The following is a 144,179-nucleotide window of genomic DNA, read 5'->3' as shown; positions in this document are numbered from 1 at the left end:
TGCAGCTGCCTTTTATGTCCTTTGGCCTTTGCCATGCTGGTTAGTGGAAATTTACAGGAATAAGATGGAGTCCAGGGTCACATGAGTGACTGGTGACTCGTCAGGTATATCCCTGGCTTCTCCCCTGGGCCCATTGTACCTGTGAATTTCCTTAATGGGCCATTAAGCAGGCTAGTGTTGCAGCCATCCTGTCTGGGGTGTTGCCCAAAAGCACAGTACAATATGAAATACAGATAAAAACATATCCATAACTTCCATTACACATATAACACATGAACATAAACATCATCATCTTACTTAGCACATTATAGCCTTTCTAACAGTACCTGAAAAGGCATATCTTACATGAATTATTATGATTCTGACGTATTGATGTTAAAAATATAATAAATGCCCCCCCGCAATCCAGCCAGCATCACACCCCCAACACGAGATTGGTGTAGGAGCTCCTGAATACACCTCAAGGCCCCCGCAATCCAGCCAGCATCACAGTTGATTATTGCCATCTCATAAACTTCACCTGGCAGGAGGAAGGATTGGCTAGTTTATTTGTTGCATTGTACTGGTCTAAGCCATCATGGCCACACACTGAACTTGCAATGTTAAAAACATTCCTAGAACAACAAGCCATGGGTGATGCCGTTCAGGTTTGCATTGCCGCCTGATATACCAATAGTTGAGATAGGTCCAGTTGTTCCTTGAAGATGTTGCCTTTCAGTTAGCTATTGTCCCTTCAGTAGGTTAATTTGTCAAATATCACTGTGTCAGGATCCTATGTTAGTATGCATGGAACCAGACATTGAGCAAAATTGTTTTAAACAAATAACATGTGCCTTGAATTAGGATGTGGTGTGTCTGGCCCCAGATTACAAATGCTACCAATGGTGATCTGTTTACACAATTTAACACATTGCCAATTTACCACTGTTTCTGTTATACATACAGGACAATACCATTTAGCTAAGTGTTCATCACTCATTAGATCAAGCAATTTTCCTTTTTCAATGTTCCCTAGTGAGTTGGTTATGGTAGTTTACATGTAACCCACATAAACAGCACAAATACTTTCTATATATTCCTTATGTTCCTTTACCTTTGTATTATTTATTGCAATTAATTTATTAAGTTTTACTTGTGTTTGGTCAAATGAGCTTAGCAACGTTATGCATATTATACACCATACACTGTTTTTTATTTGTTTGTTTTTGGCTTTGTTTGTTTGTGTTTTGCTTTGCTTTTTGTTTTGGTAGCTAACCCTCAATGCTATGAATTATGGGTTTAGAGGTCGTTTCTGTTGCTTGATTCTCCAAATAGTTACCATGTTTTTGTAATTTAAATATGTTTTCAATATTGCTCCTGTTCCAAATAGACATTCCAGATTCAAATAATCCTGAAACATAACCAATAATTGCATCTAGACTTTGGAGTCTCCTATTTTGGAAGGTACAAGACTGAGAAATAGTCTTTTGCCCATTCATTGAGTCTTTTGCACATTCTTGAGAAGATGCTATTATATTATTTAACAAAGGTGTATGCAGTAAGGATACATTTGCTTTTACACAATAACCAAATTCAGCCATATTCCAATAAGAAAGATATAAAACCACATGTATATGGATAAACTCATTTGTTTAAATAATATACAATTTAAATAATAGTTAGACCTAACCTGGCTAGCGGCCTTTATAACGTCTCTTCAGTTGATTGTATACTCGATTGTCCAAATAAGGTAGGTTGAAGCGTTGTTGACCAGTCTGTTATTTCTAACACACTTTATCTTTTCTTCTTCTAATGCTTGGAGCTTTCTTCACTCAGCACTGATACCTTCTGGTGTTTCTAGTCTTTGGGATGCACTCTTAAATAGCTTAAGTTGGATAACATGATAAACTTCTTCTTTTTTTATTTGTTTGTTTTTAACATTTCTCTTGTTTTTACTAACCCGAATTTATACACAGATGAGGTTAGTTTTTTTTGAATGCAATAGGGACCAAGTCATTTATAACACAAGACATGTTTTGGTACAGCATATGACAGAAGAATGACTGGTTTCTTATTCTTTAATTTTTTCCTTAATTAAAATACATTTTTGCTTTTTGTTCTAATGTTTCCAATTCTTTTGCACAAATATACATGTTTTAGATGTTTTTGCATAAAGACATTCATTATTATTTTTCCCTAACATGTGCATTAATAGTTTTCCATAATATAGTATATCCGGCTGCTAAAATAGATGCTCATAATCTTCTGTCAGAAGATTGCTCCTGGGAGAATTCTGTGCCACTGCAAGCACTCAGAATTCATGTCCCATGCAGATTTCTTTGCTTCCCTGCAGAAAATGATGGGGAAGCAAAGGGAAGCTGCAAGAGTAGTCATGTGCTTCTCCCCAGCAGCATGGCTACGTCATTTCTGGCCTAGAGCAGCCAGCCGAGAGGTAAATAAACAAGGGGGTGGGGCTGGGGATGCCCATGGAATGGGGTGGGGTAAATGGAGGAAGGGGGATGGGGAGGGGGGAAGAGGCAATAGGGAAGGAAGGGGCTGGGATAGGGCAGGGGTAGGGGTATGTGGGAGTGAGGGGAAGGAGATAGGGGCAGGGCACAGTTGGGAGAGAAAGGGGGATGGGATGAGGAAGTGAAGGAGATAGGTGAATGTGGGGGGAGTGGGAATCTGGCATGTGGCATCCCCTCAGCAGCAGCAGCTGGGGCTGGCCTGTTAAGCAGGCCCATCGAACCCCACCCTGATGATCTTCACTCCCCTGCACCTTGACCACCCCCCCAAGTCCCCATCCCACTGAGCCCCAACTAGCTGCACCCGGACCCCCACCCCACCAAGACCCACTCCCTGAGCACCTGGACCCTCCTGCTGAGCCCTAACCACCTTCAACTGGACCCCCTTGCAGAGTCCCATTGCCCCTGCAACTGGAACCCCCTCCCCAACTAGCCTCTGTGCATCCCGACAGAGCCACACACACCCAGACTGCCCCACCCAGAACCTTCTCACCACTCACCTGGATCCCCCCACACTAAGCCTCTCCACACTTGGATCCTGCTGGGCTAAGCCTGCCTGCCCCATTCCTGGTGTACCTGAAATGGAAGGACAGGGCCCTGGGTGCTTCTGGGGCAGGCCCAGCCCTTGTGCTGTGTCAGGGCCGAGTGCAGTCTCACCACCAAGTCTCTGTCCCAGGGGTGGGGGGATGGTTTCAGGGTGACCTCCCACCACAGAGCCAGTGACTCGTGCTCCCCACTGCTGTGCTGGAGCCTCCACATTTATTTATTGACAAATAACATTTGCAGAATTTTGCAGAATTTTAAAATATTGTGCACCAAATTTTTATTTTTTTTGCACAGATTTTCAATTTTTTGGTGCAGAATTCCCTCAGGAGTAGAAGATGTATTGTTTTATCAAGAGAGTTAGTAACATAATTTTACCCAAGCTTTTTAGCGTTAATTTGCTTGTGATTTGGAGACAAAGGTAGAAACCTGTTTGAAGTTTGTTTGGTTAGCTGTAATATTTTGCAATATAACCAGACATCATATATATTGTTATATTTTTTAAGATTTTGGTTATAACATACTTATAACTATATTTTAATATTTAATTCAGGTGCATAGGGAAAAAAGTCAGGATTTTATCAATATTGCCTTTGCATTAATGTTGAGGGTTTTCCTTTACCATTATTATCTTTGAACAAAAAGACCTTTGATTAATTAAAAAAAATTATTGTTGTTTGCAAATGAATTCTTTTTTTGAGGCAGAAATATATATACATATATATTTATAAAAGAGGCCTTTTTGAACTTTGCAAAAAAATTTGAGTTGCTGTTATGATGGTTGTGACCAAACCATAATATTAAAATAGTATGGTACTGCTAATGTTAATATCTCTCTCTCTCTCTCTATATATATATATCTATAGATATATATGGGGGCAAAATTTGATCATGGTTGCAACAAAATAAAAAGCAAAAAATAGTCACGTGACACACAGTATACAACAACATAAAACAACATGCATGATGTATATGAGAAAGTTCAAGGAAAGATGAATGGTCCCAATATTATATTTATAACTCTACAAGATAAGATATTAAGAGCTTAAAATTATTAAGGCAATGCATTTTGGAAAAAAAAAAATAAACAAAAGAGTTAAATGTTTAATTAAATATGTTATTTGTTACCTTTTTATTTAAAAATTTTAGCAAGAATTGCTAAAAATCCCTATTAAGTTATTTGCCCACTTTATCATTTTAATTTAGTTAAATTAAGGCCGTTTCCATTACCTTACATTACTTTTATCTTAAGAATATTACTATATACAAAAAAGGAAAGCCTATGTTTCATATATTAGATAGTAGCTAGGATTAAAAGCAAAGATAGTATTTCTGTTGCTTGGCAACCATATCTTCAAGAAAGTTACAAGTTTCTTTAGCTGTTGCATTCCTGAAGGGCTAAAATAATTAATCTTACAGGATTTATTTAAAGTAAAGTTTTGACCTTAAGCATTTTGATTATTTCTTTTTCTTTTTTTCTTTTTTTTTTTTTTTCTTCAGTTTCGCTGTCTTTTTCTGTGAGGATATTTCTGTAATAACTATAACTTAACTATTAAAACAAAGGGAGCGCAGAAACAAGGAGAAAACAATATAGGCTAGGAGGGAGACATGAGCCTAGAGAAATTAACTAATTCTGTGAGGGCATTTCAAAGTACAGGATGCGGCAGCAAGTCCAGCGAACTGAGCCAAGTGAGTAATGCAAGAAAAACAAAGGTTATAGTATTTGCTCTCAGAGGAGAGTAAGTCTCAGTGGGCCAGAGCAGGTAGCTCGGAGTCAGGTTTTTATCCCAGCTCTGAGAGGAAAGTTGGGAGTTGCTTCCTGCTCCCACAAAATCTGAATTTGTTCCCCAAGTGATCTTGTGCTAGTTTTAAGTTCTTTGTCAGCTGTCTTACATTATTGTTCAATGCTATATAAGTGAAGTAATGCATTGCAATACAATTTTGCTCCTTATCAATCCTTTTTTTACTTTTCCCCTCCATTTTCAGTTTAAACACGTTACATACATAACCACAAGGGGGTCAAGATTATTTACAATCTTGAGACTAAACAACAGACTGACATAATTAGTTACAAATTGTACAACAAAGGAATCTAGCATCTCCCATTTCTCCCTTTCGTTTGCCATAGATGTAGGTTTCTTATTTGAGAGAGAATTCTTTTGCTCTCTTTTTATTCTACATCTGGTATTTAGCCAAGAAAAGCACTTTAATCCATATTTATACTTAAAATGTGGCTTTTTGCCCAGGAATTCCTGAAGTATTGGCTTTTCACCTAAAGTACTTTATCAGGCATGATCTAGAAAACTAGTTACTTTTTTAAAAGGCATTTCGCTGCAGCAATGCTTATTAGAAAAATGCCCAACTCCCAGGCCTGGCCTACCTTGCTGCATGAGTATACATGAGATTAATGAAATCCAGCATCCCACTTCTTACTGACTGCTATCCCACTCGCAACAGCGAGGTTGCGGACCTGCACTGCTTGGTTTGACTGACCTTTTGTCTAGATGGGTCCTGGCTGGCTCGCCAATTTGATTGGAGGGTGGAAAATACTACCTCTGTTAAAAAAGTTCTTAAATGTGATCTGGGGAATTACAGACCAGTAAGCCTTACATCTGTATCTGGCAAAATAGTAGCAAAGATAATTAAAAACAGAATATTAATTAATTAAAAACATGATATGATAGGGTCCAACTAACATGAATTCTGCAAAGAAAAATTGTGTCACATGTGTCTATGATGCTTTGAAGGTGTAATGAAAATTGTGGATAAAAGTGAACCAGCTGACATCATTTTAGACTTTCAAAAGACCTTTGACAAGATCCCTCACCAGAGACTACTAAGAAGCTACCTAGTCCTTAAGTGATAAGCAAAATACTGTCCTGGATGAAAAACCAGTTAGAAGGCAGAAATGGCAAAAGGTTAACAACAGGGTCCCTCAATGTTCTGTACTAGAACCATAGAAATATAGGTCTGGAAGGGACCTCAAGGGATCATCTAGTCCACCCCCCTGCCCTGAAGTAGAATTAAGTATGCATAGACCATCCTGTATTGGACCTATTTTTTTAATGTAATTAACAATGATCTGAAAAGAAATAGGGGTGAGTCATGAGGTATAAAATTTCCATACGATACCAAGTTATTTAGGTTAGACCAGAGAAAATTGAGGAACTTCAGGGAGACCTAATAAAGCTAATTGAATGGACAACACTATGACAGATAAATCCAATATTAATAAATGCAAATAATGCCTATTAGAGGGAAAATTTTTAAATACTCAAACAATTTACAGGGTTCTAAATTAACTGTATCGTCTCAAGAAAGGGCCATGGATATCTTGTAGACAGTGCAACAAAGACCTCTGCTTAATGTGCAACTGCAGTCAAAAAAGTTAACACTATGTTAGGGTTCATAAGAAATTGGATAAAGACTAACATGGAAAATATTAGATTGACTATAAATCAGTGGTGCAGCCTCATCTAGAATACTATGTGCAGTGCTGATCATCCCACCTCAGAAAAGATATTGTCTAATGAGAGAGGGTTCAGAGCACAGCAATGACACTGACTGAGTGCATGAAAAAAACTCTTATGAAAAGAGAGGAAAAAACTGGGATTGTTTACTGCAAAAAGGAAAGAAATAAGAGGGGACACGATAAAAGTACATAAAATAATGGTCTAGAGGAGGTTGACTGGGAACTTTTGTTCTCCCTGTCATAACTCAAGAACAATGGGACAATCAATGAAATTAAAAGATCATAGAATCATAGAATCATAGAATATTAGAGTTGGAAGGGACCTCAGGAGGTCATCTTGTCCAACCCCCTGCTCAAAGCAGGACTAACCTCTGCTATATCATCCCAACCAGGGCTTTGTCAAGCCGCAGCTTAAAACCTCTAAGGATGGAGATTCCACCACCTCCCTAGGTAACCCATTCCAGTGCTTCACCACCCTCCTGGTAAAAAACTTTTTCCTAATGTCCAACCTAGACCTCCCTCCCTGCAACTTGAGACCGTTGCTCCTTGTTCTGTCATCTGCCACCACCGAGAACAGCCTAGCCCCATCCTCCCTAGAACCCCCTTTCAGGTAGTTAAAGGCCGCTATCAAATCCCCCCTCACTCTTCTCTTTTGCAGACTAAACAAGCCCAGTTCCCTCAGCCTCTCCTCATAAGTCCTGTGCTCCAGCCCCCTAATCATTTTTGTTGCCCTCCGCTGGACTCTCTCCAACTTGTCCACATCCTTTTTGTAGTGGGGGGCCCAAAACTGGACACAATATTCTAAATGCGGCCTCACCAATGCCGAATAGAGGGGAATAATCACTTCCCGTGACCTGCTAGCAATGCCCCTCCTAATGCAGCCCAATATGCCATTGGCCTTCTTGCCAACCAGGGCACACTGCTGACTCATATCCAGCTTTTTATCCACTGTTACCCCCAGGTCCTTTTCTGCAGAGCTGCTGCCCAGCTCGTCGGTCCCCAGACTATAGCTGTGCATGGGATTCTTTCTTCCTAAGTGGAGGACTCTGCACTTTTCTTTGTTGAACCTCATTAGATTTCTTTTGGCCCAATCCTCCAGTTTGTTTAGGTCACTCTGTATCCTATCCCTACCTTCCAGGGTATCTACCACTCCCCCCAGCTTAGTGTCGTCCGCAAACTTGCTGAGGGTGCAATCTACCCCATCCTCCAGATCATTAATAAAGATGTTGAACAAAACCGGCCCCAGGACCGACCCCTGGGGAACTCCGCTTGTGACCGGTTGCCAGCTAGACATGGAGCCATTGATCACTACTCATTGAGCCCTATGCTCTAGCCAGTTCACTATCCATTTTATAGTCCATTCATCCAACCCATACTTCTTTAACTTGCTGATAAGAATACTGTGAGAAACCGTATCAAAAGCTTTGCTAAAGTCAAGGTATATCACATCCACCGCCTTCCCCACATCCACAGAGCCAGTCACCTCATCATAGAAAGCAATCAGGTTGGTCAGGCATGACTTTCCCTTGGTGAATCCGTGTTGACTGTTCCTGATCACCTTCCTCTCTTCCAAGTGCCTTAAAATGGCATGGACAGTACTGTACAGTAACTAATTATAGGAAATTTATATATGAAATCCTGACTTGCAATATCACTACTCCCTAGAAAAGACACACATTGTTCAGATTAGTAATGATGTGCACAAGGCAGAACAAGACTTGGATGACTTTATCCGCCATGGGGATCTGGAAATACTGATTTCCCACACTTGGATAGAATTTACATGTAAGGCTTTGCTTGTGTTACAAGGCGTTTTAGTTTTGGCTATGTTAATTATGTATTTCCACTTATTTAATGTGGCAAAACACTCAAAATCACTTAAGAGCCCTCACTACTGCTTTATATATTAATTTGGCAAAGGTGTTGCCTTGACTATAACAATCATCAAGGCAACAAGCGGGGGCTTGTTGACCAATATATGTTGGCTAGCATATATATATACAAATATGCATATATATGTCTTATCTGCACTATATATACATTTGCATGCATTAAGCACAAATAGTGTTAACCACAAATATTATCGCAGTTCTGTAGCCTAAACTGGCCTAAACCTTTACTATAATCCTGTTCTCTTAGACTAAGTTTACAATGAAACACCTGCATTAGCTGAAGTGAGCGCTGGATCAAGTAGATAGGAAAGTTTTCAGGATCAGGACAAGTGATTAATTTACCATAGCAACAGGTAGGGTTCTACTTCCACAAGCCAGTACTGGAATGTCCCAAAGGAAGGGGCCAAGACATATGATTGTTCTACCCTAGTATAGGCCTTGGAAGTGCCTTCATGGCTCTTGGTACCTGGAATGCATGTGTTCAGAACAAAGAGATAAGGCGTATGCCCTGGTACCAGAAAAACAAAATAGAAATCTGATTGGTTCAGTCTAGTTTCAGATGACAAACACAGTACTTTTACTTGTAAACAGGTTGGATATAAAAAGATGGCTTTAGAGGTGTAACTTCTGTAACAAATCAAAGTGTGGTCCAGCAATTGACTATACAATTTATCAACAATGACTTTCAAGATGCTTTCTTACTCTGTTTTTAATGATCTTTTCAACCATTTTGCCAGATACAGATCTGATCTGTAATTCCCCAGGTCACATTTAGGTCTTTTTTAAACATAGGTACAATATTATCTATCCTCCCATCATCTGGCATAGTGGTTGTTTTAATGAGAGTACGTATTTTTGTTGGCAGATCAGCCACTTCATATGTAAGCTCCTTCAGAACCCTTGGGTGCATTCCAGCTGGGTCTGGTGACTTACTATTTTTAAATTATCAGTTTGCTGCAGCACCTCTTCAAGGTATATTCTCTCCCAGAGCTTGCTGACACACGCTTGTTGTACTATGCCTGAGATGGTGCATCGTGCACTCCCTTCTGTGGCTGGCTAGCATTGCTTGCTGGTCAAAGGGGAATGCTCAGCCATGACTACTGAACCTCTGCAACCCTCCCTGCCCCCTTTCATGTGGCTCGTACACCAGAGGGCATTAGTCTACAGCATTCCCTGTGTTCAGAAGAGCACCAAGACTGCAAATATGACTGGTTCCTGTGAAGAGGTACAGAGGAGAAGGGGAAAGTCTCCATGTGTCATTCCCCTTTGCACATCTGTATGAGTGCAAGTCACAATCTGGCCATAAGTGGGAAGGCTGACTCCAAATATGTGGCAAGACATGTGGCAAATATCACTATATACTGGCAACCTTCACTTCAATCTCACCAAGCCCATGATACACTTGCTCCCCTCATCCTGAAACACGTGCACACGCACACACACACAGGAATATTCATCATATGTCAAAGGAAAGTTGCATTATTTCTATGAACCCGAAATTCATGTCAGAGGAGCGGCTGAGAAGCCAAGGGTCACTGAGACAGCTGAGGCTGGCAAAGCCAAATAGAACAACACACTGATTTCTACAGAATGGCTTGTGCTTTTGATTTCTTATCTAAGATTTATTTTATTTTTTTGTGACTAAGCTCTAGCTAGCTTGCTCTGATGTTTCCTTGCAATCTGCTTGGCATTTCAAAGTGTAACTCTCTTTTACAAATTCACTCCTGTAAAAATTCCTTGTAATAATCTATATTGGGTTTTTTGTACTTGTTTTGGTTTTAGTTTTGTTTGTTGTTGTGGTTGTGGCAATTTATAAACTGCAATAGTAAATGTTATTGCGGTTGTTGGTTATATTTTAAAATAAGGATTATCTCTGAGAGGTTGCAAAGTTAATATCTGTGTTCCTACCAAAAGTCCCTAAGAAATTTAAGCTAGATGGAGAGCACAGTGTGTGAGAAGAACATAAAGGTACACGGGTCCATCTTACTGTGTTTGCCAACAAAGGTGTTTGAGGAGCAGTGTGAGATTTCTCATTGCATACACTGTACATTGCATCCTGAGATTTACAGATTTTAGTGTTTGCTGAAGAAAATGGACTGGGCTGATATTTTCTAGCAAAAGAACAATGAAAAACAAACTCTGCTGAAATTTACTACATTCAAGCTATTTTCCTCACGCATTGTTGCCAGTCTTTGATTTTATCACTAGTCTCTCAATATTTGGTGGTTGTCTCAAAGCATCAGCTCTGGGATGATGTTATAATGTGAATCTAAATTTCACTTTAAAAAAAAGTAAATTTCTGGCCCTTATGGTTGGGAAAGAAAGCTTGAAAATATAGTCACCTAAAGGCTCACAGATCAGAAGGCAAATAAAATGACTCCAACATTGACTAATTTTAAAATCTCAGAGTTCTTAAGCTAGTTTTGTGATGGTCTGAGGTTTGACTCAGAATTTCTGAGTGGTTGACAATGCTATCCATGCCAGCTGTACTCACCACTGCCCATTGTGAAATTGACAAACTACTATGGGGAACTGGCAACAGAGGCAATTAGGGATTGAATTGTGCCATCTAAATCCACGTTTGGCCCAGGTAATCACTTGATGATTGCCTTTTCTGTTCATTCCCTCTGAAACACTTGGCATTGGCCACTGTCAGAAGACAGGATCCTGGGCTATATGGACCATTGGTCTGACCAGCATGGCCATTCTTATGTTCTTAATGCCCGTGTAACCACATTTATATTGCAGCATTTGATTTATTATTAATAATAATATTACTATTATTTTATTATTATTTCAGGGTCAAAAGAAAAGGAGAGAAGCAGTGGGGAGGAGACATAGATTTCAGTTGAATCTTCTGTGCTTTGGGACAGGTGCAGAATGCAGAGCAGGGCAGCTTAGTTAGAAGGGCCCAGAAATATCTAGAGGGGGAGTGGGAGACTGCTCTGTAGACTCAGTGGCTAAACAATGTAGGATCAAGAGCTGTGTCTGCTGTGGAGGCTGCATCCCAATATCTGTACCACTTTGGACACAGGCTACAGAATTCTGATCTTGCTAGAAACCGAGGAGACAGTCAACTATCAGCTCAGGGACTGGAATTTGGTGTTGGCTGCAAGGCGGTCTTGCAGAGGAGATTCTGAAGTATTTGGAGAGTAACTGAGAGGTTGCCATTTTCTTCAGGACCTGGAGAATCCAGGTGACAGATGTACATTTTAAGGCCACATGCAGAGACGGAGGAATATTCTCTGTGACAAGATCAGAGGGGAATATGCTTGCACTGAAGCCTATGTAACAGCAGCAAAGTGGGGAAGTTTATATCAATAACATCAATAGGTTTACTGCCTAATGGTTCTGTAATAAGTAAATCAAAAGAATTCACTGTGTGCAAGTGTTTGTGGATGTAATAAAGGTTTGTGCCAGCCAACTCAGGCTTGTGGGGATTAGGCTGTGATGCTGTTTCATTGCTGTGTAGACTTTCAGGATCAGGCTGGAACCAGGGATCTAGGAATCTGCAAGGTGGGAGGGTCAGAGCTCAGGCTCCAGCCCAAGCTCAGAAGACTGCACAGCAATGAAACAACCCTGCAGCCCAAGCCCCACAAGCCTGAGTCAGCAGGCATGAGGCAGCTATGGGTTTTTCTTTGCTGTGTAGACAAACCCTAAGAAATTGTCTGATTCTCTCTCTCTCTATGACTGGCTGGCGGCTGTAATTAGCACCTGCATTCAGGGTTTTGCATACCATAGATTTGAGTTTTAACTCTGTGTAATACCTTTCTGATAATACCAAACTCTGGCCTGTGTTCAGCAGAGCAGTAAAATGAGGTGTGGAAAAAGACTGTATTTGCATAGACACAGCTACTTTGCCTGGATGATCAGCAAACAGATCTGCTTTGCCAAAGTGATCTATGTTGGCAGATTTGGGTTAAAATTCGCTTTAGTCTTGGATATGGGGTAATAATATGTTATTATCCTGATTGAAGTAATATCTTTTATTGGACCAACTTGTGTTGGTAGAAGGGATGAGCTTTTGAGCCACATAGAGTTCTTCTTTAGGTCTGAAGAAAGGAACCAGAATGTCTGAGCTAAACACAATGTGGGGCAGATGGTTTAGCACAAGAGTTTCACCCATGCTGTAGAAAACCGCTTAAAATGAACTAGGCGATTAAGGGTTACCAGGTAGTAGGGAGTGTTATAAATTGTTGTAATGAGCCATAAAACCAGTGTTTCTGTTTTTAGTGTCAAGAGAAGTCGGCGAAGTTACTTTGTGGTCTCACTAGTGTACCTAAGCAGAATTTAGCTGAAGATGTTTAATTTAGAAGATACCTATTTCCAGGGCTGGCCCTAGTCCAAATGGCAAGCCCAGGTGAGGAGCGTATTCAGTGCCGCTCCTTCCATTTGTTAAACTTTTGAATACTTTATTTTTATTGCATTTTAGCCCATTTCATGACATTGCATATTATGAATGGCAAAAGAAGTAACAGTATTTCTTTTATATTCTTGCATAGATAGGGATTCAATAGATATCTCTGGTGTCTCATTAAATATGTCCTTTACTAGTTGCTATTTGCACTCTTCAAGTCTTAAAACACAAGTACACTTTCACAATTACACAATAAAACAAGGTTCACAATATCACAGCTGCGCTCTCACTTCACTTCAGTTTGTTCTTATATCTCACTGACTGACTGGTGATGCCCTGCCCCTTATATACCCGCAAGGGCATGGCTGACAACATTCTAGAAGGTTGAAGGAAAATATAGATCTCAGAAAGTCTGGAAGGTTCCATGAGATTCTACAAAGGTCCAGAATATTCTAGAAGGTTAGTGAAAAATGAATCCATATATGGAATACCTGAAACATTTACTGCAAACATTCTATTTTCCTTTTTGTTGCTAACAACAAAAAGAGCACCCCAAGCACGGCACCCCAGGTGGTCACCTGGGTTGCCTGCCCCTACGTCCAGTCCTGCATATTTTTTATCACTTCAGAGAATGTGTCACAAGGGTAATGTAAAACTCTCCCCACCTAACTGTCCCCTAAAATAACCAACCAGACAACAACAACCCTCTCCTGTAAATTGCTTGTTTGGTGAAAAAATTGACAAATCAACCTTTTGCCCAGTGCTTTGTGCATTTTTGTCATTCATTACTTTTAGTGAGTGAAACTGAAGGATGTGCATTGCAGAAAAGAGGGGGAAGGAGAGAACAAGGCAAAGTTCAAATTCAGCTCGCTGTCATTTGAGCTATATCAAACTGTTACCCAGGTGACGAGCACAGCAGGCACCAAGGCAGCCTTGGCAAGGAAAAGAGACTGTAGGTGTTAAAATGATACAGTATGGGAAAGGGAACAAACAGATGGTAAAAATAACGGATGAAGCAGGAAAGAAAGTAAAACCAATCACACGACCAAAGTGTCCACTGCAAAAAGCTAAGGACAGAGGAAGATACAGCAGCAATATTTCCTGTGACATAAAAAGCTGTAATCTTTTATGTTGGCAGATTATGAACCCAAATCTGCTCTAGCTAAAGTAAACGGGAGGTTTGCCACAGGCTACAATGTAATTAGTGCCAGGTCCTAATATTTCGGAGGATATAATGAATGGAACATGTAAACAATACCACATGACAGGGTGTACATTTGTAATCTCTACAGGCACCTGTCAGGATCAGTCCTAAGGGACTTAGTGGAGGGGCAAAAACACCCTAGCGTTACCTTTTTTTTCTCTGCCTATCTTTCTCTCTCTCTTTCACCTAAGATGACAAAGGACTTTGACTTTGTGGGGAGGGAATCCTGATTGGAGAATTTAGTCAGTTCTGTTGCTGGGAGCATGTGGTAAGGATTTTATATTGAAACAAGTCCAGTACATTAAGTTTTAGCTGCTAGAAAACATTTTATCTTTATTTCTCTTGTAGCTATTTCTGATTGTAATACCTTGTATTTGTATTCACTTAAAATTTCTCTCTTTGTAGTTAAATAAACTAGTTTTATTCTTTAATCAAAACTCATCCAGACTGATTTACTGGTTTACTGAACAGTTTGGCTAATTCCAATTGAAAAGCAAACTATTAAAGATCGACCCTTTACAAGGGCAATGGACCGCTAATATCTGGTCTGTCCAGGAGAGGGCTGGACAATGGAGAACACATATTTTGGAAAATCCGGGACTAGGAGTGTTTTGGGGTCACTCTGCAAGTAATAACCATGACTGCTGGAAGCCAGAGTGTGACTGATATGTGGCTGGGAGGCTGCAGCTATACATAGACACGCTGGATGTGACCTGCATGCTGTTTGGCTGTTTGTGAGCAGCCTAGGTTGGAAACTACAGCACCAAAGCACTGTGAGGCACCCAAGGCTGCAGGCAGGCATGACACAGCCCCGCACTGGTCTGGATTGCACCCCAGAATGTGACAGTGTGGACTCACCATTCAATTAATATAACTGTAAGCATAACCCCCCCACACACTAAAATGAAAATAATGCATGAACCTGCCCAGGAGCTTTTGCTGAGTATTGTTTTAGGTAGGTGGGGGTGGGGAGATAGTGGTGGGAAAATAGAACAAACACAAAAAACTGGAAAAGACTGAGAGACCGATTGAGAGAGAGAGAGAGAGAGAGCCTGAGGGAGCCACTGAAAGCAACGTGTCTGATCCTGGAAGAAACCCAGTAAGAGGTTTTGGGTCTGGGCACAGGCTGAAGAGCTGTCACAGCTGTGAACAAAGGAAGCCATTTCCTGCTATTTTGGTCCTTCTGCATTCATAGACTTTGTACATTCTTAGTAAATGAACAAAACTATCACCAATTTATACTCCCAACTGGAATACACACAGGGCCCCAAACTTTGACTAGCTGCTGAAGTAAACAAGGGACAACAGCATGTTTGTGAAGTGCTTTGAGACCATTAGAGGGAAGATGCTAATGTTATTATTTTTTCATTAATATATTTTCGCCAATGACTTTATTTGCTCATTTATTGTGTGTTGTGCGATGTTAGGATTATAGAGGTATAAGACTGATTAGTAGTTAGAAAGGGTAAGTATGTATTAGATGTCTAAGTAAATAGGGCTAACACACAAGGCCTTCAGGCTGGGGCCTGGAAAATGTCATCTTAGGCCTGGACTATGCTGAGAACGTAGGTCGACGGAATGCAGTGTCTGTTGACCACATAAAGTATGTGTCTCCACTGGCAGGTCAGTTCCGCCAACCAAAATCACAGGAAAATTCGACTTAATAAAACCACCTCTGCAAGAGGCGTAGCGCTGAAGTCGAATTGTATGGGTCGAGTGAACAACAGTGTAGGCAGAGCGCAATGTAAATTGACATCATTGGCCTCTGGGAGGTAGCCCATAATGTTCTGCTCTGACTGCTCTGGGCATTTGCACACTACTGCACCATGGCCACATAAACAAGAAACAGACCTTCCCTTCAAGCCCCAGGAAATTTTGAATTCCCATATCCTGTTTGCTCAGCATGGAGAGAGCTTGTAAGCAGAACTGATCATGACGACTGCATGCCCCAAAAGCACTTCAGCCTGGAGTCGATCTGCGGTCTTGGATCTCATCAGTCTGCGGAGCAAAGAGTCTGTTCTGGCTCAGCTCCGAGCCAGCAAAAGAAATTTGGATATCTACAAGAAGATATCACACAGCATGTTGGAGAAGAGGCACAACAAGGACGCGTAGCAGTGCCGCGTTAAAATCAAAGAGCTGAGGCAGGTGCATCAGAAAACTAGAGAGGCTAATAATCATTCTGGCTCATCACCAAAGACATGCTGCTTTTACGAGGAGCTGCATGTGATTCTTGGCAGTGACCTCACCACTATACCACCACACAGTGTAGACACCTCAGGGGAATCCGAGGCCAGGATGAATGAGGATGACTCTGTGGACAAGGAGGAAGAGGAAGAGAACAGGGAGTAGGCGAGTGGTGTGTCCCTTCTCCCTGAAAGCCAGGAGCTGTTTGCTACACAAGAGCAGCCCAGCCGGACACAGGAAAATGTGACTGACTGAAATGCCGGGGAAGGTATATCTGGTTAGTATGTACTGCAAATCTCATTTCAGTGCTTATATCCTCAGTCCAGCTTCTTGTAACAGTGACACCAATAGTGTGTGTGGTGGGGGGGATGGGCTTCCACGTAGTTGGTGTGCTTAAGCATAGGATTCATCCCAGAAAAGATTATTTATGTGCACAGGGATGCACAGAGAATCCTCCATGGATATCTCCAGGAAACTTCCATGTAGGTACTCTGCAATCCTTTGCAGAAGGTTTCTTGGGAGGGCAGCCTTATTTCTTCCACCACAATAGGACACTTTCCCCCGCCATTCTGTTATTAATTGTGCAGACATCATCACAGAACACAGCATAGCAGCATAAGGGCCAGAGCTGTACCAAGATGCTTGCAGCAAATCCTCCCTTTCCACTTGCGTGATCCTCAGCAGGCTGATTTAACTCATGGTCACTTAGGGAAGATGGCACATGTTTACAGTACCTGTCCAACACATTTTTTTAAAATATCCGTTATTCCGCAGCCATTGATGGTTTCTTGGGTCAGTGAAACACAAGTTCCTAGACATGAACTTGTTGCTGTGGGTCTCAGGGATCTGCAAATGGGTGCCCATATTTTTTCCCCAGGACACTTTACCCCTACCCACCCCATACCCTTTGGACTGCTGCTTCAAAAACATTTTTTGGGAGGACTAAGGGAACCCCACAATCCTTCTGCACAGGGAGGCATGCACTTGTGCTGCATGTGCAATGGAGATTTCCCTACAATAGATGCACCAGCCCCTTACTTACCATGGCTGGAATGGCACTCCGACCTGTGCAATAGTTGGAGACTGGTATGTGGGTCTACCCTTCCCTTGGGAATATAAAGGGGAGTTCTTTTTACATTGTTACATACCTTTTCATCCATGGGACCAGCTAACAATGGATACCTTGTGTTTTGCTTGCCTTTCTGTGGACAGCATGGGTGGCACAGAATGGGAAGGAGGTGAACATCCCGCAGTGCTGAAGGAACAGGCCCAAGACAATTTAGAAAGACTGGACATACACAAGTCCATGGGGCCAGATGCAATGCACCCGAGGGTGCTGACGGAGTTGGCTGAGGTGATTTCAGAGCCATTGGCTATTATCTTTGAAAGCTCGTGGCAATTGGGGGAGCTTCCTGATGACTGGAAAAAAGCAAATATAGTTCCCATATTCAAGAAAGGGAGGAAAGAGGATCCAGGGAACTACAGACTGGTCAGCCTATCTCAATCCCTGGAAAAGCCATGGAGCAGGTCCTCAAGGAATCCATTTTAAGGCACTTGGAAGAGAGGAAGGTGATCAGGAACAGTCAACATGGATTCACCAAGGGAATGTCATGCCTGACCAACCTGATTGCTTTCTATGATGAGGTGACTGGCTCTGTGGATGTGGGGAAAGCGGTGGACATGATATACCTTGACTTTAGCAAAGCTTTTGATACTGTCTCTCACAGTATTCTTATCAGCAAGTTAAAGAAATATGGGTTGGATGAATGGACTATAAAAAGGATAGAGAACTGGCTAGAGCATAGGGCTCAACGAGTAGTAATCAATGGCTCAATGTCTAGCTGGCAGCCAGTCACAAACGGAGTGCCCCAGGGGTCGGTCCTGGGGCCGGTTTTGTTCAACATCTTCATTAATGATCTGGAGGATGGGGTAGATTGCACCCTCAGCAAGTTTGCAGATGACACTAAACTGGGGGGAGTGGTAGATACCCTGGAAGGTGGGGATAGGATACAGAAGGGCCTAAACAAACTGGAGGATTGGGCCAAAAGAAATCTGATGAGGTTCAACAAGGACAAGTATAGAGTCCTGCACTTAGGACGGAAGAATCCCATGCACAGCTACAGACTGGGGACCAACGAGCTAGGCAGCAGTTATGCAGAAAAGGACCGGGGGTAACAGTGGATAAGAAGCTGGATATGAGTCAGCAATGTGCCCTGGTTGCCAAGAAGGCTAATAGCATATTGGGCTGCATTAGTAGGAGCATTGCCAGCAGATCATGGGAAGTGATTATTCCCCTCTATTCGGGATTGGTGAGGCCGCATTTGGAGTATTGTGTCCAGTTTTGGGCCCCCCACTACAAAAAGGATGTGGATAAGTTGGAGAGAGTCCAGCGGAGGGCAACAAAAATGATTAGGGGGCTGGAGTACAAGATTTATGAGGTGAGGCTAAGGGAACTAGGCTTGTTTAGTCTGCAGAAGAGAAGAATGAGGGGAGATTTGATAGCAGCCTTTAACTACCTGAAAGGGGGTTCCAGGGAGGATGGAGCTAGGCTGTTCTCAGTAGTGGCAGATGGCAGAACAAGGAGCAATGGTCTCAAGTTGCAGTGGGGGAGGTCTGGGTTGGACATTAGGAAAAATTTTTTCACTAGGAAGGTGGTGAAGCACTGGAATGGGTTACCTAGGGAGGTGGTGAAATCTCCATCTTTAGAGGTTTTTAAGCTGAGGCTTGACAAAACCCTCGCTGGGATTATTTAGTTGAGGTTAGTCCTGATTTGAGCAGGGGGTTGGACTAGATGACCTCCTGAGGGCCATTCCAACTCTATGATTCAGTGTGGCCTCTACTACTCCTGGTGAGTGCCTGTCATAGATAAGAAGATGAAAAAAAAACCTCAGAATGACATGGTCAATGAGATAATGAATGCCTCCATGGCTGCAGACACAGAGCTAAGAGCATGGAGGATTTCATTATCAGACAAACTGAACATGGAGATGGACAACAGGAAGGCAGTCTAGGAGTATGAGTGTACAATGCAGGATAAGATGCTGCATATAATGAGGGATCAGTCAAAAATGTTGAGGCATTTGGTTGAGCTTCAGGAAGGTCAGTGGCAGGAGAGACTCCCTCTGCAGCCCCTGCAAAACCTCTGAACTAACACACTCTTTCCTAGACCTCACCCCCAAGCGGTGTAGGAGGAGGTTGAGCAGGGTGCAGTATGTGCTCCTCTCGTCACTGGTTGGGAATGTGTGTTTTTTGCTGTTTGCATGGTGAAACTTGGTTCTGTATCCCCGCTCAGTCTCCTGACAATGTATGCAAAACATTAAATTATCTTCCTTCCCTTCCAGTGTTAAGGATCAACAATAAAAAAGTTGTGCTTTACAATTCATCACTCTTTATTTCTTGAAAGCAAGTGGATGAGCAATGGGAGAAGCAGGGGGAGCACAGAACTGCACGGGTGGAGGATGGGCAGGGGATGGGAAAGGAAAGCACAGATAAGTGACGCACATTACTGTGTCTCATTGCAAAAACCGGTTTTCAGTGCTTCCTTGAGGCGCAGCACTCCGCGGTTGGCTCTCAGCATTGCGGTGGCATCTAGCTGCTCAAAATGTATGGCCAGGCTACCTGCCTCTACAACCCAACCCAATGGGAACTTCTCCTCCTTTGTCTCACAGACATTATGGAGCTCACAGCAGCAGAGATAACTATCAGGATGTTTCTTTCACTGAGGTCTAACCTAGTGAGCAAACTGCACCAGTGAGTCTTTAAACGTCCAAATGCACATTCCACCATCATTCTGCACTTGCTGAGCCTATTCTTGAAATGCTCCTTATCGCTCTCCAGGTGCCCAGTGTCAGTCTTCATTAGCCAGGGGAGAAAGGGATTGGCAGGGTCCCCCAGGATCAATATTGGCATTTCACCATCGCCAATAGTTATTTTTTGGTCTGGGAAGAAAGTGCCCACTTGCATCTTTTTGAACAGATCTGAGTTCCTAAAGATGCACGCGTCATGCATCTTTCCAGACCACCCCACATGGAGAAGTACCCTTTCGGTTTATGTACTTTGTGGCAAGGTGATCCGGTGCTAAGATTCAAATCTGTGTGCCAACTATTGCCCACCCCCCCAGTTTGGGAACCCCATTACAGAAAAGCCTTCCACTATGTCCTGCACGTTTCCCAAAATTACTACCATTTTTAGCAGAAGTTTATTAATGGCCCAGCACACTTGCATCACAGCAGCTCCCACAGTGGATTTACTGACTCTGAATTGATTCCCAACTGACTGGTAGCAGTTTGGTGTTGCTGGCTTCCACAGAGCGATGGCCACTCTCTTCTTCACTGTCAGAGCAGGTCTCAAGCGAGTAATCATGTGTTTCAGGGCAAGGGAGAGCTCTGAGCAAAGTTCCAGGAAAGTGGCCTTTCGCATGTGAAAGTTCTGCAGCCACTGCTCATCACCCCACACCTTCATAACTATGCGATCCCAACAGTCACTGCTTGTTTCCCGGGACCAGAAGCAGCACTCCACTGACTACAGATGGAGCATGACAGCCTGCAGCAAATGGGAATTGTTTCATTCTATGGCTTGTAGCAAGGCAGCTTCAGTAACATCGCAATTTTCCACACTGCAGCTCTTGTCTCAGCCCTGAAAATACTGCAGAATAAGTCGTGAGGTGTTTGTGATGTTCACAATGATAATGCAGAGCTGAGTGGACTCCATGCTTCACAGGCAATGGCGTGCAAGTGGCAGAAACTGAAGAGTTTCTCAAAATGGCACGAAAAGGCAATTGTCTGTTTGTTTGGGACAAGAAGGGAAGCGGGGAGGGAGGACATTGCATCATGGGAGGACGACAACTTTCCCAAACACCCCTACAGTTGCTTGCACTGTGGGATAACTACATATGGTGCACTGCTTTGATTGTTGACGCAAGTGCGGATGGTGGGGACGCAATCCTCCGACACAATAAGCGTGGTGTGATCATGCTCCTCCGACTTCTGCAGCTCAGTGGGTAAAGGTTGATTGATATTAAATCAACTTCACTTCGCAGTGTAAACATACCCTTAGCCATACTAGGGGGCCATAGGCTTAAGAAATGCTTGACATAAATAAGTGACCAAAGAATCACCCAAGCCACAAGATTATGGGAATAGGTATGTCAATGGATAGTATTGTGAAAAGTTTATTGTAAGGTTAATTTTGAAATACAAGATGCCTGGTAATCACATTTTTTCTATCACCTGCTCTAAGCAATGTGCATAAATGCTAATGAGACTAAAAGGAACTACAAACAATCTATGAAAAATAGAGTACCCCAATATTCTTGGGGGACACACTAGAAATAAGGAAAAAGAGGGTGGACACTTTCATGCCCAAGCATCAAGTGTTAGGTCAGAATCACAAGATAAAAGAGGGGTCCCAAATTGCGTAAAATGAGTTCCCTACAGGAAAACTCCAGCATGAACCATCCCTCTACTGATGATCAATTGACAAGGCATCCTTCAGACCCTAAGAATGTTGTTAAGGATGTGAGTATGACTATATTTGTAACTTCTGCATAGGTCTTTATAGAATCTGTATATGCTTGGATAATCGTCACTTTAATTGTAAATTTAACAATTCTTGTAAAACAGACTAGACCTTGTACTTGTAAATGTATGTCTGGTCATTATCCTTGCTCTGTGTGAATGCCTAGAGGCTCTAAATCTGAAGCAGGTAGCAGAAGTGACTTTCACTCTGTTGCACTTGAACTGTAGCCACCAGAGTTGAACCCATAGTGGTGTAATACAATATTATAAAATCCACTTTAACTAAAATAAAAGGCTACAGCATAGAACACCTTTCCCTATGTCAGCTCAGCTAGGCACTTATTACTAAACTAGGAAAACAGTTACACACACAGAGCAGCAGTGAAGAACCACTGCTGTTGTCATCAGAGCTGGTAGCAACTACAGTGTGATTTTTCCAGAAAAAAAAGAAAAAAACAAAGAAAAGCTAAAACAAACAAATGCCAGGCACCATGCTCTGAAGTGTGCTACTCTTATGCTCTGCCAAAGAGAGTGAATTCTAAATGCAAGTCTCCTCAGTAAGTCTATACAATGATTAATTAATTATTAGTATTAATTTTTCATTATTATTTCTTCCAAGAGAGGATAGCATGGTCCTCGCCGTACAGTGTTTCGATGTTTCATTTCACTCTAGCCTCTTGGAGCATTTATATAACACCAACTTCCAATAAAGCATGTCTCTCACATAGCTTGCTACAGTTCCCGCAGGTAAAGCTTTAAGCAAGCTAGTTATTAGATGAGAGACTTGAATGAGCTCTTAAGTGAGTTTCCCTGAAAATTTAAATGTTATTTTAGATGTAGGGAGCAGCATAGCTTCATCCTCAGATAAAGTAGAGAAATGGTTATTCTTCCTCTGACAGTATTGGTGTTATTATTACACATATTTCTATGGTTTGTCTTTATCTTCCTCTTTCCCAACCCTGGGAGCATCAATGTCACCTGAAATTATCTTTTTTGTTCCATAACATACTCATTATTCTATAAAAAAAACTAAAAGAATTTAAAAGATTTGTTTTGTTTTGTTTTTAATTAGCCAAATATTGAAGGACCAAGATGAGTAATATGATATGTGTGCAGATGTGTATTATTTTATTTCACAGAAGTCAGCCACATCTGGGACATTTTCATGGGCCATCCAGAACAAGCCAAGCACAAGATCAGAATTACAACCCCCCAGCTAAGAGTAAGGGTCATTCACTCATGAGGTCATGAAAGTTTTGACAGTAGTAAGGGCCTGTGACTGATACATCCCCTTTCTGAATAAAAGAGGGCAGATAACATCTGGGATTCCTACTAACAGAGGCTGTTGACACCTCCTTTAAAGAAGAGATTTTACCACCCACTCTAAAACATACAGTAGTGAAACCAGAACTAAAGAAACCATCATTCATTACTCAAGACTCCTAGACTATCCCTCAGTATCTACTCTGCCTATTGGAAGCAAGCTAATAGAGAAGCCAGCAACTGCCTCCTGTACCTCATGTCAGCTGTCAGCTTTGTAGAGCCCTGTCAGTCAGGGTTCAGGTCAGCGAATGGTACAGACAGAGCACTCATTCTGGTGGCTGACCTCCTCCTGGCTATGGACAAGGGAAGGACATCCATACTCATCCTACTGGACCTCTCTGTGCCATTTGATATCATTAGTCACAGATTATTCCTTTCCCACCTCCATGAGGCTGCAGGGATGAAGGGAGACACCCTGAAATGGTATATCTCCTTCCTCTCAATTTGAATTCAAAGAGTCATTATGGACAACTGTTCCTCCATCTCCAGAGACCTCACTGTCAAAGTCCCACAAGGCTCAGACCTCTCACTCATATTACTCATCCTCTGTGTGGAATTGTTGTGACAGCTGGTGAGACAATGTGGGCCAGCAGAACACCCAGCCTTACAACAAATGTCAACAGCACAATGACAGATGGACACTATCCTGTAATATCCTGAACAAACCTTATGGAAATAAGATAAAATTTATAGAATTAAGTCATCAAATTAGGATTAATACACTAGGGGTACTTTGTATTAAAAATGCAGTTGTATTATGCTAAATACCTTCTCTACTAGGGAGGGGAAATGCTAATGTAGTTCCTCCATTATCAACCCGTTGAAGCCACCCTTCTGGAGAAATACAGCTATACTAGTTCAAATGGGATTCCCCAGGGACCACCATACAAAGAAAGGGGTTTGGATGATTAGCCTTGTTTTAAGCTAATTCAGGGCCTTCTTCTTGAGCCATCAAATGGACAGGACTCCTGGTCCACAGAGGGCTCTAATCCATATGGGAGGTTGGAAGGACCTGGCCTACTGAAGCTTCATAAGACTGGGTGCTTGTTCTGAGATGAAGCGGTGATGAACTTGTAACCAAAAGGACTCCCCTTGGATGGGGGTTTGAAGGACTGTTCCTGGCAGAATCCATGTTAGGGTGGGGGTAACTCTGGTAAGCTTACTAGCACACATGTAGGTTCTGTTATTGTTTAATATGTTTAGTCTGTAATGCTTTTTTACGTTAAGACTAAAACAGGCTTGCTTAGAAAGAGCTGTGTGGTACTTTATACCTGCAGCAATTAGACCTGATAAACATATCTGAAGAGAAAGCAAGCAGGTGTACTTGGGCAACCTGTCTGTGCTTGGAAATACACAGTGAAGGAAGGGAACAGTGCAGCCTGCAAATACCCATGAGAAGGGAGAGGGATGTGTATCTCCACCCAAGAGAGGCAACAGCTGGGGAGCTGAAACCCTGAGGTGGGTATCCTTGTTGGGTCACTAAGGGGAAATATATTTGCAGTTGCAGTAAACTGTGACAAGCATTATCTCCTAGCAGTCTCAATGCCTAGCTTCCTGAATGCAAGGATTGGAAGCATCTACTGCCAGTAGTATTTCTAGAAACCCCAACATGACAGAGCCTCACTTTCATTTTGCACTGGCTCACAGAGCTGAACTAGATGGCCACAACACATGGTTAAATGGTACATTGTGCTGCTTTCAAGCAGAGCTGGTTTGAATTGTTTGAACAAACATTTTACCATCAGAAAATGTTGCTTTTTCATTTACACTAAAATGTTTAGCAAAAGCATTGTTGTTTTGAACAAAATTTTCATCAGAAAGACTTCTCAGAATAGAAAGCCCAGAATAGCCTGGGATGTGTAAGATCCAGGTTCAAGTTCTTTCTTTACAGCAGGAACTTGTACCTGGGTCCCTGAAGTCAGAGGTCCTATTAGCCTACTACAGTGACTGAAGGCCTGAAATCTTAGGGCTGGTTTACACTTACCTGGAAATTTGGTGGCAGTCGACGGGAGTTACGCAAACTACACAGAGTAGTTTGCGTAACTCATGTTGACTGCTTCTGCACGCTGTTTACACTGCACTGAGCCGACGGGAACTCTGTTCCCGTCGGCTCAGTGCTACGCTACTTGAGGGGTGGACTTACTCAGTCAACTTCCTGATCGATTGAGCGGGTCTCACTGACTGCTCAATCGATCCTGAAAGATTGATCTGGCGGCGGCAATTTTGCCTCCGTCAGTGTAAATGTAGCCTTAGTCTCTGTCATCTGAGAGCAAAGGACAAAAAGTATAAAACTCTCTTTGCTCTCAGACCACGGAGACCAAGATTTCAGTCATTGTAATAGGCTAACCACACCCCTGTGGCTAAGATGACTTTGGTTCCACAATATCCGTAACCTGTCAGGTAACTGTTTTCACCCCTTCAACAAGTCAGAATTCTGTTCTGCATCACTCCCCTTCTAGACAAGGTCTGCTGGTTTGCTTTCTGAGCAGAGACAACTAATAAAGCGTGGTTATTCCTACAAAACTATTCAGTTTTTCCTTAGGTCAAAAAGACTGCTATCTATTGGCTCCACGTATTATAGATTTTAGGTAATAAAGATAGAGTTGATGTATAATTTTTCTTGGCAGGTGCCAAAAGCTTGTTCAAGTTTGCCAGTGGGCTTTGCTGCCTTTGAGTTTAAATCACTTCAACAATCTTTGCACACTGTTTTTAGACGTAAAAGAGAATTGCTGAAAATGTTGTTTTATATATTTTTAACAAAAGAAGTTTTCCCAGATGTGTTGGGATTTAATTGAGACATAGTGTAAAATAGAAAGATTCCTTACAGGAAAAAGATCCTTAAATAAAAATTATTCCAGTCACATCACACATGCCACTGAATCTGATTTTGGAATATGAATAAAATGTATGGTTTTCACTTTTATTAACCATCCACCTGTCTTCAGAGATGCCCCAACTAAATATTATGTCCCTCCTCTACTAGAAGCCCCCCTATATTAAGCAACAAGCAGCATCTCTCTCGCTATTTAGACATTATTTCCCAGAAAAAAAGCCCAAAGAGTAAAATATGGTCAATTTGAATAGTTAATGAAGGGCCATGACAAGTTTTCAATAACATTACTCTTCTGGGTCAAACTGATCTACCTCCCACAACTGGGGATCAGTTATGTACTTGTTTGGGGAAAAACACAGACAACAACAACAAATCACCACCACCTCTCCCCAAAATCACACTATAAAAACACTTTTTTGCATACTGTAATGGAAGCACAACGTTCACAGTGTTTGGGTGCTGCTCTGTTGGTATTGATGGAGCTAACAGAGTAGATCTAGCAGTGGTTGGGGTTTCCATCTGTGTTTCTGACAAATACTCAATTTGAAGAACAAGCACATTTTCCTTTCTTTCTTTCTTTCTTTCTTTCTTTCTTTCTTTCTTTCTTTCTTTCTTTCTTTCTTTCTTTCCCACCCCTCTTGCCAAATGATATGAAGACAGGATATTATGAAGAATATGAATTAATATGAAGACAGAATACTATGCAGAAAAGGCAGAAGGATGTTAAACAGGAGAATGTTAAATAGCAGCTACTAAAGTTAGACTTTTTAAAATCAATGGGTCTGGATAACTTGCATTCATGAGTTCAAAAGAGCTGGCCGATGAGCCCACTGGATCATTACTGTTGATTTTCAAAACGTCTTGGAGCATGGGGGAGATTCCAGAAGACTGGAAGAAAGCTAATGTTGTGTCAATATTTAAAAGGGGTAAATGCGATGACCCAGGTAATTATTATCCTGTCAGCCTGACATTGATCCTGAGCAAAATAATGGAGCAGTTGATACGGGACTCAATTAATAAAGAATTAAAGGAAGATAATGTAACTAATGCCAATCAACATGGGTTTATGGAAAATAGATCCTGTCAGTGTTTCTTGATATCTTTTTTTGATGATATTACATCTTTGACTGATAAAGATAATAGTGTTGATATAATAAGCTTCTCTAAGGCATTTGACCTGATACTGCATGACATCTTGATTAAAAAACTAGAATGATATAAAATTAATTTGGCACATATTAAATGAATTAAAAGCAGGGAACTGATAGGTGTCAAAAATATAATTGTAAATGGGGAATCATCACCAAATGTGTGTTTGTAGTGGGGTTCCCAGGGATTTGTTCTTGGCCCTATGTTGTTTAACATTTTTATTAATGACTTGGAAGAAAATATAAAATCATCACTAATAAACTTTGCAGGTGACACAAAAATTGGATAAATGGTAAATAATGAAGAGGACAGGTCACTGATTCAGCATGATCTGGATCCCTTAGTAAACTGGACACAAGTGAACAATATGCATTTTAATATGGCTTCATGTAAATGTATACATCTAGGAACAAAAAATGTAGTCCATACTTACAGGTTGGGGGACTCTATCCTGGGAAGCAGACTCTGAAACAGATTTGGGGTGTGTGGTGGATAATCAGCTGAATATGAGTTCCCAGTGCAACACTGTAGCCAAAAGGGTTAATGCAGGGATAGTCAATTATTTTTTGTCAAGGTCTAAATTTCTTGGTCAAGGTCCAGACTCCAGAGAAAATAATAAAAATATAATAACAATAATGATAATAATAAGTAAATAAAAAGATTTTGGGGTCCATTCAAAAGCATCTGGCAGTCCAGATTTGGCCTGCAGTCCGCCTATTGACTGCTCCTGGGCTAATGCAATCCTTGAATGCATAAACAGGGGAATCTTGAGTAGAAGTAGAGAGGTTATTTCACATTTCTGTTTGGCACTGGTTCAATCACTGCTGGAATACTGTGTCCAGTTCTGGTGTCCACAATTCAAGAAGGATGTCGAGAAATTAGAGAGGTTTTAGAGAAGAGCCACGGGAATGATTAAAGGACTAGAAAACATGGTAAACTCAAGGAGCCTAATTTAGTTATCTTAACAAAGAGAAGGTTGCGGGTGATTTAATTTAATTCTATAAGTACCTACATGAAGAACAAATATTTAATAGTGGGCTCTTCAATCTAGCAGAGAAAGGTATAACATGAACCAATGGCTGGAATTGAAGCTAGACAAATTCAGATTGGAAATAAAGTGTAAATTTTTAATAGTGAGGACAATTAATTTTGAAACAATTTACCAAAGGCCATAGTGGATTCTCCATCACTGACAATTTTTTCAATTAAGATTGGATTTTTTTTTCTAAAAGCTATGCTCTAGGAATTATTATGGGGAAGTTCTATGACCTGTGTTATACAGGAGGTCAGACCAGATGATCTTTTTGTTCCTTCTGGCCTTGGAACCCATGTATCTATGAATCTATTCTTTATTACACATAAAAATATACTGGCCCTAACACACACCAGTATTCTGACTGAGGGTGGCCTTATGAAAGCAATACAACATGTACAGCTGAAACTGTGGGCTCCAAGACACTTACTAACACAGGCATGAAAAGAAACCTATGTATGTAATATTTGCTATCATTTCTCATATCCTATGCATGATTGGTGCGATCACAAATTGTATGTCTTAGCATTACTGTATACTTTATTCCTATGGATTGCAACATGAAAGTGACATGAAAGGCAGGTCACATATGGCCACCCATAACATTCTTATCAATAATTCCAACTCACTAGTCTCTACACGTATATGTTATGACATAGTTAAACTAGTATGAAGACTGTTTCTAATTTAGTTTAGTGAATTGCATTTAATTTTACTTGGATTATATTAAATGAACATTACTAGCAGTATTAAATCATATACAAAATGTCTATACATAGACCTCCAGAAAGTGTCACAAACCCACCTGCTGTCCCTGATTGCTAAATGCAACATTTAGATCTCTAAGTTAGCTAGAGAATGTGGAAAGGCAAAGGTAGACAGAAAACTCCCTGATGATTATACCTTAAAGGAGATTCCAGTGCATTGTTTGCTCCTGCACTCAAAAAACATCTTTTGCTTATGACATTTGAGACGGCTACACTTATTTTCAGTGGGAATATGTAAATGACAGATTCATCTGAACCTTTCTGCTTACGGGAAACCTACAGCCTTTTAGGAACTATTGGAGCACAAGCTCGTTACACACATATATCCATCCTAATGTGCTTGTGGGAGAGGATGAGAAGCCCTGTGCAAAGTTTTACAAACAAAAACTACAGCAAGGCCCTCAAGGATTGTTCGTTTTGTTTACTTACACAGTTACACTCACATGGGGACCTCAGCTTAGAATCAAGTCTTTCATGTTTTCGCTCACTTTACAAAAAATTCCATGCTATGAAATAATGACTCAGGCATTATTTAAGGAAAAAGGACAAATATGGTTTGACTGCTTTATAGATATTTTTAATCATAGATCTCTGAATACTAACAGGATTGTCTATTTTAGGAGGAGGCAGAAGCAGTAGCATAGGCTTCCAGCAACTGAAGAATAGTTGGGTTGCTTATATATGTATGAATGTGAGTGTTTGTGGGGAATGCCAGGCAAAAGAGAGTTGTGGGGAGAAATTGTATGAAGAGCATTAGGGAGAAAGTAGAAAGAAGTTGTTGGGGGTGGGAACAGAAGAAGACAAAAGAAAAAACAAAGAAAAGAGGGAAATAACACAATCAAATAAAAAGAGAAAAGTTGGAACAAAAAAAGGAAGAGAGGAAATACAAAGAAAAGAGAGAGAAAAATGAGAGGGAAATAAAGACTGGGAGGTAAAAAGAGCAGAATAAAAAAAACATGTTGGGGAATGGTGCAAAGGAGAGCTTGAGAGGAGAATTGGGAGGGAGAGTTTTTGGGAGGGGGCTGAAGGGGAAAAAATGGAAAACCATCACTGAAATGGACTGAGGAAAAGAAGTGAGTGAAGGAAGAGACAGAGAAGGGACAAAATAGAAATTTTGCTGGAAAATTATGATAAAATATGTAACATTAATAGTGAATAGACAAATGCAGTTGCATGTACAGCATATGCACAATTCTCAAATACATATTTTATTTTATCTATGGAGGATAATACCAGGGGACAGCCATATCTAGAATGTTGCCTTGAAAGGCAAAAGTAAATAACTTTTTCTGTTTGATATGGCAAGCCATGTCAGTGCAAATGTAAAGTATGTAAAGCATTTGGTATTATCATGAACTATGTACTACAGCTGTTCTCTGTTTAATAGATAGTATTATTTGGTGTGAGTTATAAAATATGACGTACATGTATTTTACTTCCAATATTTAATGCGTTTATTGTTTCTGGATGTTTTTCCTCCCCTGTGTGATTTTCAGTGAGAAGCAGAAAAATCTTCTCAGGACACATCCTTTAATCCCTGAAGTTAGACATTGAGGTCGACTTTCGCAGTCAATTTTGCGTTCCTACTTTCAGACATCAAGCTGCCTCCTCTCTCCTTCTGGACTCTCTTTAGGCCTATGGTGGGGGCTGCCTGTATATCTGATTCCAGGCTTTGCAAATATTGGCTGCTGCCATGCTAATTAAAACAATATTTGTACATAATTATTAGATGAGAAGGTTTGAGCAAAAACACTTAAAAGAATAAAGTCCCAGTGTCAGTGCAGCATCCTAGCTTCCCTGTCAGGTTCAGTTTGTGCACAAATGAATGGGGATGTTCTTTTTCTAACTTGGTTTTGTGTCATTATCATAAATTTCACATTCTGCATCCGGCTTAGTATACTTAATTCCTTCTCCTGACACAGTCCATTATCCAAGAGATGGGGGGGAAGGATTTTGGGGTGGCACAGATACTGTGGTATGAACACTGCTTTGCAGGGGTTCTCTGTGCACCAGTGGTGTGGAGCTGGGCTTCCAGGAGTGGCTGGGGTGGGGGTTGCCACAAGATGGACCCTTTTGTGCTTGCTCCTGCTGCCTGAAGAATATGTTTGGCTGTAAAGCCCTACTTCATTTTTTGGGCTGAATTAACCTCCATGGAGTAGCTATGTCACTGGCCTGCTGCTTGAGTGAAGGTTTCCTTCTACCCTCACATGACTGCCTAGCACCCAGCCCAGCTTCTCAGCATGGCTGGAGAGCTGATGATTTGGTTCCTGATGAATATGTAGATGCAGCGAGGGTGGGTACAATAATAATACAGCAGCCATATAGCTTCTCAATACACTTATTTTTTCTGGTTTCTCATGAGTGATAAGGCTGATATGCAAAATTAAATGTTAGTCATGCACTGGGATTCTAAAGAGATATACTAAGTTATAACCTTCATTACATTACTAGCTGGCTCCCTGGCCTGAAGGATTCAAAGACCAAGTGCCTCTTTTCTTCATTATCAGGACACAATGTTACTGAGAACATTGGAAGCTCAAAGACCAAGGCTATGCACAGGGATTAAATTCTGCTGGGTAATACATACTTAACTCTTATGCAGTGCTTTTCATCCAAAGACCTCAAGTGCTTTTTATAGTTTCATTATCCCCATTTTACAGAGGGAGAAAGTGAAGCTCAGAGAGGTGACTTGACTTGCACAAGATCATCCTGCAGGTCAATGGCAGAGCCAGGAATATATCATGATTCCTCCTAATCTGATGCTTGATCTATTGGACCACAGTGCCTTAAACAATTTGAATTAACAGCTGAAGATGAGTATCAAACTATTTTCCTGCCCCTAGAGTTCCCTGTAGGTGAGGACTGGGGCCAATTGCTCAGTAAGGAAGAATCCATTGCTTCTACCTGTGCTATAGCTATTCTGACCGTAAACAGGATTCCAGACTCCAGGGTTGTCAATCCAGCACTTTACACAGCCACTAAAATCACTTTTAGCATCCAAAGACCCTTTTCTCCTGCAGTGAATGATTTAAGTAACTGTTCTAAAGAAAGCATTTTATATTATTAAAGAGTAAACCACTTCAGATAAATGGGATTAGCCCTCCTCTCTCTTCTTTAAAAAATCTCATCCTCAGACCTTGTAAGGACAGGAGATGGGCCCATATGTGAAGGAATTTAATACAAATACAGGAGGGAAAGTAACCTGTGTAGACATCTGTGACAGAGAGGTCCTTTTGTGGTTCACTACTCTGTGTCAGCAACTCTTGTCAGGCCTGAAATGATCACTGCCCCAATTCACTCTTATCATGATACATATCCAAAAGGTGGCATGTAATATATCACTGGAAAAACTAATAACTCACCAATCATTAATATTATTGTGTGACATCTGTACCAGGTGTGTACAAAGAGTTATGGATATGTGTTAGAAGTATGTTCCTAAAACGTCTCTGGCAAGCAACACATAAGCCCAGTCAGCCCTAAACAAAGGAATGTGTATCTCTTTGTCTAACCAGCCTGGTTGCTGGGCAGAGACAATTAAGGTGCATTTGCATAAAGGTAAACAAAGCCATCAACCTATTGAATAGAGGAGATAGACTCTTGCATCAGTCTGAACCACAAATGATAAGCAATTGTATTATAAAAGAGTATAGAGTAATGTCTTTTATGAAATCTAGTGGCACTGGTGATTAATCTCACTGTGAAGTGTATGATTTAACATTATATGAGGAATTATGGATACTCACTAATATTATGCTTTAAAGTCTATGATCAAACACAGGGAGAAACAGGTTTTCCCCCAGACGGGAGGGAAGGCAGCTATTTACCTGTGTCCAATGAAATTAAACAACGTGTGACCAAAAGCAATGGAAGCCAAATTTACATATGAATCAACAGGGGGATGGGCAGTCACCAGCAGGGAAGAACAGCATGAGGTCATCCTGAGTCTGGGGAAAAAATAGTGAGTTTTGGAAGATATAAGAGGAGAGAAGAAGCCATTTTGGCATCCATCGTTGAACAAACACAAGGGACCAGAGCTTTTTCAAGTTGAGAAAGATAGATTCTTCAACCAAGAGGTTTGGAGACTCTGGGAACTGAATATAAGTGAAATATTTTTTCACCTTAGAAGACAAGAGGAACCATCACCTGGTACTTCTGTAGAAAGTGCTGACTGAGAGAAAGAGATTGGTAAGAGCCCTTGTACTTGAACTTACTTATACCCTCTCTCTTTTTAACTAAATAAACCTGTTTTACTTTTATACTAATCAACCCTGTGTTGTGTTTGAATTGAAGTGATTATTAACTCCAGTTAAAACAATAAGTTGTTATGCTTTTGTCTCTTTAAAGGACAACTGACCTTATTACTCCTCTGAATGTTCCAGGAAAGGTTTGGATATTTCAGGTTAGACATTTTGGGGAACAATTGGGGATGGGGTGTGTTGGGGTCACTTGGCTGTAGTGCTGGAGACCAGGATGGGGCTCTAGGAAGACTGGTGGGGTCAGGATGCTGAACCAAGCTGCACAGCACACAAACACTCAGGGAACCACACACTTGTCTGCAGTCTGTTGATGTCCGGGCTGTGAGCCACAGCAGCAGAATATTTAAGGCACCCCACATTACAAAACAAGTGGTGACACAGCCTCTTACTGGACTGAAATGCGCCTTCAAAAGTTGTCAATGTCACCTTTGGAATTAAGGACAAATTGAATGATTTTGAAAACATGAGCTGTTGTAGAGTTAGCCACAATGTGAACTGAAATAAGACAAGCTAAAGCAGCAATATACAACTGTTCTAGAATGGTGTGAGAGAGCATTGTTTTTGCTTTGTGTTGGTGGAGGAGGGAAGGGGTGTCATGTGCAGATGACTTGAAATCTATGTATTTTACTATTGTATATTGTATAAACACTGATAAAGAATAACACTTTACAGAGGTCTGAAGACAGTTTTTAATTTGCAATGGTAGTTACTGAGTCATGTCATAGTTTCACCAAGTTCTTTCTGCTTCCAGTGGGACAGGGTGAGGGTGCTATAGACCGTAACATTAATAGCTGTGTGAGCTAGTTTAATATTTTTATTGGGTGGCATATAATTAGATTTCCTTGCCTCCAGTCTGCAGCTGCCTATGAGCTATAATAAGTAGACAGACCTAATAGGAAAGCTGTTTGTTATTGCTAGGGCCCTACAACAAACATTATACAGACTGTCCTATTCTGGCTTTCTAGAAGCCACCTGTTAGTGGATTGAATACAGAGCAATACAGATTAACATGCTGGCTTGCTGCAAGGTACCAGACAACACTGAAAGAAACACAATGCTATGATGACCTTCAACCCCTTTCAGGGCTAGCATCTGTGCTCTTGGTAGTAGTGGCAAACCTGAAGGAGTCAGTGGGTGAGTGGACACATGGACTGGAGCCTGCAGAGTTCATGCACTGAGGTAGGCAATGAACCCCCCTGCAGGTTCAGGTCGTAAGGAATCCAAACATTAAAACACAATCCACCTTTCCCTCTGGGCGCCCTCCCTTCACCAGACTGTGTTGCCTTTTTTGAGCAGGGGGAAGGAAGTGGTTTGACCCCACAACTTGCTTTGGGCCAGGTGCTCTCCTTCACAGAATCTTCATGAGGTGCCAGTTAGTCACACTTCCCAACCTGCAGATTCAGGAGGGCTGCTGTGTAAGCACAGATCTCTGCTCTAAATCCAATAGGGGTCTGGACTGGGGGGTGGGAAACAGTTTGACTCCTTTCCCATTGAGCAGCGAGAGACAAAGACAGAAAATATCATAATGCCAGTATTTAAATTCATGATGTGTCCACACCTTGAATACTGTGTCCAGTTTTAGACACCCTGTCTCAAAAAAGGAACTGGAAGAGGTTCAGAGAAGGGCAACAAAGATGATCAAGGGTATGAAAAGGCTTCAAGAAGAGGAGAGATTAAAAAAAGATTAGGGCTGTTCATCTTAGAAAAGAGATAACTAAGGTGGCATAGAATAGAGTTCTATAAAATCATGAATGGTGTGGAAAAAGTGAATAGAGAACTGTTATTTACCCTTTCTCACAATACAAAAACCAAGGATCACCCGATGAAATAAATAAATACAAACAAGAGAAAGTCGTTTTTCACACAATGCACAACAAACCTGTAGAACTCATTGCCATGGGATGTTTTGAAGGCCTAAAGTATAACTGGGTTAAAAAAATAACTGGATTAGTTCATGAAGGATAGATAAATGGCATTAGCTAATATGGTCAGGGATGTAACCCTATGCTCAGGGCAACCCTAAACATCTGACCACCAGAAGCTTGAACTACAATACAGCAGAAGATCATTCCATAATTGCCCTGATCTGTACATTCCCCCTGAAGCACTGGTATGGGCCACTGTCAGAGACAACATACTGGATAAGGTGGACCATGGTAGCTCTTATGTTCTTATGTAATGCTAGAAGGAGGACTGTTCCAATGGCTAGGACATCAGACTGGCAGTCACAAGACCTAAATTTTGTTCCTGGTTCTGCCAGTGATCTGCTGTGCAACCCTGGAAAAATCATTCCACTTCTGTGTCCCACTGTCCCCATTGAAAAAATGGAGCTACTACCTTTGTTAATAAAGCTCTTCAAAATCATCTGATGAAAAGTGCTATATATAAGCTAATTATTAATTACCCCACAGGAATTTGGTCAAGAAACCAGAGTTCTTTCTACTGTGAAAACTATAGTGATGCTTACCTCTTTTCTCAATTGCTTTGAGATTTTCAGACAAAAAATGCTATATAAGTAAGTGCAAGATAAGGAAGTTTAGGGAAAGAGAGGTTAAGTTTGCCCATGGCCCCACAGTATGTTAGTAACAGAGCTGGAACTAAAATTAAAAGAGCTAGAAATAAAATCAAAGTGCCACAAAATCTTCAGTGACCAGAAGTAATCAGGATTTCAGTAACATATCTTCTAAAATAATGACAAAAGATGTCCATACTGGTATTTGGATAATTTTATTAAATTCAGTAAAATCAAGGCATGAAGGTCACCCTTCTCCAGATTGTTATGTAGTGTTGCTGGAACCATCACAATGATTGTATCATCAGCTGTAGCAGTGTGTCTATGCAGTGATTTTAGGTGTTACATGGAATAATAGTAAAATAATAGTGAAAAATATTCAGAAGAGTGATTTTTTAAATTGCTCATTTCCATTTAATATACTGATCTGTACTTTTAACTTTCACTTCAGCTAAGCATATGCCTGCATATCTATGCACATATTTATACAGAGAGTTTGTAATTCAGTCTGAAAAATTTGCAGTTTGGGATCTTTGAATGAAAAGTATTATGTAAGTGTCAATCATTATTAGACAGACATTTACATAGCATCATTCAAAATTATGGTAAAACAGAAAATAAACTGGCACTTGGAGTAGCATTAATTTGCAACCTGTCATGCTGCTATTCCTTTTCCCATTTTCCAACCCCAAGCAATGATTCTAATTTCCACAAAGAAATACATTTCACCTGTGAGCTGCTCTCTTTAGAAAATGTAATTTTAGTTGAGATACTCTGATTGGAGCCATCTTTCTAATGTTAACAGATTCAGAAAGATGTCTAATAATCATCCACATATTTCATCAAACTGCAGTTTGCCATATTTTTCAATAGACTAATTTAGCTTACTTAATATCAAGAGTGACTTCTGCAACCATTTCATACCTTCTCAGGCTCTAATCAGTGGCAACTGACTATAGATTTAATAAATAGCAATGACCTGAAGTACAGTATGAAATGGACTTTTTTAAAATAAACTTTTTAAACAAACAATGGCAAAAACCTAAAATCACTAGAACAAAGATTACAGAAAAAAAACCTTTTTTTTTTTTTTTACTTTATACACTTGTCAGTACTTTGCACAAATCTAGTTTCACTGTTCGCCCTGTATAGCAAGTTAATCAGTTTCCTGAGTTTATGTGGGTCTTTCACACAGCAACAATAGAAATGTAAAAGAATAAAATAGGTAAATATAGTTGCAAGCTTGATAGGAGGATTCGAGGGGGGGGGGGAGGGAGAGAGGGTACAGCACATTAAATGATTTAAATCTAGTTGATTTAAAAATAAAAATTAAATAAAAGTTAACACTATCTTTTAACATTCTTTAAAAAAAAAACCTTACCCCAAAATTGTAGTTAATAAAACAAGCAACCATGAGAAATCCATGGAAGTCAGAGTTAGCATTAAACTTAAAAGAAACCCAAACATCTGAGAGTATAAAAATTCACAACTATATTCACCATAACAATTTCATCCCACGAGGCTGCCCAAAATAGAAAGACATGCACGTTACACAGTTCTGTGAATGGACAACTAATCTGCCAAAGGCATAGGAGCCCACTCATACATCAAGGAGACAGAGAGGTCAGCAAAGAGGGGAATCAGCCTCATGAAAAGAGATGAATGGAAGAGGATTGCCACACGGATGTTAGCTGAAGGGGATAGAGCAGGGGGCCAGTCTTCCAAAAGAGATGGGGGGAAGGCTTCCCTGAAAGATTAGGGGGAGGGAAATAGGTGTGGCCTCACCTGACTTTGGGTGAAGTGGAGCAATATCTGCCTGAAAAATAACAGTCTGTGCCTGGCTATGCTCTCAGATGGTGAATGTGTGGAACTTGCAAGATTGCTTACCCTTCATAAAAACTTTCTGTATAACTTTGGAAATATCTTCTGAGCATGTCTAGTAACTACCACGCCTCTCTTCTAGATGTCTCTGGACTCTTCTGTCTAAAGCCATATCTATAGCTGTGGCACCATAGTGTAGACATTTCTTATAGCAATGGAAAGGGGTTTTCCATCACAGTGGGAGCTCCATCTCCTTTAGCAGTAGTAGCTAAGTCAATGGAACCATTCTTCCACTGACCTAGCTGCATCTACACCAGAGGTTAGGTTGCTATAGCCTCAGCACTCAGGATATGAATGTTTCACACCTCTGAGCTCCGTAGCTATATCAACCTAACTTTCAAGTGTACATCAGGCCTAAGTGTCTTGCATGTGTGCAGAGACAAAACAGAGGAGAAACTAAAATCTGTGGCCTGGTCTACACTACAAAGTTATGTTAATGTAAGTAACCTTGCATTGACCTATTTGTGCATGTGTTTACATTCAGTTTTGTACCTGGCTCACATAAGCACCCCATTAAATAACAAAGTCAAATCACCTACCCAAATGGCTTAGAGCCCTGGTCGACCTACAGAGGTTGACTGAGTGTGAGTGTAGGCACTGCATGATATTCATTAACCCTAACAGTGCTCTGGCTGCTGTTACACAATCCCCAACTCCCTGTGACAATGATGGCTCTGATAACAATTTTAAACCCACGAGTCACAGAGACTGGAAGCCACCCTCCCTGACCTTTAGAATTTCCTGCATGTTTTTAAAATGTCTTTTCCTTACTGTCCACCTCAGGAAGGACACTTAGCAGCTCATATTTATTGTGTGCAACTGCCCAGTTGACCATGCCAGCTCCACACACTAGACACACTCCTTCCTGGAGTAGACAGGAAATATTGGATCTCCTGGGCCTGTGGGGAGAAGAGGCTGTACAAGCACAGCTATGGATCAGCTGTAGAAAAGTGGACATTTACAATCAGATTGCACAGGGAATTCAGGCAAAGGGGATTGATAGGATTCAGCAGTTGTCCTGCATGAAAGGGAAGGAACTTCACCAGAGATACCACAAGGCGAGGGAGTGCAATAATAGATCGGCTGCTATGCCACAGTCCTGCTGCTTCTACAACATATTGCATGCCGTATTTTATGGAGACCCCATCAGCAACCCGTAGACCACTGTGGATACCTTGCAGGAGCTTGAGACAGAAACACCTGTCACAGACAGCAAGGAGGACAGGGGAGAGATATGGCAGGGGACTTCAACTAACATTTGAGACTCTGCCACAGTCTAGCCAGCCCTGCCAGAGAAGCATGAATGAGCCTGATGAAGTGGAAGGGAACTTGGGTGAGTGCATGTATTTTTTTCCTTACAATGTTTACATTTAAAGATGACACCCAGTCCATCCCCAAGTTAACAAGACAAAGGCTTTGGCTTTTCATTGTTTTACATGTATGAGAAGAGGTAGAAAACAACAGAGACAGAGTTGTTATCTGCTTTTCGTTTCGCTGGTGGGTTAGGTGGGTGGGTGGGAGCATGCAGAGGACTTTGTTTATATGCATAGGGTTTTAGCCTCCTTTAGTCTCTTTTATCCTCCTGAGAGATCTTGATGAAAATTTCATGGAGATACTCTGCAATCCTCTCTGAAGGTTTCTAGGGGTGGCGACCTTATTTCTTCCGCTGAAGTAGGACACTTTCTCATGCCTCTTCACAATGAGTTTGGCTGGCACCATTGTAGTAAATAAGCTAGTGGCTTACGGGCTTGGGAGACTTTGGGACACCAGTAGCAGGTATATTCTCTGTGCCTTTCTGACCCTCAGGAGTGAGAGGTAAGCTAAAACTATCACCAGCTATCACCTATCAGCCATCATCACCTGTGGAAAACAGTGCCAATATTCAGTGCCATTGCTCTGTACTCACACCCATGGAGTTGGGATTGAAATTTTATACCTTCCTGCAATAGAAAATCTTCCCCCATTCCACCTTGGCCCTGGCAGACTGGACTCACCATGGCTGGGCCTGAAGAGTGGTGCTGTGCTGATCACTCCAAAAGTGAGGTGTCAATAAGCATGTCTTACTAAAAGTGTTGATTGGAATAAGGGAAGGGAGTTTTGAAATTTGTCTTTCTCTTTCCCTGGTGACTGTAAATCCAATGGTACATCTGTCTGCTTTTATCAGGAGCTTCTGGAGTAGTGGCTTTGAGTGATGTCCCCTCCATAAACCTTCATGAGGAGAAGAAAGAAAAGGACTAGGGAGGACATGTTCAGTGAGATCCTGCAAGCCAGTGTTGCATCGGACCATGAACAAAGGGCTTGAAGAGCCAATATGACCAGCAGTATAGAGAAAGACAGAGAGGACAGGAAAAAGGCCCAGCAGTTCCAGCAAGACAAAAAGTGAGAAATGCAGCAGAACATAATGACAGCAAACCCAAATGCTGCAGGAATACTGTTCCAAAATCCCAGACTCTCCAGCTTTTGCAGGCCTTAGAAAACTCCATGATTATTGTTCCCTACACCCTCCAACATACCATGTGGCATGACGGGGCACATCATTACCCTTACCACTCCATGACAGGAGACAGCAAGGAAAACCACAGCTTCATATACACTGACCTGTGAGAACCACTGTTGGTGTATATGTACCACAATGGACTACATTTGTGCACTGAAATGGACAAAATTGTTTACTTTCTAATTTTAAATTTTCCCCTTGTTATGTTAAAAATCTGTATAACATTGCCCGTGGAGTTATTTTGCACATCGATTTTCTGCACTGTGGTTTTCTCACTCAGTAAAAGTTCTGGTTTTGGAGAATCAAATCATCTTTATTAGTTCACAGCAAATTTTCAGACTGCATAGTGATTGTCAAAGCAAGCAGTACTTGTAAATACACACCAAGCACCACAGAACTCACAGCTTCAAGAAAACACCCAGTCATTTTTACCAGTGTACAACAGGCACTACACAGTTCACAGAAGCACCCAAAGCTCCAGATCCAGAGAACACCCTAATACAGAACACTACTCTAGTTGACCATTACAGTACTCTTTCAAAGCCTCTTTCAACCACATAGCTCCACGATGGGTTCTGGTAATAGCCCTTGTGTCTGGCTGTCAAAATCAGCAAATAGCCCCTGGCGGCAACTTTTCCTGCTCCACCTCCCAGATGTTATGCAGCACACAACAGGAAGTTACAGCCATTGGGATATTTTTCTTGCTGAGATCCAATCTAGTGAGTAAACATCCCCAGTGTCCCTTCAATCTACTAAAAGCAAATGTAACAGCCATTCTACTCTTGCTGAGTCACAGTTGAATCTTTACTTTTCCCTTTTGAGGTGGCTGGTGTAGGGTTTCATGAGCCAGGGGAGCAAAGGTTAAATTGGGTCCTCCAGGATCACTATTGGCATTTTAATATCACCAATGGTAACCCGCCAGTCAGGAAAGAAACTCCCTGCATGTTGCCAAGAGTCCGAAATGCAAAATTTCCCACAGAATGGAAATGTTTGAAAAAAAATCCATTTTGGAAGACCCAAAACAGAATTTTTCAAATATTTCTGACCAGCTCATCAGTTCCCTGGCTGCCCAGCTAACAAGCTGGCCAGAGGAGGGCCAGGGAGCCCAAAGAGCAATTGGATAAGATGGCAGAAAAACAGGCAGGTTTCCATGTCATCAAAACTTTAATCAAAATCAATGTTTGCACGGAATGTTTCAAATACAATGAATTTGCATTTTCAGGCAGAAAACCGTTCTGTCAGAAAATTTCCAATTAACTCTAATGCTGCTATTTCAGGTTCAAAATATGATTTTGCATTAGAGAGAACATACTGATGTTGTGTTTGGTTATTCTAGAGCTACTTTCCCAGGGTTTTGTGATGATGAAACAATCAGGATTTCCTCACTACTGATGACTTTCCATTGGTCAAGCTGACAGGTCAGCTAACAGACCAATGTAGGGCTTAATTCAGTTGTGGTGCTAGCAATAGCTGCTCTCTTAGGAGTCAGGTACTCAATAGTTTCACATTTCTCATTTCCTTCTTATGCCCTTTCCCCCACACCACTCCTGACACTGTCTTCACATGAGGAAGACTGCCTATGGATTGCTAATGGATATTGGGACCACAGAAGGGAATTTATTTTAAAGTGAATTTAATGCTAATGATATCTGATAGTTTAACAATCCTGGAGACAAAACACTTCTGGTTACTGACAGACGTCCTATAACATGGCTACAGCAGTGTAGGCCTCCCCGCACTGTTTTTCCCCCACTGCCAATACATTTCATCCTTCTCTGAAGAGTTCTTTAGTTGTGAGTAGAGCTGGGTGAATAACTAATTTTTTTGCTTCAGTTAGCAAACCAAAAAATCAGAACAAATACTAGTTTCAGTTCCAAAACTACTGGAATGTATCAGCAAATTGGAAAAAAATTAGAAATGTATGTGTTTTCCCACTCATTACTTTTGCCCCAGTGATTAGGTCACTTGTCTGCGATATGGGGCCCAGTCTGAATCCCACTCTAGAGCAGAGACCTGAACTCAGATCTCTACTCCCCCCACAGTCCAAATATCCTAACCACTAAATTATAGGCTAGTCTGCTCTCAATTTCTCCTGCTGAAGCTTGTTCTCTTTATATATGTAGCCACCCCATATTAGAGAGTTCTCTGATCTTAATTGGGGGTTTTCCATTCAGGAAGATCCTGCATGCTGCAACCCAGCCTTGGAAACTATAAATCCCACGATGCCTTGGGGAAGAGAAAGACTTCCACATCTGGGGGGTGACGGAAGCCTCATTTTGGATGCAGTGCCAGCATGTGGTGGGCTTCATTTTGTGGGGGGGGGGACATAAGAAAAGAAAATAGAGTAGCTGCTGCTAAGATGTCCACTCATGCTTTCCCAGAATACCGGACATTCTGGCACTTCCAGGAACAGCATGAGCCCTTCCCCACCTGTGTGACCCTGACCCTGCCTTCATGACCCCACCCGTGTTGGTGTCAGGTCATGCTGGCGGGGGCAAAGCAGTGCGCTCTTCAAAATGATATTCTCCCTCTGATACTGGAAAAAACCACATCCCCGTACTGGACAGGAGGCAAACCAGCCAAAAAGAGGACTGCCCAACATAAAATCGGATGAGTGGCCTCCCTAGCTACTGAGTGGCTAAGAGTCTTGTCCTGAGCCCTGTCCAAGTGGGATATCGGTCTGCTGCTGCAATCCCATTCTAACTTGGGAGATGAGACTATGTTACAGGTCCCCTGGTCAGGAGATTGCTTAGTAGAGCTCTGTCCAAGCCAGGCACTGCTGCTAAACTGTTGCTAGAAAGCCAGCTACTGCTGCTGAGAAACTGCTGGGGCTTCGACCAAATGGGGCACCAGGGAGGCTATTGCTAGGCTCCACTGGAGCCAGGACGGAGACTGTGGCTGTGACCAGAATTGACTCAGGTTGACCTGAAGCGAAAACAGTGTGAGAACCACAACCTTTGCTGTTAGGGAAAGTGCTTTCAAGCGAATGGGGATAGCGAAGAGACTTTAAGGGCGTTCCTTGAGTCTGAGAAGAGAAAAAGTGGTTTTACTGGCTCACCAGGATCCATGTTTACCGGGCTACAGCTGTAACAACTCTCATCTTCAGAGGGCTTGTGCAGCCTGGCGTGATCCCAAGTTAGAATTGCTGCCCATTGTTGCGTTGGCTGGATTGCTTTACCAGACCAATAGGATGCTGCCCCTGGCTTCAAGATCTTCAAGCATGTCCACAAGCGTCTAGAACTCAGACATTAACAGGAGTGCACACTTGGGAGTGGGGTAATAGGTGAGGGGGTAAATATCAATTGGTTAAATTTTCTACTGTGAACTGCATTTATTAATTGATTTATTGAAGTGCACTCTACTGACTTGAAGTGGTTGTGACATATTAATTAATCAGTCTGTTATATCATGTATTTCTGAGCTGTTAAGTAAAGCTTGCTAATGCTAATCTAAGAGTATATTGGTTGTACAGAGTTTATAAACGATACTTTGGGGTTAGAGCCATTGCACAGATTAGCTCTGGTTTATTCCTGGAGGTTGCAAGGCAGGCCAGTGTATATGTATAGGGCCCAGCCAAATGGAGGTTAATTTCTTTTTAAGTAAAAGGACTATGGCAGAGGGGTGGATAGAGGATTCACACCTAGCCAACATCACCATATGGATACTCAGGATCTCCTTTACTGCCAACAACATCCAGTATCTTGGCATACAGGTGAGTTCTGCCTGCTCCTGAGTAACCCAGGAAGGCTCTATAGCCTGCTGATTGATGAACTCATCTGGGAGGTAGGAGGTGTGGATTCAAATCTGCCTGAGTCAGAGTAGAGATTCTATGGATCTAAATTTGCAGATTCAATTTATTATAGTATTTTTCTTCAGTTCTTCAATAGCTGTACAATTGCTGTGTTGCACTTCCCAGAGCCATTGTGATGTTCATCTATTATTTTTACAATGTTTTGAGATCCTCAGATGAAAAGTGCTATAAAAGCTAGAAGTACCTTCCCCCAGAATCTCACTCATACATAGGAAGGGCCAGGGAAAAAGGGAGATGAAGAGTGCGACCACCAAGCTCTGTACACAAAATAAGCTCTCAACCATGTGAGTTGCCAAAATGAGATTCTGCTCACAGTCAATTAAACAGTGCAGCTCTGCGACCCTCCCACTCCTTTCCTACATGAGGAATGAAATAGTTCACAATGTTGACATTTGAAACATCATTACTGGGCATCTGAGTTCACACCTCTGGAGATTAATGGGCCAATTCACACCTTTCTGTACTATTGTTCCTAGCTTTCTGCAGACTCACAGACATCCCTGTGTTGGTGACATTTGGTTTGCATTTTTCCGGTTTTCTTTGCAACCATTACCAGCTAGAGACTAGCTTTCATTTTTTTAAAAAGTGAGATTCTGTAGAAGCTAATATCTTCAGACATGTGCCAGTATAACTTGCCACCATGTGTTTTGGCTGTTTCTGAGCCCAGTTTACATTACTTAAAGATTTAAAGACAATATATACACGACTGAAAATTCATTATCCACCATGTATCTATTTTATCTTTTACTGTAATTGAATTTTCTCAGGAGCAGACTGCCCTGAAAACCAGCTGCTCCCTAACTGCCCTGCACATAAGCTCTATTTCTGAATGTTCAGAAGCCTTCCAGAAAGATTAAGGACAATGGAAATGAGATATTTTAATTCCTAAAGCACTTGCTGTGAACAACTGTGTTAGTCAAACACCTCTGTTTAGATGCAGCAGTCTTTCTTTACTGGGGAGACTATGGCTATGTCTACACTAGAGAGATAAGTCAGCCTATGTGAGGTCGATTTACAGCCACTGAAGTAATTACTGTAGTGACTGATGTCCACAGAACCCTCCTTCCGTCAGTAATGAGCATCCTCATCAGAAGCACTTCCACAGACTGAAAAGGGGCAGTGTTGGGGGCTGAGGGGGGATGATGCGCATGCACTACAGACAGTTCCCCTGGCTCACTAGCTCTCTCCCCTGCCTGGAGTAATACCTGGGCTGCCAGGGTGGGGATGGGTGGGCTGGCTTAACGGACGAGCCCCAGCTGCTGCTGCGGGGATGCCACATGCTGGGCTCCTGCTTCCCTGACCCTATTCCCCATCACCTTCTCTTCTCCACCGCATCTCCCTTCCTCCCCCACCCCCCACTGCCTCCTGCCCCATTCCCTTTTCCTCCCCCCACTTCCCCATTCCCCTATACCCCTCTCTTTCCCCTGCCTTATCCCATCCCCCTTCCTTCCCTACTGCCCGCTACCTCCTCCACCTTCCTACCATCAGGGGCACTCACTAATCACAGTTGCACAGGAAACAGGATGGTGGCCATGCTGGGCACCCAGCACACAAAGAAGTGGAAATCAACCAGCACTAGCACCCAGGAGGTGGCATCCAATTGCAGAGGCAGTGAGCACCTGACTGGAGCAGCGGCTCCCTTCTGTTCCCTCCACTCCAGGCCCGGGCCCAGCTTGCAGCAAGAGGGGCCAACAAGAGCTGGAAATGTGCAGGGGAGGCGCAGCATGGGACAACAGAACCCCCCCCCCCCCCCACTCCTCACCAGCAGGCCAAGCACTGGGCAACTGATCACTTACAGAAATAGGGGGCAGTGGCTCATGACTTGGTGTGCCCCTCCCACACTTCACCTCTGTTTGGGGGGGAATGCCCCACCACCTACCTGCAAACTATGCCCATGCAGGAGCCAGCACTCTTATCTACACAGATGTTGCGTCACCCTAAGTACACCTCTTGTTGAGGTGGTTTTATTATGTCGGCATAGCAGGGGAGTTACATCAGCAGGAGGAGCATTTCAGTGCATACACTTCCACTGTTTTGTCAACAAAAGCTGACTTTTGTCAACAAAACTGTGTAGTATAAACAAGGCCTAAATATCATGTTATGCAAACAACCCCAAAGCAACAATGGTAACTATTAGGAAGTGAAATTTGTTGAAAATTACTTTCTACTGTGCTGTTTTGAGGAGCCTTGCTGCTCTGTTCATCTTCCATACTGAAGCAGAGAGTAGTGTGGAGCAGGAGGACAGGACAGCATGATTTTCTCAGCTGTAGAATGCGGATTACAAATCAAATTACAGCTATAACAAATGACTCATCAAGTAGCCCCAATACTTTATTTCACCAAGTAAATTTTACACCACAATACAGTTATAGCCTAGGGTTAGTTTTCCAGCTTCTGTTCCACAATACGCTTTCATTTGATCATCATTTATAAATAGACATTGTTACTATGAAAAATAAATAAATCAAAGACTGTGATATGACCTTTCCCTGTCACAAAAATCATCTTGCTAAATAAAGATAGAGCTGCTGCCCTTGTATATCTTCTTCCTATAGTCTGACTGTTACTACAGGACCCTGAAAAGTACAGTGTTAAATGCTGTTTGTAACTCTTGAGCTTATCACTCATGCAAAATTTATATGGCAATAAAATTTTCTATGATTATTGCATGGTTAAAGGATACAAAACAGCCCACTGAAACCCTCCCAAAAGTCTAGCCATAATGCTCTTCCCCTGAACAGATTTATTCACAAATGGCATATTGCTAGCAGATTGCACCTCCTATGACAGCACTGACTTGAACTGGTGCTCAGCAGATGTATTAATGGATAAGGTCTGCTAATCTCTGGTATGGGGTGTCTTTCCCCAGCCTGGAAATATACCACACCTGTGAAGAGGTCAGCTCTTGTCAATTAAAGCAGGGACAGGCTTGGATATGAGACCTCCTAGGAACATACAAGTGTTAAGGGAAGCAGTAGTGGGAGCTCAAACTTTTACATCTTTCCTGAGGAGGCCTTGACGTGGTTCTAAGGCCTCCACTGTTGCACCTAGAGGAACACTTTTCCAGAGATGATGTATAACAAAACCCTGACAAATGTGGACATTAAAGATCATACAGCACTTTTTGCTAGTGGTGGATGTTTAACTTGATGTTCTGAGCCAATGTCCATTGCGAGGAATTACATTCTGCCTACCTCCCTTCCTCTTGCAGTAGAAAAGTTTATTTTTTCTCCTCTAAACTAGTATTTGTGTAGCACAGCTTTTAAATTCCACCTTGGAATTTGTATCTACCTTTTAGTGACAGATGAATAATCTCTTTACTGTACTATAGAGTACAAGCAATTCTGCCTCCAACAGTAAATCAATCTGATTATCACAGTCTGAAAAAAAACCTCTCATTGTGCTGCTTGTTTAATATGTTTGACAAAAGGAGGACTAGCCACTTACATTTTGTTTTCAGATGGTGAAAGCTAGTCCTAGAATAATTTCTACTGATGATACACTGACATCCATTGATGAAGACAGAACTCCTCAGCTACATGCTCTCTTGCAGCCAAAAGCAGACACTGGCTGTCTTGGGTTTTCAACAGTTGGACCTTTTTCAAAAATACTTCATAGGAGAAAGTGACACTTTACTTTTAAGATGGGTTAAATTGAACACTAGCAGCCAGAATAGTGCAGAGACACTAACATCACCGGGATCCAGGTCTCTCATAAGCAGGGATAATGAAGAGAGAATAGAATAAGCCCTATTAGCAACAGCAGTATGTCCCTCCTCTATGACCCTACATCAGACCTAAAAGCCTCTTCTCATTATAATATTGTTTGTTAGTTTCACTGCAAAAATATCTTCAACATGGAATGGCTCCTCTTAACTTGGCCACAATGTATGAACATTTATTCCAATCTCATGCCTCAGGGCACAGCAAAGCAATGCAGACATCAGACAGGAAGCCTCCTTCCCTATACACAGTACTACGCTGTTCTCTGGGTGCATGAAGATAGTATTTGATTTTATTCTAAAGCTTCAGGTTTTGGACACTTTTGCAGACTTGGTGGAGCCAGTGACAGGCTGTGAAAATTTTAACACGAAGAGCACCACATTCCTCCTTAGTCAGTGACGTGTGATGTCTACTAAGTAAAATACTCTTTGCCCCCAATGTCCATCAGTTCAATGCTCTCCATCTTCCATATTCATCAATCTTTCTATCCCTCTTCCCTCCAGTCCAGGACTTCAACCTTCCATCTAATTCCCTCACCCCTGCTCTTCACAGGGGCTCACTTTCCTACCTCCCATCCCTGGTAGCTGTTCCCAAGAGCCACAGCAGTGACAGCAGATGGGTGAACCTGTGGTCTCTGGCTGATGGGAACCAGGTTGCTCTAGTTGTTGAGCTGGGGGGGTCAATTGGGAAATGGGTCTCTTTTGGTTCTTGGGGTAGACAAGTCTCCCCTAGCTGGTGAAGGCGTGATTCTCTCCCCACTGGTGGGTGATAGAACAGCCCCTTCATTCCCTCCCAATACCAACTCGTCAGACTAGAGGCTAGTGCTGGGCAGGCTTAAGCAGGGGGAGTGGCAGGCTGCAGTGGGAACAGGAGTCCCATCCTGTATAGAAGCAGTTTAGTGCTTTCTACAATTCTTCTCTTTATATGTTGCTGCAGCAGCTGGGGATGGGGCCAGGCTGACAAGAACTACATGGTGTCGGATGCAAAAATGAAGTTGTTCTTGCCTGAGCTGCTGGACCAAAGAAAATTGCTTGTATGCTACACTGACAAAGAAAAATAACCTGATGAAATACTGTCTAAGAGATGGGAGACAGAAAACAAGATTTCCATTTGGTGAAACACTGTGAGGTTTTGACATTTGTTTTTGTTTCACAGTGGAATGAAACTGAGACCTGTTGAGGATGGGAAAAAACCCTTAACTCAGTAGTAAGGGCCCTCATCTGGGAGAGCCACATTCAAGTCCCTGGTCTACCTGATGCAGAGCAAATATTTGAAGCTGGATCCAGTTGAGTGCCTTAACCATTTGGCTACCGCATGTCACTATTACACACGTGTGCACGCACACACAATCTCCCTCTCTCTCCCCCTGCACCTCCTGAACCTGGGAAACCTTCCCAACAACATTTTCATGGACATTGATATATTTCAGTTTCGACAAATCAACATTTTTGATGAAAAAGCATGTTAAAATATTATTGACGAGCTCTACAGAGAGAGACTGTGGAGTCTGATGTGGCTGGAGGCAGGAAGGGCACAGCAGCTGTGAATGTCACAGCTTCTGCTGGGTTGTTGGCACAGGGCCCTGAACAAGCAGCTGGCTGTAACAGTTGTAATCCCACATGGGAGGATGCACCACAGAATGGCCAACAGAGCTCCTCAGTGGCAAGGACGGGAAGAATAAATGGTGTGCAGAGGCACAGAGAGAACACCTGCAATGACCCGCAATATAAACACGGAGCACCATCCAGAGCACCAGGTAAGCAACCAAGCTCAGGTTTGTGAGACCAAGACTCACTCACTGACTGTCTAACAGGGTTGGTTGGACATAGACAGCCGGCTTGGATACTAGACCTAGAAACCATGAATCTTGCATACTTTTGGTCTTCTCCCCCATAGGTGTAGCATGGAAGTCCTCTACCTTCCTTTTTGTAATTGCTTTCTAAGATTTGTGTCCCAGAGTACAGGCATCCTGGCTTTCCTGCCAGACCTAATAAAGAATCCTCTTTTATTTGATGGAAGTATCGGATTGCTTACTGAGAACTTCCAGGGGCTGGAGCTGCTATGGGCTAGGGCTTGGGGAAGGTGCACAGAACTACATGCTTGTAAAACACACTACCAGATATTTAGACAGTGATACTCTGAAGCAAAGTTGGCTACAAACCACCTCACTCAGACAAAGTAAAAGTAGTTGGATGCTTCCAAATCTCACAGTCACGTTCAAACCACCCCAGAAGTCCAGGGCAGTGAGGCACTGAAGGCACTGACAGTACGAGGCGTACAACAGGTATGTGACACAGAGTTCAGCCAAGGAGAGAGGATAGATTAATCAAGCCAGCGGTCTCCCTTCTCGCCTCCAGCAATGACACAGGAAGGGGGGGAAAAAACAGTGCTAGCCCATCCAGGGTACCATACTTTGAATTGCAGATTTATCATTTTCTTCAGATTTAAGATTAGTACTTCTGCTTGAAAAGAACTTTCCAAATGACCCCTTAGCAGTACTGTCATTTGAATCTGCAGTCATTGTCAGACAGACTGAAACAACAGTTCGAGAAGAGGCATGAACTACCCCAATTTGTCTTGTTATAGTATTGGGTTTAATGTTACTACAGTTAACTACCAACACTAATCATTTTAGCAGAAAAACCAACTATTCTGAGACTGTGGACAGAGATTGAGTACAATATTGCAGCCTTTAAAGAAAATGTATATATATGAGTCAGTAAGGCCACTTTTAAATACATAGGGAACTATATTTATGGGAAAAGATACCATGGAGGCAGTAGGAAAGCATTTTTAATTCCAATGTGATAAACCAAGAAGTGCTGAAAATCATTCAGAAATTCTCCAGTGTTTAAAATTAACCCCTTTTAGTATTCTCAATACGAATCTTTCATAACAGTGAATAAAATCTAAGAACAATATAAGCAGATACTGGCATTTGTTGGTTAAACGATTTCCAGGCTTGCTTTAGGACTTAGGGAATATGGATGAATGGCCTTGGATATTACAAAGAGGAGCCTACTGTAATTTTGTTGCTTAACTAAAAAGGATGGTCTTCCAAGGATTTTCTATGCTACAAAGAAAAATTCATAGTTAAAGTAAAACAAATTAAAAATGATTTGAAATGAAAGAACTAATTTTAGCTGGAAAGAGTATAGGGAACTTCATGTTAAAGCTAGTCAAGTTCAAAGCTCACAACATTAAATTCTAATGTTCTAAAGAGAGAAATGAGTGTCCCAAATGTGACCCCCTTCCCAGGAAATACTGGAGAATGAAATATACTTCTGCTTTACATAGGGCAACATACCTTCAATTTCTGATTGCAAATAAGCACGTGGTGCATGAATAATGCTGGCTTTTTTTTTTTCCTCACTCCCCACCAAAGGGCAGGAAACCTAGGCTCTTTACTGACTCTTGGGATTGATTTAATGAGGCTCAAGAGATTCTTCTTGATGCAGGTCAGCAATCACCATTCTCTGCCATGTACATTCAATTTTAGAGATAATGCATCAATTAACTTCCATTGCTTTTATGTCCATTTTTATGTACTTACACCTGCTCCAGCAGAATGACATTTGCACTGATAAAAATCTATAGATCCTAGAGGAATAAAAGCTCAGTGAGTTTTGCAAAGCTCAGTTGCTTTGAGCGGTGGTCATTATCTTCAACAGTACAACATAAGACAGGACAGGAGAGGCTGTCTGATTAGAAAATGTACAGGAGGATGGGGGAAGATAGCAGAAAAGAGGAACTTTAATTGCTAGATTAATAAAAACAAAATGCATATCCAAAAACAAACTTTTTAGCCATTAAAATTGTTACCTTTGAAGCTATTACTCTGACTTTGATGTTTGGGAAGCGAGTGCTAACAACCAGGAGAAAATAATGTATATTCAAAACATGTAACTTGGCTACCTCCCATGCTCCACTCCTAACAGCTCAAGTTATAAACTATTCAGGGAACGTGGTCATAAGAGTTACTTCCAACTTCCCATTGACAATGCTTTTCATCTTCAAAGTTCTTAATAAACATTAGGGGCACACAGTAAGGCTCTGGGTATGACACCACTCAGGCACTGCACAATGGCTTCTGGAGTGCTTTCATATGCAGAGGCAAATGGGAATGTTATTGCATAAAGGAGCGTAAGCACATGTTCAAATGTTGACAAATCTGGAGGCAGCAGGGTCATGATCCTACTTCCTCTCCCTATTTGGAACAGCTCATGCTGCTAGCAACACCAGGTAATCAGGTGAGTGCAGAGATTGTGACTGGTCTGGCCCCTATATGTGACTGGGGCATGGTGGGGTTCTGTATGTTCTCTCCCCCACCTTGTGCATCCATTCAGTAGCTGGTCATATCATGATCTTAACAGAATCTCCTTGGAGGCTGTATTTCATTTTTCAGATGGAGAAGCTGAGGCAGAAAGGTTTCAGGTGGTCATTTCTTTGTTTCATTCAGACAGATTCATAGACTTTAAGGCCAGAAGGGACCATCTAGTCTGACCTCCTGCACATTGTAGGCCACAGAACCTCACCCACGCACTCCTGTAATAGATCCCTAACCTCTGGCTGAGTTACTGAAATCCTCAAATCATGATTTAAAGATTTCAAATTACAGAGAATCAACTTCCTAGCTGGGGACTCATTATTTCCACTGCAGAATCCAACAGACATATTTCATAGAACCATAGAAGACTAGGGTTGGCAGGACCTCAGGAGGTCATCTGGTTCAACCCCCTGCTCAAAGCAGGACCAGCCCCAACTAAGCCATCCCAGCCAGGGCTTTGTCAAGCTGCACCTTAAAAATCCCTAAGGATGGAGATTCCACCACCTCCCTAAGTAACCCATTCTAGTGTTTCACCATCCTCCTAGTGAAAAAGCTTTTCCTAATATCCAACCTAGACTTTCCCCATTGCAACTTGAGACCGTTGGTCCTAGTTCTGTCATTTCAGGTTATAATGTGCGTGCATGTGTTTCTTCCTCTCCCCAAAAGACATTTCTTGTCACTATTACCTTTGAACAAGCCCACTCTACAAATATTATCTGTATTAGCTGAAGGAGGTAGTCACAATGTCAGATAGCATCTCTGAGCATCTGGACAGCACTTACAGAGAGCAAACGCCTGCTCCTGGCCAAATCTCATTCTGGTACCCCCCTTACAGCAGAGTACTGCATTTGTAGGCTGACACATTTGTAGGCTGATGCAGTTGTACAGGTAGCCACAGATTTTAATCAGCAAAAATTAGAAAAATACAACAGGGCAATGTCAGTGCTATTTAATTTCTTTAAAGGTTTCAGGGGGATAGTTACAAATCTGGTTTAAATGGTCAAAAAGGTACCAGTCAACAAGTTCAAACAGTATATTTAAGTGGTAAAACAGAATCAATAGCAATGAACAAAGGAGGAGCTCCCCATGTGCACTTTGTATCTGTAAACTTTTCAGTAAGGAAGCAGGGGGCTGTATCACTCTGTTAGACTCTGCTGCCCTGACAGAAAACCAAGAAACATGCCTGAGTTTTGGCCTTCGTGCCCTCTGCCCCATTGCTAATCTCAGCCCAGCTAACTCTGTTTTTATTATTCCCATAAGTATTATGGTATGGGGAAAATCCAATAAACAAAAAACCCACAGTAATCCAGCACCTCTACAAAAAGCCCACACAAAACCATTGCAATATGGAGTACTCAGTCAGGCAGAGGTCACCCTCCTTCCCCTTTAGCCTTCAGAGAGGATGACATTGGGATCCTCTACTTTTGGGAAGGCTGGGGAGATGTGTGTGAAAGAGTATCTTCACTCCTCTCCAAGATACCAATGGAAGGAGGCAGCAACTTGACATTTTCACTGATCCCCTCACTTCCCAAGAGGAAGGAAAGCAGTAGCTGAACCAGTGGGACATAATCTTCATCCCTCCTGCATAAGGCCAAAGGGAGCAGCACGCAACCATGTTTTAATTCTTTCTACATTTGTGTGGAACTAAGCACTCAAGCAAGTACCTAACTTTAAACATGTCAGTACTCCTGTTGACTTCAGTGGGGCTAAATGATTAAAAACAGGCATCTTGGTGAGTCAGAGCCATACTCGGTATATCCCTACTGCTGGCTGAGGAAGTCCTGGCACCTTGGGGTACGTCTACACTACACACTAAGCCTAGGTTCAGACTCACGTTCAGGATCAAGTCTCCCTTCCATCCACGCAAATGTGTCTGATTTGCATTCCTAAGAGATGGTACAGGAACACCCAGACTCCTATTGAAGATAAGGAGGGGATGACAGGATAATGGATAAAGATATGTTGTTTGAACTAATAGATATGATGATTAGGGTGGTAAGTAACCACCCAGTATAACACGCAACTTGTTTGTATCAATGTATAAAAAGAGAAATCATAGGACGGGCATCTTTGTGCTGGTCTGGGGGATAGTGTCAAGTTATGCTAATTGAAACAGTACCATTCCCACAGGCATGCCTGTGTTAGTTTATGGGGCACTAGGACCATGCTTAGTTGACAATAAATCTGGCCGAGTGCTTTCGCCATCGAACTGAGCCTGACTCAACACGCACATGAGTTGCCTATGTTGACCCTAACAATCCTCCAGCAGCTGCCCCACACGGACTGCTCTGGTCACCGTTGTGAACTCCACCATCTAGGGGTCAGATAGACTGGAAGACTCTCCTCCCCTTTAAAGCCCCACAAATTTTTGAAATTCCTTTTATTGATTGCCTACCTTGGCAAACACACCTAGCAGATCTCCATTGTTGAGTGCAGCTGCTCAGCTCACGACGCTGGCTACATGCTCCAGACACACTCCGGCCTGGAGTAGCAAGATATTGAATCTCCTGGGCCCGTGGGAAGAAGAGGCTGTGTACCAGATGGAGAAACATGAACATCCATGACAGCAGCCAAGAAGTTGCAGCAGGCATACCAGAAGACAGGAAGGCCAAAAAATGGATCTTGTGGAGAGCTGTAGACCTGCCCCTTTTAGGCCTGGTCTACACTGGCGACTTAGATGGATTTAAAGTCCCTTAATCCGAATTAATTACTCTAAACTGGCACCACTGTTAATTCGAATTAACGTGCCTGTAAAATCGAATTAATAAGACCACCTCTGCAAGTGGCGTAGCATGTAATTCGAATTTGTTAATTTGAATTAGTGTCAGTGTAGATGCAATAGGACTTAAATCGAATTAATTGACCTCCAGAATGTATCCTGTAATGCCCCATTCTGACTACTCTGGACAGTCACACTGTGCTGCTCTGTGGTCACACTAGCAGGTAAAGTCCCCTCCCCTCAAGCAGCCCTGGGAAGATTTGAATCTTCATTTCCTGTGCTTGCTGCCAGTGTGGAGAGAGCTTTGCCACTGTTCTCAGCATGGCTATTGCAAAGCCCAAACGCACTCCAGCACGGAGTCAAACAGAGGTCTTAGACCTCATTGGGCTGTGGGGCGAGGAGTCTGTTCTGGCTTAGGTCAGAGCCAGCAAAAGGAATCTGGACATTTATGGGAAGATATCCCAGGGCATGCTGAAGAAGGGACACAAAAAGGATGCTCAGCAGTGCAGAGTGAAGATCAAGGAGCTGCGCCAGATGTATCTGAAAGCCAGGGAAGCTAACAGCCGTTCTGGCTCTTCTCCCAAAACATGCAGGTTCTCTGATGAGGTGCATGCAATTCTAGGTGGCGATCCCACCACAATGCCACCCTGCAGCATTGATACCTCTGCTAGTTCACAATCCATGATCAATGAGGAGGACTCCGTGGACGAGGAGGAGGAGGCTAAGGAAAGTAGGGTGCAGGAGAGCAGGGTGTCCGTTCTCCCTGAAAGTCAGGACATATTCCTGACCCCCGAGCAGTCCACCAGCACACAGGACAGCACAAATGATCCCGTGGAAGGCATATCTGGAGAGTTTTCTTTCTCATTAGCATTTCTGTCCTCGTACATTGGGTGTGGGGGGCATGAGAGGGATCTCAGGCGTTTCGTTAGCTGTACTGGGTGGTAACCCAGGGCTCAGTTGTTTCATGTGTTGAGAAACACTGTTTATCATCAGCTGATATCACATTGGAAATTTAATGTATGTAATCTGTTATCCCTCCCTCACCTGGAAAAACTTTTCAGGGGAGGACAGCCCTTTTCATCCCTCCACGGCTGAATTCTTCTCTGCAATCAAGATAGCCAGCATCATGGCTTCCTCTGTTTTAAGCATTGTCTCCCCCGCAACCACGCCGTCCGCAGTTGGTCTCTGTAAGGGTTTGAAATCCGAGCAGAGATTTCCCCCCAACCCACAACAAGCCATCCACAGCTGCTCTCTGTAAGGGTTTGAAGTACAAGCAGAGAGAGGAAATCATTTGCTACATTGTTTCATAGTCTCATTATTGAAATAGCTACATTTGTATCACTTTCTTCACTATGCTAACTCTGGCTTCCTTGTTATTTTTCTTTCATTCTGTAGACAGCTCGACAGTGTACTGACCCTCAAGAAATGCTGAGGACAGACTGTCTTGGATTAAAAAAAGGAAAAAAAACAACAACCCAGAGATGGCATGTTTTCTGAGCTTATGAATGCCCCATCAGCCGCAGAGACAGAGCAAAGAGCGTGGAGGCTGACCTTGTCCCAGAGTATGGACAGGGTCACGGACATTCACAGACAAATGCAGTTTACTGATCGCAGCACCATGCAGGAGATGCTGAGACTCCTGCGGGACCAGTCAGACATGCTCAGGCGTCTTGTGGACCTTCAGGAGCACAAGGAGCACCTCACTCTGCAGCCCGAGAACTTAATATCGGGACCTCCCCATACCCCACCATCAACATTCCACATGGCAGTAGGGTTTGCTGCACTACTCCTACCACTGCACCCTTCCAACCCTAATCTTCTATGATTTTATTGACAATATGATGCTCCCAAATGTACAGCAATTTCCAATGGGCCACAAAAGAGCAGGGCCAAGTACAACACACTATACCACCACACACTACTCTGGCTCACTGTTAAAATGGTCTTTCAAAGCCTCCTTGAGCCGTTGAGCTCTTCTAATAGCCCTTGTGTTTGGCTGTTCAAAGTCAGTGGACAGCAGTTCCACCTCTGCCCTACACCCTTTTGCTATACAGATATTATGCAGAACATAGCAGGCAGCTATAACCATTGGGGTATTTTTCTCACTAAGATCCAATCTTGTGAGTAAACAATGCCAGAGTCCCTTCTATTGACCAAAAGCACATTCATCTGTCATTCTGCACCTGCTGAGTAGTTGAATCATTTCTTGGTGCTGTCAAGGTGGCCAATGTATGGCTTTGTAAATCAGGGGAGCAACAGGTAGGCTGGGTCACCAAGGATCACTATTGGCATTTCAACATTCCCAGTGCTAATCTGCCAATCAGGGAAGAAAATCCCTGTTTGCTGCTTTCTGAACAGTCCTGTGATCTTAAAGATGCAAGTGTCTTTCCATGACCAGCCTCCACCAATGCTTGCATAACCATAGAAAAGTAGCCCTTTTGTTGAAAAAAGGTGGCAAAATGAGATGGTGCCAAAATAAGAATGTGTGCCATCTATTGCTCCATAACAGTTCAAGAACTCCATTGCAGCAAATCCATCCACTATATCCTGTATATTGCCAAGAGTCACAGTCCTGCATAACAGGAGGCAATTAATGGTTCTGCACACTTGCATGACAACAGCCCCTGCAATGGATTTCTCCAACTCCTAATTGATTTGTGACTGACCAATAGAAATCTGGCCTTGCTATTTTCCACAGTATGATCACTACTAGCTTTTCCACTGTCAATGCAGCTCTCATTTTGGTGTCCCTACACTGGAGGGGTGGGGCTAGCTCAGCACATAGATCCAGGAATATGGCTTTGTGCATCTGAAACTTCTGCAGCCACTGCTCATCATCCCAAGACTACATTAAGATGCAATCCCATCAGTCAGTGCTCATTTTTTGGGCCCAGAAGTGGCACTCCACCATCTGCAGCTGCCCCATGAATGCCAATAACCACCTTGAATTCGTTCTCGCTATGTCCCACAGCAGTCTTCCAAGAAATCTTCATTTTCCTCCAATTGGGTTTTTCTTGCAGCTCTGCAAATACTGCAGGATCATGCGCCCTGTGCTTGCAATACTCATGACAATAGTGCAGAGTTGTGAATGTACTATCACCCGTATTCAAGTATGACTGACTGGAAATTCCACATGTAGGGTTCAGAAGACGTGCCAGGGCAAGTTGGTGTCTACATTCCCGCTTACTATCAGCCAAGGTGGCATGACAATACTCTGTGCTCAATCTGCTTCCTTTGTGGCGGAGTACCAAGCTCGCCTGTCATAGGCTGTATCATTAAGTCCAGCCTGGCAGACTGCATGTGCTGTGTGATACAGTCCTTGTAGCAGAGTTTGGGATGGCCAACCTTCCAACTGTCTTTTTCAAGTTCGCTTATAGAACTCTCTTAGGCAGTCGATAGTTATCCATAGGTATAATGTGGTGGACCCAGGTTGTTTGCCTCTGCACTAGCATGGCTTCGCTGCTTACAGATGGCTGCCAATCATAGTACAGTAGATGCTTGTTTGCAGCAACACCTTGAAAGAACCACTGCCACTTACAAGCAACATTTCCCATGGGAACACTTTCCCTACTGTGTGTGGTAATCGGTGTGTTGGTCACCGATGTTTATCAGTGTAGGCTGCGTGTGTGTGTCCCTGTGTAGATGCTGTCCCAGCTCTGGCCAGGAAACTGAGACGGCTCTCACGATCGAATGAGTCGACACTACCACAGATTAACCGAGCAACGAAGGCGCCCAGGCCAGGTTTATTACGTGCGGCACAATGAGAAATGACTTACAGAGTATCTCTGGGTCAGTTTCATATTGGCGGCGTTACAATGGTCTCGGCCCAACGGCGGGATTTTCCGTTATCCCCTAGACCGGACACAGGTATTCCCTCTGACACCCTCTTTTATACACTGTTACATACACTTTCGGTCTGCCCCCTTTCACGTAGGTAGTTGCCACCCTCCTGACGTAGTCTAATACCACCTTTTTCCGTTGATTGGCTGATTTGGGCACCGCCACTCCATGTATCATTTCTACCCATAAAAGTGTCATTTCAGAGAGTTAGTATCTTGGTACCGCTTATACCTACTACATATTTTAGTAATATTTTGGCAGTCTTACACCCTTGCAGAATCAGCACTTTCCTATACCAGTCTCAGTTAACTTGAGTGACCCCTTATACTTCTGTTCACTCGGTTTTTTCCATTTAGGCCTTAGCCTGTTTTACAGGCCTTAAGCTCTCACTTCTTACTACACTGCGAATTGTCCACGCAGTAACAGCAACATAGCCACCACATAAGAGTAACATTTGTGACATTGTGACATCACATCCAGGGACAGAGATTGGGAGGAGGGCACATAGGGGTATTGCCCCTCCGCCCCAAACTGCATTTTTCCACTCCCCTTCTGCCCAGCCCCAGGGCACACAGCCCCGTCCATTTAACCTGCCTAACAGTCTGTGTGGAGAACATGTATAGGGGGAAGTTGGCGGGGAAGGATTTTGCAGTTGAGGGAGCTGGGATTGGGGCATTTGCAGAGGCTCAGCTGGAAGGTTTCCTCCTCTCTTCCTCAGCATCTGGTTTGCAGGTGGCAGGTCTGTGTGCTATTTTGAAGTGAGAGAAGGAACCTGTCCCTCCCATCTCCACTGTCTATGACAGGAGGTGCCCCCTCTCCATCCCGTCCAGCCCTTGTCAGGGTGGAGCATGAAGCTGCCATCAAGAGCATCCTCAGCCCGTCCCCGGCAGCTGGGCTAGGGGCTCCCATGCCAAACCCAGGGTTCCGCTGCCACATTTTCCCCAAACTCAGGGTCCCTCTGTGACACACTGTATCCCATGTTCACCCTTATTCTGTGATTTGTTTATTATTCATATTCATTCTTACTGTGTAACTGTATTCTCTGATGCAAAGTATGCCATGTAAGGTGTTTCTGGAAAACTCATGGCATACTGAATATTATTGTTATGGTAGCATGTTTTCTGCCATGTCATACATATCTACAGATATGAAACTCTGTCGTGTCATATCCAGAAATGTGTGTCTCACGTGGTTTGAATAGATACAAACACACAGCTGTGTTTCCACACCCAGCAGAGGCATGCATACAGGATCAATGGACTGGCCTAAGTACCTGTGAGTACTGTGGCTCAAGTGGAAGAAATCATGCCCATTGCTGGATAGTGCTGATCACCTGACCCCAGGAGGTGTTCAGAGAATATTACAGTTGGAAAGGACCTCAGGAGGTCATCTAGTCCAACCCCCTGCTCAAAGCAGGACTAACCTCAGCTATATCATCCCAGCCAGGGCTTTGTCAAGCCTCAGCTTAAAAACCTCTAAAGATGGAGATTCCACCGCCTCTCTAGGTAACCCATTCCAGTGCTTCACCACCCTCCTAGTGAAAAACTTTTTCCTAATGTCCAACCTAGACCTCCCCAACTGCAACTTGAGACCGTTGCTCCTTGTTCTGTCATCTGCCACCACTGAGAACAACCTAGCTCCATCCTGGAGACCCCTTTCAGGTAGTTAAAAGCTGCTATCAAATCCCCCCTCATTCTTCTTTTCTATAGACTAAACAAGCCTAGTTCCTTCAGCCTCTCCTCAGAAGTCCTGTGCTCCAGCCTCCTAATCATTTTTGTTGCCCTCCGCTGTACTCTCTCCAATTTGTCTACATCCTTTTTGTAGTGGGGGCCCCAAAACTAGATACAATACTGTAAATGCAGGCTTACCAATGCCGATTAGAGGGGAATAATCACTTCCCGCATCCTGCTGGCAATGCCCCTCCTAATGCAGCCCAATATGCTATTAGCCTTCTTGACAACCAGGGCACACTGCTGACTCATATCCAGCTTTTTATCCACTGTTACACCCAGGTCCTTTTCTGCATAACTGCTGACTAGCTCATCGGTCCCCACTCTATAGCTGCGCATGGGATTCTTCCTTCCTAAGTGGAGGACTCTGCACTTTTATTTGTTGAACCTCAGCAGATTTCTTTTGGCCCAATCCTCCAGTTTGTTTAGGTCACTCTGTATCCAATCCCTACCTTCCAGGGTATCTACCACTCACCCCAGCTTAGTGTCATCCGCAAACTTGCTGAGGGTGCAATCTACCCCATCCTCCAGATCAATAATGAAGATGTTGAACAAAACCGGCTCCAGGACCGACCCCTGGGGACCTCCGCTTGTGACCGGTTGCCAGCTAGACATGGAGCCATTGATCACTACTCGTTGAGCCCTATGCTCTAGCCAGTTCTCTATCCATTTTATAGTCCATTCATCCAACTCATACTTCTTTAACTTGCTGTTAAGAATACTGTGAGAGACAGTATCAAAAGCTTTGCTAAAGTCAAGGTATATCACATCCACTGCCTTCCCTACATCCACAGAGCCAGTCACCTCATCATAGAAAGCAATCAGGTTGGTCAGGCATGACTTCCCCTTGGTGAATCCGTGTTGACTATTCCTGATCACCTTCCTCTCTTCCAAGTGCCTTAAAATGGATTTCTTAAGGACCTGCTCTGTGATTTTTCCAGGGATTGAAGTGAGGCTGACCGGTCTGTACTTCCCTGGATCCTCTTTCCTCCCTTTTTTGAAGATGGGCACTATATTTACTTTTTTCCAGTCATCAGGGACCTCCCCCTCTTGCCACGAGCTTTCAAAGATAATAGCCAATGGCTCTGAAATCACCTCAGCCAATTCCTTCAGCACCCTCGGGTGCATTGCATCCGGCCCCAAGGACTTGTGTATGTCCAATCCTTCTAAATAGTCTTGGAACTGTTCCTTCAGCACTGCGGGATGTTCGCCTCCTTCCCATTCTGTGCTGCCCAGTGAAGAAGTCTGGGAGCTGATCTCGTCTGTGAAGACAGAGGCAAAAAAGACATTGAGTACCTCAGCTTTCTCCACATCCTCTATCACTAGGTTGCCTCCCTCATTCTCTAAGGGGCCCACACTTTCCCTAATCTTCCTCTTGTTAGCAACATACCTGTAGAAACCCTTCTTGTTCCCCTTCACGTCCCTTGCTAGCTGCAACTCCAATTGTGCTTTGGCCTTCCGGATTTCACTCCTGCATGCTTGAGCAGTATTTTTATAATCCTCCCTAGTCATCTGACCAAGCTTCCACTTCTTGTAAGCTTCTTTTTCGTGTTTAAGTTCGCCAAAGACTTCTTTGTTAAGTCAAGCTGGAGGCCTACCATATTTGCTATTCTTTCTGCACATCGGGATGGTTTGCTCCTGTGCCCTCAGTAAGGTCTCTTTAAAATACAGCCAGCTCTCTTGTTTAGGGAAACTTGTTAAAAACTGAGGCATCTTTGTCTGGGTCTCTCCTCTGGAATCCATCTCCCAAGCAACATCGAAGACTAACACCTATCCACAGGGAGAGAGGGGGGCCTGGTTGCAAGACGCGTCGCAACCAGCCTGCATGGTAAGCCAGTGTCATAGATTGAAAGAGACTGAAATATTAATCGTAGTTTAGGAGGTGAGCTATCTTTTAATTGATTGTGACTAATGCCTTGATTTATGTTAAACTGACTTGGCACTGAAGTCACTGTATTGATTATTATGAATCATAAAACCAGTTGTTGGGCATGGCCCTGCTATCATCATAGTGAATGCGGGTTGTGGATACACAGCACCTTTGAAAATCAGATCACTTTTATTTAGAGGCCTAAATATGGGTTTAAGTGTCTACCTCTAGGCATTCAAGATTGGAATTTTTGGTCTAATAACTTAGGGCCTCAGCTGGTGAGAGAATAGGTGCCCCCATTCCCACTGACCTCCAGGAAAGTGGAACATGCTTAGCATCTCCCATGATCAAGTATAGACAGAGCGGCAGAGCTCCAGAGATCCAGTTGTGGTCCCTGATTCAGGATTTCCTTGTCCTGATGCAAGTCAGTAATGTAGTTATTCCCAAGTCTGTGTCAAGTTTGGTCAATAATGTGTCAGCATATAACTGCCAACTTTTTTTACGTCTCTCAGGCACATGCACACTTGGCTGCTTATGTCAGTGGTGCGCCTCCACAATGAGACATGTTGTCAACAGAAAATGTAGTGCACTATGGGTAGGTATCCCAGTGTGCCCAACACTGCCATCTGGTGCAACATCTTGTGGGACATTTTTGCAGTACTTTCTGTGATATCATAGTTTGCCTAGGGATGTCTGGGAAGTAGTGCCTAGGTTCTGACAATGCCATTTTTGCCAACCCATTATACTTATTCCATCCCTTAATTTGTGCTATTTTAATTCCCACAGTCCCACATACCACTTTTTGGTCTTTGTTATTGTGACTGTACCCCCCTGTACATCCTCATGGTGTGATTTCTGTATTATTCACGTTCACACACATAGTGTAACTACGTATTGTCTAACGCAAAGTATATAATGTAAGGTATTTTTGGAATGCTCATTTGACTCAAGTGGAGTAAACCAGGCTCACTGCCGGACATGACCGATCACATGACCCCCAAGGGGCGATAAGGGAACATGTAAAAGTCAGAGGCATCTTTTATCTCTGGAGCTATGCCTTGGAATCCATCTACAAAGCAAGATCAAGGACATGGACAGACTGCCCCTGGGGGGGAAGGGGTCTGGTTGCAGGAGTCATCTCAGCCAGCCTGTGGGGTAAGCTAACATCAGAAACTGAAAGGCCACTAAAGTGTTGAGTTTAGTTTTGGATGCACTTTATTCTTTAATTAATTGTGGTCAAACCTTGAGTCAGACTTTTATGACATGGCTTATAATCACTTAAAATCTTACTGTAATCAATAAACTTGTTTATTTTATCTACAGCAGTGCATGTGGATTGAGTGTGTATAGAGATTTCATTTGGAGTGAGAGCTGGTGCAAATCAATTTCTTTGAAAATTGACAGGTAATGTAATGAGCTTGCAGGGTACAGTGTACAGCACTGAACCCTGCAAGATGGCAGTTCCTGGGTTGCATCTGGGACTAGGGGTTAATCCTATGAGCAGCTGGCCAGAAGCACTCCTTCAATAGGTCAGGGACCGATTACTTGCAGGAGGTTGGGTGTGGGTTGACCCAGAAGTGGGTGGCTCACACGGCAAAGCAGAGTAAGCTGAGGTGATACACAGTAGTCCACACCTTGATCTCCCAACTCTCTCCCAGAAGGTAGCTACTCCACCCTTTCCGAAAACATCCTTTACTCTTCATACACCTTTAGTCAGAAAATATCCCCATATTTGCAACAGCTGTTTAGGAGCAATACAGCAAAACAGCAGCACTATACTACTACTAACGAGCATCTACTGTACTTCATTGTGGGTGATTTTGTCAGGCTAATTAATTCCCCCTGCTGCTGCATAAGTGGTGTTGTTGCAGACAGTTAAGATTTTGGATAGGGTGATGGTAAAGATGGCAGGTCGCTAATGAGCATAGAAGATGATGAAGCACAACAGTTCTGTAAACTTGGCATTCTGTGGACACTGATTCCGTCTCCCGCATCTTTGTAAGGTAAAGAACCCTATTAGAATATTAATATATATAGTTATATAAGGTATAGTTGAAGTCAGGTTGCCTGAACTTCAGGCTGAACAAAATGGAGTTTCTGTCTCCAGCTGCGGTCACTGTCACCAGCAGATCCTTGGCACTGTGCCAGGTCTTTTAATCTGCCTGACAACACCAGTAAAGGCGGGAAAGCCACCTCTAAGTAGGTCGTGGTGCTGGGTGCACCACTAAAGAGTGCCAGGTGCAAAGGGTAGTGCCGTGTGCACACCCTCCCAGGGGCGGGAAATTCCAGCTCTAGGACTGGGTCTTTGACATCGGCCCAAGGCTATATAAGTTCAGAGCACCCAGTGACAGTTGCTGTCCGTTCCAGTGACAGTGTGGTGGGTGGTGAAAGAACATCTTGGTTGTAGTGTGGGTAGGCTCGACGAGGACGTGGATAAGAAGCAGACGCTATTGAGGACAAGAAGTAGACGATAGCAGGACGTGGAGTAGAAGCAGACGGATACCATCTGGCAGACGGCTAACAACGCCTGGAGGCGAAGACTGACCGTGAGCGAGCTATCATAGCTCAGAGACTTTGGGGAGGTTTATCCAAGGGTTTGTGTTTAAAGGTATTGGGTCTGGGATTCAACCCCATTGTATTGGCCCCCCGTGCGTTTATTGTGTTGTCACCTTAATAAATTGATATCTTTGTTTTGGAAACACATCTTGTCTGTCGTGGACTGTAAGCCGTTGGTAGATGCGTCCAGAACAAAGATCCCTCACCCTAATCCACCTGTTAACATTCCCAACATCTTGTTCATAGCCTTTTTTGTAGACGTCCGAAAACTGAGGCAACTGACTTCAAGTCTGCTGAAAGTTCATCAATGCTGGTGTCATCGGTAACTGTGCTACCTACATAACAGAAGGATTAGACATTGTTTCATGGGCAGCAGTTCAGTTTTATTTCTGGTACTGATGGGTTTCCGCCAGGAGATGGTTAGTACAGGATTTCTGTCTTCTTTACATTAATACAGAGGCCAAAAAGGGATATAGAATGGGCACAGGAATTCAGCAAATGTTGCAGTTCATTCTCTAAAAGGGTGACAAATGCTGAGTTGTTAGCATGCAGTAGATCCTTTACTTCACTTTGCTGGGATTTGCTTTTGGCCTTGAATCAGTGGAGGTTTAGAATTCTACCATTGAATCACATGGTTAGTGTGACATCTGTAATGGTAATACATGCAGCAACTTCTAGCACTCGAGCCAGGAACAAAGCAAATAATGTAAGGGCAAGCACACAGCCCTGTTTAACCCCCTGGGCTACAGGAAAGAGATCAGATGAGTTGGCACCCACTGATACATGGGCCTGCATGCTGTTATGGAAGCAGTGTATAAGGTCGATTAGTTTGTTGGACAGCCAAACTTTGCAGAAGGCACCAGAGCAGAGCGTCAGATGGTCGAATGCCTTACTAAGGGTGACAAAAGCAACATACAGGGGCATTTGTTGTTCAGCAGCTTTCTCTTGTAATTGGTGTGGAGTAATTATGTGAACAGCACTGTGTGATGAATGAAAGCCACATTGGGATTCAGGGAGTACATCACCTGCAATAACAAAGCCTTTTCAGTAATAGCTTACCAAGGGTCTTACCAGTGATGGAGAGGAGTGAAATGCCACAATTATTGCTGCAGTCATGTCTGTCCCCTTTGTACATGTAGATTGTTATGATTTTGGGTTCTTTGTTTTCTGGGGTAAAACTTCATTTTCCCAGCAGAAAGTAAATAGGTCTAGCTGTGCAGAGCTCCATGCTTCTGTTGGAGATGGCAGACTGCGCACTTACCTGTCTCCATGCTTCCGTTGGCAGACAGCACATTTACCTGTTTCACGCCTTGTCTAAACTATGAAGTTGGTCAACCTACGTGTGGAGACGAATGTGTCTCTGGCCCACATAAAAACACTCAGCTACAACGATGCAGTAACACCATCACCACAAATAGCAGTGAGCTCAGACTGACCTCCTGATGTCAATGTAGTGTAAGTGCAGACACAGCCAGATTTACAGCAACCCTAACCGTCGTCCAGCAGCTGTCCCACAATGCACATCAGTGACCGTTGTGGTCACAGTTGTGAACTCCACAGCGCAAGGGTCACAAGAGACCAGATACCACCTCTCCCCCTACCCCCATTTGAAGTATTTTTTAAATGTCTTTTCCTGAGTGCCCAGCTTGGTCAACATCTGTCCTTTTTTGCGTGCAACTGCTCCACATGGTGGCTCCCTGCACTAGATGTGCTCCTGTCTGGAATAGACAGAAGGCATTGGATCTCCTGGAGCTGTGGGGAGAAAAGGCTATGCATATACAGCTACAGACCATAGAAACATGGACATCTATGAGCAGATTCCACTGTGGATGCAGGTGAAGGGATATGATAGGGATCAGCAGCAGTATCATGTGAAAGTGAAGGAACTGCAGCAGGCATATCACAAGGCCACAGAGGCCAACAATCAAGTTGGTGCCATCACTCAGACCTGCTAATTTTACAGTGGGCTGCACACCATCATTGGTGGAGAGTGGAGACCCCCCCCCCTCCACCCAGCACCCCATAGACTGCCATGGATATCTCCCAGGATCCCAATGCAGAAACCCCTGCTGTGAACAGTGAGAAGGGGGGGAATGCACAACAGGAGAGTCCAGCTATGCCAACAGCTTTTTGAGACTCCAATGCAGTTTAGCTAGTCCTGCCTGCAGAGCACAGATGAACCCAATCTAAGAGAAGGAATCTGGGCTAAGTTTGTGTGTGCCTTTTTCTTTATAATGTTTAAATGTAAAGATAGCTCCCAGCTCAACCCTAAGTTAACAAAATTCAGGAATCAACTTTTCATTATTTAACTTGTACAAAAAGACAACTGGGGGAGGTCCCTGATGATTGGAAAAAGGCAAATAATAGTGCCCATCTTCAAGAAAAGGAAGAAAGAGGATCCAGGGAACTATAGACTGGTCAGCCTCTCCTCAATCCTTGGAAAAAACATGGAGCAGGTCCTCAAGGAATCCATTTTAAGGCACTTGGAAGAGAGGAAAGTGATCAGGAACAGTCAACATGGATTCACTAAGGGAAAGTCATGCCTGACCAACCTGATTGCTTTCTATGATGAGGTGACTGGCTCTGTGGATGTGGAGAAAGCAGTGGACGTGATATACCTTGACTTTAGCAAAGTTTTTGATACAGTCTCTCACAGTATTCTTATCAGCAAGTTAAAGAAGTATGAGTTGGATGAATGGAATATAAAATGGACAGAGAGCTGGCTAGATCATCGGGCTCAACTGTTAGTGATCAATGACTATGTCTAGCTAGCAGCCAGTCACAAGTGGAGTTCCCCAGAGGTTGGTCCTGGGGTTGGTTTTGTTCAACATCTTCAATAATGATCTGGAAGATGGGGTAGATTGCACTCTCAGCAAGTTTGCAGATGACACTAAGCTGGAGGAAGTGGTAGATACCCTGGGAGGTAGGGATAGAATACAGAAGGACCTAGACAAATTGGAGGATTGGGCCAAAAGAAATCTGATGAGGTTCAACAAGGACAAGTACAGAGTCCTGCACTTAGGATGGAAGTATCCCATGCATTGCTAAACAGCAGTTCCACAGAAAAGGACCTGGGAGTTACAGTGGACAAGAAGCCGAATACAAGTCAACAGTGCGCCCTTATTGCAAAGAAGGCTAATGGCATATTGGGCTGCATTAGTAGAAGCACTGCCAGCAGATCACGGGAAGAGTTTATTCCCCTCTATTCGTCACTGGTGAGGCCACATTTGGAGTATTGTGTCCAGTTTTGGCCCACCCTACAAGAAGGATGTGGACAAATTGGAGAGAGTCCAGCAAAAGAACAACAAAAATTATTAGAGGGCTGGAGCACATGACTTATGAGGAGAGGCTGAGGGAACTAGGCTTATTTAGTCTGCAGAAGAGAATAATGACGGGGGATTTGATAGCAGCCTTTACCTACCTGAAAGGGGGTTCCAGGGAGGATGAAGCTAGGCTGTTCTCAATGGTAGTAGATGACAGAACAATGAACATTGGTCTCAAGTTGCAGTGGGGGAGGTCTAGGTTGGATATTAGGAAAAACTTTTTCACTAGGAGGGTGGCGAAGCACTGGAACGGGTTACTTAGGGAGGTTGTGGAATCTCCATCCTTACAGGTTTTTAAGGCCTGGCTTGACAAAGCCCTGGCTGGGATGATTTAGTTGGGGTTGGTCCTGCTTTGAGCAGGGGCTTGGTCTAGATGACCTCATGTGGTCCCTTCCAATCCTAATCTTCTATGATTCTAAGATGTGAAACATTTGATGTTTAAGTAATAATTACAGATCTCATAATGAGTGGTACATGTATGTCAATTAATTTTGTTCTACCGTCCTATTTTGAAGACAGTGAAAGAAAGACTCAGTATTTTCATTCTGTATTACACCATAGGTCTCAAGTATTCTGGACACAAACAAATGATTTATAAAACAATTATGGGTGACCAAATTAGATAGACTATATATGGTCAATTTAAACAAAATTTGAGGGAAAATGTACACAACTTAGATGTGGATTTTATGTTCTTTTATTTAGAGCAGAAATGGATGGACAGAACTGTAGATCAGCCTTTCCTAAAAGCAGGTTTAACTGCAAGATGAAAATTCACCAAACAGAAGTAATCTTCAGAAGTTTTTGAAAACACTGCATGATTTTACCATACTCTAACTACAGTCTTGGTATCAAGGATTAACATAGGCATTTTAAATCAACCTGAAGCTCAAGAGGCCCAGCAGCACACAATACCAAGAAATCACTGCAGAATACTCCATTTGTTTATAGCTTTGTGCTGCCCCCTGCTGTGCCCAGAGTTTTTCAGCACTTAAATCATGGGATCCTTTGATAACTGCAACATTAGAAGGATCTATTTCTGGGGGGGAGGGGACCACCTCATTTTGGGAGCAAGTATTTGGCAGTGTAAGATGCAGAAGGCATCACACAGATATGTAGTGGGATTTTGCAATTATCCATTTGCAACTTGCGTAAGTGCAGCAATGAATCTCAGTACTTTATATATCTTTTAAGGTACACAGTCAATGCTAACCCCTCCACTACCTTTTAGATTTTCCTTATTTGATTTTTATACATTGGATTACATTGCATATTATGACTAATCACGTCATTTGTTTTTATGAGAACAATGATTTAACTTGGAGACCACTAGTTATTGAATTGAATTTCATCTATTAGTAGTATATTTATGCTTTATACAAAGTTACACTCAGGAAAAAAAAAATCAAGGAAGCCTTCAAATGATTGCTTATATTGAAGAACTGAACATTACTATGTGATTGTTACAAACCACAGATGATGCTAAGGCTCTGTAGCAATTGTAAGACTGCAAAACGTATGTGGCCAAATGTAATTACGTTGCAAGCTGCTCTTTGGGATGAAGACCATCCTTTTGTATTTGTAGAATGCCTTGCACAATTGGAGTCCTAAGCACTAAGCTAATACAAATAAATAAATAATGGCTAGCCATTTAACTTGTCCTAGCTTGTCTAGGCCTTCTTTCTAATAGAACATTGCCCTAGTAATTAGGGAACATGAGTTCTATTCCCAGATCTGTCACTAAGCCTGTTAAGTGACGCTGGGCATATCACTGCCCCTCTCTCTGCCTCATTTGTAAGAGGAATATACCATCTCTCTCTTTTGTAAAGCACTTTGAGATCTATGGATGAAGAGCAATTTAAGAACTAAATATTGCTTATTGTGAGACCAAACAAAGTATCCTTTATGGAATTTTCAACAGTTTAAGCAACTTCAAAACCCAAGTCCATTGATTTTCAACGTGATTTGTGTTCCCAAGTCACTTAGCTTTCAAAAAATCTCACCCCAAATGCTTAACAGGGTGTCGTCGACTATTTTTTAAATATGTCACCGGTGTTAATACCATCTATTTATTTTTAAAAAATTAGAATGAGCTACTGTGGGTAACCAGTGAAAGTGGGTCAGATTTGCAGATTACCTGGTTCCTTGCCACAAGTCTTTCTGCATATGTATTCCCCGTCCTTCTCTCAACCTTTTCAGATAGAAGACAAATTTTATCCAAAGTTAAAGAATTAACTTGAATCACACATCACACTGCTAGATCTCATGGCAAGTCAGCCATAGTACAAAGCTTATAGGAACTGATATTTACACTTTCTAGTGGGAGCTAGATTAATCAAGTCACGTAGTTTTGGAGGAAAAGATCACCAACTAAGGAATATTATCCATAGACAAAGTCTCCCTGCAAAACATGCAAACTACCATTTATAAACTTCTGCCACCAACTGTCACATATTTACAGTCCTTTTGTGTCATGAGCTTTTGCTAGAAAGCACTGCGTACATCTAACAGGTTGCCTTCTGTGGCAGTTTGTTACACTTGAGGTAGTACTCATATAGAGTGCATTGCAGCAGTCCACTTTGAAAGTGACAGAGACATGGATTACAGAAGCATGGTGGGTATCAGGAAGAGGTGGATGCAGTCTCCTAGACAGGCACATAACAAATAGTGTTCCTGGACATTACTGCCATATGTTCACTCAACAGGAGCAGGAAATGTTACAGACATTTATTGGCTCCAAACTTGGAACACTGCCTCTCCATCTAGGACTTTTGCGCATACTGATCACACAATGTACAAACATATATGCTCTGTATTTCCTTTTCAGGAGGGTTATGTCTTGCTTACACTTTGAATTTACTCAGTAACAAGAGTAGTTTTTCTGGTAACTGTACTTGGTACATCGGTCCAATATGTTTTATACCTTTACAATAGACTGTTTATCACCATGTACTATTAAAGAAAATTACTTACCTCATAATTATGCTTCTCTAAAAACCTCATACATTTTGCATGAAAACCTACTGAACTTCATTCAAAAATGATCCTATAAAGACAAACTCAGACAGGATTTACAGATTATTTTATGAGTTGCTTATTTAATCTCTACACACCAGGTGCTGGAATTTACTGGTGCATGATCCACTGACGGCAACAGACACACCACATTACCAGTGCTATGAAGTTAAATGGGAAGAACAGGAAAGACTCTTTGGGGGAAGATATTTTTTTTTTATTTAAAAAATAAAATAGGCTTGTGCCAACATTTCAGCCTCCCCCAATAAACAAAATCTTAAAAATGTATTTACATGCTAAAGACAAAAGTCTAGATTACATCTCATGAAAGTAACGCCAAGTGAGAGTGAAAACTCAATCTTTCACATTCCTAAGGTCAACAATGTCTCTGTTTTCAGTATTTTCACTGGAAGGCAGGACACTTTTTATTTTATTCTCAGGTTTTACAGCACTGCTTTTCATAAACTCATGGATAGGTTCTTCATCTGGTTCAGCCTCCATTTCTGTGGCTAATGCATCGTGTTCCTTAGCTTTACACTCCATAGCCATCTCTTCCTCCATCGGCTCTGTGTTGTCCTGATCTCCTTCCTCTGTTTTATTTTCAAAATCCTCCTCTTTCCTCTTTGCTTTAAACACTTCAACTCCCATCATCCTCAGGTAATGAAGTCTCTCATTCTTGGGCACAAAGGCACGAAGTGATGTCTTTCCATGCCAGCCACAGAGAACAATAGGGCACTGAAGGGAATCAGGTTTGCTACTAAAAAATTAGTGTTCGGTAAAGATTGAGTATATAAATCTTGAGAATTCATTTCTACAGAAGTATTTTAATTTAATCGCTATACATACGATTTCAATAGGACAAGCCAACAGTATTGTGTGTCTTTAACAGCATTTTACTTTAAATGCAACACCTAATCCAGCACTGTTTAAACACTAATAAGGACAAGCCTGTATTACAAATATGAGAAGAACATACGGGCAAGTACAAAAATAGCGATATACAACTCATATTTCATCGATTCATGGATCTTAAGGCCAAAAGGCAGTATTTGATCTAATCTAACCTCCTATATGTCACAGGCCATTAAATTTCATCCAATTATCCTGTATTGAGCCTAATAACCTGTTTGGCTAATGCAAGACAGGAGTTTGATTAAAGCATGTCTTCCAGAAAGGCATCCACTCTTGATCTGAGAGCATGGAAAGTAAGAGAATCCCTCATCTACCATTGGAATAAACTACCAAGGAAAATCACCCTCACTGTTAAAAAAAGATTGTGCCTGATTTCTAATATTCATTTGTCTGGCTTCAGCTTTCAAACACTGGTTCTTGTTATATTCTTCTCCACTAGATTTAAAAGTCCTGAGTACCCAGTATTCTCTCCCCATGAAGGTACTTATGCACTGTTATCAAGTAACCTCTCAATCTTCTTTTTGATAACCTAAACAGATTGAATCCTGAAGTATTTTCTCCAGCCCTAGAATCATTTTTCTGGCTCTTTTCTGCATCCGCTCCAATCTTTCAACATCCTTTTTAGTTTCCTTACACAGTAGCAAGGAAGGGAAGAATTTTTAAATCCCAGGATTCTTTCCATATATGAAAAGGACAGAGAATTCACAGATCAAAATTAAACCAGATATATAGAAGTTGAAAAAAAATACACTTATCCAATTTACCATTGGCAAATAGGAAGCTTTCCTAATAAGCCATCCATTTCTGCATCATTTAAGCTTTCATTTAAAATAAAATTGTCTGGTCCTTACGATTTCAAAGATAATTTTCTCAATATGAACTAAATGTAAACTGTTACTTTCCTGAGTCAACTGACAGCATCAATGTCTCTACTACTGCTCATAGTTTTAGAAAATAACAGCAGAAAGACAACAGTCATTTTCACTTTTTCTATTCCAAACCCTGCAAACTGGTTAAACTAGAATCAAGTCAATTTCACTGTGGAGCAATGCTCAGCAAAGCTATTATCAGCAACTGTAGTTGTTAATGGAGAAGGAGCAGCCGAAAAAACAAAACCATAAGGAGGAATAGAGACTGTGGGTTGGAGGTGTGTCCCCTGCTTGGTATTCCTCTTGACCTTATTGGTGGGCTCCCATCCACATTTTTCTTAATCTATTCGAGGCTAGTTGGCTTAGTGTTTGGGTTAATAACCATTTCAAGCCTGTATTTACAGTCAGAGCTCTGACAATAGTGGAGGAGACGTGCAAGCCTGCTTAACCTCTAATTTGTCATGACTTTTTAGAAATGCACATCTAGACATAAGTTTACAAAAATGCCCTCCACAACTGCACCCATTTAGAATCCTAACTGCCCAATCGCATTTACCAATCACTTTGGCATGTCAACAAGTGCAAGTAGAAACACGAAGCTGCACCTGCAATGCTGAAGGACAAGTTCAGGACTAAACAAAAATAAGGGTCTTAATATCCACAACTGAATGAAGATTTAAAAAAAAAAAAAAAAAATTCTTGGCCAAATTTGAGAATTAGCATGAGCTTTTTTTAAAAAAAAATAAATTTATATATATATAAAAAGTGCTAATAATATATTTATGAATAATTTTCATGCTGCAACACTGCATCATAGGCAGTGAAGTGCCACTTGGCTATTGATCGGCATAACCACTAAACTAACTGAAGCCTATTTTTCTAATCAGCAAATACAGTGAAAATTAATTCACAGCAAATATTTTCATTTCCAAAGATATTCAAATGCTTTAAACTGACACTGAAATTCCAAGATAAAAACCCATTGTAATGAGTTACATACTTTTTTTTTCTATATTCACATGTATTTCTCAAATGTTTTCTGAGTGGGAAGAAGTGAAAAATATGTACTAGTAAAGCATCTACTTACCTGGGATCTGGTTCATACTTCAGGACAATGCTCCCCATAGCTAGAAAAGAAAGATTATGTAAATTTACTTGGCAACATTAAAAATATTTGCAATTCCAAAATGTTCTGAGAGTAAAATGTGTATAGTTCAGCAATCAGAACGGTTTTATCCAAAAAGTGCATTATTGCTATGTGTAGTAATACAATAAAATGGATTTTAAAAACAGTACAGATTTTTATTCCCGTTTCATACTTTAGATGGAAAATCTATACACAAAAAACCCCCACAAAAAACTAAAACAAAAACAAGCCTGAATTCTAGAACAATGAAAATTTCTGTCTACAAATCTGGTTATGGGTTCCATAGGAGTATCCAAAAATAAATCAGAAGTCAGACCAGATTAAATACATGAATAGGGCAGTATGTTCGCCAAAAGACTAAGTTAGAGTTCTGGAAGAATACTTTTGTTTCTACATTTTATCTTAAAGGGACACCATCAAGCTTGCAGATACCATTGTGATCGGTATGGACATAAGATATAAAACCCTAGATTGAAAGAACTAAAATCAAACTTCTGTCTGAATTTTTTACAAGTAATACCTAAGACTACTATAGCTGAAAGAGTTTAACATAAAAATCTTTTTCTTTTTGCTGTACTGTGTACATTTGACAGAACCATGCTTACAGTTATTTTCACTGTTTCTCTAGCATAGCCACTGCCCTGTTTGTAAGAGGTTTTCACATAACAGAGAGAGAAAAAAGTTGATGTTCAGAGTGGGCATCTTTTCCTACTTGTTTAGCTAAAACACCTATATATTTAATCTAGAGATGGTCAATGCCATCCTTAAAATATATAACCAATAAAGAAACCCGCAGGGGTTAAGAACAGCCCACAACTTCAACTGGAGTATGTGCAGCAACACACAGAGTTAAAAAATTTGGCAAAATCAGAAGTTCTAATTACAGACTTGCTGCTGTTGAATTTATGTTTTGTTGGAATCCCAGGCCTGGTGGCTCTTCTGGTTCCACGCAGGTCACATTCTAGGCAAGAGGCTAGTCTAGATAAGCTTCCAGGGTTGGGAACAGATGGAGCCACAGCCTCTAAGAAAGGCTCTTGTCTCCAGCAACATGAAGATGTCTATATTAACTACTGCTCTGTGGATGGCTAGAAATCATAGCTAAGTCTAATATATTCAAGTAGTTGGATGTTGGATTTTCCATTCATTTGAATGGATAACACATTGGAAAGAGTTTGCAAGTTTTATAGATGCAAAACAGTGCTCCATTTTGCCACAATAAAAACAGAAAGCTTACCCATGTCTTTGACCCGTTTTTGTGTCTCATTGCTAAATTTACTTAAGAATGGATTCTCTTGGGTTAGCAGCACTTTAACATCTTCTATGCACACATGTATAATCCTTGCATTAATAAATGGGTACAGTGTATATATTCCCTGGTGGAAAAAAATACATTTAGTTTCAAAACACAATCTCTGTTTTCTGACAAAAGATCAAATTAAAAAATATCTGCATCAATAGTAACATCAGAATGCAATCCATTTGTTTAAAATGCTAAGTCTGGAGGCTGCATTTCATAATGTGCAATATTCCAATTCAGGACACAGCAGGAACTATGGGAAATATTAATAGAGATCTCTTGATATGAAAGCATAGTGCTTTGCAATTACCTCTTGTGCTAGTCTGAAAGCACAGCCAAACTGCTCACCATCACTGTTGCGAGACCAGACTTTTATCCCAGTGTTAATAACCTGTCAAAGTAAAGTATCAAAAAAGTTTTTAAAGAAAACCAAGTTTAAGAGTCAGATAACTTCTTGAAACTGCTTAACTCGCAATCACAGGGAAAAATAACTCTGACATACAGAGGAGTTCATTTTTGTTGGACATTGAATTAAACTCAAGAGTCAGAATTGAAAATTTAGACCAGCTCACATTATTAGTGCTGTTCAAGTTATAGTGCATAAAAGTTCCCAACTCGGAAAATAGTTATACACCTTGGGGCATCACTTTTAATCACTTGCTTGTTGAAAATTGATCACTTATTCCTATGGGGAGAAGAGGTGGTTTTGTGATTAAGGAACTGAACTGCTTTAAGAAATGGGTTCAGTTCCCAGCTCTGTTTAGGACTTCCTGTGTGACCAAAGGCATGTTCAGCCTGAGGGCTGTTCTGTAGCCGACTGATTAGGTCCAACATGTTGCTGAACTTGGTCTGAGTCAGAAACATTTTTGCTACTGTGAAATCTATGAGGCCCTAATAAATTCTATTCTTTGAGACAGTAAAGTGAGACAGGTCCTTGTTTAGTCTGATGTAAAATAACCATGAGAAAAACAGCGAGAGTCCTGTGGCACCTTAAAGACTAACAAATTTATTTGGGCATAAGCTTTCGTGGGCAGAAACCCACTTCGTCGGATGAATCCAACAAAGTGGGTTTCTGCCCACGAAAGCTTAAGCCCAAATAAATCATCTGACAAAGTGGGTTTCTGCCCACGAATGCTTATGCCCAAATACATTTGTTAATCTTTAAGGTGCCACAGGACTCTCGCTGTTTTGCTAAAAACAGACTAACATGGCTACCCCTCTGGAACTCATAATGACAAAGATGATCTTGATCATCTGCTACGTGATGCTGTAAGCCTGCACACAAATAACTTTCTCTGCCCATGAGATTCAATCTCTTTGGTTCTTTATCCTTACAGGTACTTTTACAGGGTTGTTGATTTGTCTTTACTTGAGCAGCATACTGTCCAGAGATCCTGGAATAGGATAAGCATACTGAACTGAAAGAATCTGATACCTTTTAGTCACCTTTTTACAAGTCGCAGGTAAGCGATGCTGCTGTCTGCCATTGTAACTGTGCCAGTTCTAAAATAACCTTGTTTATAGGCAAAGCAAGCCTCTCAGGTAGGGATGTCCACTAGTTTATGTCCCTTATCTTGGACAGTCTGAATTGGCATTTCAAATATCACTGCCATTTACCAATGTTCGATTTATAATCCTGGCAAAGTCTAAGGTAGTGCATCAGCTTTATCTGCTGATGAAGAGGATGTGTATGTGAGGATGATGGTATCAATAGACTTATGATGAGTAACATCCTCAGTGAGAGGCCCAGGAAGCTAAAAACGCCAAACTGCTGACATAATTGCTGATACTGAAACACAGACAAGTCCTGCGGTGAAGGCAATCTGTCTCTGGAAACAGATGTTGAAGAGTGTCCAGTGGATAGGACTATGGGGGCCAATAAGGTCAAGGGCTTTGACCACAAAGATGAAAAAATGTGGTTGGATACCAGGTAGAAGGAACTGACTTTAACCTTTGCCTTTAACCATAGTCTGCCTCCCCACCATATATGGATCACAGCATGGCAACCTTAAGTGAGGTATCCTCACTATCAAAAGAGGAAGACAGAACAGCTTCATCTCCCTATAGGAAGGGCAGATCCTACAGGACTCCCAAGCAATATTCCCAATGGCCCTGATGTGGACAGCAATGGAGGCTCAGGGAGGGCAGTCAGATCCCCTGGTGCTGTGTACATCAGCACTCTTCACTACTGTCCTGGGGACAGATCCAGTACCAAGGTCTGAGACCTAGATACAGTTGATACAGATGGCAGCAGCATCGGGAACCTCACCTTAAAGCACTGCCATGAATGAGCCAGCCCCAGGGGCTCTGGGCCCAAAGCTAACAGCTCTGACTGTGTTAGAGCTGAAGGAGGCAGAGCTGAGTACAGTGCCACTGCTGAGAGAAGCCCTCTGCTTGGTGCTGGGGAAGCAGACACTAGTGACCCCAAAATCTTAGAAGATATCTTTGAGACCTGGAGGTTACCTGATGTAATTTTAGAAGCAGTTCTCCGAAGAGCAAGAAAGGGGGAATGTCTTTTCTTTTTGGAGCAATTTTAGTAGGGTACTGAGTCTTATGCTACTTCTGGGAACAGGGTTTCCTGTCATCTGCCTCCGCAGCAGCTGAGGTAACAGTGATCCACTGAGGTTCAGGCCACAGCAGGAGAATGTTCAGCTGACAAATGTCCCAGATTGGAAAGATCCTTTCTCCCTTCAGGCTCTGAAGTAGGCTATGTTCTAACAGAAGTTTTAGCCTATTTTCTCTGAATCTAGCAAACCTTCTCATAAGGGACTTAAAATGCTTACATGTTCCTCATCCAAGCAGGAAAGACAATTAGAGTACTTGCATTAAGTGGCATAACAGCCTCACGTAACAATTTAAAATCTGGGAAGTTTTGAGCAGACATGAGGAAGTTTCTACTCTGGGGCAGGGGGGAGGGAGGGACTAAAAACTAACAAACTACCAGGATCAGCTAATACATATCCTAACTACCAACAGCTAAACTATTTACAGATAAGACAAGACAGGATACTGTCAACTGGTTCTGTCTAACAGCCAAGGCAGTGAAAGAAAATGAGGATTGGTTGATTGCGCAGCCCTCTTTTATACCCTCAAGGAAGAAGGTGCTTGGGCTTTGCAGCGAGCGGGTACAGACAAGACACTGCTGACCAAAGCATTCAATCTTCAGCGTGTAGAGCACATGAGCACCTGATGTGGAACATGTACAGACTAGCACGCAAAGTAGTGGTTTTGGATTCAAAGAACTAACATTTTCCAACATAAGAAATTTTGTTGAGAAGTTCCCAACCAGCTCTACTCCACTGCTATATTTTATTCTTACAACCTGGGTTTTGAATCTACAGATTCTACTGTATGGTCCTCTCCACATATTTTATATTCATTTTGCAGAGTGGCACCATCTTCATTTTAAAAAGAGTTCCCTTCCTCCATCTTGTAAAAGCAGCATTCCTACCAATCTTGGAGGAGACTGGCCACCAAAAATCCAGTCAGTCACTTCCTTGACAGAAAAGTGAGAGGAGACAAAACACACCCACACAGACTAAGTGAAGGTCAAGCAGAAGACAGCTTCTATAGACAGACATTAGGTTCTGGAGGAATAGACAAGCAAGCATTCACACCCTGATTATCTATGGGCCCCATGCTGAAAGTCTAAAAATAAAAGTCATACCTTCATTCTCTCACTATTGTTGAGCAATACATTCCTTAGTTCCTTAGAAACCATGTATAGCTGCCTCTTCTTTCCTTCTTGAGTTCGAGTTAGTAAATTCATCTTGGGGAATGAAGGATCCAATGCATAAAACTTCCTGTGGTCATAATATTTATGTTTTGTTTGCTCAAGTTCAGTGTTGAGTAAATCACAATTCATTGACTAACCTATTACCCATAATACCTTTGCCACTCATCCTGCATCTTAACAAATGGTTTGGCTTCAGAATACATGCACTTAGTCCATGCATTGCATAGAATTGATGTTATCAAAGCATTTTAGAAGATTCACAAAGAAAAAAATCTTAAAAAAAAAAAATTAAGTTGAAAGTTTCCATGCTGAATGCCTTGCCTGACAAGTATCGGCATTCTGAATATATTTCTAAGCTTAAATCAATTTTCATTTTTAATTCGCTATTTCCATTTAAAAGCAAGAGTTATAGTTCTGATTACGTTCATTTCATCTTAAAACTAAGGAAAACTTGCTTTATGTATGAGCAATAAATCCATACTCGCCCCCCCCACACACCCCTCTCAAAGAACTACAACTAGACCTATTCACTTGTTAAATTGATCTTGAATTACTCTGAAACTTTTATTACAGAATAAAAGGACATAGTATCTCCTTACTGAATAGGTGGAAACAATGGATCATCTTCAGAAAGAAACACAAACGGATCTTCTTTAAAACCAAACAGCTTCATTTTCTTAGATGGTGGTGGTCTAGAAGCAAATTTTATGATTCATGTAAATACTTTGTTAAACACTATAGATTTACTCCTTAGTCAATGCTTGTCCTGCAAATAGTGACAAATACACAAAACCAGACATTGACATTTTCCCATGCTTCAGCTAACATTCAATACTGTTTTATAATTTCAACCTCTGAAAATTCATAGATGGAGTTATATGGCACAAGAAAAATATATGGCAGTTGGAAGATGAGCAGAGGCTTATGGAGGGAGCAATTGTGAATCACACTGAGAAGTTTTCTCAGACACATGGAAAGGCAGGTGGGAGATAAGGCAAAGAGAAGAGGGCGAGGAGAGGCAATAGCTCAATTTCTAAAAGAAGTAATGCCCTCCTCAGTAGGGAAGGGAGAAATAATTAATTTTGGAGGAGCCAGAAAGAGACAACTGTTTTCATACTGCTATGTAAGAGGTTGATGTAAGGTATGTAGCTAGTACAAACAGGAGGTTAACATCATGTCAATGAAAATAAAGCTTTGAAGTGTGTTAAATGTGATGCAAACCTTTACTTGTACAGCAATTTATAACGTGCCACTAAACTGGCACATTGATATGAAGGGTTTAAAATAACTGTAAAATGTTTTTGAAGGTATAAACAAAATCTATCCATAAAACACAGGTATCTTAATATAGACATTACAGAGTTGGGTGCTTTCATTTTTTACCTATCCATAATCAATCTCATCCCTTCACTACTGAAACCCTTTTCTCCTCATTTTATGCCTTCTATGCCTGAAACTCCATCTCTATCCCCATGTACCAGAGACCTACTCTCTTATTTAAGTTCCTCTTTTAAACTCATTTCTTAAAAAGCTCACAAATACCGAGCCTTGTCTGCAAAAAGCCATTACTACTCCAGTATTAAGAAGGCATTCAAAGTCAGTATCCTTCCTTCTGGGCTGCCGAGTTGTTCATACCCATTCTTTGGGTATTCAGACTAAGATACTCAAGACAAGAACTGTGTCCTCCACTGAATCTTGTACAGCATCAAGTAAGCTCTTTACATGCTTCTTCCAGCATGTGGAAGAATCAGAGAGGACAGTGCAGGGGAAACTGAAGAACAGGGAAGAAAACTGGCAGCATAAGACCTCTCCAGAAGAAAGAGGAGAACCCATATACCCCACAGGGCAGATAGAGGTAAGCAATCATTTTCAGGCTTTTTACACAGGTACTACGGAGGAGAACAGTTTGGAAGATTCATCTGAGGGAAGGGATCAGAAGGAGGCCCCTTCGATCAGAAGGCATGGGATGGACTGTCCTAGGGATGGGGGTTCCACAACCACCACTCCCAAGAGGAAGAGGAAGAGATGTATGTAAGAGAGCATTATGATTGCTCTGAGCTCCAGTATGAATCTGGAGATAAGCCAGTTGAGAGTCTCTGGATTAAGCTTAGAAGCAAGAACAATAAGGGTGATGTCATGGTGGGTGCCTGTTATAAACCACCAGACCAGGAGGACAAGGTAGATGAGGCTTTCCTCAGTCAACTAGGGAAAGTTTCTAGTTCACAGAACCTGGTTCTCATGGGGGATTTCAGTCACCCTGACATCTGCTGGAAGAGCAATACAGCAGAGCACAAACAATCCAGGAAGTTTTTGGAGGGTGTTGCAGACAACTTCCTGGTGCAAGTCTTGGAGCAACTAACTAGGGGCCGTGCTCCTCTTGACCTGCTGCTCACAAACAGGGAAGATTTGGTAGGGGACACAGAAGTGGGTGGCAACCTAGGCACCAGTGACCATGAGATGGTAGAGTTCAGGATCCTGACAAAAGGAAGAAAGGAGAACAGCAGGATACAGACCATGGACTTCAGAAAAGCAGACTGACTCCTTCAGGGAGCTGATGGGCAGGATCCCCTGGGAGGCTAATATGAGGGGGAAAGGAATCCAAGAGAGCTGGCTGTATTTTAAAGAAACCTTATTGAGGGCGCAGGAACAAACCATCCCGATGTGCAGAAGGAATAGCAAAGAAAACGACCTTCAGCAGATCACTACAGATTATGTGGCTTTGGGAAGAAGGATAAAGGCATTTTGAGGCACAAGTGGTGTTGTCGTCCATCTTCCCTGTTGAATGAAAAGGCCCAGGTAAGGACCATCGAATTGCAGAAGTAATCATGTTGTTATGCAGATGGTGTCCAGTCCCCCCTCCCCCCAATCTACAGAAAGGATGTGGACAAATTGGAAAGAGTCCAGCAGAGGGCAACAAAAATGATTAGGGGGCTAGAGCACGACTTATGAGCAGAGCCTGAGGGAACTAGGCTTGTTTAGTCTACAGAAGAGAATAATGACGGGGGATTTGATAGCAGCCTTTACCTACCTGAAAGGAGGTTCCAGGAAGGATGGAGCTAGGCTGTTCTCAGTGGTAGTAGATGACAGAACTAGGAGCAAGTGTCTCAAGTTGCAGTGGGGGAAGTCTAGGTTGGATATTAGGAAAAAAATGTTCACTAGGAGGGTGGTGAAGCACTGGAATGAGTTATCTAGGGAGATGGTGGAATCTCCATTCTTAGAGGTTTTTAAGGTGTGGCTTGACAAAGCCCTGGCTGCAATTATTTAGCTGGGGTTGGTCCTGCTTTGTGATCTCCTGAGGTCCCTTCCAACCCTAATCTTCTATGATTTTAGCATCAATCAAAGAACAGAGGTAAAGAAATAGAGCAAAATAAAAGCAAACGAGCATGTTATGGACACTGCAGTATGTATTCTGTTAGGTCCACTTTTTAAAATTAGTCATACAATTTCAGAACTCATCAGAACTGGAGTTCTCCACAGAGCATGGAACTCTCGTGTTAGACACTTAGCAGTTAGGAAGCAAGAACAGGACAGATGCTTCGATGTAGTTTCTTACCCACATACGCCATCTTTCTTGCCTTGCTCAGTCTCTACATTCAGCAAATGTTGAGTTTCCTTAGTTTCTTCATCCTCAGCAGTTGGTGGTTCTTCAACAGTTTCTACAGAGCCATCTTCTGTAGCAGCTGCAATCACTGACATATCTTCTGTTCTCTGTGATAACTTACGCTGAAGCTGTTCCAGATTATTATGTTTTAAGTGAAGAAAAAATACAACTGTTGTAACAAAAAGTCTACATTACCCCTAAAATGCAACTCTCACTAAACTCAACTCTCATTAAACATTTAAATAAATATTAACTGTATATATCGGGGTGGCTAAACTTACTGACTCCCTGAGACCCCTCTCCCCACTGGACAGAATCTTCTAGCCCCACCATCCTGCCGCAGAGCAGAAGCTCCAAGCTCCCCACTCCAGTCTGGTAGGTGGAGAATGGGGAGAAGGGCATAAGTGGTACTGCGAGCCGCACTAACTGTAAAAGAGCTGCATGCAGCTCACAAGCCATAGTTTGACCACCCTGGTATACATCATGGGTAAATTAGCTTCCCAAAGGTTAAGTTACCATCCATTCAAAGTTACATGTATTTGGTCTCTACGCACCACATTATTGCAGAATGAGAACTCTGCTATAGTTAAGGTTAAGACCAGCTTTCCATTTAAACCTGAACTTTTCTACAACCTCTCAAGTCTACACAGTTGTTCAGATTGCCTTTAAATCTGGTGTGCCTCTTGGATGCAGTTGGTGGCAGAAGTGAGGGGCCAGCTCAACATGCAGTTCAGGCTACATAACCAAAGTAGTGCACAGCCCACCAGTAAGCTGCTGCTGCTCGGCCTGTGATATGTGAATGCAGCAGTATAGGGCAGGAGACAGCAAGGAGCAACTTCTTACATGTAATGGCTTCTACAGTGTCCATTAATGGCTTGATGAGATAGGAAGGGGAGCTGGACGTTTTGATTGGGGGGGCTACATATTGAGGGGAATGGTGAGGCGGGGGCAGAAGAAGGGAGGGAAAGAGACATTTGTCTTCTCTCGCACATTTAAAATGATAAAACAACCATATAATAAAACTGTCAAGGTTTCGAGACAGACCATGGATGTAATTTCTCTCACCAACCTTGGTAACAACTATACATTGGAAACATTTCAAAGTATGACCTTTATTTCCATTCCACTGTAACAACATCTACAGAAGGGGGGAGTAAACTGAGGAATCACATAGCAACCGTGTGGCCTAGTGGAGAGACCACTGGACTGAGACTATTCCTAGCATTGCCACTGGCCTGCTAGGCAAGTCACTCCACTTCCACCTAAGCTTCCTATCTGTAAAATGGGAATGATGATGTAAAGTTCTTTGAGAACTACTGCTGAAAAAAATTCTCTCAAACTCTCCCATGTTCTGTAAAAGTGCTACTGTCTGAGTCTTAGAGTGATATGAAGTATTTGGGTGTGCTTTGCTTTTGAATGAATCTGGTTCTTTTCTGTATTGCCTTGCAAATTGTACATATAAAAAGTTCTACCTAAAGGCACCATTAGGTAAATAGAAATGGTTCCAAGTGATTCCTATGAGGAATATTCCCCTTTAAAGAGGTGAATAATCAAGTAATGTTTAAGGTAAAGGGACACCAACCTGAAATCTTGTCAGTTTAAAAAAAGTTTACTTCCAGTATTTTACTGTGATTTCACAATCCCATATTCCCACTTGTAAAAGGGATTTAAAGATTATGAGACCCTAAATTCCTTAGGTACTTTTGAAAACCTGTTTCTAAATGTTTTCCTTTACCTTCTTGTTTTGTGAAAGGCCCACACAAACAAAAGGGAATTGACAAGATAGTTGACTGACTATACAAAGTAAACTGACAAAGAAAAATAATTTTAAATCTCTTTCAGTTATAACAATCTTAGGTATTACTCCTAACAGGAGGCCAAAAAACTCAGATATAAACATGATTTTTCAGTTGATGTACCCTCAACATTCTCAATATAAACCTCCCCCCACCCCGTGTGTGTGTGTGTGGGGGGGGGGGGGTGGTTTGTTTGTTTGTTTTTTGGTACAAAATCTTAAGTGTTTATAAATCTTGGACAGGTCAACTCTAACACTGATTCAAGTTTCAGGTGTTTTCATGGAATGTTTTTGCCAATTAGTTTCATACAGGAAGGGCCACTATATACTTTAATATAAAAAGTTACGATTTTATATAAATCCATATTTTTTCATGTTTCCATAAAATAAAAAATAATTTTTTTTTGCAGTGTTTAAAAAATGCTTCACGGATGGGCATGAAAGACAACTACTTTTACTAACTGTTGTTTTCCCAATAATTTTCTAAGTAGTTTATGAAAGCTTCCAAAACACAATATACGCTGTCATCACAGCTCTTTAAAAAGGAACTTTACCTTAGGCTGACGTTTATTCCATGGCATTGGAGATTTTTTTATTAATACAGCCACAAAGAAACCTCCAGTGTTCTGGTGATGCGGCAATATTCTAATGCTGGGGGAAAAGTACTTCATGGTCAATAGTAGCAATCAGGTTTTTATGAAATACTAAAAGAAACATGCTCATGTTTACTTTTAGTGTATATTACATATCTGTTAAAATTAGGATGAAATCATCAAGCTAGAAACAAAGTATAAATTAAATATTCTAACTTCCTATAGTGAACTACATCAGTTGTAAAATATTCTTAGTTTTATATTTGACCAAACTTTAGCTCTGATAAATAAGAATTTTAAACGCTTGATTTTTTTTTAGAATACTCACTATGAAAGCCTTTTCAATTTGCACTTTTCAATATTTAATTGGTTATTTAACTGCATTACTATTTTATTCAAGAGATCCAACAATAGCTAGTTGTTACATAGCACTTTTCATGCTCTATATACACTTGTAGTAATTCTACCCTTATATTTGTACAATCACATTACAGATTCAGAGTGTAAATCAAGCCAGAATTTGTCCCTATGTTTTCATCAAATAGTACAATCTTCCTTGAAATCAACCTATGATTCTCTCTTACTACCTTATGTATTTTTAGAGTCTCATAGTATCCAGTTACCAAAGCTTATAATGAACACAGCATCCTCGCCACTTACAAATTTAGTTTTAGCTCACAATTCATTCCTAAAACTAAAATGCCAGTTCCCATCACCATAAAAAGCTAAACATCAAAATTCCTTATTACTTTAAACCAATCTGGGAAAACTTACCAGCGCTCCAGGTTCATTGCTTTTAGTTTTTCTTCATCTTTTACTGGGAACATGGTGGGCCGAATTTGGGTCTGCCTGTTAGAAGGCACATCTTTCCAGTCTTCAAACCACTGTCCATCTTTTAGCATTACCTGCACAGTAAAATGTGACAATGACATTTCAGCTTGCAATTTTGTATCGTGTAACAACGAAAAATTGCTGTAGCAATATAACTAGTACCAGTTGTCTCCTTAGAAGTAAAATTTTATGTTAATTTGCTTGTTAACAAATACACATAGAACAAAAAAATAATGCAAGCTGAAAAACTAACCACATCAAAAAAGGTCAGGAAATTCAAAATTCCTGTAGGAACCTTAACATGGCAATGTTATAGTCCAAGTATATTTGTATGGTATACATTTACCAAGAAAAAAAACCTACTACATAGATGCAAGGATATCAAGTCAACATTTTTGTAAGAATGGTAGCATTTTCCTGACTTGTATGATTAATTTAATCTTTATCATCACATTAATGTATGTATAAAAAATAAAAAAGGAGCAGCACTATTCTGTTGAATTAACTGCATATTTCCACATTTGGACAATATCGAAGTACATAGTTGTGGAACTCCAATGAAACAATAGTATGAAATTACACCTACATTATGCTCATACAATACTTATGATTTTATATTAGTCTGTCACATACAACATAATAGTGAAGAGTTTGTACTGAATTTCAGTCACTTATATTTTAAGTATTGTGTCACGACAAGCACATGGAGTTTCAGCTTCTAAAATTCAATCAGTTTTGAATTAGCCTTTTAAAAAACCTTTTTTCCTTGAAGATCTACTTTATATAAATTATTGGACTCAATGCAGGGGTAATTTGGTGAAATTACAGGAGGTCAGACTGGACAGATCCAGTGGTCCCTTCCAGTCTTGAAATCTACGAAAATATAGATCACAACAGGTTCTTATTCTCTGGTCCACATCCCAACGTGACCATGAGTAGGCCTCTTTCAGCATGATGTTCTGACATACAGTCAGAAAGGAAATAGCCATGGAAGCACCAAGGAAAGCCTATACACCTCATCAGAAAAAACATAAGGTGACCTCTGCTGGACCTCACAACTTTGACCTGAGGGAGTTCCATCCATATTGGTGTGTAAGAATTTAACTGGGCCTCTTTGGATAAAATATGTTCTCTCCCCCTTTACCCTGTCCTCCATGATCAGCTAACTTAAAAGCAGCCATAAAGACTGTATTTTTAAAGGAGGCTGGTTACACCTTTGGACAAGCTTGAGCATTAAAAGTTTCAGTGGTAAAGGTTTATTTGAGGAAAAGTATGTGCAATGAAAACCAGAAATTTAAAATGAGTCATGCACTTAACCTTTACTGCTTTTCTCACAATCCATAAATGCACTAAAATAAGGCTTAATGTACACTCTCACAATGGCAGACATGGGTTGCAGACAAGTAAATTTGTCAGTATTTCTCTACATAATGTTTGTGAATTATTCTGAACACACATCTTAATTTTATGGGGAAGATTTATATTCCAAGACCAATCTTAGCATAAACATTCACTGAAATGCAGGATACCAGTTAACATTCTTTCTGAATATTGTGTGTGTTGACTGAAGCATTGTGTGTAAACCCTATCTTTTTTCTCTTTAAAAGTAAAGTATGAATCCCACTCAAGGAAAAGCAAAATCTTTTCACTTTGTGCTTTGCTATTTGTGTATAATGGATGCTATTTGAACCCCTGTCCATTTATGGTGAAGCGAGAGAGGCAACCTAAAACAATCGGAATCATGCTCCCCACCTACAGTCTACTCATACATTCATTTAATCTGCCAGGATCCTCTGAGGTAAACACTAAAGCAAGATGTGTGTTTTTATAAATTTAGCATCCTAAGTTACACCTCTGTTTTCTTTCCTTTTAGTTTCATCTCCACTTGCAGGCAGGTCTACTTTGTTAATGACTCTACAGACAGATTCCATTTCATGGCAAAGCTTTGAGAAGTGTGTACTTAAATTGTGCATGCAAAACACAAGATTGGAAATTGCATATGCCATTATCCATTTTGCATTTACAACACAGGTACACATTTTAAGGTTCAGCCTTCAGTGTCAGAAGGGGCAGGAAACGTAAAGCAACCTTCTATATTTGCTTTCTGCTGATAAAATATTTCAGTAAGACTGAGGGACCTGTCCACTTCTTGATCCTTTTCCCCAAGCATCCAGCTCAGCTAGGGCCTCAGAAATAGGTGACTGGCTGGAGTGTCCCAGCAGCTAAGAAGGGATGGGAAAGGAGCCAGATGGCTTCCTCTCATGACAGTTTTTAACTTTTCATGCCTAAAAGTAAGAAGCAACAAAGCAGATCAGACAGTGCTATAGAACTGCCTGAAATGATAAAGTAAAAGCAAAATTAAGAAACTTGAAGTTGATCCCCCCCCCCCCGGGGGAGACTATTTAGTGGAGCCTCAAAGAATTTTAGAGTGTACTCTAGCTGGGAGGATTAAAAACCTTGGCAGTATATTTATTGCTGTCACTTAGCTTCTTCCAGTTTTTTAGCGTAGGTTAATACCTCCATTTTAGAGCTCTGAGTTCTTGCCTGATTTTACACCCAAAGCATGCATCAAGACTGGAACTATGGAATGTAACTATATAGAAATATCTTCTGAGTACCTTCCATTGTGTAATCCCTGGCATCCACTTCAAGCCTGGCAACTCAGAGGAGACATCAGCAAGTTCTAAGGCACCTAGAAAGCCAAAATTGCACAAACAAATAAGTGTTCTTGAAAATATAAACTTCAGGGAAATTGTTTAGAGGTGTGCTTCTATGTAACCTTTCCAAACATGGTTTTCTATAAAATTATACACCGTGATGGGCAATACAGATATACTTATTTTGAAATACCTTGAAGTACAAAATGAACTACGAAGAAGATATGAAATTACACATCATGAACAGAGTTTTAAAAATCCAATAAGAACTTTAAGGAAGGTTGCTAACAGATGACAGTAAAGGATAAAAAGACAATGCTGCACAACACTGGATGTCAAAGATGGCATTCTAATAAGATATAATGCTAATTTTCAATCCTGAGAGATTTAAAGTCTGATGTCTCATGATCTAACAATCCCTCAACAAAACAGTATTTAACTCATTATTTTGTAAAATGCTTCAAGATGCCCTGAACATGAACAAAATTACATTTTCTATTATCCCTTTAAGTATACTGTAAATATCACACTTAAAAAATAATCACCTGTTTTTATTGTTATTAAATTACCATAACTCAAATTGGCTATAAAGAAAGACTAGAGAAAGTTCTGTTTCTTTACTGATTTTCAGTTTGTGTATTTTACAGCACTTTGATAGTTTACTCCCCTTGGTCAATCAAGCAGTCATCTCTCTTATTTGCACAGGTATTCCACGCAATAATAAAAAGGTAAAAATCTTAAAACACATGATTGTAAACCCACAAAAACTGGCATGGATACTCATTTTTAACTTCAAATTAAATCAGCTTTTAATCACAAATATTAAAAGGACACCATGTAAACTCTCTTGATTTGAGCTTCAGTAAATTACATACACTCAAATTACTAGAGATAATTTGCAAATATGCTGTTAGCTGATTCAGTCAGGAAAGTTATGTTTGTTTGGGTTGGGTTCAGTATGGATAATAATGTAGTTTATACAAACTAATGTGAAAGTCTAGAAATACCTTTACAATTGGGATGAAATTGAGGAGGGATAAAAACCAGAGATGTCAAACGATTTAATCAAGGTCACAAAAGCTGTCAGCAGACTCAGAAATAGCATCCTGGCATAACTGTCTCCAGGCACAAGCCACCACAATACAGTTGCCTATGAGCTAATTTCATTCCCTGGTATTTAGTAACGTCCATCAAACAGTCTAGGCTATTTACTACCAACTACTGCTGCATCTGATCCTCCTCCCACCATGGTAGTGGGGAAAATATGGGGTGAGAATTATTTTCTCCACAGCTGGCTGTTTAAGCAAGCTACTGCCCCAATTCTGACCTCTTCCATAGCAGTGAGACCTGGTGCCAACTACACTCCCTATAGCAGAGTTTAACTTGGCCACAAGATAATATTGGTTCCATCCAGCAGAAGCAATCAGTGGCAACCAACTTTGAAGTGGGACTCTATTTGGAGAATTGGTTATGTTAAAACAGCACATTCTTACTCAATATTTGTGCTCCATACACATATTAGCATTTACAGTGACAAAAATGATGACTGCTTTTTATTCCCACTAATGCTACCAAGCCAACACAGCTAAGTTTGAATGAGTCTTTTGTAGTTCATTTACAGAACTGTTTAAGATCCAACAGTTACAGCTGTACAAATCCACTATGCTGACAGGGTGTCACAGGAGACCTCATTTGGTCGAGGGCAACGGTTCCCAATCTGGGGGCCAGAATCCCCTTGGGGGGAGTGCCAAAGATTCCATGGAGTCCATGAGGCTTCAGTAATATTGAGGTCACTTAACCCCAAGCTCCACTCCAAGTGCAGCAGCCTTGAGCTCTGTGCTGGCTAGGGTGGAGGAGCTGCTCCCCCCCGCAAGCTCCACACTGGTCAGCACAGGCCTCCTGAGCTCTGTGCCGGCTAGAGTGCAGGAGCAGCCCTCCACCAGCCCCACAGTGACCAGGTGCACGGCCAGAGAGAAGCAGCCCTGTGCTGGTGGGGGCCTAGAGCAGCCCCGGCAACCAATTAGAGTCCGTCTTGATTACCCTCAGTCCATGAGGGATGGGAAGAGGTGGGGCCACACAGGGCATGCAGTGGTGGCTGTGCCAGGGAAGGCTTAGCTTCTTACTCAGGTAAGAGTAATTTATTATTATGTAATTTAGTGTTGTTCATATCATCATCATGCGCGTTTATAGGGGTTATATATGTTTATGGCCAGTGAGAAGGCGAGGGGAGGGAGGAGTGTGTGTTTTACCTAGTGTTAACTAGTGGGGCTTTCACTCAAAGGTTGGGACCTACTGGTCTAGAGAACTTTTACTGGTGTTGACATAAGAGGAGAAAATAAGGCAGCTTCCTTCCCATTCATCCACTGAGTTTCTCTCATCTATTCTGCACTCATCCCTGGCATTCTAATCCATACATCAATTCCTATTATTGTGAATCAGTAAGATTTTAATGTATTGTTCAGTAAATATTCAGCCAAGATAATTCATTTCCTCACCTTGACTTTTTTCCAGAAGGGATGCAATCACAGCTTCATTCTCAACAGGATTCAGTGAACATGTAGAATAGACCATCCTACCTCCCTCTGCCAGCTGTTCAACACCACGGGTTGCAATCCTTAACTGCAAGCTAAAAGAAAAGTAGTCGTCTAAACAGGTACCATTCAGGGACCAGCAAGAGTCCTATTATCCCTTGTACAAAACAGCCTGTTACAGCTAAAGCTTACTTGCAACCTCATGGAAAACTTTAATAAAGACATTTAGCTATATTAAATCAGGCACTAAAACAGGACACACAACGTTTAAACACATTGCTTAATTTCCTCACTCCTCTATTGAATATGCCCATTACCATAATATGCAAGCAACCTATCTTGGCCACTCTCCCTCTCTGGCCCAGGACTTCTAGCATTAAAATCAACATTGTCTGAGAAGCACTACCAGCAATATATACAGTTTGGCTAGTGTTGTACTAGAAAGACATATATCACACAATAAATATCCTGGATAGAGAATGTGCATTCAGGATACAACTCTGCCCCTAAAGTGAACTCTATAAACTAATGTATTTCAAACACTAGAATACTGTTTCAAGTACACTTTCAGAAGTATATTAAACACTGTTAAAATTTAAAGAACCTAGTCAACTAAGCTATTTTCCCAAATAGCACACAGAAAAATTCCTATGGATTGCAACAGTCTGTAGTGTTGAAAAGCAGCATATATAAATCTGTACAACAAAAAGGTGATACAATGTTTACATATCAAACTATACCTAAATTGAGAGGTTTAGTAGAATTAAATAATTTTAAGTTATAAATCAAGATTTTAGAAATCTCATTTTTCTAAAAAAGTATCAATTTACAAAAACATATTTTATTTAATTCCAGAATAATTCACATAAATACTCTACCACCAAACTACAGTGTTAGTTTAAACACCCACATTTGATGCATTACAATAGTAAACAACCCAAGCTGCTTACTTGTAAAACAAGGAAAGGACAAATCTTTTATTCATATTCAGTACAGATAACAATACAGGGAGTTGACTGATATTTTAGGTTACACTCGACTTTTAGTATTCAAAGTGGACATTGCCATTTTAGGCTTGCAGGGTCTTGCCTATAGCCCCTGCCACCCCTTCCTCTGCAACTAGTTGTCTCATTCCCATTACTCTGCCCCTGAGTGCTAACCCCTGAGTGCAAGTTATTTGTATTTAGATTCATAATTCAATTAACAGATACCTGTTTGGTACTCATAAAAAACACAAACCATATGGATTCTACCCTATCCTTAATGTAGACTAATCCCACATTTGAATGATTACCCCTTCTCAGAAAATAGTACAAAGAAATTAGCACTTTGTTGAGGAAGGGAGAGGTGGCAAAACTTCATAATTTCTATTTTGTAAAATTGTTACACTGAGGACATTTTCTTCAAAACTATACAAGAATTATAATATGCACTTTTACCCATGTAGCTGTAAGCTATTTTGTGTTGTCCATTTTTTCCACACATCTATGTTTTTTCTCATGGTTCCATCTCCACTGCAATAGAAGTTTACATGTTAATTTATAAATAAAATATTATTTTATGATATATCTAACTCTATGCTGAAAAATAAGTAAATCAAAAGATGGTATTTTAACCCACAAGGAGACAATTCATTTGGATACTAATCACAGGGGATTCAACTTAAGAGGATGCTGAACTCCCTGCAGATCTTGTCTCAGCCTCTAATAGCAGCCAACTGTGACAAGGGAACAACAGTCTCAATTACTACCTGGAATTCCTACAAAGAACTGGAATAAGTGTGTTTTGGAGACAGTCAAGTTAGAAATAGATTTCTCCCTTTTCTAATCATTTCTTTATGGATTAAAGGCAGCCACAAGATAAGAAAATTTATAACAAATATTTACCGGCATGATTTCTTCAAGTTTTCTAAATTAATACTCAAAAGAAGATAAAGCAGAATAAAAAAAACCCCACCATCATATAAGTACTTCCTTCATTATTATTGCAATAGTGCCCAAAAGCTCCAGTCAGAATTATGGCCCCATTTTTGCTAGGTACTGAACCCACATGTAGGAATATCTATCCTGCACTGAATAATTTACAATCCAGTTTGATTCCTATGCCTCTAGATATCATCTTACCCCAGCTACTCACTCCAACTGATTACTTGTAACCTATCAGATTTAAGAGCAGGACTCTGACTCCTTCCTCTAAGGTAGGACAAATTGGATCTTCCGTCTTGATCCAACTATTTAGCTCCAAAGTGTCAGTGACTATGCATCTCATCTCTACCCTGGGTGGATTTCCAGCATCAGACTAGTTTTACTAGTTGAGACTCAATCAAGAGGTGCATTCTATGCCTATCTTCCTGATTATCATGAAAGTTCAGCAGGCAACAAAATCTTGTGACACCTGCCAAAGTTAACTTCACAGACCTAATATGTAAAATCCCAGCCTTAAAGGAGTAAATTGAAAAAAATCCCATTGACTTTAATGACACTAGGATTCACTTATTTTAATTGAACATCTCACATTTTATGATATTCCAGTAATATTCTTTGCTTAAATTAATTTATTTCAGATTATGCATTGAGATTTAACAAAAATGTGACATCATATACAAGACTTGGAACTTCATATAGCTATATCACTGGGCACAAGTAAATTCCTCACAAATGCATCTTCACAACAAGTATTCTCTTCCCTAAAAGAATTCCATTTTGAAGATTTATAACAAAGTTAAAAGTTAAAGAGAAAAGTAAAGTAAGTAAGTACATGAAAGTGACTTGGTATACTCAGACAAAATGGCTAGTATAGAGGGCTGGATTGTTCAGAAAGCTGGCAATGGCAAACACTGGACTGGAAATAGGATGTATATTTTTAACTATGAGGGTAATTAACCTTTGGAACAATTTATCAAGCGTCGTGGTAGATTCAAAATCACTGGCAATTTTTAAATCAAGACTTGATTTTTTTTAAGACATGCTCCAGCTCAAAAGGAATTATTTTGGGAAAATTAGATGGCCTGTGTTTTACAAGAGGTTGGACAAGATGATCACTATGGTCCCTTCTTGCCTTGGAAACTATGAACCACTACTTTTTACTTTTGGTGACTGTTTTAAACCTAGGTCTGGCTTCTGATTCCTTGTGATCAGAAGTAAGAACAATTATCCAGCAGATGGCAATATGTGAAAAGAGTAGTCTCCATCCCAGTTCCAGAAGACAATAATCCAGATAAGAAACACCAGCTCATCTGTTATTTTTGTTGATACTCTCAATAGAAACCCCTAGGCCACAAAATATGGGGTCTACCCCACCCCCAGCTGGTTAAAGGTAATCCTTTTACAACAAAACCAAAGCACACCAGTTGCTTAGGAAGCTTAAGTTTAAGCATATTAAAGGACTTCATTCCAGATTAAGTGTTTTTTTCATTTAAAGATGCACAATTACAAATATGTGAATGTTCATTAACATACGATACAGGGTAAGAGCACATAAAAAGCTGCTTTTTGTAGCAACAGATTGATTTTTTCAAGTTCATTTTTTGGTGAGGAGAGCTTTAAATAGAAGCTGCACCTGAAACTGTTCTCCTTCCCAAGCAGTCAACTAGAGTCAGAGCTAAACTGGAGAGCTCTAAGATATGGCCAATTAGCCCCAGACACTAACTGAATAAAGAACTGCACGGAGGTCCTATTCAGCAGGCTGTATTTTTCTTCTTCAGCGCAGTGGTGAGAAAGAGAGAGGTATAGGAGGTAGGGTTTGAAGCCACTGATTTGTCTCATTCTCCATTCACTAAGTGGGGACTAAGCAGAAGACCCATCCCATCACCCCTATTTAGCATGAATTGATCTTACTCTTCAATGGGCATCACCAGCAAAAAACAGACTACACATAACTCCCACAAAACTTGAAAGGAAAAGTGGCTTGAGTGACTAAAGAACAACTAAGAGCAATGGTGCCCAACTTTATTATACAGAAGGCACACAAACTAAGCACAACCTTGTATGGCCTAAGCAGACTACGTATTTTAATAAGATTTAAAGTCGCCGGTATTGGTTTATATTTTAAATTCAGCTTTTTTTTGTATGTAATTAGGTAGGTTGTTTCTACGTACATCATCTATTTACACACTCGTGTAAACTAAAATGATGTAAACATGACAACAAAATGCTAATGAATCAGCCGTTAGTATATTGCGTTGAAGCAGACCGGGGGCCTTATGAAATGAAACCTATACAAGCCACAGATTGGACAATCTTGACCAAGAGGACATCAGAGAGAAAAGAAAGAGGGAAGGGGACAACAGGAAGAGAGGGTCAAAAGGGGAGTAACAGGGAAAATAAAAGCCTAAAAAACGGGATAAACAAAAAATACATATAAGAAGATTGCTTAACCATAAAATAGGAATTCTCCCTCCGTTTTTAGCTTGCAATCCAATTAACTATCAATTAATTAAATAATAAGTAAAATTAATTAAATTAGCCAAAAAACAATAATGGCTCATCTTTTCCTCTGACCAAACATTTGAAATCTTTTAAGTGGTGAGGGTGCTAATATAGCAGGCAGAAGAGATACTACTCAGAGGTGATTAAAGAGCACTTCTCCGGAAAAAAATCTGTGAAAATGGCACCTTCTAATGCAAAGAATTCAGACTTATATCTGTTCACATTACTCATTAAACTAATTTTTACTTTTAAATGCAATTCATTCTGTAAGCACAAAGCCAGCTCATAGAAGGATCTGGAGTCTACTCTGGCTCATGCATTACCAACAGAATTCTTAAATGCACATTAAACTTTATTTGCGCAAAAATATAAATTGTGTCCAATTTTTTCCAGATTTTAGAAAATCTAGAAAACTACAAGCGTTTCCAGATACTTTTAGAAAGTGTTAAATATATACCCTGGCAGTATTTGAAAGAACACTGCAGCACTAGGAACCTGAAATTAAGTGACCAATGAACAAATGAAAGTGACTTCATTAATTTTCATTCTCCAAGAAATGCAAAAATTAAACAAAGGCAACTACACTGAATTAACATTTTTTCCTTTCAGTAGTCAAAAGTGTTAGCAACATAGGTAAAATAATTTATATATTTTTGTTGACTACATCCCTTTAAATCCCATGTAAATTTCCCTTAACTTTCTTTTTTTGCTGGTGATGCATGAACTAGGAAGAACTGTGACTTATTTCCAGACAGTTAGGGGAAAAAAGTTTTACTTGTTAATTGGGCAGATGTAATATGGATGTCATTCATACAGTAAGTAGGGAATCCTACAATGCCATTTTTGGAGAGAGTCACTTTTCAGAACAAAACTTCGCTTTTAAGCCCTGAAAGAAATAAAAACAACTATGCTTGCATGACATGTTTCAAATATAAGAAATTAAAAGTAGTGGAGCATTTAGTAGTGCCCTCTCTCCCTCTGAGGTATTTAGACCAGTCATCTCATTTTAGATCCAGTTTAAATGCATATGATTCTACAATTGCTTTTAACATGAATTTGGTTTCCATTAATTCCTGCAGTTTTGGAATTAAACAAAAGCTAGAAGGTGTCAGATTGCATACATATGCTCCATATATACCCTGTCATTCTTGATGTAAAAGTTCAGAAGACAAACTTAGTCCACTGGCTAATAGAAGCTAAGAATAGCATGGAGTGAGGCAAAAAGATCCCTTACATTAGAATTCTTTATCTAATCCGATGCAAGAGGAGAAACAGCTTGTTTTGGAAATCAGAAAGACAGAGGAACAAATTAATAACAAAAATGATCATTATTAAATGTAGCACAATGAATTTGTGTATTAAAAAGTAAATGCACTATACCTGCAGGGGACATCACATAAAATCCTATCATAGAAGAGGACCTCTTTTCTTTCATTAATGTCTATCTGTAGACTAGGGATGCTGGAAGCATCGTGATTTACCACCATGATGCAAGGACTGCTTAACCTTTTGGCCTGATGAACCAGCAAATAGCAGCGCTTGTTGTCGATATCATTAGCAATTACAAACCCCTCTGGGAACACAAAATAAAATGCATAGGTTAACAGGAAATAACTATATTTTGCATTCACATGGGGAGTTCATATATTAGCCAACCACTGAAAATATTCAGCAAAAATATCTAACAGAGGTCAAAGAGTTGGATTATGCTTTACTACTCAATAGTTATATTTTTGAAATGTAGTTTACTCTGTCTTCCCTTTAGATTGCATAAATTGTTTGAAGATGAGCATTTTATACTCCTGGTTTTTAAGCCTCATTTCAATGAAGCCTAAAAATCAAAAAGCATTTGGAAAGTGGAGTGCTCTGATGAAATTAGAAGCGATAAATCTTTTACACAGCTGCAATAAAATACAGCTCTTTGGCATCTCATCCCAGAGTTAGCAGAGCATTATCGCAGAGGTAATATGCACTGGTGCCTGAAGAAAAGGACAAAGCTGCTCTGCTGAACATAACATGTGGTATTTTTTCCAGCTATCTAATAGAAATAAGGATTCTGAAGTTAAAGGAGAGTGACAGTAAACAGAAGGTTCTTAAAATGAAGAACTAGCGCATCCTAGCCTAATATTTAAGGAGAGCACTAGAACAAAAATACCCATGGTACAGTCCATTGAATTCACACTAACTTAATTACATAACAAGATTAAGCTCTGATCACATTTAATGCTCCTCAACTCTCTGCAAGTGTGTAACGCACACAGCTCCTCTTCTGAGCCACAGTGAGGCAAAAAGCTTTAAAGACTACCTGCAAACACCTTGAGAAGCCAACTTCTGGCTACGGAAATGACTCAAAGTGGAAGCTAACAATATAATTAAATAGGACCCTTAAAAAAAACAAGTTTAAAATCTGTTATGTGCTAAATATCTCTCCAACCTAACCTTGCCATTTGGAGAATTCAGCACTTAGCTACAGTTTTGTTATATGTTTTTAATATTTGCAAATGATATTTTACAATAAAAACCTTTGAAATTCAAAAGCCTTGGAAGCCTGAGGTAAGTGGTCCTGACCAACTTACCTGGAAAAGGATTGTTCATGTCTGCATGCAACATTTCAATAAGCTGTGCAGTCTTAGATCCAGGTGCAGCACACATATCTAGAATCTATCAATAAAAAGTTTTAACAGTAACATATTTCACAATTTCTCAAACATGTTCAGCAGTTTTGATTAACTGTAGTTTCTTGAGAAAATAAAAGATGTTTTAGGCATAAAATAGAAAATCCAAAAGTATGACATGAAACAGTCCATTCAGATGAGTTACCCTTGTTCTGAGCATATATCCATCAGCTAAGAGTGGTGTTCCAGTTCAGTTCTCCATGCACATGAGCAACTATCATTAGAGTTAATGTGAACTATGCATACACATAAAGGGTACATTTACACTACATTTTTTTACTTAGTTAATTACCTTAGGTTAACTGAAAATGAATATATTAGTAAAGGCTAATTTGGATACTCCCAAGGAGTTTGTGGTTTACCTTAGAGAACAACCCAGGGTAAACTACAGACTTTTGTATCCTGGAACAAACATATGGGAAGTGTATAGATTACCTTTTATAAACATGTCAACTACCTTGAGTTAACTGGCAATCAACTCACTGAAGATTTAAAAACTTTAGCACAGACAAGACCCCAGAAAATAAAAGATCCCTATGAAAGATAAGTTACTTGAACTTAGAAGCCTGTACACTGCATGTTAATGCAGCAATGTAAAAGCACCATGGAAACACAAACAAAATGAGCAGATATTATGAAGCTTTACCTGTTGTTTAAAAAAATATTAAGATGCATCATGGATAATACAAACAAACATTGATATTCCTGTTGAAGAAAATAAAAGGATGAAGGTGAAAGCAATGCCAAAAAGCCTGCACACACCTTAAAGTTGCTCAGCAACGGACAGCAAATTAAAACTGAACTGCACAAAGACGACAATAAGATTAGGTAAAATCTCAGATGCAAAAATCTTATTTAAAAAAGGGTCTTTAAGTCATAGGGCATGAGACACAGGAAGGGTGGGGAAAAGGATAGATGTTTTCTCACAGTAAGCTATAACTTCTTGCTTTATGACCCTAACTGAAGAAATATTAAGTGTGTCAGAATCAGGGGACCAGTCACCATATGATATATAGCTCCAAATCACCCAGGGTTGATTCACACATCTTGTGGTGTTGACAGTAATCCAAACAAAACAAGTAAAATAATGTTCCTAAACAGCTCACTTTCTCAAAATGAAAAAATAAGCCACAGTGGAGATCTTAAAAAGTCTACTCCATGTTATAAACAGAGAAAGCCATAGAAAAGGAAGGGGAAAAAACATACACGGTATATGTAAAAGCAGTTGAATTTGGAAAATAAAATATTTTTGATGGATGGTTGCAATTAATTAATTCAAAAACTTAAACCTGAAGTATATGTAGCTGAAAAAAAAAAATCTGTCTTATTTTTCAACACACATGAAATGCAGCCTAGAGTCATTGCTAGTCTCTATATGCAGAACACACAGTCTGGCCTAATAAATAAAGCATCAACACAAATACTATGGGGTTTGTGATCTTCTTATTTAATTACTATTCATATTCTCATTCTTATTTTTCCTATAAGACCTCCAGTTCCCACGTTATTTTAAAGATTACCTTATGATGAGGATTAACATTAAGCAGCAGAGGAGGGATCATACTGACAGCTTCTTGACGACTAATGTTTCCCTAAAATAAAATGAGCATGTATGCAGTATCCATTAAATCTTATAGAAATGTGATTTATTTCACAATAAAACATTAACAGTACTGTATAAATGAATGCATGCTGAAAAAGTCAGTACTACAAAACACGATGCAACCTTCCCCCTTCCTCTGCTCACCTTCCTTTCCGCGCCCACAACTTTTTCCTTTTCACAAGTCACAGATGCAGAAGTTTCTCCTCTGCTTTCCTCCTCTAACCACTCCACTTGCTCCAATGACCCCACCCCATCTTCTGATCTCATTCATGCCCACTCCTCCGCTCCCTTACCCTTTTCCTTAACCTATCACTTTCTTCTGGCTCCTTCCCCTCACAATATAAGCATGACTTAGACTCTCCCATCTTAAAAAACCCTCCCTTCACCCCACTTGTCTATCCAACTACCGTCCCTTCTCTATTCTACTACTAAATTTATAGAACTATAATCTACAATCCACATCGCTGTCTGGAGTTCCTCTCGTTCAATTCCACCCTAGACCTTCTCTAATCTGGCTGCTGCCCCTTGCACTCCACTAAAACTCCTCTTGCCAAAGTCTCTAAAGATCTCATTTTAGCCAAAGCTCAGAACCAGTAATCCATCCTCATCTTCCTTGAGCCGTCAGCCAATTTTGACACCATGGATCACATGCCTCTTGAAATCTTATCCTCCTTTGCTTCCATAACTCTGTCCTCTCCTGGTTCTCCTCCTACCTCTCTAACTGCTTCTTCAGCATATCCCTCGTGGATGCCTAGCCATCAGCTCAGGCAGAATATGGCTAACACAGACATCTTAATTTTTCCCCGACTATCTTTCCTCAATCACTGTGGACAATACCACCACATTGCCTGTCAGTCAGGCCTATAATCAGGGCATCATTATAGTCCCAGATCCTTCTTTAGGTCCTCGCATCCAGGCTGTCCTCACAGATTCTTTCTGCACAACATCTTGAAGATGTGGCCTTTCCCATCCATTCACAGCTAAAACGCTCAGCCAGGCGCATATCTCACGTCTCAATTACCACAACATCTTTTTCTCTGGCCTTAAATACAGTCTTGCCCTGCTCATATCCATTCACATTGGTGTGTCATTCCATGACTAGGGCTCCCAGGCACTATGGCAACACAAATATTCAATAATAATAATCATCATCATACTGACATTGCAATCATGCATTCTAAATTTTGTTACAAATTTTAATATCAAGCACACACAAAACTGATAAATATGAGTCAATAAGTAACAATATTACTTCATCCTGCTCAAACTTCTCTTTTCCCTTATGACTAGCAATATATTTGGTATTCATAAGAGCAAGCGACTAGAGAAAGTGGCTCCAGTCAAGCATAGTTCAGATAAGCATTATACAAGCTTCCCCACCTTTCTCTGTATGTTTCAGGATTCAAATTCATTAACAATCTTCTATTATTCCCAACAAAATGCTCTTTAACAGAGACAGACAAAGGCCTAAGTTTTTTAACATTGACTAGTGATTTTGGGTGCATGCATTTCTGGATACTCAGTTTGAGGCACCTTAAATGTTCAGCACTACATCTACCTTCTGGGGATGGGGAATAAGCACTTTTAAGGCACCTCAAATTGCGCAATCCAAAATTAGAGACACTCAAAATTCACTAGTCACTTTTAAAATTTAGGCCAAACTTTTGCAACTGTTACTCTGTTCTGCTTCTGTGATATTAAGACACTGTCCACAATGGACAAGGATGAGATAAAATGGATTTTTATGAGACATACAGTGACCTTAACCTAGCTCTCCAGAGATCATAGATAAAAATCTAAAATCAGAGGCCCAAACTCTAAACACTGATAAAACACCCCCAATACAAAATAAAATAAAATATCTATGTTTATCCAATAAACACCAGGAAAACACTGGAAACGGTTTCTTGTATATGAAAGCTTTTCTATACAGAGCAGGATTGTGGACCACAGGGCTGTGATTTCTAAGGCGCACGAACATGTTGCACATTAATTTGCCCGTGTAAACCTGCAAGTGTATATTAAAGGCTTCCTAGTGCATTTTAACAGAGTTTTGTTTGAAACAGTACTGCATGAAAGTGCACTAGGGAACATTAAAGCGACTACTCATTACCTACTATAATGAGTAATGTATACAATACAGATTACTCTTACCTCATATACAAAGAGAAAGCCCCTCAAACCTTGATTTTTGGGGATCAACATAAATAAAAATTGCTAACAAACCCCAAAAAATCTATAATTATTGCTTCTGTTTGCGGGGGCTTATTAATTTGAATAAGTGATTACTCTATCATAGCTTGTCTACTTGGTGTCATAAAGTGCACCACAGGGGTATTTGTAAGCACTCTAATATGCAGCGTTCTAAGTGCCCCGGGTAGACCCTGCGGGAACACACTAAAAAATACCTAGTTCATATTAACTGTCCCCTGTAGATCATGCTGGCATTAATGTAAACTAGGTACCTGTTATAGAGTAGGGGCAGTTAGAATGGAGCATGTTAGGGCACTTTATAAATCACATGCTGCTAGAGCACTTTGTCAGCAATGCATGGAGAAGCCGTCACTTCCCAATAAAAAATGTTCTGGTTCTAAAAAGAAAAGTCAGCTTTGGAAACAAACAAATAAATAAATTGTAAAGATTTATTTTAAAAAGCCTTACACATTCCGTCTCGCTAACCAGAAACTGATGAAACTTTTCCAGCTGTGGTGACTTCCGCAAGATTTTTCTGCTCAAGTTAGTGTGCCATGCTAGCTCTTCTGGATACCTGGTAAAACAAAGACAGTCCCCGAATGCAACTCACCACAAATTGATCTAACCTCAAAAAACTTTCTAAATGAAAACATAATGACGCTTTTCTTCCAGCCATTTAAAAACTAAATTATCAAGTTGTTTGAACCATGCAGAACACAGGACAAAATTAAAATATGTAAGATGGCCAAGTAAGAGAAATATTAGACTTCTAAGATACCAGTTTTCAGACAATTCTGTTACAACTCTAACTATGACTATTTCATTTTAACAGCTTAGCTGAGTCCACATCACAGATATTCGGGCCAAAATCTGCCATGGGACAGTTTGATCTCAGTAAGAAAATTTGTAAACTCAACAGAATGGGACATTATCAGTCTCCTCCTGCTCCTAACTGTGACATCAGTGCTGAACAGACTTTGTGATGCAATTATTATCCTCACACTAAAGTAGCATCAAAGTGAACAATGGTCTTCATAGCAAACTATCAAAGATCTCACAGATCATTGCTCCAAAAAATTCCACTGGGCTATTCTTTGCTTGTGCAGTGGCAAGTGGTCAAAGAAACTCTTTGCTGAGATCATAGCAAAGCACACCCGCCATCAGATAAATTGAGACTCATGATTTTACTCAGTACGTTGGAATGTTTCATAGGAACAATAACATTGAGATGAAAGTGTTTGATGAATGTTCATTATTGCTAAATGTAGCTAGTTTGGAATTAGTTTGTTTAGAACAAGATGCCTTATTTTCTAAATGCAACTGCTGTCTCTCTTGTGCACTGTGAGATATTCCAGTCAGCCATGTGGCCTACATTCAAATGACCACTGTTCTTGGGGATGAGACCTCACTTCTCTGAACTCAGAGTAAGAACATGGCAACACCACAATCTTGGGCTGCTGAGAGCAGTGAAACTAAAGAGATATTAGTGGCTAAATTCAGACCAACTGCTTCACTGTCCAAGATGTAGCAGACTTTTAGCTTACATATTAAACAAAGGTATATTTATTTAACTCACTGCCTTGTAAAGCAATTACACATACCTTAAAGGGACTGTTAATTTGATTTTGAAATGGACTACTTTTAAAGGACTCCCAATTTCTAACACAACCATTTAAATAATAGACCCTGATTTTTTTTTAAATTCCTTTAAAAATATTTTTCTGCTCCCCACTAATGTCTCAGAGAATCTTTTCAGAAATGGAAAAACCTACCAGCTACACAGGAGAAACACTGAAGCTGACTATACCCAAAGTGCTGTCAAACACAAAGTAACACAAACGGAAAAACAGATTCTCCCCTTCCACAGGTCTTGTTTCATTGAGTTATAATTATGGATAAGATTTTGTCATGGTAAAATTAAAAAAAAAAACATGGAACAATCATGGTAAAAATGTACAAAACCAGGATATGGGCACAGCGAGGCTAAAGTCCAAGCCCTACCACTGAGAGCCGAAGCAAAGAAGTCACGGACATCTGTTGAAGTCATGGAATCTGTGATCACAGTAACCAAACTGAATCCTTAATTATAATAATCTTATTAGGTTATTTGTAACTACAACAGATACAGACTTTTCAAATAAATATGTTAGTGTTTCCTTTTACAAATATGATGTAACAAATGTTAATTCTATAAGAAGCTTCATTTTCGTTACTAAAATGTGATGGAGAAAATATCTGCCAAAACCAGAGCTCTTGAGCACCATAAATTAACTTCTAACAGCACCAAAAAAGTTATAATATGTATAAAAATTATATCTGTAGCACTAAAAGGGTGATGAGTTATATGCAATAAAATTTGATTAGCCAGCTGGTATCATTTAAAAAAAATATTATCCAAGCTGACCTATGGTCCAGGGTTTAACTTTAAGGTCAGTGAATTCCACAACTAATAGTATACATGTTAATTATCAGATAAAGTAGGAAAAAAAAGAAAGCAAGAGAAACTTTTGAAACAACATATTGTGAGTTTAAAAAGTGTCTTCGTTTTCCTACCACTTTAGTGGTTGTGGTACTTCAATTTTTTGCCCATCTACCACCAGGTCCTGCAACTCCTTGAAATACTTGTTCTTCAAGCACTGGAGAATTTCTTTTGCATGGCTAGAAAAAGAACAGAGTGTTTTGATTAAAAATAGTTGATTGGAGAATGAAATAAAACAAAACTGTTTTGATTACAACACGTCTATCAGGGACTGAGTCACCAACCCCATACTGCTCTGAACCCCACATCATCCTATTTCATCATCAATTCTCTCCCATTTCTGTTTGCTGTTATCTTCTACCATCTTGATTTTATCCTTCCCACTTTAGGAAACAAGATCACACTCTTGCTGATGCTTCTGCAAACCCTTTGCCCAGCAGCTCCAGCAACACAGTGAAGCTGATGTCAGTTTCACCTGGCTGCTCCTATTGCCTGAAGTGCTACTTGCACTATCGCAATTCTGTGATGCTGCTGCAGGCACTATTCAGAGGATGAGCAAAAAGAAAGGAGAATGAAGAACATAAACCCTCTCACCTGGGGCAGCTTGACACCACCAATGACATCTCTCCCTTACAGGTGAAAGTAGATAAATTTTTGCTTTCACCATGACAAAAACCGCCCCCCAGCCCGGCATCCCACCTGGCAGGGGGTACAGGTACGCCAGTCGCGGCCACTACGGCGTGGGGGAGAACCCCCGGGGCTGACACCGCTTCCGAGTACCACGCCTCAGTCGGGCGGGACCGCTCAGTCCGTCCCTCACCTCTTGTAGCCGGTGATGCGCAGGGTGGCAGGGAGCGGCTCCCTCAGCGCCGCCATGAACGGCTCCCATTCGCCCTCGGGCACGAGCCGCAGCTCCCGGTAGTAGCGCTCGAACAGCGCGTTCTCCTTGATGATTTCGGGGTAGCCTCCTTCCCAGCCCTGCAAGAGGCGGCGGCCAGCGGGTCAGACGGGGCGGGGGCGGGGCGCCCCGCGGGTCGGGCGGGGCGGGGGCGGGCGCCCCGCGGGCGCGGCTCCCGGGCTGGGGAGGGGAGGGGAGAGGGAAGTCTCTCGCGCGGGGACCTGTCTACGCGGCAGGAGCCCTTAGCACGCCGCAGCAGCGCGGGGCCAGGGCAGCCTGTGCGCGCGGGGGACGCAAGCGCTCGGCCCCGGATGCCCTCGCGGCCACAGTGAGTCGGCTACAGCCGGCTCCATTCCCCGCCCAGCCGCTGCTCACCGCCTGATCCCGGCCCTGCCTGTCCCCGCCGCCTCCTCGCTCGCGGCGCTGCTGCTGCTGTTGCCTCTGGCGGTTGCGCTGCCTACGGCCCATCGCGCCCACGCGCTGCACGAAACCTGCTGCTGCCGCGCGCCACAGAATTTTCGCAGAGCTGCCGCAGGCCGGCCGAACAGACACACTATGTTGTCACGTGGCCTGCCTGTGGCTCTGCGCGTGCGCGGGGTCCTTGCCGGCTAACTGCTCTGAAGTGGAAAGCCCCCTCAGAGGCTGCCCACGAATTCGCCTGCAGCACAAGCACAACTGTACTAATTTTCTCCTTTGTTGATCCAGCTGGCAGCGGGACGTGCAGTTGATTTTATGAACCCGGGTCTACCCGGCGAGAGAGACATCTCTGCATCATTTGAGAAGAGTCTTTGTTTAATATTTATGGGCTGGCGCTTATTAGTGATAGCCCACGGCATTGCTGTCCTTAGGCGCATGCGTACCATACACATGAGGAAATAAGGGTCGGGACAGCTCCCGCTGTCTCATTTTTTATTGGATAGTCTAAACAATTGACAGCCCAGCTCCACCAATCAATTTTTGCCCAGGACTGACATGTGAATCCTGCCGTCATATATGAATGAAGGGAAAGCTGTACCAGAACCTGCCTCAGGCCGCACCCCCAAATAGTGCCTCTCCGCCCGTGGCAGCTGGTGTGGGCGGGGTCACTGCTCAATGAGAGGGCAGGTAGCTAGACAGGAGATATGGGTTTTCATTGTCGTCCCCGCCCCTTCGTGCTGATTGGCCGGCCAGCGGCAGGCCGACCCGAGTGCCTACCTGTCCGGGCTATCACCGCCGAGCGTTCGCTCCTTGGGGCTGCGGCGGGGCCAACTGTCGCTGCCCTCGCGTGGCGCTGTTGTGGCACCGGCCGGTGGGGGCTGAGCGCGCCCGGCCATGGGGGCGGCGGGCGGGCTGTGGCAGCGGCTGTCGGGGCCGCGGGAGCGGCAGCTGCTGGCGATCTTGTCCTACGGGCTAGTGGGCGTGGGGGTCTTCTCCGCGCTGCTGCTGCGCTTCGTGCGGATGCCCTACGGCCGCTACTCCTCGCGCCGCTTCGGCTGCCTCGTGCCCGTCCGCCTGGCCTGGGTGCTGCAGGAGCTGCCGTCGCTGCTGCTGCCGCTCGGGCTGAGCCTCTTTAGCGGCGCCGCCCGCGTCTCCGAGTGGCCGAACCGGGTCCTGCTGGGGCTCTTCATCGGGCACTACCTGCACAGGTACAGCGCGGCTGCGCCCTCAGGCCGGAGCGGGCGCCGCCGCGGGAAACCCCCGAGCGTCCTCGGGTAGCGGGTGGGGGCTTCTGCCCGGCTTGGGGCTGGTCACAGCGCAGCCTCCCCCCATTGTCCGGTTTAACCTGTCTGTCTGGCTCTGCAAAGCGGCCCCGAGCGCGGGGAGCGGCTCGGCTGGTGGCTGGACCGCGGCGCTCTCAAGAGCAGCGCAGAAATGTAGGGGGGTAAGGACTGACCATGCACCGTGCCCGCCGTCACCGAGTCCGAAAGAGCCCAAATAAGTGATGCCAAATAAAAGAAGGCTCCAAAGCCCGCAGAAATTAAAGCGACGTTTTAAAAAAAAACAAGCCCCATTCTTATTCTGGACGGAATTGGCAACAATTTTAATTTTAAAACAGACAAGATTTGTCTGGTATTAGAGGAAGAGGATGGCATCATTTTGAAGAGCGCCCTACCCCCATCACCTCACCCTCATCTTGTGCCTGGTCACACTGAGGGGGCGGAGTGATGCACGCTTCAAAATGCCATCTGTGCGGGACACTGAAATGCCCAGTAATGTGGGAGTGCATGAGTGACCGCCGTAGGGGCCATCTGACACACATGGGCTCCCACTGGGCTTGGCTCCCATGTCTTTGCAAACTCAGGTTCAAGCCTGAGCCCAACCCCACCCGTTTCCGTCCACATAGAGTTAGTTTTGGGCCCAGATCAATTCTAGACTTGGGTTCATGGACCCTGCTGGAGGCGGTGGGTTAGAGCCCAAATTCTTCCCTGATGCAGCTCAGAGCCCATGTGTTCTGCGGTGTGGACAGTGTTTTGAAGTTGTGTGTCCTTCTGGAGCCTAGGGAAGGGAATGGGTTTCATGGCGCTAAGCTCCGGCCAGTGCTACAGTTTCAAAGTGTGGTTTATAAAGCTATTTTACAGTACTATCATGAGCCATGCTAACACAAGTCTATTGACCTGGGCTGGGAGGCTCTGAAGTGCTGTGGGCCGCCCCCTTAACTGTTCTCATTCACATTCATTGAATCAATTTTAATAAGCACTGATGTCCCTGTTAAAAACGTTCTGGGTTTTGTTTGTTCTTAGTTCAGTTATGCTTCAGTCATATCACAGTAGCACAACATTGTGTTTATCTCCATGTCTTTTATGTAATTCTTATTTATATGTATGGTGTATAACTTTGATCATTTGATGGGATTTGTGTCCCACACCGTCAGGCTATTCCATGTAGGCAGACCCTACACTTGTGTTCAGTCCCAATGGAATCACTTGGGTATCCAAATGGTGTCCTCCTTCTTCCAGTGCAACAGGCTGCGTTTGCCATCTGTGGTCCAATACAGATACACACTCTAGGCTTTCCAGCCATTAGTTCTCTCTCCTTTCAGACTAGGGTATTTTCAGGCTGAATAGTTTCCTGCCTATGCTGAGATATCCCCAGCAGAAGATAGGCTGCCTCAGCAGGCTGCTTTTTTCATTCTTTTTGGTTAAAAGTTAATTACCACATCGTTCTTTATAGAGAAGCACATTTTATTCCTACATTGAAAGTAATACAGAGAAATCATATTAAAAACAATAAAAGAAGCTATGCACATGCTAATAAATTTAACAGAGATAATCCCAACTCCAGCAGGGGTCCTGGCTCCTTCATACCCCACTCAGGGATTTTCCTCTGGTTTCAAGTTCACAATACCCTTTGCTCAGAATAAGAACAATACTGGAGGAGTCGTATTTATGTTTGCTGTGGAAATATGTACAGTCCTTGGCCCACAAGGATACCTAAACGATTCATTTAATACCATTTACTCCACAGACATTATACTTAATTCAATAAAATTCATCCGGGATATTGCTGGAGATTGCCCTATTTTTCACAGATGGGCATAAGGCTTGTGTGTGGAACAGATTGCAGGGTTGGGGTCCTCTGTTGTATCAGAGTTGGTTGGAAATTTTCTCATAAAACTTAGCCGATTGGCTGGAGCAAAATGCTTCATTGAGTCTATGGTAGATCTGAAGAAACTTTCACCAAAACCCATGCAGGTTTCAGCAAATAGCAGTCATGAAACTGACAAGAATCTCAGTATCATAAAGTTTATTCCAGGAACTCCCATATTTATGTCTGACATACAGTATATGGGATTTCTGGACTTTATCAAGAAGTTTTGTCCTAACAAATGCCAATATGAAAATACCAAATCTTCTCTCAAATCAAAATCTCTGAATTTTGGCCAGCTCTAATAAATTTGTTTCCATTGTTTACAGTTCAAAACTTACATGCTGTTGCGCAGTGGTGTGAGGAAAGTTAGTGCAGTACAGACTACTGTGGTTATTGTTTCAGTCTACTAATCTGCAAAACAAAGAAATCTTTTTGTTTTTAAAGTGGTCTCATTCAACTTTTCAGAAAATATTTAATTGAGCTCTGTAGTTCTACCTCATTTTACTAATGATAATTCTATTTTTATTTCTTTATGATGTTTAAAAAAGACCTCACATGTACATTTAAAAAAAAATACTTCCCCAACTGTTTTTGTTTTAGGCTTAGTTTTTCCTTGTCCTCAAGCCTTCATCCACTATGAGTTCTATATAAGTTGATCTTTCCATCTGCATGGCTCCCTGCTGGCTGCAGTGGAACTCATTGCAGGCACCAGGGTTCCACGCACACATGCGTCCACGGAGGATTAGGATTTTATTGGGTATTGTGGGGGTCTGTATGTACATACACATCTATGGTGAGCTTTCTCAGTCCTCAGTTGAAGGGATGGGAGTATTGATTTTTTTTTTAAAAAACAAATTAATCTTTTATCACCATTGTTTATTTAGGTGTTTAATAAATCAAAGTTTTAAGTTGCTGTTGTCAGCCTGACTCATGGCCCAGTTCCAGGGTGGGCCCTCACGATGATCTTCCAAATATTAAATAAATGGATATCAGAACAGTCCTGTCTGCAAACAACCTGAAATAGTGGCTCAGCAGCTTTAACATAACTTATGTGAATAAATCAGGCTGCACATATATATGGCGAAATAAAGGGCAGAATAGCAGTGGTCCTCAAAGTGCCTTTCATCACTTTTACCCATCCTGAATAATGCTAAATGTATTAGTAATCTTTGGTTAATGAAGTTTTGAGGCCAAAACTTTCAGAAGTGTTTACTAGTTTTCCATGCCTCCATTTTTAAGTTCTCAACTTGAGACAACTTGACCTGATGATCAGATGTGCTGAGTACCAAAAGCCCCACGTGGCAAGGTGGCCAGCAGGTGCTGAGAGTGAGATTCACAAGAGTGACTTCAGCACCTAACTGTTACTTTAGGGGTCATAAATGCAACATTTATGCACCACTGGCATTTGCAGAACTGCTGCTCAGCTGCTATCTGATGTTGAAGATGGCTAAGTTTCCTTCAGTAAATTCTCCTCGGGCCACCTAAATTTCAGCAGCTGTGCGTGTGCACAGCCATTATGGTCCTGATGACACCAACCTGCAGTGCTGGATGTCTAACTCATACTTAAATCCCAGCGGGATTCACAAACTAGGTGTTCCCTTGCCTATCTTGCCTTTTGGGCCTAATCCAGTGTGTGTGCTCAGAGCCGCGTAAACCCATACCTTATACCTTTTAGCCCAATGGTTAGGGAAGTCATGTGAGATACCTGCATAATACAGGAAACTAAAGATGCTAAAAGTTTTATTCCCCTGGCCAAGAATCTGGTGGGATTAGAACCTAGGACCTCTAATACCATAAATGAGAACAGTGAAGCAGCTGGACTGGTACCCAGGTCGTCCACCTCCCAAATGTGTCCTAACCATTGGGCTGTAGAGTCATTCTCAATGTCTTTGGCCCACCATCACAACCTTCTCCTCTTCCTTGGTTTTTTTTTTTTTTTTTTTGAAAAAGGGCTGACCTGGTTTAGGTGTCTAACCCCAGCACAGAGTTTATGGCTGTGAATCTTGAGTGGAAACAGTCATCTCCTTCCCGCCTGGACTTAGGCACCTACGTTCCTTTGAGGGGCAGGGCTTAGGCCACCCCTTTCCTCGTTATTTCACTGCTGGGATAGCTTAGGTGGCTCCCTGCTCAATGTGGTGGCATTTATGGATTCCATTCTTAGGTGCTTAACCGGCTGCATGCATTCTATAGGGAGCCTGGACACCTGACAGTCTCAGGGTTGTGAAATTGACTAGGTTTAGTAAGGGGCTCAGATCCACAATAGGGACTTTAGCACCTAAGTCCCAGTTTTAGGTACCAGTGCAATCCACAAAATTCTCATTTGATTGTCTCCTGATCCTGTAGGCATCTAAACTCATTTGGAACCTAAATTTTCACTGTAATAGTTCCCTAGGTGCCTATGTTTCTGCCTCTGGGCTCATGGGCTGTTGTCTCACTTTAGGCATCCAGATGCCTGTCTCACACCTGAGTTCCAGCTTGATTTACAACCCAGAGGAATATAGGTCGGCCAACACCTTCTTACCTGTGGGGGCTAAATCTGATCAGTGTGTTTAGACCAACAGCTCATCATCCTCCAGCCATTTTGAGTGAAGTTATTCTGTTAAGAAATGACTTAGTTTTAAGTCCCTTTGTGGATCCAGACCAGGGCACCTAAATGTTAGGTGCCACAGCATCTAAGTCCTTCTTATGAATTCCACCCTAGCATCTCTGAAAACAAGGTCTAAGCAATCTGATGTTGGTGCACAAAACATGCACTCAAAATTACTGAATGCTTCTGAGTAACTATGTTAGGACCGGATTCTACCCTCTATCTTTATGTAGGCCTCATTATTTGGAGGAAATCTGTTTTTTGGATCAGGGTAGTACATGGCCTTAAATTTGTAGACCTTTCCCCCGTAACATAATTGTCACGACATTTGGCTCTGTCTAAAGAATGAATTTGGCACTTTAGTTGAAACAATCAGAATATTTTTTGTTTCCTGCCTCAAATCAGGTTTAACTTCATGACACTTCTGATGTCAGAATTCTGTGTTATCCATGGTCTTTCAGGAAAAAGAATATAGACTTGAATTTCTAATGCTTAAAATAACAAGCAAAATTTCTGGTCAGGAAGAGTAACCTTTGCAACCTTCTTTGTTCATGACATAATTAGGACACAAAACAGGCTTTCACAAAGAAGTACTCATTACTAGATGCATTCATTTAAAAAAACCCAAAATACAATAAAACAGTTTTAAAAAGCACCCCCAATGCCTTTTTGATGGAAGAGAAGAAAGAGAGCACACTTTTTTTTTTAAAGTAATGGGAGATAAAATGATGATGATAAGGCCATGTGAGTGCCTCGTAAGAGAGGGCATTTCCTTAGGAGGACATCTTTAAAGACAAAATTGGGTTTATATTTATAATCTTAATTAAAACTAAAGTTAATGAGAGGAAGGCTGGGTTTGTGGATTAGGAACTGGACTAGGACTCAGATCTACTATGGACTTCCTAGGAACTGTGGACAGAATGCTCTTTGTATCTCAGTTCCCCATGTGAAGAATAGGGATAATACATCTTTTGCGCCTTCTGTTTTCTGACTTGTCTATTTAGATGTTAATCTCTTTGGTTCGGGGACTGTCTGTTACTATGCTTTTGTACAGTGCCTAACACAAGGTGCCACACTATCAGTCAGGAACTTTAGGCACTACAGTAATACGAATAATACCTGCCACTTTGTTTATTCTGACCTTTTGTGAGCTGCATTTTCTATATGTAATTTAATTTGGTAACATAAAAGTGTATCTCCTAGTCACTAATGAAAAATAGTGAGTTTCTTCTGTAAACAGGGTTTCCAGTTTTTGGTGTTTGGTTTTTGATTATTCAAAATTTCAAATCTATATTTTTATTTAAATTTCCAAAACATTTTGTCCAAGTTTTCCTCCTAGTTGCAGTTTTTCACTTCAAAGGACTGAAATACCTGTGCCTGACATTCACCATAGCTTATACCATTGTTAGCACTGGTGCAGCTGTGCTGATGCTGAAAAAGGTAAGAAATAGCCTCATGGTGCACTTACACTAGGAAAGTCATTATCGGTATTAGAGGAACAGTGTAATTACACTGCTGGTAAGCCACTAGTGTAGATAAGGCACAATTTTTTATCACTATGTTGTGAAAACCTCCTCAGAATTGCTCACTCTGTGGGAAGAGCCAAATTCAATTTTTAACTTTTGTCTGGAGGCCAGGATATACATTTATTACTACATGCTATCCTCAATCCACAATGGATCTTGCAGTGATATAATGGGAAGGTTTGCATAGAGGTCAAGGTACACTTAAACAGGGAAGTCTTACCACTTTTCAGCATCAATGTAGCTGCACTAGAGCCACCAAAGATGTAAACTCTAGTGCAGAGTAGGCACGGATATCTTTCTTCCCCGACACACACACATTTCCTGGCTCCCTATTTGCTTGTTCTTCCAACCCACCCATGATTTCACCTCCACAGCCCCTAATTCACCTGTTCTTCAAAGTGTCCCTCGCTGGTCCCTGGCTGCTCATGGTAGGCATCTTGTCTGAGGATGAACTGGTTTCATTTCCCTTGACACCATGAGAGACAATGACCATTTTTAATTTGTAAGGCTGGTCGTGATGATCATGAGCAGCTTTAAAAGAACACCTGATATCAGACTCAAAAATAATGTTGTGATATTTTCCTCCGTTATACCTGTGCAGTTCACTGCCATCAATAGTTGTTGCACAGGTGCAATTGAGGGCAACACCTAAAAATAAGGTGGTTGCACAGGTTGCCTCACAGTTGGAAATTAGACAGTTTTGTTAAGGGATGTGCAATCCAGAAAAATAGGGCATATAGTTTTGCATATCTCTAATGTCTTCCATTATGTTTAACAATATGCAGGACATTAAAGGATTATCTCAATTACAGTTCAACCTGTACATCTGTGATTTTATGTAGGATGTAAACTTCCTGCCTGTTGGTCTTTAGATGAGACCTGTGGCTGCTGTGTGTAAGACATTCAGATTTTTAGTATCCATTAGTCTAATGCCAGTAGTTGGCTCTGTTTCTGCAAAAGTATTGGGGTCAACATTGCTGTTTTAAGTGGACAAGGATCTTATTGAAACAAATTCCAGTAGTCCTGATTCAAATAGACATTTAAACCACCATATTTTGTAGCACAAGCAAGAGAGCACCACTTCATCTCTGCTGTATCTGCATTTGTGGTGATGTGCACTGTCAGTTTCTGAAATGATGCTTAACATTTTGTTTGCCCACACTTCCCACTAAACTTCATTCAGCTGCACCCACTGCAAACTTCCATCATCTTCAGAAATAGCTGTGCAGTCAATAAGCGTTTTAATGTGGTTGTGATTAAAGAATAGACAGGGCGAAAACTATTTTGGTTTACCTACACTAAGAAATAGTAGATTTGTAATTCACAGTGGCAATCTCAGGCATATGTTCCTTCCCCATCCAGTTGTGTCATATAAACCTTACTCTCAAACCTTGCCTACATTAAGGAATTTCCAAAAGTTTCCCAGTGCAGAGTGGCCTGTCTTGACATAAGTAATTGGACATGAGTGAGGCCTTATTTCATGGGAGACAAGTTTAGGTGGGTAAATAAATCAGCAGGCTGGAAACAGAATATTTGTACTAGTTAACATAAGGACGAACGGCCAGGGACCATGTACAAAGGATAAGATCAACCTGAATTGTAAAATATAAAGAATATGGGCCTGGAGAGGGTGTGGTGTTCAGGGACTGGTTTCTACAAAGTGACCAAGCCAGTCCCAAATGTGTGATGCAATGTATAGTAAATGCAATGTAATGTGTAACAAGAGATTTGCCGTGTAACTTTGAATGTGAGGCACACCCCTATACCCACCGCATAAGCTTAAGTCAGACAGGGAAAAAAGGTGGAGGAGTTGCACTGTATGTAAGAAAGCAATAAGATTGCTCAGAGCTCCAGCATGAAACTGGAGAAAAGCCTGTTGAGAGTCTCTGGGTTAAGTTTAGAGGTGAGAGCAACAAGGGTGATGTTATGGTGGGTGTCTGTTATAGACCACCAGACCAGGAGGATGAGGTAGACGAGGCTTTCTTCAGACAACTAAAAAAAGTTCCAGATCACAGGCCCTGGGGGACTTCAATCACCCTGATATCTGCTGGGAGAGTAATACAGCATTGCACGGACAATCCAGGAAGTTTTTGGAGAGTGTTGCGGACAACTTCCTGGTACAAATGCTGGAGTAACCAACTAGGGGCCATGCTCTTCTTGACTTGCTGCTCACAAATAGGGAAGAATTGGTAGGGAAAGTAGAAGTGGGTGGCAACTAGTGACCATGAGATGGTCGAGTTCAGGATTCTGACAAAAGGAAGAAAGGAAACAACAGAATATGGACCCTGGACTTCAGAAAAGCAGACTTTGACTCCCTCAGGGAGCTGATGGACAGAATCCCCTGGGAGGCTAATATGAGGGGGAAAGGAGTCCAAGAGAGATGGCTGTATTTTAAAGGAACCTTATTGAGGGCGCAGGAAAAAACCATCCTGATGTTCAGAAAGAATAGCAAATATGGCAGGCGACCAGCTTGGCCTGACAAAGAAATATGCGGTGAGCTTAAACACAAAAAGGAAGCTTACAAGAAGTGGAAGCTTGGACAGATGAGGGGAGGAGTATAAAAATACTGCTTGAGCATGCAGGAGTGAAATCAGGAAGACCAAAGCACATTTAGGGTTGCACCTAGCAAGGAATGTGAAGGGTAACAAGAAGGGTTTCTACAGGTATATTAGCAACAAGAAGGTCAGGGAAAGTGTGGGCCCCTTACAGAATGGGGAGGCAACCTAGTGACAGATAATGTGGAAAAAGCTGAAGTACTCAATGCTTTTTCTGCCTCTGTCTTCATAGACAAGATCAGCTACTGCACTGAGCAGCACAGAATGGGGAGGAGGTGAGCAGCCCCAATGGTGAAGGAACAGGTTCAGAACTATTTAGAAAAGCTGGACATGCACAAGTCCATGGGGCCAGATGCAATGCATCCAAGGGTGCTGAGGGAGTTGGCTGATGTGATTGCAGAGCCATTGGCTTTTACCTTAGAAATCTCATGGTGACTGGGGGAGATCCTGGACAATTGAAAAAAGGCAAATAATAGTGCCCATCTTTAAAAAAGGGAAGAAGGAGGATCCAGGGATCTACAGACCAGTCCACCTCACCTCAGTCCCTGGAAAAATCATGGAGCAGGTCCTCAAGGAATCCAATTTGAGTTACTTGGAGGAGAGGAGGGTGATCAGGAACAGTCAGCATGGATTCACCAGGGGCAAGTCATATCTAACCAACCTGATTGCCTTCTATGAAGAGGTGACTGGCTTTGTGGACATGGGGAAAGCGGCGGTCATGATATACCTTGACTTTAGCAAAGCTTTTGATATGATCTCCCACAGTATTCTTGGCAGCAAGCTAAAGAAGTATGGTTTGGATGAATGGACTATAAGGTGGATAGAGAGCTGGCTAGATCATCGGGCTCAATGGGTACTGATCAATGGCTCGATGTCTCGTTGGCAGCCGGTCACAAGTGGAGTGCCCCAGGGTCAGTGCTGGGGCCAGTGTTGTTCAACATCTTCATTAATTATCTGGAGTATGGATTAGATTGCACCCTCAGCAAGTTTGCAGATGACACTAAGCTGTGGGGGAGAGGTAGATACATTGGAGGTAGGGATAGGATTCAGAGTGACCTAGACAAATTGGAGGATTGGGCCAAAGAAATCTGATGAGGTTCAACAAGGAAAAGTGCGGAGTCCTGCACTTAAAATGGAAGAATCCCATGCACTGCTACAAACTGGGGACCGACTGGGTAGGCAGCAGTTCTGCAGAAAGGACTTGCGGGTTATAGTGAACGAGAAGCTGGATATGAGTCAACAGTTTGCCCTTAGTGCCAAGAAGACTAACGACATTGGGCTGCATTAGTAGGAGCATTGCCAGCAAATCAAGGGAAAATCATTTCCCTGTATTTGGCACTGTTGAGACCACATTTGGAGTATTGTATCCAGTTTTGGCCCATTACTACAGAAAGGATGTGGACAAATTGGAGAGAGTCCAGCGGAGGGCAACAAAAATGATTAGGGGCTGGAGCACATGACTTATGAGGAGAGATTGAAGAAACTGGGCTTGTTTAGTCTGCAGAAGAGAAGAGTAAGGGGGCTTTGATAATGGCCTTCAACTGCCTGAAGGGGGATTCCAGGGAGGATGAAACTAGGCGGTTCTCAGTGGTGGCAGATAATAGAACAAGGAGCAATGGTCTTAAGTTGCAGTGGGGGAGGTCTAGGTTGGATATTAGGAAAACCTTTTTCACTATGAGGGTGGTGAAGCATTGAAATCTGTTACGTAGGGAGTCTCCCTTCTTAGAGGTTTTTAAGGTGCGGCTTGACAAAGCCCTGGCTGGGATGATTTAGTTGGGGTTGGTCTTGCTTTGAGCAGTGTGTTTGGACTAGATGACCTCCAGAGGTCCCTTCTAACCCTAGTCTTCTGTGATTCTATAAGTCTGATCAATTGAACATGAGTTTGCTGTATGGCAAATAAAGGAACCTGAATAACAAGACTGTAGTCAAATTGAGTTCTTGGGGAACCGAGTGGGGGAGGAGTGGGGGAACTCAAACTGAGTTCTTTACCGGTGATAGCCACATTGTTAGTATTGGGGTAGACAAGATTGCCATGACAATTGTTAGTGTTTAGGACTCCTTTGGGTAGAGTGGTAAAAACCACAGGTGGCTTTAGGAGATTTATCTATGCTAATGTTCTTACCATTGCTAGAAACTGTGATGTTAGCTATGGTGGGAAACTTTTGCCAAAAAATTGTGTAGACAAAGCTTAAGAGTAGGATTATATGATACAATGGTAAAAGAGCTTGAGTCTGGAGTACCATTTCCATTGTTGCTACAGGTGAATTAGCATTGGCAGTGAATTACAAGTCAGACTTTTGCCAATATAGATGTTGCACCTAGAATCAGAAGTTTGCTATCTACTACTTTGTTTAAACACAATTTAACAAGAGTATGATAAGGTATCAGTGTGGGCAGATTGTGTTTTCCTCGTATATAACAATGTTATATAATCTTGCCATAGAATGCAACACACCCCCATATGTGTGATTAGGGAAAGCATGCCAGAGCCCTTCCAGGAAAAAAGTGTTTAAACAGATGTAACTACCACATTTCTTATAGCAATGTGGGCAGAAAAAATGGTCAGATACCTGTACTGTAACTATTGTACTTCAAGATGTGGTTCCATATGTGTATCCATTCAGGTGGAGGGAAAGAGGGAGGAAAGATGAGATTTACAGTGTATTTTGATGGTCATTTTATCCATTTCAAATATTTGTTACTACTGGATAAATGCAGCACTGTTAAAGCATATTCAGCTTTTACATGATGTTGTTTTAATTTGAATCATGTGCAAGGACTGTGACTTTATTATTTGGATCAGAAAATTAATATTTCTATGATCAGAACTTGGCTGAATGAACATGGCACATCATCAAGACATCACATGATGTTCCATGTTTTTTCTGAAATGCTATCTAAGCAATTTTCTATATTTTCACAGATGGAATGCCAAATGGGGATTTGTCACATCCTTAATTAACTATTATGAAACCTGCTAGAGATCAAGGTCCAGTAGTTACTTCCAAAATGACTGATGATTTGGTGTGCATTATTTTTGGAGGACTTAATTAGAGACGTTCAAGAGAACTGATTTTTCAGAGGCTGAGTACTTAGGACTTCATGAGAATCAGATCCCTTAAGCTGTCTGAAGTTGTTACCCTAAAACTTTGGACCCAAGAGATCCTATGCTGGCCTGGGTATATTAATGCAAACAATTCAAGCCTTAATTCTGAAAGCAGGTAACCAAAAATAGTCCGCCCTAGAAGATTTCCAAAGGTTTACCAAGGGTTTCTATTTAAATCATTGAAAACTCTCTAGACCTGCCTGCCTTCATTTTACCCTTGAAAGCACATGGATACAGCCCTCTGCTCAAAGGATTGACACTCCAACAGTAAATGTTTTGAAAACGAAATGTCTCTATTCAATACTAATTTTAATACAATTGGATTTTAAATTGAAAATCAATATAATATAATAAAATGAAATAAGCCGCTTAGAACAATACAGAACACCATAATCAAATCAAATATAACATAAACCATAAAATTGCAATACAATACTCATAACACAATGTAACACTTTCTTAGCATGTATTACAATCTTATGAATATTTAATTGTAGCACAGCATAATAAACATAAGTGTTGCAATATATAACAAAGAAAGCTTGCATACATATGTATAAAGCCTTAATACAATGTTTCATTAGAATACTAAACCTATTGCAATATAACATACAATTCCCCTATACATATGTATACAGTGGCATTACAGTAGAACACTTACTAATACTACTACAAACTAATTAACATTCTGAGAGTATTGATCAGGCAATCATAGAATGGGTGGAGTCAGAGATCATTCAAGCGCAGGCATACAGCTTTATTTACAATCATACACATGTATTTTCTGTATTTAGAAGAGTTATTCTTACTCTCCTTTTTAAATCCCTCTGTCTCTCTGTCAGATATACAGCTAATAAATTAATATTGTGCAATTGTTGTTTGTTGAGGAAATAAGTCATTATTATTTACAGAAAGCCAAAGATGTGCCAGGTGCTTCATAGAGCATAAGACTTGTTCCCTGCCAGAACGTGTTATAATCTAAACAGAACAAAAACAAAGAATGCGCAAAATGGATATAGCATACAGCCAAAAGGAGGTGATGTTAGTCTACAATCTTTTTAAACCATAAACCCTCATCCCACATGTTTTAGTGTCCCATCTTAGCTGTTGCATCTGTAGCTGTCCTTGTTGAAATAGACTTCCTTCCCTTCTGCCTTTTCCCTTCCATAGATTTTGGCTAGTGTAAGACAGTAACAAAAACAAAACAGGGAATTGGAAGATGCATTTGCTAGATCAACTTCCCAGAGGTAAGCTGCTGGGGTCACTTAGGGTAGGGTTAGGGTCCTGCATCCTTAGTTTCAACAGGTTTTACATAGGAATTATGAGGCCACGTTTGCCTTAAAAGGAGATGCTTGGCAGCACCATGGTGAAGACTTCTGACAAAATAAGACTAAAATTATGATATGCATTACACACCATTGGCATATAGTCCTTTTCCAAACAAGGAGCTATCCAAGGTGCTTTACTAAATTCAACAAATTTACCATAAAACTAAAATGTATTGAATATTAGTATTTATTTATCTTCACTAACTAAAGACTAAACTTGCCTCTTGGGACCTGATCATGCAATCCAAACATAGTAAATGGGAATATTCACATGTTTATTGTTCAGCATATGTTTAAGCACCTTGCTGAATTGGGATCATAGGCAAAACTTTGAGAGAGTTCTGCAAGCATAAGGATCACAAGTTTGGGCCATTAAAATGCATTTCCCCAACTAGTGTTATGAATTGCAAAAACAGTAATTAGGTAATTTAAAATGTTTATTTTCCTATTTGTTCTAGGGCACTCATCTTTCCTTTCTTGATTCGTGGAGGAAAGCCAACACCATTCATTACTTTTGCACTTGCACTTCTATTCTGTATCTATAATGGATACTTGCAAGGCCGGAGCTTAAGTAATTATGCAGAATATCCTTCAGGTTGGCTGAAAGATCCTTGTTTCATTGTAGGTGAGTTGAATAAAAGCATGCTGTTTTACAAGAACCAAAAGCAAAATTGTTTTCATAAGTCTTTATAACAATTGAACATAAAATTTTAGTTCTCATACATAGAGATCCAGAGGTCTAAACATTTTTTTTTTGTTAGATCTGCTTATTGTAACACAACGGAAATCATTTAGTCTTTATTTTTCTCTCCTTACTTCCATCTTTGAGTTTCAATTTTCTCTTCTAGTATGCTGTCTGAGCAACGGTATATCTATCAGCCTGACATTGCACCTAGGCAAAAAAAAAAAAAAATGGAATGGCTGATAATGGGTCTTGATTAATTTTATTGAGTTCCTTTAATTCTGTTTTAATGTCAATCAACATAGGTTTATGGAAAACAGATCTTTTCAAACTAATCTGACACTTTTTTAATGAGATTATAGGTTTTGTTGGTAAAGGTAATAGTGTTGATGTAAGATCTTTAGACTTCTGTAATGCAGTTAACTTGGTTCCACATGACATTTTGATTAAGAAGCTTGAAGAAAATGAACGTGGAATACATTAAATGGATTAACGGCTGACTAAGTGACAGGTCCTAATGTAAGTGTAAATGGGGACTCATTGAGTGAGTGTGTTTCTAGTGGGGTCCCACAGGGATCAATTCTTTGCCTATTGCTCTTTAATGTTTTTATCAGTGACCTGGAAGAAAATATAAAATCGTTATTGATAATATTTATAGATGGGGAAGTGATCAATAATGAAGAGGACAGGTCACTGATACAGAGCTATCTGGATTGCTTGGTAAGCTAGGAGCAAGCAAACAATATGTGTTTCAGTGCAGCAAAATGTAAAGTCCTAAATCTAGGAACAAAGAATCTAGGCCATACTTACGGCATGGGGGATTCTATCCAGGGAAGCAGTGACTCTGAAAAGGATTTGGGGGTCTTGATAGATAATGAGTGAACATGAGCTCCCAGTGCAACATTGTGACCTTGAATATAAAGCAGAGGAATATTGGGTAGGAGTAGGAAGGTTATATTACCTCTGTATTTGGCACTGTTCTGACTGCTATTAGAAACAATGTCCAGTTCTGGTGTCCTCAATTCAAGGAAGAGAGAGGGTTGGAGAAGATTCAGAGAGCCGTGAGAATGATTAAAGGTTGGGAAAATGCTTTACAGTGAAAGACGCAACAGAATCTATTTAGTTTAACAAAGAGAAAGTTAAGGGGTCACTTGATTACCATCTATAAGTACTTACCAGGGTAATAGAAGTTTAATATTAGAGTTCTCTTCCGTCTAGCAGACAAAAATGTAATGAGTTCCAATGTCTGGAAGTTGAAGCTAGACAAATTCAGACTTGAAATAAGGCACACATTTTAACATTGAGGGTAATTGACTATTGGAATAATTTTCCAAAGGTTGTGGTGGATTGTCCATCACTGGCAATTTTAAAATCAGAATAGGATATTTTTTCTAAAAGATATTCTCTAGTTCAAACAGGAATTAATTCAGGGAAATGCTATGGTCTGTGTTATGCAGGTGGTTAGAATAGGAGCAGGTCTACACTTAAAATGCTGCAGGGCGCAGTTGCATCAGTGTGTAGTTACACCATTTGGTGTAGTTAATACATCTCCAGGAGAAGCATTAGCTATGTTAATGGGAGAATCCCTCCTGTCAACATAGCACTGTCTACACTGGAGGTTAGGACAGTTTAACTGCGTCGCTTAGGTGTGTGGATTTTTCACACCTCTGAGCGACATAGTTATACCAATGTAACTTTATAGTGTAGACCTGGCCTAGATGATCACAATGGTTCCTTCTGGCCTTATAATCTATGAATCAGTGAAAAAACTCTCTTTTGGAAGTTGCCTTCTGGGGCTAGATTCATAAAGAAATGTATGTGTGATGACACTGAGCGTCATCATGACTAACGTTGAGGCATCTAGAAAATCACTGGGATTCAGTGCCTAGACTCCCTATGTAACGTATAGGGAGAGATAGATGCCTCAGAATGGGATTCACAAGAGCCAGCATGCTAGGCAGTTCCTCACCTAAGCCAGCCAATGGGAGTTGCCAAAGAGAGGGGTATGTGTTAAGCTCTGCCCCTCTAACGGAGATAAGCACTTAAACCTGGGCTGCAGAAAGTCATTGGAGCAAGGGGACTAGATCTTCCACCTCCCAGGTGAGTGCCCTAACCATCAGTCTACATAGTTATTCTCATAATTGCATGCTCTCAACTCTCTTTGTCTGGCCCAATTACTTCTGAAAATTATTTATTTACAGTCGAACAACTTCAACAAGAGAGACTGAGGGAACTCCACATCAGAATATCCTACAGTCTAGCAGTTAGAGCACTCCCTTGAGAGGTGGCAGATCCCTGTTCTTACAGCTTCTCCCCCTGAGCTGGAGAGGCAGATGTGACTCAAGGACATCTTAATGCCAACTGAGAGAGGGCATAGAGGTACATAAGGTTACAGAGATCCCATGAATAAGGCATCTATCTACTAATCCACCAAAGAGTGCCATGTAAGGTCTCTAATAAAAACCTGTATCAGGCTGGTCATCATAATCATTTTGAGATGTATGTACAGGTAATATGTGAAGGTTATGTATATATATACTAAAATTTATGTTCTTTTGGTCTGTGATTTAAGGCAGGTCACTGAAAGGTGATCTGCATACCCCTGTCAGTCCAGAGAAGAGATGCTTATATCTCTCTGGCTGATTAAGTATTGTATGGTTCAAAATAGATGGCTCTTCATGGTCTGAGGAAAATGCTAACTGATTATGGAGGTTGCGGGAAAGAAGAGAAACAGCTGGGGTTATCCTGTTAAGAGATAAGACAATGAACTTTTGAAACTTTATTTGGGGTGCAAATGAATCTCCAATTATTCCTTCAATCTGTGAGGACAAGCCGCCAGTGAGCTTGAATTTATGAGAAGGCATCTCAGCCAAAGTAGTTGAAAACACTAGGAAAAAGACTTGAGGTAAGCTATTGTGTAGAAGATAGGTGAATGCCTTGTTAGTTAAGTTTAGGCTCTCAAAAGCATGTTATGATTTTGGTTTATATGTAACCATTTGTTTCCAATAGTCTTACTTTCTATAACTTGAACGTCTATTCTTTGCTAATAAATAAGCTCTCCTACAGTGGCCCAATCTGATAGGCCAGCTTTGAGCACGCTTACCAGATAGGGCTCCACAGGCAAGTTAGGTGGAGAAACACATCTTTTTCTCTGGTTTGTGTATTGCTCTGGAGCTTCGTCATCTGGATGCCTGGTGTGGGGCTGTAGTGTTTTTGTGCAGAGGTAGAAACATAGGCACCTAAGGAACTTTCTCAGCAACTAAATTTTTGCAGTAAGAGTTTAGGCATCTATAGGATTCATGGATAGCTGAGTGGGGGTTTTGTGAATTCCAGTAGGGCCTGATGTTTCTGGTTTTTAGGCACCTACAGTGGCAGTGAGACACCTAAGTCCTTTTGTGAATCTGGCCTCTGGGTCAGTGTAATGCTACAGTGCTCCAGAAGAGGGAGTCTGACTCTAAACAAAGAAAGGAAAGGAGTGGAATGAGCAAGTCTGAGTCCATGAGTTAAACCCAGACCAAGGGTAACCCTCCATTATGAGGAATAACAATTATGGATAAGGAAACTAATTTACTAATACGTTTTGGGAAATAGAACACTTTTGATGTGAACTTCCAGTTTACTTTAAATTGTTGGAAAAGGCACTAGTAGTTGATACTCTGTTCTACTGCAGTTTTTATTTTCCTACCCGCCAAGTATATTGGATAATATAGAAATTTCCTGCTGCATTGCCATTTGTTTATCAGATCCCCACAGGACTCGGGTTGATCAAGTCCTCCGTGCCTACAAACCATGCACAGACGTCAGCTTCATGCTCCCACCAGTGCTCTTTATTTACAAACTTATCCCACCACCGTCTACTAATATACAATCCGGCCTAATAGCCCCCCAGAGCTTCACTGCTGTAGTGAAGAGAAGAGAAACGCACCCTCCTATTGCAGCTTCTCCCTTTGCTGACTGCCCACTCCCCACACTTCCCTCCTGGGAGCCGTAGGGGAGGAGCTCCTCCCTCCTGGGAGCCGTAGGGGAGGAGCTACTGAACCCAATTACTAATTACAGGGGACAATGAATGAAAAAACAGGGATGGGCGTGAAGGTCAAAGGACTAAACGGAGGGAACCTGAAGGGGACACCAGGTAGAGAACACCAGACAGCGCTCACTGCTCCTCAAAAGTAGCCAAGGAGTCAGCAGATGCAGCCCAGAGGAACTCTGCTCGGAGACGTGATCAGATGGAGGAACGAAAATAGGTCCCACAGTCGCAGAGCACCTCCTTTTAGGGCACCAGTGGCAGGGGGCTGAATCAGCCTGGTCTCTCCCAGCACCCTGTCACAAGCAGTTAATGGATCTCTAACTTCATCTTCCAAAAATGAAAATGACTGATGCTTGAGAGAAGTGATAATTGGTAGGCTTTCATACATATCTTCTCTCATACACCTAATAAATTAATATTGACTTACATAAAGAAACTAAAGCAATTTTTCAGTTTGAGTAAAATTATATTGTTGGAGGGAAAGAGGATTGCAAAAGAGGAAAGAGGATTGCAAAATTATATTGTTGGAGGGAAAGAGGATTGCAAAATGTTTTTTTTTCAGTTTATTATTTGAAAATATTATATAGATAATATATATAATAGATATGTCCCATTTACATATCAATACATATGTACAGTATCTGTAACAGCAGCTGCAGTTCCCAGCACGCCCTGAAGGGAAGGAGGCAACATTCAGGAAACTCCGTACAAGCCCAGGACCCTGCATCAAACTTTCTTTCCTGCATCCCTGGGCTCTGTGGGGAAGGGTGCTGGTGTCTGGGGTAGGGGGCCCCGCAGCTGGACTCAGGGAAAGGGGGTGTGGGTGTCTGGGCTGGGGAGCATGCTGTGACTGGGCTCGGGGACGGTATTTGGGTGTCTGGTGGGGGTGCAAACTGCAGCTGGGCTCTGGGCAGGGCGGCGCAGAGAAACAGGAAATGAGTTGTCATAGGAGTTTCTTTAACCATCTACTTCTTTTTTGTTGTTTGTACAAATTTATATTTTTAAATAAATTGCCAAAATAATTGCTGCTCCCCTCCTCCCAGTTTAAAGAGTAATCAGCTGTTTAAAATGTTTAAACAGCTGGTTACCGTTTAAATGTTTAAACAGTTACACTTTTAGTTGTAACCCCCTCACTGCAAGATACTTTGTAATATACATTCAATCCCCACTTACTCTTTCTTCATCCCTGAGTGTTAAAGAGTGTTAAAGACATATTTGGAAGAAGCTTAGTTTTCACTTACAAACACATGCACATGCACATACACACACTCCTTTTGGAAAGAAGGTGAGTATTTGCATGCAATTTCCTGGCTTAATATTGCAAACAAGAGGAGAATTATAGGAGCAGGTAGCAGCAGGTGAACCTGGAATAATTAATATTCTTTATTTTCCATTGTTTCAGCAAGTTAATATGAAAAATCTCATCTCAGATCTGCTGTCAGCCAGGCTGATAGATTTACTAATCTAAAGGACTCTGTGTCCATCCAGTGAAAGAGAGAAGGTTAAAGTGTGCCATTTTGACAGTGATCAGTCGTGGATTAATTTCTTCAACATCTTTTTGAGTGTTAGTTTATTTGAGCAATTCATTTTAGCAGTATGGATGTAAGAACTTATGCATATATTAAAGGTATAATTTAAATCTGGGGTAGTGATAAGAATAAAACATTCTGTCCTTGCTTTCATACCCCCTTGTCCTGCAACTAGTTCTGTGTAGGACTGGGGACATAACTTATAATGTCATCAGAACTAGTTGATGGAATTACAGGCTCATGTAGAGTTAGAGATATGTTACTGCTTATGTTCTAGGGTTATTTGTTTGTATAAACCATAGTTTGTTCTATTAAAACAGGTGTTTTCAATCCAGTATTTTAATATTATTACTTTGACTCTTTTTCTTTAGGTTTTGCAGGATGGCTGAGTGGCATGGCAATTAATATCTATTCTGATCATATTCTCAGAAATCTGAGAAAACCAGGGGAGACGAGCTACAAAATACCAAGAGGTGAGTAAAAAGTGAAAGGAATTTAAAATTGCAAGGGAATGTCTCAGAACTCAGTTCTGTTATCTTTAAAGGACATACATTGTTCAGGCATGTAACAAGCCAATGGCAAGAGGCTTTTAAATGTATTCCCTGAAATGAGATTGGCTTTATTATTCTAGAAGGGAAATTGTCTCACTACACTGCAAACACCCTGCCTATCAATGTGCAATTTACTGTGAGCAGAAGGTTCTTTTTAGGGTCCAATCATGGCATAAGGCCTTTTGATATTTGTTGCTCTGCAATTTTTTGAGATAGATAATCTAGTTCCATACTTTTTTCTCACAGTCCTTGACAATGTGTTTATTCACTCTCCTGAGAATTAACAAGCCTTTCCACTGAATTTTGCAACCATCCTTTGCAACCATTTTGCAATCTTTCCTTTGGCAGTCAGTCTTCTTACTTTATTTTTGAGATTACCCTCTAACTTTGACAATTGTGAATAAAAGAACCCATGCAAGACTTGATTGTAGGCTTGCTATGAAACGATCAGTGTAGGAAGGGTTTGCGAAAGAAGAGAGGTTAATTGCTGCATAGGTAAAAGGAGGCTGTTTTTAAAAATGTGTTTTACCTAAATAAAATCAACAGCTTTAAACCAAAATATAATGCAAGAATTTTCATGTCAAATGTGTAAGTACTATGCTTGGCAGCCTCTCTACTTTTCTGATACATGTTTCATTTTTAATAACTAAAGAAAACAGTTTTAAAATTTAGTTCCTGATTTTCCTCCCTTAAATTGAATACTGTTTGCTCAACTGAGTAGTCTAAGCCTGGTATACACTTATCTGGAGATTCGGCGGCAGTCAACGGGAGTTACGCAAACTGTGCAGAGTAGCTTGTGTAACTCACGTCGACTGTTCTGCTTCCCTTCTGCGCGCTGTCTATACTGCGCTGTTCCTGTCGACGCAGCGTTACCCTGCTTGAGGGGGTGGTTTACCAGCATCGACTTCCTGATCGATTGAGCGGGTCTACACTGACCGCTCAGTCAATCCAGAAGGATTGATCTGGCGGCGGCGAATTTGCTGCCGTCAGTATAGACATGGCCTTACTGAACACAATGGGACTATCTATGTCAGTGCTCCTCTGCGTCAATAAGGGTGCTGAAACGGGGTCCAACATTTGATTTATTTTACTTATAATTCCCAGTAGTGAAATGTTGACTTTAAAAATGGGCATACTCAGCTGTGAAACACAATTTGAGACTCTTTAATACCTTGTGTCTTTCACTAAATGTCAGAGTTGAAACAGTAAAGTTGACTATTCTCATGAGATTCTTTTGTTCCTGTTTCCTAGTTAGTTTTTTTTTTTTTTTTAAATCAAACTTTAAGCAAATGAATTCTGTGGTTTCAGTGGGTAAAAGACCTAGGACTAAATATTCTGTCATTCAGAAGAGTAAAATTGTGGAGACTTTGTCACTAACTGAATTTCTAAGGTGCTTGATTAGGTTACAGAAATTAAACATTGTATTAGTCTAACTAAATGATCCTTTTGAAAACAGTATGGTACTATCTGAAAAGGCTTTTTATTCTATGCTATCATTTGTAAATAAAAATATCACACTTCAGAGTTCTAATAAATTCTGACTCTCATGTATTTCAAAACTTCGAAGCAGTTAGTTGAATGTGTACTTGTGGGGCTTTGTGGCCAGATTGGCCACTATATATACTGCTTAACAGGCATCTGTCCAAGATTTCTAGTAGGCTTTTTGCCAAATTTTCAAGCATAGGTACTAGCAACATGGGTATTCATGAAAGAATGACATATGCATGTAAATAGTAAGGTGTACTGTTAGGTGACTTGCACATGCAAACACTGTAAACCATATACATTTTTTTTCTAATGACTATACATTATAACAAACTACCAGGACCCCACAGCCCCTCTCTCTGCTTGAGGGTGAATTACAGAAGCCAAACACCCTCCTGTAGTCCCCAGGTGCTCTTTCAGCCCAAGGAGCACCTGATTCCTTCCCAGTTGGGTCTGATAATTAAACAGAGCTGGCTGGCCCCAGGCCTCCTGGCCTTTAATGTGGCAGTCCATTCTGTTAAGGTCTCCTTACAATAAAATGTCAGCTGGGGAAAAATTTATTTCCCATCGTGAAATAATTTCTGCAGAATACACTAGTAACTGCTATTACACAGCTGCAAGAATAATAAAAGGAAAACTGCATTTTGTAGTAGAGTTTATGATTTGTACTGAATCAGCAAAACATTGCATAGTCTTTACGTGGTAGCTAATAGGAATAGCTTGTCCTGCTAGTCACTCATAAAATATTTTGCATGGTTGCTTGAAAGCTGATATGGTAAATTATTACAGGTTTTTTGAAGTCATTGATCAGTCTTATAACAATCTTTCCTAGTTTCTGAAATATATTTCAGTAGGCTTTTCATTCTCAGTTATAAGAGCGTACTGTACCAACATAATTGATGTCTAGAGTACTCTGTATTAGGTGTTGCACCATTATAAGTATAGATATGCTTGTTAACATTAGAGGGAAAAATTAGAATAATTTCCTGCTCTTATTACTCCTAGGAGTAATCTCACTAACTTAAGTGGAAGCAAGTCTGGGCCCCGACAGCACACACAAATATGAATAATTCAACCATTTTAGGATTTTAGAACATACAAAAAGACTTTTTTGTGAATGAACGGTCAGCTTTTTTAGGGTAAAATAGTGTCATATGTAAGCACAAAAGTGCTTACTGAAACAAGTTAACTTATTTTATCCATACTTGAGTAATTTAAGAAAATTGTCTGAAAGTTGAGATTTCAGAACCGCTTAGCCTAAAAGAAACTCATTCATAATAGAAATCTGACAAAGAAGTAATTCTCTCACCACAAATGGGATTATAAAGGAAATCTGGCTAGCCCTTCGTGATGAAATTATTATTATTACAATTACAGGTACCATTGAACTTTCCTTGAATGGAGTGATAATAGTGTGTTGTGTTCTTTAGGAGGGTTGTTTGAATATGTAACTGGAGCCAACTTTTTTGGAGAGATCCTTGAATGGTTTGGATTTGCTCTTGCCAGCTGCACCATTGAAAGTGCTGCTTTTGCCATATGCACACTTTTCATCCTAGGTTCCAGGGCATACCAACATCATCAGTAAGTTTTCAAAATTTTTACATTTCAGTCTCCTCTTCTTCACTTTTCATCTAAGTAATCTGCTATTGAATCGCAAATTCTAGTGTGTAAAAAATACAGAACATAAAGATATAAGGGGGTGTTTTTCTATATGTAGCCATACAAAAATGTTGACTCTGAAGTATTTTTTATTTTGATAACTTTACATCTGGATTACTTAAAAAGCATTTTTAAATGAAATTTAAAAAAATCCACGAGATTATTGTAAATTAAGTGGCAGAGAGGAAGAATATCATGTTTAAAAAAAAAAGGGCCAGTTCCTGAGCAGGTATAAATTGGCATAACTCAATTGAATTAAATCACTAGATTAAATCACCTGAAAGGGGGTTCCAGGGAGGCTGGAGCTAGGCTGTTCTCAATGGTAGTAGATGACAGAACTAGGAACAATGGTTTCAAGTTGCAGTGGGGGAGGTCTAGGTTGGATATTAGGAAAAAGTTTTTCACTAGGAGGGTGTTGAAGCACTGGAATGGGTTACCTAAGGAAGTGGTAGAATCTCCATCTTTAGAATTTTTTTTAAACTGCAGTTTGACAAAGCCCTGGCTGGGATGATTTAGCTGAGGTTAGCCCTGCTTTGAGCAGGGAGTTGGACTAGATGAACTCCTGAGGTCCCTTCCAACTCTAATCTTCTATGATTCTATGAGGATCCTGCCCAGTGTTATTTTCATTGCCTTTGTTACTAAGAATGATTTCCTGAAACCTGAAGGAATTTTTAAAACCAAACTTTCTTGCAAGTATTTGTTGCTTGCTTAACTACTTTACATGTCACTCAGTTGAAGCAATAAAAATAATTCTAGTTGTCAGATTCCAAGGCCAGATGGGACGATTGTGATCATCTAGTTTGACCTCCTGTATAACACAGGTGGTAGAACTTCCCAAAATAATTCCTAGAGAATATCTTTTAGAAAAACATGTAGTCTTGTTTTAAAAATGGTCAGTGATCGAGAATCCACCACTAGCCTTGGTAAATTGGATGCTCTAGCAATTAATATTGGAATATTTGGGATGCAAATATTCCAGGGAAATATCTATATTAAACCCCTAAAGTAATTCAGTTAATACTGGACTTTTAAAAAGCAGAGGCTCAGCCTCATAGTTGTGTTTTGGGCTAAACTGAGTAGCTGGAGGCTGATAATGACAGCTGCAGTGTTAAACTGATTAAGCCTACTCTGCTTCCCTTTGTAGTAGACTCCTAAAAATTGTAGGCAATTCTCCTAGGTTTCGGACAGTGATAAATCTCTGTCACTGCTCTATGCTGGCACTTCCACAAGTGCTAGCACTGTGAAGCTTCTTTATCTGCAGTCAGTGGTGGCTAGAGTGCCTAAAGCTCAATATAGACACAACCAGGTATAAATAGCTTGCCAAGGCAAAATTGCCTAGGACTTTTCCAGTTTCCTCCTATATCAAGCTTTTGACAACTCCTTCAAAGCAGAAGAAAACTGAATAATCCTTGCTAGTTCCCCTTTGTAAACTTTTTGCACAGGGAGTGTAGTGAAAGGTAGAAAAGGTTGAGGAGGAGAAAAAAGAGTGGCACAGAAGACAAGCAGGTGATATGTGCAAAAAAACATAAATTAAAAGGTAGAGAATAATTATGCCAGATGATTTACTTTGTGCACTTGACCAACTTTTGTGTATAGTCAGTTTTATTGTTTCCCCTTATTAGTCCCTTAGACCCTGATCCTGCAGTTAGATCTGGTAAAATGAACCCCAGCAAATATAAGGAGACCAAATTAAGTCAGATCCCATTTCCTCAGTTATGTGAATCTTTCATGCAGCAAGAACAGGGAGAAGAAATATTTTTAAAATAGAAAAATGTGTTTGTAAAACAAAGACACAGGGACAGATGCAGTACTTCAAAATATTTAACTCATTTTTTGAAATTGCCTTGGTTTGAAGTTGATTTGTCTCTTTTATGGGGTAATAGCATGGGAATTGACCAAAATCTTTTACAATGCTACCAAAATAAGTCTGGGTCTTTTTTAGGTTTGGAGGTGATTAAGCCTCATGGTTTGGTTTGTTTTATTTCTCACCAGCAATCAAAATTGGAAAATCTGAACTGGCTATATCTAAATTCTGATGAGTTGATGTTGATCCTTATCTAGAGTAAGATTCTGTTGTTCCAACCTGTCAGTGTTTCCTCATGCTGTTTCTTGTAGCTGCTCTAAAATCCACCTACATTGCTTTCATCATCCCAAAGACTGTTTTGTATCCAGCTTTTAATGGAATCTGGGTACTTGCTGTGGTACATAGTCTATTTTTAATGATGTTGGACCACCTACTTGTCCTGTGGCTCCACACACACACCACTCTCATTAAATTGATTTCCCTATTATTGGCAACAGTAGATTTGTTTTATTTTTTGTAGTCAGCACTCTGATCTCATGAGGATTGATATGATAATTTAAAAATAGGAGTTCAGCACATGGAGCGAAGCCTGGAGATGTTCCTTTGTGGATTAATCCACTAATATTGCTATAAATGTTTCTTTGGCAGTTTCCTACAATAATTTAAACCATTCATCTCTTCTATAGTATTTTATAGATGCAATACTAATTCAAGTGGTTTGTTTTTTCAGGTGGTATCTTGAGAAATTTGAAGACTACCCGAAGTCCAGGAAGATTGTGATTCCATTTGTGTTCTGAGGCGTGCGTCATGGAGTTGGCGGACTTTGAATGATAGTGGTTGCTAGTCTGAAAATATTCAGTTCACAAATAACTCTCAACAAGTTAGCCCAAAGGTTTTCTTTGAACTTTAGTATGACAAAGGCTCTAATTCAGTGCCACTTATTTTGGTTTCCTAAAGTATAAAATACAGCTGATGGATGAGGTGATAGTGACAGAAGAGTCAGTCATTCTGTTCTATTTAGAGCACAGTGCAATAAATGCCTTAGTAAGATCAGATCTTCATCATTGGAACCACTGTGGTGCCTGTACTGCTTCCTAATCTGCCTCTACGTGTTGCTGTTTCTGCCTCAGCCAGGCACACTGCCTCCAAGATCTCAAGGGAGTGCAGCCACCCATATTGCACAATTTCAGTGGGTGCTTGTGCAGTATCCACTCTCACACAAACACAGGATTGACTTGCCTCGCCCCTCATGGAAAGTCTAATGCTAGTAGTATCACTAACTGTAGTCTTTATACTCAGTATTATGCCTAGCCCCTGTTAGACCCATCCTCAGCCCCTGCATATCTGTGCAGGCACAGATAATAGAATACTGTTAACGCTACGTGTACTACTTATGACAGTAGCAGTAACTTTGGCAAATAATGGGGTTAAAAATCACTGCTGCCTCCAAATTGATAACTCTCTCAGGTGCTTTTCAGTGATTGGCTTGCCACCCACTTTCATCACACTTTCTACTTTCCTTATTTTTTCCCATTCTACTCTTTCTTCCACTTTTTATTTTTCATACAAAAAATGTTAGTGTTACTGGCCAAGGATTTGCCTTAATTGCTTATCAGTCTCCACTAACAATCTAATGACTTTTAAACTTTACATTTGGTGTCTATTTCTGTTTTAGGAGGTTTAGGGTCTTTAACGGACACTTTTAGCTGTTTTCGGTAGCACTGTTTGCTGGCGTGCCTAAAATCCCCACCTCCTCAGAGAACAATAGAAAAAGTTAAAAAAATGTATTTGCACGGAGAGCTGAGTTTTTAATATTTGGTTTTACCTTAGTAATGTCAAGTCTGTTCTATCCTAGATTTGTTGAAGGACCTCTGGGAGCTCACAGTAAACATTCCTGAGCGCTCCAGTACCTTAACTGAAAGAGTGGAAGGTGTTAAATCTTAAACGGAGACCTAATTTCTCTCAAGTGTTCATTAGGCATTGCTGGGTTTTAAATAGGGGCTAAAAGTAAATGGAATTTTAGTGATTAAAAATCTCTTCTCTTCCCAGTTGCTCAGCTTTCAGTCTCCTTTCTCTTGTGATGTTCCTGCTTTTCCAGTCACCATAGTCTTTCGCAGTAGATAAGTCCTGAATCTTTAATGTAAAAAACAAAGTGTTCTAACAATATTTGTCTTTCTTTATATAAATCCTAAGGAAAGGCACAAGCCCCATTTCTCTTTTTTTGGGTGGGAAGGAGGAGAGTTGTTTTTGTTTTCTTTGCAGGTCACCTTTTAAATGTTCTCAACATGACTGTACACTTCTTAGATCTTAGGTGCTGCTTTGAAGACAAATGAAGTTTAGCTGTATTGCCTTCTTTAAAGCCTTTTCTGAATTCCAACATCATTTGAGGATACTTGCCTCGCATTTCTGACCAGCAAGGCAATCTTTGCCCACCCACACTGAAATTAATCTCCCTCACCCTCTCCTCCCCTCTAAAGCAGCCTTGTTGAATTGTTTGCATTTTTGGCAGGTCATTAATAGAAATTTAAAATTCTGTTTCCTTCCCAATAGGTACTGTGCTTGGCAGATTCCATCTGACACTGGGGAAGCATATAGAAGTAACAAAACATTTTTTTTTAAAACGTTTGGTTCCATTGTCTGGGGATCTTTTTCTAAGATTTTTCTCATTTGACTGCTGTGTATTTAAGTGCGAGTGCAAAGTGATTGGAAATTATGATACCACTGGTGGTTCTTCGAGTGCATACAGATGTGTATTCCACTCCGGTGTGTTGGTGTCTTGAACACTGCAGGCTGGAGACTTTTGCGAAAGCTGTATCTTCTCATGGCCCTTCCTGAGGCTATATAAGGGCAGTGGTACCCTGACCCCCCTCAATTCCTTCTTACCACCTCCAGCTTGAGTTGTGCTCCCCGTGTTGGATGCTCCTCACAATTTCCCTGCTCCATCATAGTTTTTGACTCAGGTCTTTAGTAGTGTAAATGGTTACTGGCAGTTAGCACCAATAGTTTAGGTTAGAGTTACTTAGTTTATTAGTGTATTTACTTGTATAGTTAGTTTGTGGTGCTCAGCGCCGAAGGTTATGCACCATTCCCTGGACTTCCAGCATTGTCCATCATGTGAGGTCGCTGTTCCTAACAATAACCCACACATGTTGCTTGTGCCTTAACAAGAAGCACATAAAGGCAAAGTGCAATATATGTTGTTCTTATAAGGAAAGGATACAGATTGCAAGAGACCTTCTTTTAAAGCAACACTTGCTGAAACAGACTTGGAGACTGCCTCAGCACTGGGATCCTCTTCTGACCACTCAATTAACTGGCCCTAGACATCCTCTACCTCTGCAGCAACTGGGGACAGACCTCCCAGACTGATCAGACATAGAAGCAGGAAAGAGATTAATGATCTGGAGGATGGGGTAGATTGCACCCTCAGCAAGTTTGCGGATGACACTAAGCTGGGGGGAGTGGTAGATACCTTGGAAGGTAGGGATAGGATACAGAAGGACCTAACAAACTGGAGGATTGGGCCAAAAGAAATCTCCTGAGGTTCAACAAAGAAAAGTGCAGAATCCTCCACTTAGGAAGGAAGAATCCCATGCACAGCTATAGACTGGGGACTGACGACCTAGGCAGCAGTTCTGCAGAAAAGGACCTGGGGGTAACAGTGGATAAAAAGCTGGATATGAGTCAGCAGTGTGTCCTGGTTGCCAAGAAAGCTAATAGCATATTGGGCTGCATTAGGAGGGGCATTGCCAGCAGGTCGCGGGAAGTGATTATTCCCCTCCATTTGGCATTGGTGAGGCCGCATTTAGAATATTGTGTCCAGTTTTGGGCCCCCACTACAAAAAGGATGTGGACAAGTTGGAGACAGTACAGTGGAGGGGAACCAAAATGATTAGGGGGCTGGAACACAGGACTTATGAGGAGAGGCTAAGGGAACTGGGCTTGTTTAGGCTGCAAAAGAGAAGAATGAGGGGGGATTTGATAGCGGCCTTTAACTACCTGAAAGGGAGTTCCAGGGAGGATGGGGCTAGGCTGTTCTCAGTGGTGGCAGATGACAGAACAAGGAGCAACGGTCTCCAGTTACGTGGGGGAGGTCTAGGTTGGACATTAGGAAAAAGTTTTTTACTAGGAGGGTGGTGAAGCACTGGAATAGGTTACCTAGGGAGGTGGTGAAATCTCCATCTTTAGAGGTTTTTAAGCTGCGGCTTGACAAAGCCCTGGCTGGGATGATATAGCTGAGGTTAGTCCTGCTTTGAGCAGGGGGTTGGATTAGATGACCTCCTGAGGTCCCTTCCAACTCTAATATTCTATGATTCTATGTTTATTGTTCCTGCATGTCCCTCAAAAGAGGACCAGGGCTGCCAGAAATCAATGAAGAGGAGGACTAATTCTTCCTTAAGAGCAGGGAATCACTGTCAGCAAAACTCTGGTACCTAGAGGCGTCAACCTGCATCTCCTCAGTACTGAGACAGGAGGATCCCAGTGCCGTACTGTTGACTCTGGAACCCTCCACAGAATACCCATCAAGTCCAGTACCTGTGGAAACTCCAGCATCATTGCTTTTGATGCCATCGATCCCACCAGCTGAAGTGGAAGTTTCAGGCTCTTTGTCTGTCGGTCTGTACCGGCATCCCCACTAACTCTGGATGTCAGTACGAATATGGTACCCAAACTTTGTCCTCATCAGCTTCGGAACAGAGATTGCCTTCAGCTCAGGTACTGATAAAGAGACAAGGTCTGTACAGGGCACTGATGCAGGCTTGGTCAATATTGAGATACCCCCTGCTCTCCGCACCACTTACAAGACTGACCTCTGTACCAATGTCCTCAGTATTGGTAGCTACTTCTGATTGGGGACCAAATCCTGACCCCTCAGTACCAATAAGGGACCCATCCTTTGTACTGAACTCCTCTGCCAGGCCATCTACCTCCTGCAGTTTCCTCTCAGGACCAAATACAATGCCAGCCATGGTACCAACATTCACTTTTCGATATTGGACAATGGACAAGTCAGGATTTCTAGTGACCCCACCAGGTTGCATTCCCTCTATGCCTTATTCAAACAGCTCTTCTCACTCTGGGTCAGAGTCCTCCAGGTCTCCTCCTTTCCCATCTCAGCTAAAGAGATCACATACATCATCCAAACACAAGGGAAGTAACTTACTGTTGGTAGTGAGAGCAGAGCGGCTCCTATTGTAGGGATAGACCTGCCTGGCCTGCAATATACTGGCCTCTGCTATGCCCTGTGTCGCAGTGGCCCCTGGACACCTCTCTGCCATAGAGCCAGGTCTCCACATAAGTTGGGTGTAAGATCTCCTTACCTAGAGATGGCCCAAGCCATAGTCCAGCCTATTGCAGAAGATCAGGATGACTTTCCTCCTAGGTTCTTCTCTGTGACTAACCCTTTCCCTGAGAACCAGCATGTACCCCAGGAAGCACCTTTAACTCTAGCAGCCCTGTCATCACAATCCATGTATGATTTGGTGGTCCTCACTTCAGCTTCTTCACTTCCAGTTCAAGTTCTACCAGGAATTGCAGCTCTGAGTATTCAAGCCAAGTTGGTACAAATTGGTGGCCATCCTCCAGGCTTCAGTCCCAGGAGAGTTGCCCTCCCTATTAATGATGCCCTATTACAGCTGGCCAAATTTATGTGACACATGCTGCATCACCCCAACAGCCAAACAAATGGAAAAACCTATACTGTGTCCCTTCTCAGGGTTTGAGTATTTCTGTTCAAACCAAACTCCTTAATTGTCATGGCAGTTAATGAGAGGTTGCAACAACGAAGATTTAAGTGTACCACAAAAGAAAACAAAGACGACTCACTAGGAAGAAAGATTTATTCTACTGCTTCACTTCAGATGAGAATCGTGAATGGACAAGCTCTTTTAGGAGAGTCCTGTTTTCTCAACTGGGAACCAATATTTAAATTCCAGCATTCCTGGAAGGGCTCTCCCCTACCTCTGCTGGGAAGTGCTGGCTGGGGTCTCCTATCATGGCAGCTCTAAGGGCTGGGGGGCATCCCCCAGACCCTCTCTGGCTCCTTCATGGCTGGAGGTGGCTTTTCAGCCTCAGCCCCTGCAGCAGGAGGCCTGGGGGCAGCCCTCACCCTAGCATGTGGCATGGCTGGAGTCCTCCCCCTCCATCTCCTCGCTGTTCACTACAGATTTCTTTGTCGTGGTGTCCCTTGAGGTATCAGTGGTCTGCAAGGTGCTCATAAGACTTGCAGCTAGTTGTAAAAGTGGCAGGTTAGGGTTAGGGTCTGCACCATATGTATTGTTGGCCGCCCTGGGCTTGTGGTATGCCTGGCCCAGTTCCTTTGCTTTTACACACCGCCGCTGTTGCTACCTATCATATAACCTATTGCCTGCATCCCCTGTGCAATCTTCTGGCAGATATCCACATTTCTATGGCTATAGCTGTGCTTGCACAGCCTCTTCTCCCCATAGGCCCAGGAGATTCAATGCCTACCATCTACAATAGGCAGTAGCACGTCTAGTGCCTGGAGCCATCATGGTTGTTTGCATACAACAAGGGTGCTTGTTGTGTTCACAAATGTGGACAATAAGGAAAAGAGATTTTTTTAAAATGCTACTGGCTTTCAGTCTCTGTGATCCCTGGGAAATGAAGTTTTATAATTGTGACCACAGTGGTCACTGTTGCAGAAAATAGGGCATCGTAGGACAGCTGCTGGAGGACTGCTAGGGTGACATAAGTCACACAATGTCTACATTTGCACTACATCAGCCTCTGAAGGTCAACTATGCTATGCCAGTAGGGGAGGTGATTTTACTGCATCATTGTAACAGGGAGCTTACATCAGCCAGAGAGAAATTTGAGCATAGACACATGCACACATAGGTCAACCTAACTTTGTAGTATAGACCAAGCCTAAGGGCTGTGGTCCCACTTTTTCCCCTGGAGTTGAGAATGTCCTCCAAACAATCTGATTCTTCCTTTAAAGAAAAACTCATCTCTCTGCCCAGAACCAGGATGCAGATCTCACCAATCTTTACATTCTCCTTATACAAAGAACTGCAACCTGCAGCCCCCACAGCTATTCTCTTTGGGGCTGGGACAGTTCACCAGTCTTCTGTTACCTTTACCACAAAGAACCTCCTCAGAGCTGGTTGACAGCAACACTCTATACTGTCTACAGGGATCACGTTCCTTCTAAATTGATCCTTCTCCCCTCCCTGTGATCTAATAAACTTCCTATTTGGGCCAGGTATTTATTACCATTTAAGCTCTAAAGAACTACCTGATCGGGCTGGCTCACCAGTATTAGTCATCAGTAGACGGAACCCAGCTTTCCTTCTAAAAGAGCCTGTCACCATGTGACAAACTCTACAAGAGAGGGTTTCTAATATGCCATTGGTATTATGAAGTTGGACATAACTCCCACTATTGAGAGGACATTCTGCTGAATTAGTTGATACTGGATTGCTAGGGGGTGTGTCTCTTTCCACTTTATAAGAAAATTCACATGGCAAACTGTTATAGGGGTTCTCTTCCCACCCATCTTAATAGCATAATCTACTAGATCAATTTGTGTTAAAGTCCTTGCCTCTTTGCCAATAGCTTATTTTTAATAAAAATTAACTTTTCACCTGGTTGGAAAATTATATCCCTATCCTGTTTGAGTTTTGCTCAAGCTGACGTGAGCCAAAATCATCCATTTGAGAGAGTTTCTCTTATTTCATGTTATGTCAGTAACAGCACTTTTTTCCACTTGGGTGAGTGCTAACCATTGTTCTTTAACAACATGAGGGGGCATAAAATTTAGCTCACCAAAAAGAAAAAAGACTATATCATGGTTCCTCAAAAAAAAAAAGAAAAACAAAAAACAAGCAAATTAAGTTTCAGGTTTCTAGGCCCTTAAAGTAAATCCAAGTTGATTGGAACCATTCTACTTATTACCCTTAAGATGGTGTGAAAGGCATCCTTTGAAATAAAGGGGTTTTCCTCTACTTCTAAAATTGAACTTCTAGTTCAACACAGTATAAGGAAATATAACTGCCTTTGTCATGTTTTGTGCAGTGTAGTTTACAGAGAGAGACAAGCATTGTGCTGGCCCCTTGCAGGTAGATTTCCCCCTCAGGGAAACGGGAGCCAGTTTTGTTTACATCATGGTAATTTTAGGTTTACATATAAGGTGAATGCACCTTATATGCCTGTGCTGTTCTGAAAGCCTGTGCATTCTTTCCCTTCTAATGCTTAGAGAGAGAAAAGTGCTATGGAAACTGCTGCTAAGTTTTACGGGATATGAATGAATGTGGATGTCAAGACAATGTAGTAATTGTTATACTGTGTCAAAATGGGATTAAAAAGGCATTAGAAATCTGTTATTTTTAGTGCTTTTCTATTGTAAATCCTCACTGTGTAAAACCTCCCAGATCTTCTTTAAATAAAGTGGAGGGCTTACTGCTCTTCATTCTTTGTACCTTATCCTCATTTAGAAATGGACCTATATCTATTCCTTCAAGGCCCAGAGGGTATTTTTAATAGATAATGCAGGAGCAGTCATTTTATTGAATCCTGGCATTTTCTTTCACTTCTCAAAAGTAGTTCTATTTTTTTTATATGTTTTGTTCTCTCCCTCCACCCCATGAACTTTGGCAGAGAATCACATATAATTCTCAAATAATGGCATTTTCCTAAGTATTTTATTATTGGAAACTGCCTCTTGCACAAACAGATTATTATTTTAAAGCCATCTATCCAGATTTTCCGGTTGTGGCAAATGGCTGCCTTCACCCTAGTGGGTATCATGCTTTTGCCTCTTGTAGTGGTCAAGGCATCACCAGTTACCCGATTTCCCCCGGGAGGGAAGTAGGGACCAGGCCCACCCGCTCCTCCAGGTCCCAGCCCAGGGGCCCTATGAGTAGCAGTTATGTGCTGCTAGCACCATATACACAGCTGCAGTCTTTTCTCTGTGCTAATTTCCCATCTCTGTCCTTCTGGCTCATCAGGCCTTGCTCCCTGGGGTTGGGCTTCCTTATCCAGGCCACTGTGCCTGGGGGAGTATCACAATCCTGTTTGGGACAAGCTTCCCCCTCTTGGCCCCAGTACCTTTTCCAGCACACCTCTCTGCTCTTCCACACAACTCTGAACTGTTCACACCACATCTCTGTTTCACTGGAGCAGAGGGTTTTTATCAGGCACCTGGCTGGACCTTAATTGCCCTCAGCTGCTCCTAATTGACCTCTAATGAATCTGGCTAGTCTGCAGGGAACAGAGCCCTGAGCATTCTGGAGCTTCCTGATCCCCCTTTCCAGCACTCTCCTACAGCTGTCATGGATCACACTGCTGGTTGGAGAAGCTCCTGGTGCTGCTGCTCTTGCTTGGGGGCCCTGCTGGCCTGAGCCGGGAGGGAGTGAGCAAGTGGCCCCTCCACCGCCACTGCTGCTGCCACTACCACCACCACCACCAGTGCTGGGGCCTTCCCAGGCTGGCTGCTTGCTGACATGGCCACCTGGGAGCCTGCTGCTGCTTTGTCTGTGAGGAGGATGATGACGACGACCACCGCTGCTGCTGGGGGGGTGCTGTAGAGGGGGATGTTTTTTTCTTCTGGTCTGAGTGACTGCACTGCCTCTGCTCTTGTGGTGGTGGGGACAGGTACTGTTGCTTCTGTGGGGAGAAGGGGGAGTGGCGTGGAGCCCTCCCCCTGATCCATCTGTTCCCCACCCCCACTGTTGCCCTCTCCACCACCCCCAGCCACTGCTTGCTTTGCCTCCTCACCCTCGGCTGATGCCCACCTCCCTGGACTGACCGGGACTGCTGCAGCAGCGGGGCCTTACTCCACCACCCAGGCCCACGTAGGCACACGTGCACCCCTCCTCTCCCCAGACCTTCCCTCCCGTCCCCAGCTACATCTGTCTGGAGGGCTTCCCCTACCCCCTGCTTTGCCCTCCGGTGGTCCTGGAACAGCTTACCCCCCCACTTCCCTTGCAGTCTGCCCCACCTGCCCCTCACTGCCCGTATTTACCCCCACATTCTCCCTTGGGTTTCCTCAGTTTTCCTGCCCCGCCCAGCCACCAGTGTTTGTTGGCTTGCCCCACCCCTGCCCCCGCCCTCTAGCGTTTGTTGTTTGCTCCTGTCCCACCATGCTCCTTGGGAGTCCTGTGCTCTTCCCTTGCCCCATGCCTGACCCCCCTCCCCCCCACTGCCTCTACTACTTCTCCCTGCCCTGATCTGCCCCACCCCCTCAGTGCGCCTTGGTGCTCTTCAGAGCCCATGAGCCCCTAGAAACCTCCACTTCTTTTCATTTTGCCCCTCGTTCACTGCATCCCCTGCTGATCTTATGACTCCCCCCCCCCCCCCTTTCCCAGTGCAGCCGGAAGAGCCAGCACCCCCTACGTTCCTATCCCGGTCCCCTGTCCCTTGTGGCGCCCTCATCCCCAGCCTGCAGCCTAGCAGGGAAGAGTGCTCAGCCTTGACCCCTCCCCTTTCCCATAGGTCCCTACTCCCACCCATCCCCCTCCAATAGATTCAGCGGCCCCTTTGGTGGCCCCTTTCCCTTGGCCTGCTCCCCCGCCCACCCCTGTAGCTACTGCCCTGGCCGCTGCTTCTACTGCCACTGCTACCCCCATTGGGGCACCAGCAGTGGCAGGCACAGGAGGGACCTCCACCGCTGCTGCCCAAGCTTCCTCGACCAGCAGGAAGGGCCAGGGCACGAAAAAGGGCAAGGACCTCGCCCAGAGGGCAATGCCCCCCGGGGTGTGGGCCACCCTCCCTGCCGCAGCCCCGCCATCCGCCGCGACACTCCCCTCCCTAGCTGTCCCCTCCACCAGCTCTGGAGGTGCTCCTGTCTCGACCCCCAGAGCATACGCCCAGGTAGCCACTGCCCCTCTGGCTGCCGGCTTGTCATCTGCCCCTGCTACCTCCTCCGGTTCCATCTCCAGCAGCCAGGGCCCCTTCCCCACCCTGACCAGGAGGCACAGCATCCTCTGCTGGGCGATGGGGCACGTCCAGAAGGACTGCCCCCTGGCCTGGCATGGAGGTGCACCTGGGCTGCCTGAGGTCCCGGTGGAGACCGGCCCTGCCGCCGCCAGCAGCCCTAGCCGCTCGGCCCCTGTGGCTGCCCCTCCTCCTCCTCCTGTGCATGTCTCCACTCAGGATGTGGGGGCGGTTCCCCTGTTGTGCCCCGGTGAGCAGCCAGGCCCCATCGACCCCATAGCGACAAAGTTTGGCAGGTAGTGCCGGTTGGGCAGGAAGCTGCAGCAGTGCAGAGGGTAGCATACCGTCGCTCTTGGAGGCCTTATTGGCTTCCCTCCCCAGGGAAACTTCGGAGGGAGTCATCCCCCCCACCCTGTCACTTCTGCCCCCCCCGCCCCCCCCCCCGTTGCCCCTGCGGTGCTTGCCGCCTCAGCCTCCAGCAAGGTGGCAACCATGGTGATGGAGGGGGAGTATGGCTCCATTTTCACAGCGATTGAGTCCCTGGGTCTGACCCCGGTCACCCAGGGGGAGGATGACACTTTGCCACCAGGTCTCGATCTGGGCGGCCTTGTGCTGCCCCCTCCCCTGTCTCTGTTGGCCACGGGGCTGCTGCGGGGTCCCGGCCAGAGGACGGCCCGGGGTCTCCTACCCTGGACCCCAAGACACTGCGGGACGAGCTGCAGGCCTTCCTGGCCGACAGTCGCGGGGCCAGGAATAGGGTGCAGCTCACCCTGCAGCACTGGGGGGACTTCCATTTTGTCCTCTGGGCCGTGAAGGCTCTCCTGAAGGAGGGGAAAGGGACCAGGAGGCCTACCGGCGGGCCCTCTGCTTCCGTGACTCCCTCCTGGCCTTCAGGGTCAGTCACAGATTGCTGCGGGGCCTGACAGGGTGTTCTTTAGTCACCTCTCCACCTGCGTGGATGGAGTGGCCACCCTGTTCTCCCCCAACCTACAGCCCGAGGTGCTGGATGTCTCCAAGGTCGTGCCGGGGTGCCTGCTGCACCTCCAGGTCCACGTGGAGGGGCTGGCGTTGAACCTTGTCAACACCTATGCCTCGAATACGGGCCCGGAGAGGGTGCGTTTTTCCAGCAGGCGTCTACCTTCCTCGGCACCTTGGATCCTCATGAGTGCCTGGTCCTGGGTGGGGATTTCAACACCACCCTCGAGTAATGGGACCACAAGGGGACCGAGCAGGGCCCGGCCGCCGCGGACGTCCTCCGGGAGATTGTAGCCCATCACTCCCTGGTGGACATCTGGCGCGATCACCACCCGGACAACATCGTCACCTTTACCTTTGTCCAGATGGGGGAACACTCGTCGCACCACTTCTGGTTGGACCGCATTTATTTTTTCCCATCACCATCTTTCGCGGGCCCACTCCTCCAGCGTTCGGCCGGCCCCTCTCTCGGATCACCATCTGGTGACTGTGATGGCCTCTCTCACCGCAGAGAGGCCGGGGCTGGCCTACTGGCACTTCAACAATAGCCTGCTGGAGGATGTGGGCTTCGTGGCGTCCTTCTGGGAGTTCTGGCTGGCCTGGCAGGAGCAGAGGTGCACCCTTCCCTTGGTGCGGGGCTGGAGGGACGTGGGGAAGGTGCGCGCCCGGCTCTTCTGCCGTGACTACACTTGGGAGCCAGCCGGAGGCACGATGCAGGGATAGAGCAGCTGGAGCGGGAGGTCTTAGAGGTGGAGAGGCATCTGCCGCCAGCCCCAAGGATCCATCCCTCTGCGGAGTGTGCCGGGAGAAGTGGGA

General features: G+C 42.0%; 2 protein-coding genes across 2 annotated transcripts; one reads left to right on the top strand and one right to left on the bottom strand.

Annotated features, from left to right (window-relative positions):
* Positions 1 to 71,040: 71,040 nt before the first annotated feature.
* NSUN2 (NOP2/Sun RNA methyltransferase 2) lies at positions 71,041 to 105,621 on the bottom strand. Its single transcript, XM_067529632.1, has 19 exons — positions 105,459 to 105,621; positions 105,006 to 105,163; positions 104,260 to 104,364; positions 102,175 to 102,280; positions 99,431 to 99,502; positions 97,812 to 97,896; positions 96,616 to 96,808; positions 92,248 to 92,322; positions 90,773 to 90,903; positions 88,239 to 88,312; positions 85,564 to 85,694; positions 84,751 to 84,847; positions 82,354 to 82,529; positions 79,400 to 79,492; positions 78,732 to 78,867; positions 75,375 to 75,455; positions 75,002 to 75,140; positions 73,708 to 73,747; positions 71,041 to 71,596 (listed from the first exon to the last, which is right to left on the bottom strand). Exons 1-19 carry the CDS (start codon positions 105,549 to 105,551, stop codon positions 71,194 to 71,196), a joined length of 2,388 nt encoding a protein of 795 aa, XP_067385733.1. The 5' UTR covers positions 105,552 to 105,621; the 3' UTR covers positions 71,041 to 71,193.
* A 716-nt stretch (positions 105,622 to 106,337) lies between these two features.
* SRD5A1 (steroid 5 alpha-reductase 1) lies at positions 106,338 to 134,049 on the top strand. The gene is made up of 5 exons (XM_067569425.1): positions 106,338 to 106,708; positions 120,211 to 120,377; positions 126,362 to 126,463; positions 129,457 to 129,607; positions 132,220 to 134,049. The coding sequence occupies exons 1-5, from the start codon at positions 106,395 to 106,397 to the stop codon at positions 132,284 to 132,286; spliced, it is 801 nt and encodes a 266-aa protein (XP_067425526.1). The 5' UTR covers positions 106,338 to 106,394; the 3' UTR covers positions 132,287 to 134,049.
* Positions 134,050 to 144,179: the final 10,130 nt, after the last annotated feature.

Source organism: Emydura macquarii, unplaced genomic scaffold (genome assembly GCF_026122565.2).
Source record: "Emydura macquarii macquarii isolate MOO-44397 ecotype Brisbane River unplaced genomic scaffold, CSIRO-AGI_Emac_v2 contig_320, whole genome shotgun sequence".
NCBI classification, from domain to species: Eukaryota; Metazoa; Chordata; order Testudines; family Chelidae; genus Emydura; species Emydura macquarii.
This window is presented reverse-complemented; position numbering and strand designations above follow the sequence as displayed.

Coding starts and splice junctions, on each gene's coding strand:
- NSUN2 (XM_067529632.1), bottom strand. CDS start 105,551: ATGGGCCGTAGGCAGCGCAACCGCCAGAGGCAACAGCAGCAGCAGCGC. Junction 104,365..105,005: donor CGCATCACCGGCTACAAGAG/GTGAGGGACGGA, acceptor TTCTTTTTCTAG/CCATGCAAAAGAAATTCTCC. Junction 73,748..75,001: donor AAAACGGGTCAAAGACATGG/GTAAGCTTTCTG, acceptor TTTCTTTTCTAG/CTATGGGGAGCATTGTCCTG.
- SRD5A1 (XM_067569425.1), top strand. CDS start 106,395: ATGGGGGCGGCGGGCGGGCTGTGGCAGCGGCTGTCGGGGCCGCGGGAG. Junction 120,378..126,361: donor AGATCCTTGTTTCATTGTAG/GTGAGTTGAATA, acceptor CTTTTTCTTTAG/GTTTTGCAGGATGGCTGAGT. Junction 126,464..129,456: donor GAGCTACAAAATACCAAGAG/GTGAGTAAAAAG, acceptor TGTGTTCTTTAG/GAGGGTTGTTTGAATATGTA.